At 47.0% G+C, this 144,179-nt stretch overlaps 1 protein-coding gene and 1 pseudogene across 1 annotated transcript; one reads left to right on the top strand and one right to left on the bottom strand.

Annotated features, from left to right (window-relative positions):
* Positions 1-39,634: 39,634 nt before the first annotated feature.
* Positions 39,635-42,235, bottom strand: LOC144097475 (uncharacterized; annotated as a pseudogene).
* A 1,976-nt stretch (positions 42,236-44,211) lies between these two features.
* LOC144098091 (endochitinase-like) lies at positions 44,212-106,784 on the top strand. Its single transcript, XM_077630643.1, has 8 exons — positions 44,212-44,392; positions 59,834-60,010; positions 77,810-78,060; positions 80,391-80,494; positions 83,569-83,686; positions 86,435-86,638; positions 89,561-89,674; positions 106,671-106,784. The coding sequence occupies exons 1-8, from the start codon at positions 44,299-44,301 to the stop codon at positions 106,782-106,784; spliced, it is 1,176 nt and encodes a 391-aa protein (XP_077486769.1). The 5' UTR covers positions 44,212-44,298.
* Positions 106,785-144,179: the final 37,395 nt, after the last annotated feature.

The raw sequence follows: 144,179 nt of genomic DNA, 5'->3' as shown, positions 1-144,179 counted from the left end.
AGAAGAATCCAGTACCTTCTTCTCTACAGCTTCGAATATTGCTTTGTGGTATGAGAAAATTGCTCGGGACGCTCAAAAAGTCGCAGCACTAATGCAAGAAGTTCCTTGAAAGCGCCAGGCAACGCTGTCGTTGCCACGAGTTCCTCTTCGAAGTCAAGAAGTTTCGTCTTTTCATCAAGCTCATCCTAGACGTCAAGCAACCATGCCTCCGTTTCAAGGCCCCCGTTCTTAAAGACGCCCGGAGCAACAACGCATCATAACTCTGTCTACGTGTAGGCGCAACATCTGCAATGTTGCTGCCAGCGTTCCGAATGAATGCAACTTTTCCGATAATGTTCCGTCAATGACAGCGAACAGACGCGCAACGCGCAACATGCCACACTGCTACTGCTACAGATGTGGATCGAATTGTCACATCGCGTCGGCTCCTACATGTCCTGCGCAAAGAAGAACTTGTTTTTATTGTGGACGAGCTGTACATTTTCAGTCAGTCTGCAATCGACGTCGATCTGTGAGTGAAGTGCAAGACTACGCGTCAGAGGAAGATTACATTCCAGCTACGGCACACGCGTGGGAGGAAGAGATCATTCTAACTATTACCGTTCATTACGTAAAAACGACGACATCTGGGCTACCTTCGCAGCCTGTTTCTTTTCCAGAGAAGCCTTGCAAAAGTTGGCAATCGACATAGCGGCCAGTTTTAGCGAGCTCCTCGACATTGTCGCTATGCCATCACTTTAGTTGACTATTTTCCGAAATGACCTGAGGTGAAGATGATAGATCATTAAACAACTACAGATATTACAGATTTCTTACGCGATGTTTTTGCCCAGGAAGACTATCCAGAAGAGATAGTATCCGATCAAGGCCCTCACTTCGTGTCAAAAGAATATGAACAATTCCTGAGCAACAGAGCTATCAAGTTAACTCATTCTTCGATATATCACCCACAGGCTAAAGGACAAATCGAAAGATTTAACAGAACTTTCAAGTCTTTTGTTCAACTGTCATCGTTGGAACGTCGGCCGTTGAAAACCAAAATTGCACAATACTTAGGCATATACAGATCTACACCTCGTGCCACAACAGGGGAGGCACCGGCGGTCTTTCTTCGTGGTAGATTTCATCGTACCAGGCTGATATTGTTGAATTTCCTTCATTTCCCTCAATGTTTGCTGAGTAAACATATTTATTTATTCAAGATTTGTGGAAAGGGGCGGAGAAGAAACAAATGAGAATGAAATAATACACAGATAACAAACGTAGAGCACGACCGCCCAAAATTCAGCCAGGGGACTTTGTTAAAATTCGTAAACCCCTCATTCAGTTCAAAGGAGACAAACGTTTCTCCGCACCACGGGAGGTCATTCGACAACGTAGTCCAGCATCATACCGCCTAGATGATGGCAAGCTATGGAATGCTTCCAAGCTGGCAAAGGTACCGGACAACTGAATCGGGAAGAGGATGAACACTGGGATTTATTTCAGTTACCTTTTTCCTGCGATTTCAGAAGTTATGCACAGGATCAAGGCTCGGCGGGCCCAGTGTTGCCTCGGCAACCTCTTGATGCATCCTCGGTGCCTCAGTCGTCAGAAGCTAGAGCTCGCTTCACCATTTCTTCACGGCCACTAGCTGGAGAATCCATGTCATCCCACCTCCACAGTGACGCGAGTGATTTACCTGAGAACGGGTGTGATGTGCCTTCTGGCACAAGTGCTCAGTGTTCAAGTGATTTATCTGTGGGCAGGAAAGATGTGCCTCCTGCCTTGCGTGCCCAGTGTTCAGTGCTGCCTGATGAAAATGGGCTAGCTCTAGCTGTTCCGCCTTGGAACCGACGCAGACGGCAGCTTTCGGAACCTGGACTGAGGGAGTCTCCTCAAGAATCCAGTTTGGCACCGGAGCGACCAAGAAGGAACACTCGCAAGCCATACTGGTTTAAGAGGTGTGTCCAAATAACTTGTCTTGCATTCTTCTCCCTTGGGTAAGGAGGGGCATTGCATTGAGATTTCAATTCTTGGGTAATATAACTCTAACTCATCATGAAATGCAACCGGGTATTTCACATTCAATTCAATGTAATTTCTGCCGTTCGCAGTTTTTCCTTTCGAGTAGCTATTGTATAGGAAATGAATGTAATATATTTCTGTGCATAATATTATATTGATATTGTGATGTGACATGTTTCCATATCTGCGATATTTCTTTCACTGTATTATCAGGATTATTCAGTAGATTATTATAATGTAGCGTTTTTTTATTCTAATATGATGAAAATAATGCTCAACTGTTCAGAAATAAGTACGATTTGTTCAGGCTACTAGGCATATTTCCTATTCTTCGTGCAGGCAGATGCACCTATAGTACGTTTGATGTCAGACATTATATGTCATTTCAGTTGGAGTCGTGTGACTTCTTTGGAAGGAAACTGGCTGTTCTTTTGTATGTTTATTCCGGTCTAGTAGAATAGGCCGATGTTCATGTGTGTGCATTCCGGTTGAGTAAAGCTCGCCGATATTCTATGGTCATGTGGATCTTTAGTTTTCATTGATGTAGCATGTTCCTTCCGGCGAATTAAAACTAGCCGATGTTCAAGGTAATTTCATAAAAACAGCAAGGACGAGCATTTTCCCTGCAGATTCCCAGGGGACCCTCAAGGAATAGACAATTCATCCAAACCTTAATAATATCGCATGAGCTCCAGAGTCTGACCTTACTAGTAGCCATTGGTGCATTTGTTGAGCCTTTTTCACGATTTCAGTTTGCCATGCATTTAAGACCCCTCATTATTTCTAAAGAAAACTGGAAAGAAGATATATTTCCGATGAGTATATTCGATGTTTTCTGTAAAGTGTGCATTAGTATTTTCATATATTCAGATGTTTCAGATATTCAGTGGTTTGATGAAGTGCATTGTTTTTATAAATTATGAAATAATCGTTTTTGACGAAGTGTGTTCATGCATTGTTCTTTCGGGATGAGGTATGAAATTTTGTTTTTGGATTTAAAGCTTACTAAGGAGTAAGCTAATCTCTGTGTTCAGATATTTGTTGAGGTTATATTTGTATAACTTCGTATTAAAAATTTTCCATTCAGTTTCAATTTTTCACCAATGTTTCCTTTTCCCGAAGGGAGGCAATATGTTGTGTCCTTTGTTTCAGTTTCAGTTTCGTTCTACTTGGATTGGATTTGGCCTTGTCTATGTGCATCTGTACTTTGGATTGTCATGTGATCGTTCCATATAAAAACCTATCCCGACATTAATAAAACATCATTCGTCATGTTTTGTGACACTCGACTAACTTCTTGCGACCGTCCAGGCCGACACCACAAACACCAGTTGCAACGCTGTAGCGTTGCATGAATACGCATAAATAGTAACGAGATTTCACTGCTGATGGAAACGAGCGCGAATGGCGCACGCACACTGCACCACAAGACACGAAACGTGCGCACAATACGCCGACGACCACTCTGTACTGCATGCCGTATTGAACGAATGGTGAACGAACAGCGCGAGTGCTCCTCAGTGAACAGCAGCGGCTCCCGACGGCTCTCAGTTGTGTCGCAGCAGAAAAAATGCTCGTGCTATCGTTGTCAGGAGCGCGTTAAAATCCGGGCACGAAAAAATAGTTCTGCGCTCAATTTCACCTTGAGATATGGGTGAACGCCGTCAACATCATCCTGTGAGCACCACCAAAAACATAAACTCGAGTAGTTAAGGAAAGTACGCCTACCCTACACCTCAAATAGTGCGCCGCGGCCCGCTGCTGACAGTCGGCTTTTAAACAGCAACTACTACGCCGTTGCTAAGCTGCCTGGACAAGGCCTTCTGATTGAGAAAAATCACGTCATAATCCCCACACTCTTTTCCCAGGGTGTTGTATGGAAAGGGCCTCTCCTGTTTTTTCCTTCCTCCTTGGCAAAGCCGCTGGACTGCCCAGCTTCGCGCACAATCGACCCCATGCTTATGCGAGCTGGATAAAAACAGTATGTCATATGAATAAAATACCTTATTATTTGTATTATTATTTCCCTTCTGGTTTAAAAATTTTGTCCGCATACAACCGTCGGAATCGCCTCAACGGTCAAATGCTGCCAACCTGGGTCTTTGTATGCTCTAGAAAAATTGTTTTACTGCGCTTTCGAATGGTAGCAGTAGTGCCAAAATTCAGTTGAAATTTCTTCTGTTCTTTAGGTCGACTTCTGAATTTTTTTCTCGTTCATTTCGAGAAGCTGCCGTTCAAACTGTCGTCTATGTTTCTATTTCTGTGGTTTTTAAGAGTGTTAGCTCTTACTCATCCCGTTTCTCGATTTGTTGGGGTCTGCTACCACCTCCCTTTGGCGTGAAATTTTTCAAGTCCAAGGAATTCAGGATGGCCGCCCCTATAGTAAATGATACAGCGACCCAATTGGTGATTGATTGGTGAAGTGATTATTACATCGAATTGGTGATTGATTGTGACGTCACATATATATCTAGTTGGTGATTGATTGGTGACATCATCCAAGATATCAAAGTCGTATTCCGATTGGTGTACATCACTTTAATCTCATTCATTTCAATTCTAGTAAACCAAACAGCTAGCGCTTGTTACTTCAACGTCTTCCAGACGGTGGCGGAATCTTTTTTTATAGATATGTCATTATAGCTCCCGATCACTATGTGTTGTGATAAATTGGAAAAATCTGTTCAGTAACGCGAGCGATAATCGTGTCGATGCACAGTCATACGCATAATTGCCACGACTTTCACTAAACTTATTTCTGATGAAGGGAGCATAGAAATAAATTTCTTGGCTTTTTTCTCTTTAGTGCATTGCAGGAACCTCGCTTACGCGCAAGGAGGCCTTGAATTGGGCTTTAGCCTTCCCGGTTACTCTGAGTCCAGTAGCTGTGAGGCCGAAAGTACTGACGCTGACTTCGTGCCTGAAATTGCGCTGGCAGAACGCAGCTCAGAGAGTGACGACGTCGATGCAAAGCCAGCTAGCACGCGGAAAATGTTGCGGACAAAAAAAAAAGATCCAAGACACAAGCTGACACCTCGGAGCTGAGGGATGAAGATACCAAAAAGTCCGAAGAGGATAAGATAAACGTAGTCTGTGCAGTGCTTCAGAGCCTTGCAACATTGTTAGAAGCCGCAAGATATTGGATCCGCAATTTTGATCAAAGGCACCAAAAATGAAGCTGAATCATTTGCTCTCCATTTCACTGATGACTTTCTCGAAGTCTTCTTAGAGCTCACAAATCGCGAGAGTGCAAGAAAGTATGGACGGAGGTGGACAGTTCTGAGCATGGTGAGGTGAGGGAGGCCAAGATGTACGGTCTTGGGGGGGGGGGGGGGGGCAGTTGTATCCCGAATTGTACTCCGGGCTAACGTTTTTAACAGCGTTTACTTTTACTCGTCACGTTTCGAGATTTCGTGGGGTCTGCTACTACGCAGATCACAGCGCCATCTGTGCAGCAACTACTCATCACATTTCGAGGCGTTGCTACCATGCTGAGATCACAACGCCATCTGTGGCAGCAACTAGAAAACAGCACATCTTGCATTGAGACTTGTAGCGCCAACTAGAATAGTATTCTAGAAACAACCACCTATTGCTTCCAGTGATGACGTCACGGCCCAATATGGTAGATACAGGCGGAACTATGCTATTATGACGTGAGGGGTCGAAATCGTGGAACAGTTTCGGTTTCGCGAATCCAAGATGGTAGTCGCGAAAATTTGTGCCCTCCCATCTCTTTTCCCTCTCCCCTCCCCGCTCCAACAAACATCCTATAATGGGTAGCAAAACTGCCACCTTACGGGATCGCTATGCATCTATGCATTCGATCGCTATATATACTCCGAAAAAAGGGGCATCCATCCGGGGACATTTCTGTACCGAATTTGGCATGCAAAATAAAACACTATGGTTTGAAAAGCGTGGCTTTTTGCGCTTGTTGCTGCTTGGTGCATGATCAAGCAAGAGACTATAGCGCAGAGTAGACAGGACACCGAAGAAACGAACAGCACGAGGGCTAACTTTCAACAAATTTTATTTTACACATGCAACATATTGCCAGGTGGCGTTCGTGGCGCTCGGAAAGAAGACGACGCTCGTGGTGCTCTCGTTTTTGAAAGACGTTGAAGTTCGCCGTCTCGCCCACTGAAGGACGTGCTGCCGAGCCCTGCCTTCTAACAGGTCCTCTCTTGTCACCAACGCCGTGACAAATCTGGTGGAGGTCGGATCGATCTCATGTCCCGTACCCCAACCGTTAGTCGGAGCTCCAGTCCAATTCCCGTCACGACGCCTGTTCACCGTACTCGCCGCCGGATTCGAGGCTTACCCCCCGAGCCTGTTCCATCCGGTATGTCCACGGAGCAACCTGCCTTGAGCATCCCAATGCCTGGGGCGTCGACACCCTACTTCACGCTCCAGAACCCCCGCATCCCGAAGTCCTTCCACGGCGACATCTTTGAAGACGTGGAAGACTGGTTGCAGCACTACGAGCGCGTTGCCGCATTCAACCAGTGGGATGACGCCGCCCAGCTCCGGAACGTCTACTTTAGCCTGGAGGACGGCGCTCGGATTTGGTTCGAGAACCGCGAAGATCAGCTGGTCTCTTGGAGTGAGTTCCGGCGTCGGCTCCTAGACACATACGGCAGCTCGGATCGTCGCGAACGGGCAGAACGCGCTCTGCAATCTCGCGTTCAGCTGCCCAATGAAAATGTTGCAGCGTATGTCGAGGACATGACGCGCCTTTTCAGACGCGCGGACCCTGCAATGCCCGAGGACAAAAAACTGCGCCATCTCATGCGTGGCGTCAAGGAGCAACTTTTTGCCGGCCTTGTCCGCAGCCCTCCGAAGACTGTCGCCGAGTTCCTCACTGAGTCTTCCACGATCGAGAGGGTTCTTCAGCAAAGAGCATCCGCGTACGATCGACCCGTATCCGCCGCCTCCGTTTCCAACGAGTTACCGTTCCACGGCACCGATGCCTCGCCATTATTTGGGCTGCTGCGAAATTTCGCCCCTATCTTTATGGACGCCCTTTCAAAGTGGTCACTGACCACCACTCCTTGTGTTGGTTGACCAACCTGCGTGACCCGTCTGGACGCCTGGCGCGATGGAGCCTTCGCCTGCAGGAGTTTGACCTCACCATTGTTTATAAGTCCGGACATAAGCATGAAGACGCCGACACCTTCTCTCGTGCGCCTGTCGAACTCCTACACCGGACACGGACGACGACATCAGTTTCCTTGGGGCTATTCATTGTTCTGATTTGTCAACTCAGCAGCGCGCCGATCCAGTGTTACGACCCCTCATCGATTATCGAGAAGGTCAGCCAGCCAGCGTTCCTGAATGTTTTTCTCGACACCTGTCGTCGTTTTCCCTGCAACGAGGCGTGCTCTATAAGAAAAACCCTGGTTCCAGTTCGCGCGCGTATCTCCTCGTCGTGCCGAACACTTCAGGAGGAAATACTTTCTGCGTGCCATGACGAACCAACCTCTGGCCATTTAGGATACTCTCGCACGCTTTCCAGAATCCGCCAGCTGTTCTACTGGCCCAAACTCGCCACTGTTGTCAAACGCTATGTGCAGAGCTGTCGGCAATGTCAGCGCCGTAAGGCCCCGACCGCCAAGCCTCCGGGACTCCTCCAACCTATTGCACCACCACGCGCCCCATTCGATCAGGTCGGCATTGACCTTCTCGGTCCGTTCCCTTTGTCCTCGGGTGGCAACCGGTACATCATCATTGCCACAGACTACCTCACTCGATACGCCGAGGCCAAAGCCTTACCCCGTGGCACAGCGTCCGAGGTTGCGGATTTCTTCGTGCATCAGATCGTACTTCGGCACGGCGCCCCGACCTACGTCATTACCGACCGAGGAACCTCATTTACTTCCCAGATGATGGCCGAAATTTTTCAGCTAAGCGGGACGACCCACCGGAAAACTACTGCTTACCACCCGCAGGCAAATGGGCTGACAGAGCGGCTTAATAAGACTATGGCGGACATGCTGGCGATGTACGTCGATGTACAACACAGGAATTGGGATACGATCATACCGTACGTGACATTCGCCTACAACACAGCAGTTCAAGAGACGACCCGTTTCACACCGTTCCGCCTCCTCTACGGCAGGGAGGTTCAGACGATGCTCGACGCAATGCTCCCTTGCGCAACCGATGACCATCTTTCTGCTGACGCTGAGGAGTTTACCCACGAAGCCGAGCAGGCTCGTCAGCTAGCCCGTATTCACATCACCCAGCAACAAGACAAAGACTCGCGGCGATACAACCTCCGGCACAGACAAGTCTCCTACCATCCCAACGACCAGGTTTGGGTATGGATACCTGTTCGACGACGCGGCTTGTCCGAAAAACTCATTTGCCGCTATTTCGGTCCCTACAAAGTCTTGCGGCGCGTCAGCGACGTTAATTACGAGGTAGAACCGGACGCTGAACTTTCCCAGCAGAGAACCCGTCGAAAGCCCCGTCCAGAGATCGTCCATGTTTTGCGCCTGAAGCCGTATTTGGCACGGGGACCCACCCAGAATCTTCGTGCCTCTCTTGTGTGATTAATTGTGCTTGTGTGTGCTTGTGTGTGTGCTTGTGTTCGCGCGCTCTTCTGCGCGTGTTTTTTTTTTTAAGAGGGGAGGAATGCCAGGTGGCGTTCGTGGCGCTCGGAAAGAAGACGACGCTCGTGGTGCTCTCGTTTTTGAAAGACGTTGAAGTTCGCCGTCTCGCCAACTGAAGGACGTGCTGCCGAGCCCTGCCTTCTAACAGGTCCTCTCTTGTCACCAACGCCGTGACAATATATAGGCATCAAAGACACGTCATCACTTAGGCTAACAGTACCGTTGCCTCAGAAACAAAGAGTTCTTTATCACATACAAATATAGAGGGAGTGCTTACACATGTCTCGACCGAAGCATTTATCCTTTCAGCTTCAATTATTAATCGTGTAGTCATGTCGCTACTTTTTGCTAGCTCAGCAGTTTTGTCAAAAATTGGTTTGCCCGTTTTAAATTCGCATGAACGAATGTGGTCAACAAGTGATTTCTTTCTCCCGGCCAGACGGGGAGGTGACTCAATCAGCGATTGATGGAACACGCACGCGACGTCAAGAACGGGAAAGACGAATCACTTGTTGACCACATTCGTCCATGCGAATCGAAAACGCGCCAACCAATTTGTGAAAAAAAAAACTGCTGGGCCAGCAAAAAGTAGCGACATGACCACACGATTAATATTTGAAGCTGAAAGGATAAATGCTTTGGGCCAGACATGTGTAAGCACTCTATCTTTTTATATGATATAGAACTCTTCTTTCTGAGGCAACGGTACTCTTGCACAAGTGATGACGTGTCTTTGATGTATATATATGTTGCATGTGTGAAATAAAATTTATTGGAAGTTAGCGCTCGTGTTGTTCGTTTCTTCTGTGTCCTGTCTACTATGCGCTATAGTCTCTTGCTTGATCACTATTGGTGGTCGTATACAAATTAAACCCGATTAAATAACAGGTAAATATTATATACATGCATCTACTAATTGAAGCGTTACCATATTGCACAGCAAGCGGATTTATAGACCCAACATGACCCCCCCCCCCCCCCCCACACGAAGCAAATTCGATTTGGGACGTATGTTGAGGTAGTGTAACTCGACAACGGGTAGACGTGCGTCGTAATATCTGTGATAGATGGCGCTAGGCGTTGATCGCTCCGCTAACGCTCGTTACTTCAACGTCTTCCGGACGGTGGCTGCCTTTTTTTCTGTTAAGAATTCCCGTTTTAAAGCGCTAGTTCAGATAATGAAGGTTCCCGGGGAAGACGTACCACCTACCGTCTGGAAGCACACGAGGCGAACACGAAAGGCGGGGATCCACACGCTTTCTCCGTCGCCGCGAGACTTCTAACTAAAGGAGTCTATTTTATAAAAATTTTGTGGAGTCTTGGGTGAAACACCCTCTATAGTGCGCTAACAAGGGAGCACTGACCGAGCCTTGCGGATGGCAGCCGGTCCAACGGGAACCACTGTACCGCAGGCCACTAGTTCTTAACTCGTCTACTATCCAACCGCTGGTCACCAGTTTTTACGACTCGTCTTCTATCCCAACGCTGGCCACCAGTTGATTCTACGCGCTTTCCACCCCTCCGCTGGCAGCCACTCGTTACAACTCGTCTTCTATCCCGCCGGTTGCCACCAGTTGTTAGGACTCGTCTTCCACCCCACCACTGGCCACCAGTTCCAACGACTCGTCTTCCGTCCCACCGCTGGCCACATCTTGTTTCAACTCGTCTTCTGTCCCACCACTGGCCACCAGTTTTACGACTCGTCTTCCATCCCACCGCTGGCCACCAGTTTTTACAACTCGTCTTCAATCCCACTGCTGGCCACCACTTGTTACAACTCGTCTTCCATGCCATGGCTGGCCAACAGTTGATACGACTTGTCTTCTATCCCACCACTGCCCACCAGTTTTTATTACTCTTTTTCTATCCTCCCTCTAGCCACCAGATTTTACGCCTCGTCTCCCAACCCACCGCTGGCCACCAGTTGATATGACTGGCCGAGCTAGTAGCGTGTTTCACCAGGCATCGGGTGCAGAAACACCGCCGCTGCTCCTATAGAGGAAGCATCGTGGGCCGGAGACGGGGAGTAGTAGAAGGAAGAGAAAACTATATTCACATAATTACAACATTGGTTACAAAAATTCAAACTAAAAACTGAGCAGGTTTCTGAGGCAATATATTCTCAATGATCGTTTCGAACGCTTTAAATATCCTCTGTGTCGCCTTCCCGCCTTTTACGTCCAATCACAGGGACTTCGTCTTGGGCGCCGCCTTTCGGTGGAGCCAACGACTCTCAATGGCGGGCTTTTGCAACTTGCCTAAGTCGAGCATTCATTGACAGCGCCCCTCTCTCCATCATCTTCATCGGCCAAATCAGAGGGAGAGATCTCCCGAAAGAATCCTTGACTCCTTTCCGCAAGTCACATCCTCGCAGACAAGTGGGCACCGATATCTAAACGCAGATGTCTTTTAGTTAATCAAGAGCACATGGCTCTAGAGGAAGCCGGCCAGGAGTGTCCCGCGCCTTGATTCAAGGGCCGCCCGAAAGTGAACACCTGGAATGGTGGCACCCGCGCCGTCGACAAAATAGCGAAGCTCGGATAATTGACAGGCTCTCGTCCCCGTGCGTGGCGCCAGGCGGGGAGCGGCGCCTTCCTGTCGGTGTTTCATGGTTGCAGAGTCGTTACTACTGAAAGGAGTCGGCTAGGCTCAGTGTCTACGCTCGTCGTGTCGGGCACCGCTTTTATTTAAAGGTTTTCGCTTGGGAGCGCGTACTCCGAGAAGCACGGCACGACTGTAGCAGGACCCGGCACTGTCTTTGGGACCAGCCTAAGGCTTAATTGAGGCTTCTGTGGCGAGAACTCATGACGGGGGGGGGGGGGGTTAAAGTCACAACATTGCTTTCAGAGGTGGGTCTCTCTGTGCTTTCATGTGTCTTGTCACAGTGAACAAGGCTGAGGCAACGTCTATAAGAAAGTCTAGGATGTCCTTTGTGCTTCCCTTGGCAGGCCTTCGGCTGCAGCGTCTCTGAAATATTTGAGCCACGAGTTTGGAGGTGCGAAGGGAACCATGTGGTATATCATCATTTCAGGCCATTTCTTTCTTTTAGCGCGGATGGGATAAAGCGACAAAACAAAGTCTAATTTATCGAATCCACCCATATACCCGATTATACTCAACAATAGTTCGAGGGCACTTGACCTGAATTCTTTCTTTGCCGCGCTCCACTGCTTGACAGACTTCATATGACACGCAACCGAACTTGTGTGTAAGCGACGGACACAAGGTTATTCTGTTCTTATATGATAGCCTGATAACGCCATCCTCTGTCACTTTCATATCTGTTGCTCCACGTTCACAGTTTTTCATTTCGTTTTCTTCTTTCAGTTGGCATCCCAGAAGTCTGTTGGAACGTATTGTGCCTTCGGCAAGGATTCCCAGCATTCTTAGCTCCCGAAAAAGCAGATCAGACTTGAAATAATGATCAAAAAGTAACTTCAGTTTCAGTTCGTGTGAAAGGGTCTCAACAAGTCTGATTACAACACAACTGCCCACACCGAGATATGAGTACTCACTTTCAATGCCTTCCCCTTGCGTTGAGAAATTTCGAAGCCATATGCCAATTCGCCACTGCTGCACCGCAAGAAAAAAACCTTCACTCCCACAGGTTTTGGTTTGTTTTTGATTGCATGTTTCGCTGGTACCGTCCCAGACAATGACGCCATCTGGTTGTGTGTGCTATTCTGCTCAAGTACCTCAAGTTTAAGGCACCGCTTCCTAATCCTATCAAGCAGTGGCCTAACTTTCCAAAATTTGTTCACGGATGATAGATCTCGGGGTTCGTTCAGGTCAGTTATGTGCAATGCAGCCCTGTTCTTCAAAAATCTGTTCATAGACACCGAGTCTGCAATTACAGGGGACGCGAGTGCAATTGCTCCAGTGCGTCCGAATTCTAGGAAACTTTAGCACTCCAATGTAGGCCACAATTCGATAAAAAGTCTTTACATCTTCAAGAGTGCAAGAATGTTCGACACCAGTCTTTTATAGGTAATAAACATTTGTGTACCGTACTTCGTCAATTCTTCAAAAACAGAGCTGTTAACATTGTGTTTGAAGTACTTGAGTCGATACACACGAGGGGAATCACCCCAGGGCAGGTAGACGCGGTCAATGTTGACTGGCTTGAAAACTTTTCGGCACCGCTTTCCTCAATTTTAGCTTCATCGCCACTGAAACCTCATCATCATCCTTCACCTGAAAAATTGTTTAAAGAAGAGTGCAATACGGAAAGCATCAAGGCAAATTTTCAACTCAGCAGTGCCGTAGGCACTTTATGCCTTTATCGTCAGATATGTCCACATCAGAGACATCTACATTCTGTGTCGGCATCAAAACAACAAAATTTGGAGCCTTGTATCGATTTCTTCTATGGTTGTGGATATCTACTCAGACAAATGTACGCTGCCATATCAAGAAAGATTAAACTGATACTCAGGAAGCGTTGCGGATAATTCTGCGATTTAGTTGAGTTGAAGCACGGCTTGCAGAAATTCACCTTTTTCACAGATACGAGTACACTTTTGCACAAATTTTCAATTTTATAGTTATCGGTGTGTCTCTCTACTGAGTCATATCAAGAATAATTATTCATGAATGCACTGCACTAGGTAATAAAATGAAAACGTGACAGCACTCAACTGGCGCGCCATAGAATGTACCGACGTCCATTTATTTCCTTCTTTGGTCGAACAATTCTCTCTTTGAACAAGAGGTGGCGCTAGCTGTATTTTAGTAAAGAATTTTAAATACCGGTTCCATCAATCCTGTGGAAAAACCGCGAAAGACGCTGCGCTAAAAAACGGGAAAAGTCACGTGCGCAATCGTAGGCGCCATGCCGCAATGGGATGGATATAATAATGCCGGTACTGAAGGTAAAGAGGCATTTATCGCTGAGAAAAAATTAATTCACATAAGTCCTCTCTCTCCTCCACCCCCTTCCTCCCAATTCAGTTTCGTGATGTCTATACGGATGCTAGTGGCGGTGTAGTTTTTCCTTGAGATACGGAGCTAAAAAATACTAAATTGATCCACCGCAGTTTACTTCAAAAATCAGCTGTTGATCACGGTGTCTTTATTAAATTTTTTCTACGCCTTTTGTACCCTGCAAAAGTGACGCTTTGGGCGAGAGTCTGCTTCTTTAGAATGCAGCAATCAACCGATACAGGCAAACGTCATGTTCTCCTCGATGCACGTTGAGGTGCAATAATTGTGTCTGTGTACAGAGTGTATGTATAAACAGGTACACTGTCAGGCAATGCGTACGCTAACAATTAAAACATAGTAAATGCAGACGACGCACATGAGGCTGGAAAGAGCATATCTTCACAGCTGTGCATCTCAAAGGCAAGCAAGTCAAAACCAAAGCAATAACTTTAGCCACGCGTCAAGAGAACAGCTTTATTACTTCCCCTCACTCACATCTAATCCGAAGCATCATGCTGGTCGATTCCCAAGCAGCACAAGTAATTGGCCCAACATTGAAACTGTATTGGCAAAGCTGGCCCTACAAAGGACCAGGATGGGACTATCCTTCTGCAATATTGGGCCGATGACCTGTGCTGCTTGGGTTGCTTTTCCGGGGAAAAAGCAATCTTCAGCACTTTAATCAAGCATGCGTCTTTTTCTTGGGTGGTGCATTCCAGAAATGAAAACAGCGTCAACCGCGTGAAATTACGCTTACTCGCAACAAGACATATACACTGTGGGAGTTGATATTTCAGTCCTCTTCCGTACGTCCGAAACGAATACAGGTGGTTTAACTCGGTTAATCACGGATTATCGTGCAGCAGCAGTACGTTTTTGCATTATTATGCTCGTTGTTTAATAAGTAAACATTATCTGCTAAGTTATTCTGGTGGTTATGCTTAGTTTTTTATGGTTATCCCTGTTGTGTCTCAATGATGCAACATTGTTTTCTCAGTTAATCTGGCGGTTATGCTTCTTGACGCAAATCCAATCATTTTTCCCACATACTTGCGGGTGGGTGTTTTTGGCGCTGCAGCATTGCTACCCAGACCTTGTTCCGATTTTTCCCTTCGGTAAGCCGCAATCGCATCCAATTCCAACTGCCGCTTTTCATCGGTTTCTTTCTGACGTCTTTGCTGACGTCTTCCCTGTGTACTTCCAATTCTTTCTGTCTCTTAGCCACGATATCGGCGTTGATTCGCGCTACCACTGTCGTCTTGCCCATTGCTCCTTCCGTCGTCGTACGCGACGATACTGTTCGCCAGACAAAGAGGACGACCCCGGGTTAACCTCCATGCTAACCCGACAAGCAGAGCCACGGCATAAAGTGGTCAAGCACGCCTAGCTGCGAATGCAAAGCAAAGCGAGATTGCCGTTCGCTTTGCTTTTGAACCCTTTTTGAACATAGAAATCATTCCCCCATCCCCTTTCTCCTCCCAGTTAAGCGGTATTCACACGGGGGGCATCGGAGAGGGGCTGCAGAGAAGAATCCTCGCCAAACCGACTTTAGACATCCAGTTTTCGTGAGAATGCGGGTAGTAGTGCTGCACCACTAAAACATAACTCCGTCTTTAAAGTTCAATACAGTGCCGGTTGGTTTCGTCCATGTTGCACAGACAAAAGGCGGCAGCACAGCCACGTTTTCCTTCCCTTTCCACTGAGATTGTGGGATGCAACGCTTCGGTGTACATTTTAGAGAAAAGCGTTATAGGGGAGAGAAAAAAATTAGCGTCTTGTTTACTGGCGCTAATAACCGTGTCCTGTAAGAATAAAGTAAGAATAGTAGTACTGTGCCTACAAACACAACACGAATATCGTTCTTCCGGTGTTTCGTGCTCGGAACGTAGTATAAGCAGCCTTTACGGAAGCAAACTTTCGAAAACAACGCCAAAATATTAATTTCTTCAATGCTCCTTTAGCCGTCCTGTTAGTGAGTTTCACGCTTTGAGTGGTCAAGCCCCATATATATAACATGTCAGTAAGTTTAAAAATATATTCGCTGTTAGTCCATTCGTGGACGAAAGCGCCATTCTGGTAGTTTCACAATGCGAAGCATTCATTGGTTAATCAGATTGGTACATTGTATGATACATTTACGTAATATGAAAGAAAACGCGATCCTGCATGCCACAACGTAGCGGTTATGCTTGCGCATGGCATACAAATAGAGACAATGAGTACGGGCTGATTTGGCCTCTACAGACGCACCTCCGGATTCGTTCTGAGTGCAAACGCGGCTTTCATAAACTTCGTAAACTACGTACAAGTTGGGACTGTGATCGTGTTGGCTTTCATTATTGCCCGTTACATGTGACGCTGCATGTGATTTTCTGTGTTACATTGTATTTATAGGCATACATTCACTTTTCTTTTGTCGCTACAGCGCGGCCGACTTCTTTTACGACTGTTCACAGGAACTTGCTGGAACCGTAAACCTTTAACCTCCAAATTGATTGCCGAAGAACGTATTAAAATTGCCACTTTTTAAAGTTGTCATAACTTTTTCTGTGTAATTTTGATTATGCAAATAATTTGCCTAATTTGTTTCTGGTTAGAATTAACAGGAATATTTAAGAAGAAGACGCTGCAGTTGAGGGCAGCTTTTCTTCAGTGTATGCCATAGTATTAAGTTAAAATGTAGTGCAATGCGCCGTATTGTTTTATCATTTACGGTGTAACACACATCATTTGTATAGACGTTGTTTTGTCCTGACAAGAACAAGGCTTCATCTTTAGTTATTAACGTGCGCTACGCAGCACGTCACCATCATCGTCATCGGCGTCGCTCTCGGGGCCATCTGAACACTTGTCCTCATAAACGAAGTCAGAAGAATTCGAAAGAAGTCAGAATCGTTGTCGGAAACAAATTCTGGATCCTCCACAACTTTACAATCACAACTGCTCTAAGGAGCAGCTATTTCTGCTAAATCGACACCACCGCCATTCTTCACGTGTGACGCCATTATGAAATGACTGTTGTACGGCTTAAAACAGGCGCCAAAGGCACGAAACACATTTTCCATGAAAAACTACTGTCATCCAGTGTTGAAAATTGCAAGCAGTGCTGTTTCCGTCCCTAAGTAGTCTTTAGCGGCGGGAGCAGCACAAAATCGGGCCGGACTAGTGTCACTCATCATTACCGATATTGGCACAGTCTTTTATGACGAAAATAGCTTGCGGTTTGTGGTTAAAGGTTAATGTTGAATATTATCGTTGGTTTCACTTATCAAAGAAAAAAAATTACGCACATGTAATAGCGGCCAGTGAAGTGTGCAATGAGTGCGGTGTTTAGACCGTAAATTATGCAATGCAGAACCGTGACTTTCCGATTTCATTAAACGCATGCAAGTACGTCGCTCCAGTTGCTAAAATAAACAATTTTTGCGAATTTGATAGTTATTTATCAGACACATTTCGATATCTCTAATCGCTTATTTAAGTTCCAGCTCACTGAAGGACGCTCAAGATGACTACGAGGTTTTTTGACGTCTGATAGCATCACTTCCAGCGCCAGACCAATACCCTGAGTCCGCGTTGCGCAGCCTTGCAGTTCAACAACGTCCGAACGACGCTGTCCATCGTTGCGAATACATTTACGTGTTTTAGTCACGTACAATGTAATATTGGTCACGCATCGACGTTGCAACTCTTGCCTAGCATTGCGCAGCTGAAATATAAACGTTTTGTGCCTTTATGCGAAGAACTTAAGCGGAATCTCCTTGCATACGCATCAAACATCCATTGATTTTGGGCAATGCGACAGAACAACTAAACCACAGTAGCGTGAAGTATCTGTCCGGTACAAGAACCAAAGCGTCACGTTACCGTTGACAGTTGTCAAGGTCAACGGAAAGGAACTTCCAGTGCTCGTGAGACGAAATTGGCTGGAATGCCTGAGGCTTGATTTGCCGGATATTGTTCAATTTACGTAAGAAGATAAGGCGCGAGCACAGAAGTAGAGCTGTCGTTCCGTATTTACATACGCACTAGTCACCGTAGAGAACTATATAGAGCAGGTAGCGTTGAATGCTAGATGTGTCCCAGTTTTCTGCCACGCTAGACTAGTTCCTTTTGCTCTTCAAGATCAGGCTAGCAGGCTAGCTGAACAGCATGATGGAAAGAGAAAATCTTCGCCAAGTCTCTCAAAGTGTCTTCTCAACACCTTTAATTATTTTTCCGCAATAGGACTCCAGGCGCAGATTGTGTGGTGATTACGAACGGCTATAAACCCAGTCATTAGAGCCGATGTTTACGCCTCACCGAAGCCGGAGGATCTGCATTCAAAAAACGCAGGAAGCAAAGTGTTTGTTTCCTTGATCTATACACTGCGTATGAACTGGTGCATCTTACCCCGAATCGCGACCATTTAGGACCATTATTGCCAGCTGGAGTCTTTTTGCGTCTTGGCGCCTTCCGTGTGGCCCCGCCAGTGTATCACCACTTTTTGACTCCGTGAGGGGAGTGCTGTTGTAGGGGATTCGGCCCGTCGGATGCTGTACTGATGACGTAATCAAGGCGGCGTCTCACATGACAGGTTCCAAGACAGTCGAACGCTTCTTGGACAGGTTGCATGAGCACGGTATCAAGCTAAACTCGACTAATTGATTCCTCGTTTCTTTCAGAATACCGTGACATAGTTGGGCCTTGGTATACTGCGTGCTAGTAAAACACTGCAAGCAATGAGACAAAGCAACAGACAAGTAAACGCAGGACGTAAACAATCAACTGTTTAAAAATTGTAAAACTTGCTTTTTATGCATTTCATAGCACATGATGTGTCTGGCTACTGGGCCGTGGGGATGCACGTGTCGCCCCACTTCAATCCGTTTTTTATTATGTCTATTTTTGTGTCTGTACAGGCAATGAAAGGGTCCGTAACACACTTTTCATAATCTGCTTCGCAGACAGCGTATGCCTCTCTAATCTCTCATTCTATTCATTCTGTTCCATTTCTTATTATGCTGGTTTCACCAAACCGATGCCACTTGTGCCGACCACAATACGTGGCCTGGTTTCCTAAGTGTGCACCCTCTTCACAGTTCCTGGAATGTTGGCTTATTCTTTTAATAATGCATCTTCCTGAGTGGACAATGTAATTATTGCCACATGAACTGAAATTTGCTAAGTTACTCGTGTGCCAGTTCTACATGCCTACATGCCTGTTTTCTACTTGCCTGTTTTGTGCGCTATCTGGAAAATGGGCTTTTCTTATTGGTTTTACTTTCTGCTTACCTTAGCACAAATAGAGAACAACTTTGCAGGCACTGTGAAAACAACTCACACATTGTATTCGCCTCCAATATTTCTTAAAGACCGGGAGGTATGCCATGAATGTATAGTAACGAGACAGGGAGCTTCTTATCTTCGTTCTTTTTCGTGGCTTTACCTAGCGTGGTCGATTTTAATAATACTCCGCTACTCTAGCCCGCAGACGTTCTGATAGCCACTTTTCTTCAGTCTACCCACTTGCACGAACAGACTGTCGTTAATCTTGTGCTCTCAGAATTCTTGAACGCTCTGCAACGAATTGTGCTCGGCACAAGTGCCATGCGTTGTTTTGTGCGACCAGCACAATATGACATAGAAATAAAAGGGTAGGGAAAGAGATTAGAGAGGCATACATAATATTCCTAGCAAATCCTCGAAGCAAAACAGGTGCGTCAATGACCCTTCAATAGCATTAACAGGAACCGAGATTGACATAAGAATGGGCAGAGGTGTGACGACATGTGTATCGTCGTGGCCAAATAACCGGACACACTATGCGCTCAAACATGTCTAAAAGCAAGAGCTACACGTGTAATAAACAGTTGTGAGTTAATGCCTCGCATGCACTCTCGCGATCAAAAGTTTACGTGATGCGAGTGAAAGGAAGATTTTTTTTTCGGCTCAGTCACATAGTCCAGTGGCCTTATGTGGTTATATCTATAGAGCAGTGCATTCTGTATCCGCGGATAACAAAAACAGGCGACTGGGTTGCGAAGTTCAGCTGCAATCAACATCTTTCCGAGAATGCACGTCCTATAATATTTTTATCGCGACAGTACTTGCCGCTGTATTGGCTGCTAAGGGAAGGTCAGTAATAGTCACGGACAAATAAATGCCGTCAAGACTACATCACAACACAACCGCTGCTCGCTAGCAGCCAGGTACTGACGTTTCGTGATATGAATAAGCCGATAGTATTGCATTGTGACGCGTAAGCGTATGTCTTGGCCGGCGTTATCTTCCATGAAAGACGATCACATTCGCGTCCACAAAGCTCACAGGAGCTGGAAAGAGGATGCGCAGTATGAACGCGAAGCCTTAGCTTTGATATTTAGGCTTAAAGCTTTAACCGCTACCTGTATGGAAAATTTTACCGTAGTACTAAGTCCATCAGCCGCTGCTAGGCAGGATGATACAACGATTTATGTGTTGCGAGCTGTTTAAAACTTTCTAAATCTCGGCAAAGAACAGACTTTCAACCTGGAAACGTAGTTCATGGGAGGGTGACGCATGCAGAGTAGCTCTCAGCTGCTCTAAACGTGCTGCAAACAACGGCAAAATCGTTAAGTTTAGAACATTTTTTATGTTATGCAGCGTCGCGTACTAGCTGTAAGTTCATATGGGTGGTTTGCTTCTTCTTAAGTGTCATTTGAAGCCGCGTACCACAATTGTGATATGCTTAGAGTGCATTTCTGCCGTCTTGCAAACAGGCTCCTGCATTTACTCTGCTCCGCATTGCAAATAAAAGTCGGAAATTTGCTTTGGCTTAAGGGGACGAACACAATACCCATAGGCATCGACTGTGGGGGGGTGTAGCTAAACGGATCGAGACCCCCTCCCCCCACACTCTCACATTGAGACTGGCTCAGATGAGATGGGGTCAGGGGGCACCCCATTCCGGTCACGTTATGCACATCTGAGACATCGTTTTCAAGCCTCCGTCCCGTCCAAACGTAGCTCAACTCAACAATGGGACAAACTCGATTAAATAACAGAACTTCTCTTCGGGCGCCAAGAGCTCACCCAGAAAATAAATCTCAGGGGCATCGTGTACGACTTTATTCAGAAGTATACTGTGCGAAGAAACACATTCTGGATTGTGCGGTACTCTTTGTATAATGTGAAGGACAGAGAGGTTCACCATAGTAAAATCCGCCAGCCTTCTTCAAGCCTCCACTGTCCATAAGCTCAAATTAGTCCCTCCTATAAAAAAAGCCCTCAATTCACTTTGTTGGTACATCGCCATTACAACTTCTTTTCTTTGACTCCTGTGTGTGTCTTCGTTTATATTTTTGAAAGATGCATGAGGAGTTCATGTCCCTTCATTCAATTTCAAATTGTGAGCTTGTTGTGAGAATGTTTGCATGGACCACTGTTTCTTACACACGAATAGTTTAGAATATGTTTATTTTAAAAATGTTATGTTGTCGCTCAAGGCTGTGTCCTTGCAACGTGCTTTTTGTGCATCCGGAATAAACCGGTGTTTTTAGAAGACTGGATTTGCCACTCGTAGGGCGAGACCATGGCTTGCGGTCCCGTTCTTTAGAGGGCGGAGCCTTTAGTATATATTATCTCCGCCTGTTTACATCTTGTACTAACATCGTCTGAAGATACCATGTGACACGTAATACAAGCGCCCGGCCTGAACGATCAGGGTATCTTGCATTTAACGTCCGATTGATCGCATGCACCATAGTCAAAACGCTCCAACACTATTAGTGTCTAAAGCATTGCTTATTTTGTAGCCCTAAAGAACTGGGCTATTCTTTAGATATGTTATTACTAGGTAAGCTCGAGCACTCTGTAGAAACAAACTGCAGCTTGTACCAAAATAAAGTGTCTTAACTTAATTATCGTTTTATGCCTCTTCAGCGTATGTACTCCAATAGCCATGCTCTATTGTATAATAGATATCTAAAACGATATTCTAACAAAAATAGGGTTTCGGGAACTGCTAAGTATTGATTAAAACCTGTTCATTGGACAACATACAAGACAGCTGCTTCAGCATATTAACAAGCACTGAAGTCTACTAAGTCCACCTTCTTTAAAGTAACCTGCTTGAACATTCTGAAGTCTAATACAAAATTCTTTTGGAGCATAATAAAGCCCAGAAACAGCAATAAAGTGCCGTTATTGCACCCACCGGTGAACCTGCTTCTGACCACCTCTTTGCTACTGTACTAAATGATAGTTTCTTTAAGTCCTTTCCTTCTTGATTCAATGTTATCCAACGTCCCGATCTCCCACTGTGGGATCATATCGCGATGCATGCCATCTTATTCGACTTCAACAATCAATCAATACATAAACCAATTAATCAATATTTAATTATTATTAATCAAATGGTCAATCAATTAATCAACCAATCATTTTATTTCCTTATAAATGGAGGACTACGGGACTAATAGCTCGGGCAGCTTGACGAGGTCCCGACCCCTTACAAGTTGGCATGACAGCAAGATGACGGCCAGTCATACACAAGAAATGAAAATAGCATCACAAAAAAACAGGTTATACAGAGTCAAACAGGATGGCAAGCAATCAGACAAGCAAAAAAGAGGTAATACAAATAATGAATACATATAAGCAACAGCAGTAAACAAAATATAAGAATAAAAAGGCATGGTCTAGTCTTGCAAATAAATAAGTTGACAAAAATGTTTAATGCGAGAGTTTCGGTTTCTGGAGGGATCAAAATTTTGTCGGTCTAATAAGTTTAACAGCGAACGTTATGTATAAGATAAATATTGTTCATTATAGGAGGTTCTCGGGGTGGGTACGAACCACAATTCTTTATGACGGCTCTGGCGAATATTTGTGTTTTCTCAGAGTTTTGCCAGAATAATTGTATCATCAATGCCAAATTTTTCGAAACCTTTGTAGAACAACATCAAATAAAAATTGTAAAAACAAAACGCAGGAAGAGTTTCATATTCAGAAAAGAGTGGTTCTCTAGAGTACGTATAATGGACATAAGCTATGTAACGCACAGATCTGTTTTGTAGCAAATGTAGTTTGTGCAAGTTTGTCACACCAGTTGTGCCCCACACCATGATGCAGTACTCAATGACAGATACCACCAGAGCATTGCATAACGTTATTTTTGACATTGGTCGGGAGAATGTGCCGCAGACGAGCAATGACACCAATGGCAGATGACAATTTTGATACAAGGCGATCAACATGCTAGGGTGCTTTGAAAAACGCACCCAAGGATATTAACGGAATCCACAATCTCTAACTGCTCACTGCCCAGACACAAATTCATATTAGTTGTCAACAACTTACCTCTAGGCGTGTACAAGATTAGTTTTGTGTTGATTTTTAAGTATTTCGTCGCGGACCAGCGTTCTAAGTCAGACAGCGTCTTATTAGCCTTCATTTGTATATCTGTTTCCGCGTTGCCTGTAATAAAAATGGTTGAGTCATCGGCATACGAAATAGAGCGTTATCTGTGCAGCGTACAATGTCATTGATGTAAATCAATCATAAAAGTGGACAAAATACTTCCTTGCGGCACACCAGTGCTAACTGGCTTCCTTGAAGATATTGCGTTACTGGCATCTACTAATTGTGACCTGTGGGACAGATAAGATATCAAAAGCGAGTAGGCGGTTCCACGTACACCATGCATTTCTAATTTGTTAAGAAGGATGAAATAATTAATTAAATCAAAAGCCTTACAGAAATATATGTATATGCCTAGTGTCACATGCTTACGGCTTAATGCGTCTCAAATTAATTCTTTTTGGCTCAGGAGGGCTCTTGCATGGCATCATACCGATTATCGATTTTAAACTAACATCAAGCAGAATTAATGGTATTGTGACATTCCTTGTGTGTGCTACGAGGTTCCGCGTTCGACGGCGCGGCGTAGACGGAGACCCAGATGACAGCGGCATCATCAATTACCCAGCCATGCTCTTTGAGTGACGACCAGAACGAAGGGGTTTAAGCCCAACCGGACCCAACCGGACCCGCCGCCGCCGCCGCGGGGAAACGGGCTTTATCCTCCCCAATTGTCGTGGCGGTTCCAGGGGCGGCCCTCCCGAGCACATTCCAGGACAAGGGAACTGTCAGTGGGCCAGAGCGCGCCTTACCTTGAGGAGCGAGTGTCAGTTGATGGATGGAGAATGGAGGCCGGTGACCCGCGGGAACTGTCAGCGGGCCAGAGCGCGCCTTACCACAGCCGACGCTATGCGCTACCTCGAAGACAACCTTCTTTCCCTCGGACTCAACACGTGAAGGGGGCGATAGCATAAGTGCGGTGGTATGTTTGTGCGCCCAAGTGAAAGCCCTAGCCCCCCCCCCCCCCTCCTTCCCCTCCGGCGTGGGCGTCCTCACCCTAGGGAGTGTGGAGAAGACGATATAAAAATCGACAAGCAGTACGGAAGAAGCACGCTCAGGACGACATCGTTCGCCAAGAGGGCCTTCAGCGCCGAAGCCCGACGGCGTGCAGCTTCTGCCAGCAACCGCTCGAGCCCAACTCCGGAGCCACTCCATCGCCCCCATGAAGTCGTCGGCACGTAAGCTCGGACGCCCCAGCCTCTGATGTATAATCTTAATCATGTGTATATATTGAATATACCTGTTTGTTTAAACTGAGCCATACGGTGTCTCTTTGCCTCTCCGTCCCGTGTGGACCTGCGCATTATGGGGGTCATCACACTGGTGTCAGAAGTGGGGTCTCAAAAGCAAATGTCCTCTGAATGCTGCGACATTCATGACTTCAAAATTGTAATCAAAAGGGAATCACGGGACTGATTGTGGGACTTTTACCCCCATTTGAGAGGCTTGAGGCACCGGAGGGCTTGAAAAAAAAAATGTCTTTATCTGAGGGAGCTCCCACTCCACAGCCGTCGCTCGGAGCAAGCATGCTGGCATTAGGAAGCGTCATTCCGACGTTTACGGGAGATAAGACAGGGGTTCCAATCTGCGATTTCTTTTCCATGCTAGAAGAGATTGGGATAATGGGGGGATGGTCCGATGCTCAAATGCTGGGAATGGCGAGGTGTAAGGTGGCAGGAGCTGCTCATGATTTTGCATGGCGAGACGAAAAAGTAAAATCCACAAAATCATTTGCGGAATTTAAGAAGCTCGCGTTTGAGCATTTCGACACTGAACCACGTCACGTGCGGGTACAGAGGTTCCGTGACGCCGGACAGATGGTAGGGGAGGACGTGCGAACATTTGCGTCGCGGCTTGAGCGCCTAGCGCGCGATACGTTAAGCAGGGAGGAGGAAGGAGACCAGCTTAAGAAGAAATACGCGGAGGATATACTTAAAGAGGAAATGACCGCTTTGTTCGTGGCTGGTCTGCAAGACCCCGTGCGCCGGTTCGTGCTCTCGCGCAAGCCGAGCAATTTCGACCAACCAGTGGAGGCCGCATTGGATGAGGAACAAAATGAGGCGTTAACGACAGCCGCAGCGAGAGTACGCGTCATAGAGAGAGCGGTGCTCAACCCTGAGGTTGCTCTCTTGACAGAGCGGTTAGATCGCTTAGAACAGCTGCTATCTCAGCAGGTAGAACGCCAGGTTGAAGCGCGCGCTCAACAGCGCCCATTCGCTGGAAACCGGAGACCGCCACAAAGCTACAGGCGCGGTATGCGAGATTTTCAACAAATCGTATGCTTCGCTTGCAGGGTCGCGGACACATCGCCAGGTTCTGCCAAAACGTGCGCCGTGGGGAGCCACAAAGAGAAGCAGGCGAGACACGCCCTAAGCAAGCCTACAGCGGGGCTCCAGATACCGAGACAAAAAACTAGATAGTCCTCCCCAGCCTGAGGAGCGTGGGGAGGTAGCAGTGGATGATGAGGTGGTGGTAGTTTGTGTGGCCGACGAGGCATGCCCTGTTGTGCGTTGCAAGTTAAATGGTTGTTGCATGGAATTGTTGATAGATACGGGGTCAAAGGTGACATTGCTTAAGGAGAGCAGTTTTAACACGCTTCGAAGGAAGGGGGACCGCGAGGTGTTGGAAGCGTCTGGTGGTATGGCAACCAAATTTGTAGGCATAACGGGGGATCCTCTTGGCATAAGTGGACTCTACCGGTTACAATTCTCTCTCGGCGGAATTGCAATGGAGCACCCCTGCTACGTATGCCCGGACACGGTGTCTCTGCCAAACGGAGTGTCAGGTATATTAGGGCAGGATTTTTTGAGAAAAGGGAAGGTAGTAGTCTCATTCTCTGAGGAAGAGGTTAATGCGGGCGGATCAAAAGTTCCGTTTTTGAACAGGAGAGGGGCTGAGATTCGCATTACCGATATTGACACCCGTCAAACAGTGGGATCATTGGAGAAGGTATATTCGCGGGTTGCCGTCAGGCTGGTCGATGAGGCGGTCGTCCTTCCTTGGTCGGAGCACATTTTGTACGCGTTTGTGCCTTCAGATGTAGAGAGCGGCGCCGTGGGAGTGCTTGAGCCGGTCGACTCTCTCAGCAATGGCCTGAAGGCAGCCGCGTGCCTCGTGACAGTTAATGACGCCCACAGAGTGCCCCTACGGGTGGATAACTGTAGCCAGCAGCCACTGAGCCTTCCCAAGAACAAAACATTGGCTTTCTTCACCTCTGCGATAGAGAAACGTGAGCCCACCGATACGGTACTCGCAACTGTAGAGCATGCTAGTCCTTCGGCTGCTCCAAAGGTGTCGTTCGATCTTTCTCACGTAAAATCCAGGGAGAGGGAGGCTCTGGCTGGTTTGCTGAACGACTACTCAGAGGTATTCGCCGCGTCCAACCTGGATTTGGGCTGCTGTGGCGTTATAAAGCACAGAATAGAAACCGGCACTTCATCGCCCGTTTACCAGCGTGCGTACAGGATTCCTTACTCCCAACGTGAGGAGATGGAGCGGCAGGTGCAGGACCTGATTGATCGCGGCATTGTCGAACACTCAAAGTCACCCTGGGGAGCACCAGCACTATTGGTGGAAAAGCCAGATGGCTCGTATCGATTGGTAGTGGACTACCGCAAACTAAATGCCGTAACTCGCATCGATCCATACCCCATCCCCAATATACAGGAGACGCTTTCTTAGCTGGGCTCTGCCAGGTACTTCACGGTAGTGGACATGGCGGCGGGATTCTGGCAGATAGCAATGGACCCGGCAGATGCCGAGAAAACGGCATTCAACACGCCCTCAGGGCACTATGAATGGAAAAGAATGCCGATGGGTCTGGCCAACAGCCCTGCTGTCTGGCAGAGAACCGCTGATGTTATCCTGGCAGGTCTTCTGGGGAGGCTGTGCTTCGTGTATATGGATGACATTATCGTATACAGTGACAGTTTTGAGAACCATTTGCGCGATATTGAGCAGGTTTTGGTGCGACTAAGAGGAGCGGGTCTCAAGCTGAAGCCCTCTAAGTGCCAATTCCTCAAAAATGAGGTGAAATACATCGGGCACGTTGTTTCAGCTGACGGCGTGCGACCGGACCCTGAGAAACTAAGGTGTGTCTCGGATTTTCCAACCCCGGCTAGCATCCGCCAGGTCCGGCAGTTTCTCGGCCTGATCGGTTACTACCGAAGGCACATAGAGGAGTTCGCCAAGCTCGCTAAGCCGCTCACCGCCTTAACAGCCAAAAATGTCGCCTTTCGCTGGGACGAAAACGCGGAGAATGCTTTTGGGGCCCTGAAAAGGAAGCTAATGAGTGCACCGCTGTTGCGCCACCCGGATTTTAATTTGCCCTTCGTTATGGCCACAGAGGCGTCAAAGTTCGCAGTTGGTGCCGTGCTATCTCAGGTTATCGAGGGCAAAGAACATCCCGTTGCTTTTGCTAGCCGACAGCTGAGCCCCACAGAGCAAAAGTACGGAGCTACGGAAAGGGAGTGCCTCGCCGTTGTCTGGGCAGTAAAGCACTTCAGATGCTACCTTTACGGCCGCAAATTCAAGCTAGTCACAGACTGTTATCCTCTGAAATGGGTGATGAGTGTCAGGGACCCTAGCTCGCGACTCGCTAGATTGAATCTACACCTGCAGGAATACTGCTTTGAAGTTGAGCACAAGTCAGGAAAGACGCATCTGAATGCTGATGCACTCAGCCGCACAGCTGCCGTGGCAGCTATAGATGAGTTTGTCCCCGTAGTCGACCACGCCGAATTACGCACAGAGCAGTGCAAAGATCCTGACCTGAAGCGAATAATCGAAAGCTTAGAGGGCGCACCGTCTCACCCCGAACAGCTAGGTTATTTCATTGGCAAAGACCGCACCCTGTGTCGGCGCACGAGGCCAACCAGGAAAGGGAGACCAGAGAAAACCGCTTGGGAGAGAGTCGTCATACCTCGGTCGTGGACAGAAAGGGTTCTTCGCGCGTTTCACGATGCGCCATGCGCCGGTCATTTTGGCGTAGCGAAGACACGCAGGTGTGTGGAGCGTTTGTACTTTTGGAGTGGCATGCGACAGGATGTTAGAGACCACTGTGCGAAGTGTCATTCCTGTCTCGAAAGAAAAACACCCAAGGGACGAAGACAGCTCCAATTCAGCCGTTCTCTGAGGTTTCGGCTCCCTTCGAGCGGACAGGTATGGACATAATGGGCCCATTGCCCACGACCACTTCCGGAAACAAGTACATTTTAGTATTTGTCGATCACCTTTCAAAATACGCGGAAGCGGTAGCACTCCCAGATCAGAAGGCAGACACGGTTGCAAGAGCATTTGTCGAACAGATCGTGCTCCGACATGGACCCCAGAGGCAACTCTTGACAGATCGGGGAACGAACTTCGTGTCGACGCTAATGAGGAGAGTTTGCGAGCTGCTTAAGATCGCTAAGAAGCAGACAACACCGTACCATCCGGCTTGCAACGTCGCGGTGGAGCGACTGAACCAAACCGTGGCCGGGTTCCTGTCGCATTTTGTTTCGCGCGACCAGCGGGACTGGGACTTGTGGCTCCCGTATGCAATGTTTGCCTACAATTCCGCAGCACACGAGAGCACGGGCGAATCGCCATTCTTTCTTCTCTACGGCCGAGACCCGGACCAGCCTAGTGAAGTGCCAGAGGGCCCCCGTCGTGTCCCATACGCTTCACTGGACGACTATAAGGTTGAGCTAGAATCGCGCTTGCAAGTGGCGAGGGACATCGCAAAGGAGGCCTTAAAGAAAGCGGCGAAGCGCAGGAAGGAGGTGCACGATCGCAGTGCTAGAGACGCGCCGTTTGATGTGGGGGACAGCGTGTACATTGAAAACTGCCAAAGGCAGATTGGGCTAGCTCGTAAGTTCCAGACGAAGTGGAGAGGACCGTGCGAGGTTGTCGAGAAGCTTTCTCCGGTAAACTTCAGAGTCCGAGACGTGAACCGGCGCTTGATAAGGATACACGCAAATCGCCTCAAGTCGGCACCGGTTCAGTATTCACGAAATGAGGAAAGGGAAAGCGCGGATTTTGATGGGGACAGAAGTGAAGCGGAGCGCGCAGATAGTTCGCAAGAAACGCCCTCTCCTGCATTTGTTCAGCAGGCGCCCGAGGTGACGGCCGGAATGCCACCGGATTTACTTCATGCATTGCTAGAAGAAGAAGCGCGCGAGGTTGCCGCACAGATAACGCCAGGAGAGGCTCCTGCCACGAGCCCTCGCGAGTCCCAAAGCAGACAAAGGGGCACAGACTTACTTAGTATGACTCATGAAGGCCGATATCCGCTGCGAAATCGGAAAGCTAAGTCGGACTAATGGCGTAAACAGAGCGGAGTTGTGAACTGGTTAGAATTGTGTAATGCCGCAGCTCATAACATTGCTATGTGCTTATGTGTTAAGTTATCGGAGTTGGTAGTTAAACCTTTCTGTCATTAAGTAACACCTTCACAGGAGAGCATGCGGAGCGCATGCAGAACCTGCCCTACTTCCTTTAGTTATCTATATTTTTGTCTGTGCCGTGATCGTGCTAGAAGTGGGAGCTCCTTTGTAACTGTGGTAAATTTATTTCGTCCAGTTTGGACTAGAAAGGAGAGCCTTGGGTGCTGAGTTTCATGTTTATCTGTAGAAGAAGATCAGTGCTGCCCCTGGAGACGCCAGTTATGACAGCGGAGGCATATGGTGTTGTGCAGTGGTGTTGAGTGCAGCGAAAAGTGTTTTGTCGGACGCACTGTGCGAGGCGATTCAGAAAGACAAGGGGAGCTGCGTGGACTCAAATGTTCGGAGAACATTCTTCTGGAGGGTGAGCGAGTGTGACATTCCTTGTGTGTGCTACGAGGTTCCGCGTTCGACGGCGCGGCGTAGACGGAGACCCAGATGACAGCGGCATCATCAATTACCCAGCCATGCTCTTTGAGTGACGACCAGAACGAAGGGGTTTAAGCCCAACCGGACCCAACCGGACCCGTCGCCGCCGCCGCGGGGAAACGGGCTTTATCCTCCCCAATTGGCGTGGCGGTTCCAGGGGCGGCCCTCCCGAGCACATTCCAGGACAAGGGAACTGTCAGCGGGCCAGAGCGCGCCTTACCTTGAGGAGCGAGTGTCAGTTGATGGATGGAGAATGGAGGCCGGTGACCCGCGGGAACTGTCAGCGGGCCAGAGCGCGCCTTACCACAGCCGACGCTATGCGCTACCTCGAACACAACCTTCTTTCCCTCGGACTCAACACGTGAAGGGGGCGAGAGCATAAGTGCGGTGGTATGTTTGTGCGCCCAAGTGAAAGCCCTAGCCCCCCCCCCCTCCTTCCCCTCCGGCGTGGGCGTCCTCACCCTAGGGAGTGTGGAGAAGAGGATATAAAAATCGACAAGCAGTACGGAAGAAGCACGCTCAGGACGACATCGTTCGCCAAGAGGGCCTTCAGCGCCGAAGCCCGACGGCGTGCAGCTTCTGCCAGCAACCGCTCGAGCCCAACTCCGGAGCCACTCCATCGCCCCCATGAAGTCGTCGGCACGTAAGCTCGGACGCCCCAGCCTCTGATGTATAATCTTAATCATGTGTAATTATTGAATATACCTGTTTGTTTAAACTGAGCCATACGGTGTCTCTTTGCCTCTCCGTCCCGTGTGGACCTGCGCATTATGGGGGTCATCACAGTATAAATGGCAAATTTATACGGAATGCTGAAAGAGTATAGTTCTATTATTAGCCGCTGCGGTGGCTCAGTGGTTATGGCGCCCGGCTGCTGACCCGAAAGACGCGGGTTCGATCTCGGCCGCAGTGGTCGAATTTTGATGGAGGCGAAATTCTACAGGCTCGTGTGCTGTGCGATGTCAGCGCTCATTCAAGAATCCCAGGTGGTTGAAATTTCCGGAGCCGTTCACTACGACGTCCCTCATAGCCTGAGTCGCTTTGGGACGTTAAACCCTATAAACCAAACCAAACCAGTTCTATTATCATGAAATGCATATTCTCACAACCGTATCATCATGGTGTTCTACTGAAGACTCCAAGACTGATGTGGTCATAACAGTACATAAAGCCCGAGATAAACAGAATTCATCTACCCATTGACCCACATCTGTTGGATGAATAACATACAAATAACTCTGCATGTATTCACACATCTTTTCAATTTTCTGGAGGATAACAATTTCTTCTCTTTAACAGAAAATGGCTTCCGAAACTTTTCCCCTGTGACATTCAACTACTTTCCTCCACTTACGACTTGCACTTCTCTTTGGACTTCGCTTTTTCATCTTACTGCATATTTATTGACTTTGCTAAAACATTCTATAAAGTTAATAACTTACTGCTATTACATAAACTTAACTGGATGCATGAATTTACTTCTCCTCATGTTGAGTTTGCCAGCATTGAGGACGCTGATTCCTCTACTCTACCACTTGGTTCTGGGGTTCCTCAAGGATCAGTACTTGGCCCTCTTACCTTCTTTTATCTTCTATATTGCTGTGAATTGCCGTTCTCCTCTGTCATGTACTCTGTATCCTGAGAGAAAAATAAATATCTCTGGCCAAGCAGCATGCCTGGAGGAGGGGAGAGAGTGAAAAAGAGAGATTGTGCTAACTGGCTCCCAGCCCCTACCCCCCCTCCCTGAAACTCGGCGCCTATGAAAATACCCAAACAAAATGGCACCGATGCCCTAAGCAACTGCTGTGCGTGGTTTATTTTCGGTGTTCAGCTGGCTGCTGCAATTTATGTCGAACGAAACTGCTCCGGACCACATGTATTTTGTTCTTTCTATTTTGCCGAAGACGACTCTACCGTGTATTTTCTAGCGCGGGAGCAGCTCATAATGTTATTATTCATCCACTGCAACGCTTACAGCATCATCTCGAATGATTGTAGCAGCAGTTTGCCGGTATACATGAGTAGCAGCTAGGTGGGAGGCAGAAGTATACGAAACTGTGAACTTTACTTACCGCGTGCATCATAACTGCAATACGCAATCCCCAACGCATATAGTGTATCCCTTCAAGCAGACTGACGTAATAGCCATAGGAAAGCCGAATGCAGTGAAAAAATGAAAGGCAGATAGGTTTATTCGCTTGATGCCATCCGTCCTTATAAATAGTGAAGAGACTAGGAGATTTCTAATCATGCGCCATGGAGTAAAGAGCTCATGTGGCATTCGTTATGGGAGTAAAAGCTGTCATGAAATGAGCAGGTGGGCACGTTTACTCAGAGGCGATGCGACATGCACGGTCCTTTTGGAGCTCTTTCCGAACATACATAGCAAACAGGTGGCATCGCGCTGCTTGAGGGCTCGAGCGACTTTTTTTTTGTCGTATGCGGCTTCTTGATTTAAGTGCCGTAATCCCATAGCTGAATCCCCTTAAGCAATCCGAAACCACGCTCAAAAGCAGAATTTTAGAACCGCAACTCTAAGAGCGTTTACTCGTAAACATTCTTTATAATCCTCCCATGTTAAATAAAGGCCCTCATTGAGTATGCTAAGAATTACGAAATATATTTACATCTTTGCAAACACGTGTAGGACATTCATGTAAATTATTTTCTTTTCGCAGTTTTCCGGATTCAAACTAAAATTTTACCCATCCTTGACTTCGCAAGAAATAATTTTGCTGGCCACAAAGATCTATTGCAAGGCGGCGACCTACTGGGGCGGATTGCTCTGCTGGCTCAGCTTTACCTCCCAGCTCACGGGCTCCGCGGAGTCACGCGTAGCCTTTGAGATGGCGTTGTCGTCGGTGCTTCCGCTTCCCCCGAGAGAAACCTTGCCCCTCGTCCAGCCCGTCCGGAGCTGTTCCCGAAGCAGGGTGGAGATGTTGTTTTGGCCCCGTCTAAAGGGAAGAGGAAACTGGTTCTCCACAGCGCATCTGTTGCGGTTACGACTTTTTCTTCTGTGCCTGTGGACCAGGCACCCTTGTCGGTTCTTTCCTGCCGGCTTTACCTTAACCACCACGTGTCTCTCTAGGCATACCTTCTTCGCCAGCAGACTTCTGGTCATCGTAGTTCGTCAAGTACCGTTTCACTTCATGTTTTTATCATGCGAAGAAGGCTGCAGGTCTCATTCCGTAGTTGCAAGCCAGCGGTCGTTATGCCTGCGTCCGCCGCTCACCCCAGAAGTTTATTACCGCAGAAGCATTTAAAGGATCATGCTCGCGTCCGTCCATCCATCCGTCCGTCCGTTACGCTCTTCAACTCGATAACAAAAAATCGTCGCGTACGTTGGGATTCGAACCACCACCCTTTCCTTCCGCAGCCGAGCGTGCCAACGCATACGTACTTCTCCTTGTCTAGAACGCTGGAGAGTGTTTGTAGAAAGGCGTCGAGTCAGACAGATGCCTCCCAAACACCCTCCAGTGTCTTAAGTATTTAAGACATACAAACAATTGTATACTTAATTAACATCTTACCAACACCCCAGCCACACAAGGAGTGACACCACGCTAAAAGCTTTCGCTTTCCCGCATTTTAGGTCAACAAAGTGCCCCCGGAATTCTTTGGACAGACAGACAGAAAATTTAATTTTTTCCAACTGAGTTTTATACCCCGCTGGGTCCCTGGGCCACTGCGCGGTCCCGCACTGCATGATGTTGGTCATGTCGCGACATGACGTCGGCAACCCGAGTCAGCGATGTCGGGTCTGCAGACGTGAGCAGGACCTCCCAGTCCTCCCAGCTCGAGATGGCGTGCTGTCGCTGCAGGGGAGGACCAGCAGGCCAGCCGTAAAGGATGTGGGAGAGTGTGGGGTGAGGGTGACCGCATAAGGAGAATGCAGGGGACGTGCCACAGTAGTGTCATAACAGCTCAAGGCATGACAGAGAACGGGTGCGGAGGCGACTGAAAAGGACGTGTTGCGAGTGTGTAAGAGAAGGGTGGGGAGTGGGTAAGTCCGACGGTCGAAACGTGCTATTTGCCTGAGCTCTGCCAAGGTGTGGACCCGTCACCTCGAGAATCCCGGATCGAGACATTCCTTAGCCCGGCAAATCAAACTTCGGGACAATTTATCGGCAGCCTCGTTCCCACAGTTCCCACAGTGAGCCGGCACCCAGTGGAGCTCCACCCTGCGTTGTAAATTTTGGGTAGGGGTGTTCAACAAGTGCCACGTGGGGTGACACCCTTTCCCGTGGTGCGCGCTGTACAGTAGTCGCGGTTTCGGCTCTCCACCACTAACCACGGTAAGCGAAAACCGGGGTTACTAACCGCAGTTTAACACGCCGGTAACACAACGGCATTAGATCAGTCCTTGGCGACTGGTCAGCCCAACTGATCTTGTATCTATGTGAATGCTTTCATATTGGACAAACAGAGGCATAACTTACGCAGTTATTATATTAGGACCTGTCAGCTGCTTAAACTAGAAGATAATAATCATCGAACGTTCAATGACTGCGGTCGAAATTAAAAGGAATAACTAGAATTAATGGGCAAGCACCGCTGGCCCCTGCATGCGGCTACCATAATTGGGAATATAAGTAAGAACAACCAGGTAATAATAATCAGCGGTCATTATAGAAATCAGGGAATACTGATAATGTTGTTACTGTGGGCACATTGTCCCGTGTGTGCCTGTGTGTTAGTGCATTCCTCCTCTGTAGGAGTCAGGCAACAAAAGAAATTACGGAACAACTTCGGCACAAAAAGTTGAGCGTTCCGTAATTATCTTATGTAACCATCTTATTTTATTGCTTTTATGGCATTCCTCTCTACTTAATTTTACGTAGCTTGCATTATTCGTACGTCACCTCTCCTTGTTTCTTTCTTTACGGGGACTGAATCATTTTCACGGTGCCTGCGTTCTACAGATTACAGAAAGCCTCCGCCAACCATTTGGCAGCAGCTTTTCTCGAAGATGGGGACAATTTTTTTGCAGTGCTACTTACATCACTGCATCACGGAGGAATAGCGAAATTTTTTGCTTGCTTCGCACTTATTCTTCTGCCGCTGCTGAGAAGGCACCATGGTTGTCATAAAACGTGGGATCTCCTTTTCAACCGCTCACTGGTGCGAAGTTTCGCTGTATATTGCGCGGTACAACCAGGCGGACAATGTAAAAATAGCACTTGCATGCACTGAGACATTTGTTTCCTTACGCGTGCAACGGCAAATTTCCTAGGCGACGGGAAACAACGCATGCTTGGTTGCAGTTGTACCATGAACTAGGTTCTCGCACAGCAGTTGGTATCAATTACCGTTCACGACATGCGCGCACTACAAGCCTTTGGTCCGATTTTAGTTATTATGAGCAGGTTTATGAGTTAATAATTATTAATAAGAACCTAAACACAGCTCTTGCTATTAGGCCTTGCTGGTGATTTTAGTTCTTGTTAGTAACTTTTATGAGCTAGTAACTGATCTTCCTCCTAGCTGTTGCTCTGCCAATTATTGCAGGGGCCAGGGCCTTGTCAAGCTATCTCTCACAGCTTTTAGTCCTGGCCCCTTTCATTTCGACGAAAAGAAAAATAAACTTGACTTGACTGGACTGGCATGGACATCACATCATTTAGGCTAGCTAGCTACGAATACGTGGGACCATCAGTTGCTGAATGCCGTGGACATCACAACATTTATTTGCTGTCTAGCTTCTACTACGTTTGGCATTCAGTTGGTGGCCCATCTTTTTAAATTCAGACTTCCATATGGTTTAAGAAAAGGCTGTCGATAAACTAGAGTGGGTCGTGGAGGCTATTCTCCACAATAACAGGTGTTCCTCGCTTCCAGTCGTTAGTACTACATCCAGCAATCGTCTTTTTCTTATGTCCTGCGTTCCTGACAAAGTCCATACATGGAGGCGAAGATTCACCTCAGCGACTGGCGTGGGACATTTCGGACATGCACATGCCCGGCTCTCCATCTTCTTCAGAGCCCCATCGGCACATCACGGGGACGGGCCCCTGCAGCCCATATTATTCTAAGGAATATGTCCTCCAAGCTCATTGAGCTATGAGGGAGGAGGTAAGTGGACGTAGCAATCAGGCCACAAGAACTTTCTCTTACAGAGGACGGCAAGGTGGGACCAGCGGAGCGGCGATCAACAAGAAGGCTAGTGAGGAAGCCATTGGTATGTGAGGTTTGGTGTGTAAGGACGTATTTTCTCATCTGTCTAAATTCTGGGGAGAGAGAGAGAGAGAAAGTAATTAATTCTTCTTGAGTCCAATGTATCTAGATGCGTTTCATTGTTTTCATAATGAGAGTATCCATCTTTTGAGTGGTTTGTAGTGTATTTGTTACTCTTTTGAGTCGTTCATCAGCCCCTAAGGAGTTCGTGTATATATGGACTTCTCTTATAGGCGGTATGTTTTTATACATTCCATCGCATCACTGACAGCGTAAAGCGGCATCACAAGAGGGTCTGGGTGGTGCGGGACGTATTCCTGATGTTCGATTAACTTACAATGTGTGGGGCTTTTAGTGGTCGTTCTTTCGCCCATTTCTATGATCGATGCGTCCGTATAAGCTGTACATATTTTTCGACTGATATAAACCAACCTTCGATTGATATAAACCACCGCCTTTGCTTTACGATAAAGCTTGGTCATCTTGTTTGTGGATTTTCTCTTTCATGCCCACGGAAGGGGTCTATCATTTCCGCCGTCTTTGCTGTCATCTCACTGTATACGGCTTCAACGGGTGTAAGGTGCTTTATCTAAGGTGCCTCTATAATTTTAAAGGCAGAGACAACTGCGGCGCATGCCACCTAGAAACGTCCTGTGTAGCAGACGACGCCCACGCTAAACCATGGCCCGCGGTATTCATAAGCGGGGAACCTATCTTCACATGCGAGGGATCAAAACGTTCCTGTACCTTAGTTCTTCGAAAAGCGAAAAAAAAGAGACCGAGGTAGAAAGAACATGGTTGTCCTTGAATTTCAAACGCGTGCTAAAAGAAAAACACGAGAGAGGATGAATACTCCGTAGCCTGCATTCCGGATGTTTCGGTCTTGTTTGTTTGCGCTTTTCCAAATAAGTTACACTTTTATGACTAAATAAGGTTCAAAGAATTATAAAAAACGAAGAATATTGATTTCGTAGCATTTTAGGCAAGAGTCGAAGTCTCTGACGGTGGGCAACACAGTCGCCGCCGAAAACGACTCGAGATGAGTTTGTTTTGTGTTTCACGCTATCCGCCGTGGCAGTTCGGTGCGTTTGGTTTCGTTGCTCTGTGGCTTTCTTTTAGCGTATACGTGTGCAGGATACAAATTGCGGTTACTATGGAGGAAACGTTTACGTAAAAAAGAAGGCTGATAGCCACCTGCACTGGAAAACCTGCTACATAAGTTCGCTGATCCTCGCGGAAAGTAAACAACGTCGCCAGTGCGTGTGTGTACAAATGAGTGTCAACAGTGCTTCTTGCCGTTCACTGTGTGGCGTATTGCCGTTGTTACCCGACCACTAGACTGTGTTTCGGACCCTGTGTTCAACTGTGCAATTATCGCGACATTTTACATCAGCCGTATGGACCGTGCCAAGGAGTATTCTTGCTGCTAACGCGATCTAATCGCGCAGCTCAGCAACTCAGTGAAACTTTGTCAGAGTGACCTTTTTATTTGTTTGCTCGTGTGTGTGGGCGCGCCCGTGCCTGCTAGTGACCAGCGGTTTTACAGTTTTCTTTTTATGATTAGTAACTTGGCAGCAACGATTTCAATGCTGTCATTGATTGAAATATTGTGTCACAATTTCATAATTTGTAGCTGTGACTATAGAATAATTGTTTTTAAACAGAGTAATATAGGCACCTTATAATGAGTTTATTGCCATGCGCAGTGCACAAAATACGGTTAGGAGATCCTGCCAAGTGGACAGAAAATTCTGCATACAATAAAAAGTTCTGCTGAAATAAACAAGTTCTTGTAAAGCAAACAGTTCAAAATGTCAAACTCTTACAGTAGTAAAGGAAAGGCCATATTTCTGAAACAGTAGACTTGTCATGAGTAAGTCACAAAAAATGGTAGATGTTTAACATAGGGCAGTGGACATAGTAGGGCATACGAAATCAAGCCTTTCCTTTTCTAAACTTCCTCCTTTTTATTTATTTTATATAATGAACATACAGTGCAATTCACGTGGCCACCTGACAAAGGGGACATAACACCATGACAGAGACGCACGTCTTTCTTTTCTTCGACTTACTCCTTTTGTACCCCTAAAGGACATAGTTGAAGTTGTTGCCAGTGACCACGTGACAGAGATAACACGAGTAGTGCTTTCACATCAAAATTAGCAGTGAGGAATCGCAGTGCCCTATCTAGTCCTATTGGCAGCAACGTGCATTCCAATGGTTCTGCTGCAACATTTCTGGGAGCTTTGAATTTTTTCGAGGAGCATAAGGCTTCTTTTTTTTACGAGGATTGACATTCTGGTTTTCAAAAACGTTGCAAGCAGTGCATCTGATATGCCGGGACAGGTATGGAAACAACTGCCTAGGTGCAGAGCACTTTGAATGCTACGTTAGAGCTTAGATGTAGATAGCCTGTTTGTTATTACGCCATCCTCATTCAAGCGTACATAACTTTCAGCAGTCACTATCAACTACTAAACAGCTGATGAGGGGACTGTTAGTGCCGGCTTCTCTTTTTTGTTGCACTTCAGCATGGTTAGCTTGTTGCCCTCGGCTGAGCTGCTTATTGCTTCCGGACGGGCTTGGCAACTGTTTACTTTTCTGATCTGCGCGACAACATACCCTGCAATGTTCTCGAGAGATTCATGTTCCAAATTTTAAATGTCAAGCAGGTCAGATGGACTGACAACATACATCTTGTTTTTGTCTGGTTTTTCCTCCTCCATGCCAGTTAACAAAAAGCAGTCCTCTTCAGCATAGCTGCCGTCCTTACTTGGCCACAGAAACTGAGACATTGTAGCAGTTCGAAGTGTACACTTGAACTCAAAAACATGGGGCACAAGCTTTTTGCACCGAAGTGTCGAGAAAAGATTCTCAAGGGCGTCTTGTCTAAACCTGCTTATAAGCAGGGACTTAAAGTTTTAATTCTCAAGAAACAGGGCCTGCAGATTTAACACGGATGATGTTGCTAGGATGACACTAATCTGCACTGGCTTTCAACCAAATTTCCTTTCATCATCACTAATATAAATTTTCCCGAAAAGTGCAATTGTTTCCTCGTAAAACTGAAGAGCCTTTCCATGCTCAATATCATTAAAATGGCTCAGTGCCAATTTTGTTGTTCTTGATGTCATCAGACGGAACCATCGAAACACCATCTCAACAAACCGTGCAGTTATTAAGGCGGACTTATCCACTGATCCTTTCTCTACAAGCAAGCGTAACGCAGCAGCGGTGTCACTGTTCATGAATCTGAAAGCTAGTCCCACCTTCATTTAGTCATAATGGCTTGGATCTACTGAAGAAGCCTTAAGGTGAGGCGCTAGCTTTAGCTCTGCATTGGCGTCAATTTCAATCAGTGTCTTGATAGGCACGATTGACACCACGTTTTTTGGCAAATTGTTTTTTTTTCACAAAATCTTCAGGCGCAGATATATTTTCTGGCCTTTTGTTAAGTGGCTCCTCAGGTTCTTAAGGAGATGAGGAACATCAGCCATGAAGAAAAGCAGCCTAGATGCATCACATAGGTGGGGACACGAGGTTTTAGGCTTGCTGTGTTTGGTTACGACTATATCGAATAGTTTCCAAATGGCTTGGTTTCCTCCTCCCATGTCTGTGACTATCACGCCTACTTGTAGAGAAATTGCCTCACATGCTTTTATGATGTCAATGATTATGTCTTTAACTGTTTTGGCATGAAATGAATTCCCAGTAAAGTGGTAAGCAACTGTTTGCTTCCAGTGGGTTGTGATGCCCCCGAACATAAACACCAGCCTATGAGTGGCAAGGCTTCAAGTGGCAGTGCTCCATCTGCAAGCGAGATAGGGGGGCTCCATCCACTCTACCTAAAGATGAGCTGTACACTAAGCCTAGTGTAAGCTGCATTTCGTCCAGCATTAAAGTGGCATGCCGCTCTTCAGGTGACATCAGGCTGACCTGTGAGAAGGAAAGGATTAGTCACTATGAACAGAGTTACTCTGATAGTGACATAGGTGAGTGGTCAAGAGCATGTGCCTATTTACCTTACCTTAAGTGCAAATGACTCTATGATCTCCTGCAGCAAACCTGGTGCAAACTTGTACCCTTCCAGGTGACGATTTAGAGTGCGTTCGGTTGGCAGAGGTTGGCCATACTCTCTGACCGCTTCATAGCCACGCGCTCAACAGGAAAGTCTCACTTTCAGTGCCTTTATAATGGTCTACTTGGTCCGTCGTGTTCCCTTCATTGTTGCCAATTTTAGACATTTAACCTGGCCCTCATCCAAATAATTAGTTAGGCTGGCAACGAGGTGCTTATTTGCTTTTAGTGTGTAAAACCGCTGCTTTTGAGTAAATCGAAGCCTCCGTCGTGTCGCCAGGAGTTAAGCTTCAAGCTGCGCTATTCTCTTTTGCAGGGCTTCTTGTATCAGTTGGGCTGTAAGAGGGAACCAAAATTTGATGCAGAGCAGCTGTAAACAGCGTTCAAAGTAATATGTTGCTGACAGTGAATGAACTTTTATGAAAGAAAAGAGAATGCATACAGAAGCGTACTGAACAAGTTGCAGTATTCATGGATGCTATTTTTGGACTGTGCTCTTCACATAGTTTATTTGCCTTCAGCTTGCACTAATGTCTGACAATCAGGGTTGTTAAAATGTATTGATGATTACATCAGAAAGGAAATGTTCTGACTGTAGAATAATAACTTGGCAGAGAAAAAAAAGCTTATGTCACCTTGCACACTTCAGTATGCAAAAAGCATTGGATGACTGAACACTGCAAAAATCAAAGAACTTTGAACTCACCAGCTTCCGTACTTTGTTGTGGGAAAGCGTCACCCATCTCTGTGGCTGATTGCACGTCAGAAGTACCTGCGAGAACATGGCAATATGACAACCCGCATTGTAGAGGTGCCTTAGTATTTCATATAGAGAAAATACATACAGGATGTCAAATGCTTTGGCCCACACTCAACTGCAGCCTCTGTGCTTTGATGGTCTGTGTATACAGGTACATGAAACATGCGAGAGTTTGCAGTATACACTGGACGAGAAAAAAATTGATAACTACAGAATATATATTTTGCTTATCTCTGTGCTGTCTGTACACATGTTTCATCTGCATGTGAACACGAGAAGAGCATGAAGACAAAAATGCTAACAGGAAAGATTGTGAGAGTACATTGTAAGAGAGCTTAGCAATTTCAGTGTCCACAGGTCGAGATCTGATGTCCACCTGTATGTTTGGCTCGACTATAAGGGCGTCTGCTCAGGATGCATGAAACATGACAACTGACGAATAAGTCCGCATAACGAGTTTGGCTTGAAGCCTATAAGATCTATTCAAAAATTTCACCCAACAAAGACCACGTAATACCATACCAGCACTATCCACTCTTATTCTCCTGGGGGTGGCTTTCCCGGCTTGGCAGCTGGTCGGTGCAAAAAGGTGCTTGGCGTCGCAAATGGCTTTGGCTTTTTTTTGGGCGGTATTCTTTAAAATAATCGGCTCGAACTGATCTTCCGTGAAGTGGTCCTGTAGCAGAAGTGAAAAAGACTTCTGAGTTTGCTAGCAGTTGTATCCCACTCGGATTTTGGCCAGATCTGTATTTAAATACATTCACAGCACACATATGCTAAACTGCAAGCCTCTCGGGCTCTGCTCGAGATATCGTCGCCTTCCTCAACTTTAACGCGCGATCGAATCAGTACACCGACGAGAGCACTCTGTCACGATCTCGTGCGAGGCAAAATTAAAACCCGACCATTCACAATCACAGCCCGTTCAATTCGTATTGGATTACTCATAGCAATAAAGCGTCGATTTTTTTTTTCATTTTTAACGCGCATGTTTAAAAATGCGCTTGGAAACACAGCTGTCGAAATATTCCAAAAGCGGAAATGAATGCTGAAATTTATTAGTTTTATCCCAAGAAACGAATTTCGCATAATTGTTAGCGACTTTTTCGCGCTCCTGTAACGCCTTACTTGCACGCTATATAAGACTGCGTGAGCTACGTTAGAATGCAGTGATAATCACGGTGGACTTTGGTCTTAAACACGTGCGCGCGCGAAATACTGTCAGCTCGGCACGCGCACGTGCAACCTTTCTCTCGAACCTCTGTGTCGCGAACATTGCTTACCTCGCATTGTCGGGCAGTTGTCGAAACTTCGAAGTCTTTTCGGCCAATTCTGTGTAGCCACACTTTTCTTCTAGCCATGTTTTGCTTCCCGCGCGGGACGCGAAATAATTTCTTGCCGTCTTCTGTCCGGACTCGGCACCCAACCGCACAGGAGCCGAGCATTATGGCTTTTCCAGAGCCTAATTAGCCCAGCAATGTGCGTATACTCATATCTCGACTTTTTAGCGCAAAAAAAAAACGAATTTGTTGAAGAGAGAAGACTGTGGGCCGCTGACAGAACAGGCGATGCCGCTGCAGCCCTCAGCTACTGTACGCGAGCTCTCCGCCCGCGCGCGCGGGAACTCTCATGGAGGCGGAGGGGCGGAGCAAGGTCACGTGCTGCAAGTGAGCCTATCACTGAGGTTGGCGGCGGGATCAAAGCCTTTCCTTACTTGTAAATTATTGAGGGACTTTAGCTTTCACCGGAGATGTCTTGTTGCCTGTGGCTGTCAAATACGTTCCTCCAATGTGATTAAATGTACACATTCATGTAGAATCGAAATGGGTGGAAAATTTGGCAAGGCCGTGATCGTGCGCATTGCGTTCCTATTGTTTCTTGCGTCGCCCGCTGTTGTCTTGTCAGCCGATAGAACAGAGCCTGTTATCCTGGGTTGAAGTACCACACATACAAGACGTCTGGCTATATGGGTCCTGCCCACTCCACCCCTAGAGAAGACTCGTTTTATCAGGTGCAAAGCAGTCGCTGCAGCTTTCTTTGTCCTATTGAGCCATTCTATTGTTTTTTCCGACTATGTATGTCTAGCCCAAAGACTTTCAATTCATCCACATCTGGTATTATTTGATTAGCAATCTTGAACATGCATTTTCTGGCGTGCGATTTATTTCTTATATAATTGTTAGCCGTGTTAATGTAGTTAGACTTCTGCGGCCACAGTTCAACGCACGCTTCGCCAACGTACTCGTCCAAAGTGTTCAGTGCCACTTTTAAACGAAGGGTCTGCGTCTCAATGTGTTTATGAGTCGACCATATCGTGACAACATCATCTGCATAAACCATGACCTATCTATGTTAGAAACCTATATTAAATAGTAAATGGACTGCAGCTGAGCCTTGTGATACATCTTTATTTGAAGTGCAATTAATGATTTGTTCTTCATTGAGCCGAACAGAGAACGTCCTGTGCTTGAGATGGTTGTGTACAAATTTCGTAATCTGGAAAAGACTGCCCAAATCTTCCATGTTCTCGAGGATTCTCGCGGGCGACAGGTTATCATGTTTTTCTTAGGTCTGTAGCAATGACCGCGAGTACAAGGTGGCTGTGAGACCACATATGTATGACGTCTTCAGCTATTGTTGGCAATCCTCGGGGATCTTTAAGGTGCACTGGAATCGCACCGCACACGGGCGCCTTCTTGCGTTTTGCCTTCATCAAAACGTGGCCCCCGCGGTTGGATTCGAGCCTGGGTACTCCGGCGCAGTAACCGAGCGCCCTAGCCCCTGAACCACCGCGGCGGGTAAAGATGCAGTGCAAGATTTGCGATAACCTTATCGTGATCTCCAACTTTGGTGGGCTGAGTTATCTGGTCGTTGTGTGAATATGCGCCTTTATGGCTGTGTTGTGCTTAATTTTCATTTTTATTCGATTTATGTGAAAAAAGGCAGTTTCGTGATGTGTGCCACAACTGCACCTGGACGCTTGCTCACCTCTCCCTTTATATACACTAGAAATGACAGCCTGAATAAAGAGTTGGTAGTAGCGATGGTGAATAACTGATGTCTCTTCTGGTTGGTTCATCGTTTATTTGTCGTGCTGACTTCTTTACATCATACAGATCCAATTAGCCCGGTGCATGCTGTCCTCCGATACACCATCTTAATTTTTTTCAAAAAACGGAAGAGCAGCTGATCCATCTAGATACAGCGCGTTTTATGCATAATGTTTTTTACAACCTATTTCGAGCGCTTGTCGTGACTCACCCAAAGCTAGATTTTAAAGAATCGTCGATGATCTACGATCATTATTGCGCAGTGCGCACATACATGGGAGAAATTCGGGTTTTCATAGAAGGCGGAACTCTACGCCAGATGTCATCATCATCGATGTCATCTTCTTCGTATTCGTGGCTGTCAGCGTTTTGTACGCGTGTTCGATTCGCCTGGCTTGGTTTCATGTGTCGTATCTTGACGTATCTCTGCAGTTCCATGGGCAGCGAGTGTTTGTAGCATGGCAGCCGTGACTTCAGCCATTGTGCTGGCTCTAATGCTACCACACATCACCGGATCATCTAAAAGAGGGATGTGGCCTGGCATACTAGAAGGTGAGCAACAGACTTTACACGCTGCTTGCCTTCTCTGACAGAAGCACCGCGTTTTGTGAGTTACGTATCCTTGCACAAGTTTCGCCGTATGGCTTTCGGTGCTCTTAGGTTGGTTTGCGTTAAGCTACTAAATTGTACGTATGGAGAGGTACTATCAAAGGACGTGTCGGGTGCTTAGGCAAAACGCCATAAGTATTTATTCAAAGTCTGCGCACGATTATTCACGAGACAATTTAAGAACTTATTACGTGGCTGTGACAAGAATGACCGGCGCCGTGGAAAAGGAGATGCAAGGCGGCTGGCAGTTCTTTGCAACTGTCTAATGGGTGAAATCAGTCCCATATACAGACTGTTCAGCGACAGCAATAGCAAGAATTTCACTGGGTATTCGTACGGGGCCCAATTTAGGACGTCTTCAGTCGGGCTCGATTTAAAAGTGACTAGAAATTGCAAGGTAAACTTCCTGCACCCTCAGTCGCAAAAGCGGTTGCGAGTAATCGCGAATCTTTGAAGACGAATCGTCGCGTCTAGAGACCAAGCGAAGCATAACCTGTTTCGCGTTGTAAGCAAAGAATGATAAACCGGCGTGCTGAGGTTAGAAAACAACGCATGCGGTTTCAAACGTGATCACAGCCAACTTTGTCATGCTCTGTCATATAAGACAACTATCTGGGCACATGCAGAGACCTTTACGGCGAGGATGACCTTCCACTTGTCACTCTCGCGCTCTTAGAAAGAGGGTTGACTCGGAGTCCTATGAAGTCTCTGCCGTAGCGAAATTTATGTTTTTACCGCTGCTTGGCACAATATTGTCACGTAGTAGGGGTGACGGCAGTCGAAGGAGCAATGAAGGGGGACAAAAGTTCTAAAATAGAACTGTTCATTGAGCTGACTTGCGTCCACAATGTTCTGAATCACTCGGCGGCGGCGTAGGAACAAGAGTGCTCGGCAGTCATCGAACAGAATGCCCACGGCTGTCGGTAGTGCTCAATTTAAAGCTGATAACCAACTTTCGAGATACAGCGTGCAAGGTTACTAGAACATCCCGGAACAACGTAGAATCAGCTCTGCCTGGCTCCAATCAATCGAGATAAATCTAGCCGCGTTTTGCGTCGCTAACAAAGCGATAATGCGGCGTGGCGGCAGATTTGAAGAATGAACAAACACTGCAAATGTTCGTGGCATTACTCCCCTCTCAATGAAGCACCGACCCGATGCATCAAAACAAATCAGGCGACTAGCAACAAATAGAACGGATCGTACGAAAATAAACACAGATTGTGGAAATGCAGCGTGCTTTAGCGCGCATAATAGTGCTTCAGACGGACGGCATGGACAACATCTGGTCGTACGCGGCGTCGCTGGAACGCAGTCATTGCGCCAGGGTTGACATCATAATCCATCATAATTCAGTTCATCTAGCCGGCGAAGAACGCTGTAAATGCCGAAATAGCGGAGCAAAAGCTTTTCACTCAATGCACGGTGGAGAATGGGCGTCCAAACCCAGGCTTGGTCTCCTGGCTTGTATTCCGCGTTGCGTCTTCGTAGGTTGTAGCGTCTGGCATCGGTCCGCTGCTGGTCTTTGATCCTTAACCGGGCAAGCCTTAGAGCTTGTTCTGCGCGTTGAAGGTGTGCGGCGACGTCGACGTTCTGTTCTTCGGTAACGTTGGGCAGCATGGCGTCCAGCGTGGTCATTGCCTCCCTGCCATGGACGAGCCTAAAATGCGTCATCTGCGTGGTCTACTGCACTGCGGTGTTGCAGGCGAAGACGATGTAAGGCAGGATGACTTCAAAGGTCTTCTGTTCGGCATCGACATACATGGCGAGCATATCGACGATGGTTATGATCAGGCGCTCGGTTAGCCCGTCGGTGTTCGGATGGTATACAGTTTTCCTTCGGTGGCTGATTTGGCTGTAACGCAGGATGGCTTGCGTTAGTTCCGCCGTCAATGGTTTTCCTCTGTCCGTGATGAGCACACCGGGGGCGCCGTGTCGCAGAAGAATGCACTCCACGAAAAATTTGGCGACTTCTGCTGCTGTTCCGTTCGGTAGGGTTTTGCCTCGGCGTAGCGGGTCAGGTAGTCGGTCGCTATGACGATCCACTTGTTTCCAGCCGTTGACTTTGGGAAAGGCCAAGCAAGTCCATGCCGATCTGCTGAAAGTACCTTGAGGGGTGTTCAATGGGGTTCAGAGATGCTGATGGTAGAGTGGGAGGGGTGTTTCGTCGGCGCTGACAATCTCGGCAGGTTTTCGCACAATCTGCGACATCGGCAGACAGTCGGGGCCAGTAACACTTGTCTTGAATGCGGCGGAGGGTGCGAGTAAGCCCGAGATGTCCATCTGTCAGCTCGTCGTGTGAAGCCTGGTAGAACTTCTTCGCGGAGACAAGCAGACACAACAAGGAGGTAGGCTGTTTTGTTCACTGCGATGTTCTTCTTCATGAGGACCTCATTTTGTACACAGAAGGAAGACAGTCCTCGCTTGAATGAGGCGGGGGGTGAAGAAACTTTGCCTTCCAAATACTCGAGGAGGCGTTTTAGGCCGGGGTCCAAGCGTTGCTGCTGGGCAAAACAGCTGGAGCTGGGGGGTCCCAGGAAGGCGTCTTCATCGTCGTGCGGCAGCGGCGCATCTACATGGGCTCATGAGAGGCAATCGGCCTCAGAGTGCGTCCGGACTTGTAAACGACAGTGACGTCAAACGCCTGGAGGCGCAGACTCCTTCGAGCGAGGCGGCCAGAGGGGTCTTTCAAATTTGCAAGCCAGTACAGCGCGTGATGATCGCTGACTACCTTGAACTGTCGTCCGTACAGGGAGGGGGGGGGGGGCGGAATTTCGACGTAGCCCAGATGATGGCAAGGCACTCCTTCTCAGTTGTCGAATAGTTAGCCTCGGCCTTGGAAATTGAACGGCTAGCGTATGCGATGACTTTCTCCAGCCCGTCTCTTCTTTGAACGAGGACGGCGTTTAGGCCCACGCTGCTTGCCTTGGTATAAACTTCAGTATCGGCGGTTTCATCAAAATGCGCGAGGATCGTTGGGGACTCTAAACGACGCTGAAGTTCTTTGAAGGCTTCTGCTTTCGGGGCTTCCCATTTAAGTTGCACGTCTGCCTTCGTCAGTTTTGTCAGGGGCTTGGCGATGCGCGAAAAGTTTTTCCACAAATCGTCGGTAATATGCGCACAGTCCGAGGAATCTGCGCACTGGTTTCTTATCGGCCGGAAGTGGAAACTGTTCAACAGCTGCTGTTTCCTGCTGGTCTGGGCGCACTCCTTCCTTGCTAACGATGCGGCCTAGAAGCAGCAGCTCTTCATATGCATAGTGGCACTTCTTTTAAGGTGCTCTTCGAAGTTCGAGGCGAAGACAACGACGTCATCTAAATATACCAGACAAATGTTCCACTTCAGGCCTGCCAGTACTGTATCCATTACTCGCTCAAAACATCCCTGGTGCGGAACAAAGGCCAAATGGAATCACCTTGAATTCGAAGAGCCCATCCGGAGTGATGAATTCTGTCTTCTCGCGATCTCTTTCATCGACCTGAATTAGCCAGTAGCCGCTCTTGAGGTCTATCATGTTGCTATTTACCATTGAATTATTGCATTGTTTTATACTTATTATTGTATTGCTAACAAAAGTGTTTGTAATGACATGCAATTCTCGCAAAGACTAGTCCCTTACAATTGCAACATCGACTGCCTGTCCGAATATTATTATCTTTTTTTGTTCACATTGTGTAAGGGGGCCGAGGCCTTTGTCAGATGCGTGGACGCCTTTAGCCTCGACCCCCTCTTAGACTGTGTCTAAGGAAACAATAAAGAAAGAAAGAAAGAAAGAAAGAAGGAAAGAAAGAAAGAAAGAAAGAAAGAAAGGAAGAAAGAAAGAAAGAAAGAAAGAAAGAAAGAAAGAAAGAAAGAAAGAAAGAAAGAAAGAAAGAAAGAAAGAAAGAAAGAACGAAAGGAATACTTGCCGTTGCAGAGCCGGTCCAGTGTGTTGTCGAAGCGGGGGAGGGGGTAGACGTCCTTCTTTGTTATGGTGTTCAGGCGGCGTTAATCAACGCAGAACCGAAGTGCGCCGTCTTTCTTTCTCACTAGAACAACCGGTGGCGCTCATGGGCTGTTTGGTGGCTGTATGACGTCGTCGCGAAGCATTTCTTCCACTTGATCCCAGATGGCTTGTCGTTCTGGCGGCGACACACGGTAGGAGCTTTGACGGAGAGGTCGGACGTGTTGGTCCGTTATAATGCGATGCTTGGCAATCGGCGTTTGTCTGAATTTCCGCAATGACGAAAAACACTCGCTGTAGCTTCGAAGCAGATTGCCGATCTGGTCTTGTCTGTTCCGGGGCAGGGCTTGGTCGATGTCGAAAGTGGGCGAGTTGTCTTGGTCAGGCGGATCTTCTGCGGATGGGTCGGAGAGGCCGAAGGAGTCTCGTACGTCGGATATTTCGTCGAAGAAAGCAATCGTCGTTCATCTGTTCATGTGTCGGTATTCTTTGCTGAAGTTAGTCAGCAGTACTTCGGCCTGGCCGTTGCGGAAATGTGGGATGCGTCTTGAGATGCTGATTCCTCGGTCTAGAAGCAACCGCATGTGCCCCTCGATGATTGATTCAGCATTAATGGCTGTGGCGCCTACGGTCACGATAAAGCTTGAACGGGGTAGGACCCTCACTTCTTCCTCCAGGGCAGTCAGGACAAAGTGATTTTCCATAATTTTCATCGAAGGCTTGGCAGCAGCTTGGATCGCAGGTCGATGATCGCCTCATGCTCATTAAGGAAATCCATGCCCAGCATCACTTCGCGGGAGCATTGCGGTAGTACAACAAAGGACGCAGGATAGCTATGCCCTTTGACAGTCACTCGCGCTCTGCATCATCTTGATGGCGTAATGAGGTGGCCCCCTGCGGTGCTAATTTGTGGGCCGTCCCAAGCGGCCGTGACTTTCCTCAGCTGCGCAGCGAATGTTCCATTCATCATCGAGTAATCGGCTCCTTTGTCGACAAAAGCGCCAACTTTCCTGCCGTCGTTAATCACTTCTAGGTCGGATGTCCTGGCTCTTGCGTTGCGATTCGGCCTCGGCGTCGGGCCACGGCTTCTACGCGTTCGCGAATCGCGGGTGGGGCTTTCGTCAAACCTTTTCTGCGGGGGGAGGCGGGGGCGTCTTTTGAATGCAGCTCGCGCCGTGGTCGGGGTTGTCATTTTGTGTGGCGTCGGTGCAGCGAGTGTAGCGTCTTCATGCGGCCTAGTGGGTGCAGCGTCTTCATGGGGCGTCGTCGGTGGAGGATCTTCGGCGTTTCCCTAGTGAGCAACCTCACCTCCAGAGATTGCTGTCTTTAGTTTCCCCTACGGGGGCTCGGAGACCTTCCTGGCACCGCAGCTGCGTAGCTGCGGCGTGGCGACGTAAAGCGCGAGGTTGACGGCGATGGTGAGTGCGAAAAGGGGTTCGGCGTGCACTCCTCTAGACGCAGGAACTCGTCGCTTTCCTGCGGACGTTGGCCGAAGCGTGGTCGTGGGGTGTTGACGGCAAATCCTCGAAGACCGATACGTCGGGACGAACATTTACGAAGAATATGGCTGGCCTCACCGCAATGGAAGCACAACGGCCGGTTGTCGGAATTCCTCCATGCGTCGCATTTCCTGCGGTTTGAGCGTCGCTTGTAGGCTGGGCGGGTGAGGGCAGGGAGGCGGCGTTCGGGAACAAGTTGTTCATGTCGGACAGGATGTAGGGGTTGTCGTTGGGGCTGACGAGTGCGTACTTCAGCGGCGTAGGTCATGGCCTGGGGTTCTGTGGCGGCCGGGGGCCAAGTGCCTGTTGCACATCTCCCCTTACCACGTCCATGAGAGTCGCTGCTTGCGGTTGTGGGGCGGATTTCGCGGGTCACTTCCCGCAAGTTGTCGCTGGTGGTGGTTGTCGTGTCCGGACACATTGCGCAGACAGAGGAAGGGCGGTTGTACTGCCGCGAGCGGATGTCGAGGGTCTTTTCGATTGCGCAGGCTTCTTGCATGAATTCGTCGACTGTTTTTGGCGGCTGGTGGACGAGGCTGGCAAAGAGTTGTTCTTTTACGCCGCTCAATAAAAACTGAACTTTATTTTCCTCGGTCATCTGAGGGTCAGCGCGCCTAAAGAGGCGCTTCGATCATCTCTTCTACGTAACCGCGGACGGGCTCGTTCGGAAGCTTGATTCTGGACTCGAGGAGTCGTTCGGCTCTTTCTTTCCTCACGACACTGGTGAATACCTTCATGAGTTCCTTCTTGAATACCTCCCACGTCGTTAGGAGAGACTAGTGGTTTTCATACCAGGTGCTTGCAGAACCCTCTAATGAGAAAAATACGGGTACATTTTTTGCCACATCACCCCACTTGTTGAATGATGCCACGCGCTCAAATGGGTCTAACCATTCTTCGCGGTCTTCGCCTAGGGATCCATTGAAAGTTGGCGACACCTGCGGGTTCTGCAGTGTGATCGGTGTCGACATCTTCGGTTAGGTTGCGGTGCTTGTAGCCGCGTCTTTTCGCTGTCTGGTGCGGTCCGGCAGGTTCCTCTCCCTGGAGACGTCGGCTGGCTCGCTGAGCTGCTGGCTCGTCCTCGGGGCGAAGCGCTGAGGGCTGGCGTCACGACTTGAAGGGGGCGTCCGGAACATGGAAGGGAACCCAGCACCTCCACCAGATGACACGTAGTAGTGGTGACGGCAGTCGAAGGAGCAATGACGACGGACAAAAGTTCTTCTTAAAGAAGACTGATTATTAGGTTGACTTGAGCTTACAATGAACTAAATCACTCGGCGGCGGCGAAGCGATAAGTGTGCTCGGCGGTCGTCGAACAAAATGCCCGCCTCTGTCAGCTGTGCTCAATTTAGAGCTGATAGCAATCTTTCGACATAAAGCGTGCAAAGTTACTAGAACATTCCAGAACAACGTAGAATCAGCTCTGCGTGGGGTCGATCAATCAAGATAAATCTAGCGCGTCTAGCAAACAAGGCGATAAATTGGCGTGGCGGTAGATTTGAAGAAGGAACAAACACTGCAAAGATTCGCGGCAATATCAATTCCTATCAATGAGGCCAACTCATGTCTCTGCGATATGAAGTTATTTCTAAATACACCGAAAGGTAGTAATGAAGAACAGTGACTGCAGGTCCTGACTACTGTGATAACCAGAGAGGTAATTTTAAATAAATATCTAAGCAGCACTTTGTCAAATAACGTTATATAAAAAATAAATACAACGGTCTCCGCAGATTGCCTGAGGAAAACGGTCAAGCTGACGTCGTGCTATATATCGAGACACTATCTTCTTTCTAAGCGTCTTTTCAGTGATGTCCGCAATAAGATTTTGCATCGCATTGCACACACGAGCAATGCACATTTTTTTCTACCGGATTTTCTTGTGGCATGCGAGGAGAGGAAATGCAATGTTACAAGTATACACTATGTTGTCTGTGAACTGTGCCTAGCATACAACGGCTCACGTTGAGTGAGCGGACGTGTCTATATAGGACGTTGAAAGAATTCGTGCATTACACGGGCACGCAGTGAGCTTCTTAAGCACGCACCATCCGAAGCGAGAGAAAACGCGGCAAGCGTTCGTTCACAAGTAGTTTGTAGCATAGCAGGGCATGAGAATTATAAAAGCATTGTACCGCACCTCATATGAGCCCAGACAGTACCGGGCGGCCACGTTTCGAGCCATTCATTTAGCATACCGTCTGCTCCTCGACAAGCAGACTTTAGGCCACTGAACTATTTAGATTAAGACAGGGAAGGAAACCTTGACACAATGCGCTGTCAGAATTCTACCTTCTTTCAAATGATCATTTCCTAGTTGCCAGAGGTAAACCGGGGTCAGTGAGAAATCAATAAGACTCGGGAGCTGAACTTCACAGCAAGATCAATGGGTTAGACAGGCAGATCACAATGGTAGGTCTCAAAATTAACATGCAGAAAATCAAAGTAAATTTCAGCAGTCTCTCAAGGCAGAAGCAGTTTGCCATTCTTAGCGAGGCGCGGAAGTGTTATGGAAATACATCTATTTAGGCAAGGCACTGGCCGCAGATTCGAATCATGAGGGCGAAATAACTACAAGAATAAGAATGGGGCGCAGTGCATATGGCAGCTTATCTGAGATCATGAATGGCAGTTTACCAATATCAATCAAGAGAAAAGTATATAGGAACTGTATCTCACCGGTACTGACTTATGGGGTGAAACCTGGAGGTTAACTCCAAGGATTGAACTTAAGTTCAGGACAACGCAACGATCCATGTAATGGAAAATACTAAGGTAACGATAAGAGACAGGAAGAGAGCACAGTGGGTCAGAGGGCAAGCGTGGTTTAGTGGCATCACGTTCGAAATCAAGATCGAGGAGCGGTGGCTCAGTGGTTATGGCGCTCGGCTACTGATCTGGAGTTCCCGGGTTCGAACCCGACCGCGGCGGCTGCGTATTTATGGAGGCAAAACGCTAAGGCGACCGTGTGCTGTGCGATGTCAGTGCACGTTAAAGATTCACAGGGGTCGAAATTATTCTGGAGCCCTCCACTACGGCACCTCTTTCTTCCTTTCTTCTTTCACTCCCTCCTTTATCCCTTCCCTTACTGCGCGGTTCAGGTCTCCAACAATATATGAGACAGACAATGCGCCATTTCCTTTCCCCAAAAACCAATTATTATTATTATTATTATTATCAATAAATGGGCTAGGGCGCGGCATGTTATGCGGAGGCACAATAACCGATGGTCGTTGCATTTAACGGACTGAATTCTAAGAGAAGGGAAGCGTCGCAGGGCACAGTAGAAATTTAGGTTGGCGGATTAGATTAAGAAGTTGGCGGTGATATGGCGGCCGCAGCTGCCACATCACAGGGCTAATTGATGAGATATTAACGCGACAGCGTTAAGGAGCTCGTGTCGCAGAAAAGCCGGTGTCGTCGGCGTCGGCGTTTTTGGCCATGAGCGAAAAACGGCGTATCTCGGTGGACACCTGAACCACGCCGTAAGGGAAGGAATTTTAACGCGACAGCGTTAAGGATTGATTGATTGATTGGTGGATTGATTGAGTGGTCGATTGATTGATTGCTTGATTGACTGATAGATCGATCGATCGATTGGTCGACTGATTGATTGATTGATTGATTGATTGATTGATTGATTGATTGATTGATCGATCGATCGATTTTTCCTTCCCTTACGGCGCGATCCGGGTGTCCAGCGAGAAATGTGAGACAGGCGTCATTTCCTTTCCTTAATTGTTCATTTTATTTTCCTCCCTTTACCGTCCGGTTCGGGTGTCCGCCGAGGTATGTGAGACAGGCATCCTTTACTTAAATTGTCCAATGGGCCACGCGTCGCGCCGAACTGGCGATGGCGTTCCGTGTACCCATTGGTAACGCTGCAACACGCTGTCGCGTCTCACTCTTTAAGAGGAAGCTTAAGCGTCGTCCAATTTCTTGGAGAGGCATTGGCCCTGCACTGGGCAGAGTCAGGATGACGCGAAAGCTAACTAGTATCAAAACAGCCTAAACTTTCACTTATATATTGGGTTTTCTGGCACTGACCTTCTAAGGCTAGCATGTGCCTGTTCGTGATGGCTGGTTCGTGATTGGCTGTTGATGGTGTAGCTTTAAATTTTCTCTTGATGTGCAGTATTCACTTCTGTATTCTTTCTAAAGTTTATTGTCTTTGTATACCTCGTGTAAGGACAAGCTTGCCGTTTTTTGCGCAGGTAAAACGGTCGCAGGCCTCTGCCTCCCACCCTAGTACGAAAATTGCTAGGCTGCAGAATGTGGAAGTAGATGAGGCGGTACTTAATGCACAGGAGCATATCTGGGCAGCTTCAAGTGGGCGCGCTCTCGTGAGGTTTCGTGAGGACGAAGTGAAGAAATGATGAGGTGAGGGCGAGGCAGGAAAGCCATGTTGAGGTGAGCTCGAGGGTGGGGTCCTGAACAGTAGTACGGGCTAACGTTTCCTGTCTGTGCTGCCCGTTATGAGTTCACGTTAGTTATTAGGGCAAAAGTTCCCGGGCAAGACCTGGTTTCTGCAGTCAGGATGTACTCGATACGAACGCGAAAGACGGGGAGACGAAAGTCTCTTCCGTCACCGCGCCCGCGTTGTAATGAAAAGAAACGATGGATGTGCGCACGAAGAGCCACAGCTAGGCTTCGAAGGGAAAGAAAAAAATGAGCCGACGCTGAGAAAGCCATCAAATATTGAGCATTAACACATCTAAGACAGGTCGCCAGTTAGAATCCCTGCCGCGAGCTAAACTGTAATACTAAGTTTATGCCGCAACGAAACGCGAAATCGTATGCCACCACCCCGAACACTGCGACAAACGGTTGAGCCGCAATGTTCGTATGAAGATTCGTAAAGACGTGGAATAGGAGGTACATAAGTCCCCGGTTCGAATCCCTGCCGCGAGCTAGGCTTTAACTTGACTTGTAAGTGTTGGCGCACAAAACGATGGACCGTATGGCACGTCCGGAACATTCTGCGGCAAAGGGTTGGCTCACAAAATCTTAAACGACTGTGGGGACTAAGTGGCCGGACTTTGGCGCCTGCCAGATAGGAATTTATATACCGGATCAACATATAATTTATTTTCGAGTTGTGGTTCCCGGGCGTCACGCTGCCACCTGTTATTAATTTATTCTTTTATATAAGCACCTCGGTTGCCATGGGAAGCACTGGTTTACGATGTCGTTGCAATGGAGGCCGCCATCTTGGGTTCTCTTCATGGAATCAGCACAACTCGGAGGCTCAAAACGCGACCAATAGAGCTAACGCTCTAAAACGGAAGAAATGACGAAGCGTGAACGAAAGCCATAAAACATTCGGCACACTTGGTCAACGAAGGTTTACGATTGACGACCGTCTTAATGACCACCGACCCAGTAGCGTGCCACGGGGCATTGCCACGTTCTGCTCTTCGAAGCGGCTACCGCCTTGCGACGAGTGGGTATCCATACCTATTACATTACACCGTGTTGAAGTGTAGCGGTGCCGGTGACCAGGTGCCTGTAAAGGGGCTTGAGGACAAGGTGAGAGGGGGGGGGATCGTATTTCACAGCTTCTACCTCTCTGCATCTGCTTTCTTCCGCCTCTCACCCTAGATTTCGCGGATTTCCATGTGTGGACGTGAAACTTTTGACCGGAACAGCATGCCTGAGTGGCGTCGGGGATCAATAATGGAACTAAGAGGTTCTATTATTCATCCACACCGTTCTCCTTACCATGAGTTTTAGAAAAATGCGTCTTCGTCGAGCGGCTCTTAGTCGCGTGCTCTTAAGTCATGTCTTCCCCCTCTCGTCGCCTTTTTGCCCTCCTGTGCGATTGTTTGTATGTGTCTTTTCTAGAGGGAGCGGAACTGTCCGCAGGAGACTTTCCGCTCTGCGCGCTGGTGCTAACCATAGATTGAGCTTCCTCGGCGGCGCCATTGGATCAAGTTTGGTAGAGAAAAGGTCTAGTCCGCGAGAACCGGTAGGGCCTCTTCCGCACGTCCAGGCAGCAAAGAAGACAGCCAAGTAGAGCAAAGAAGAATCCTTGGATTGTGCAATGTCTAATGCCTCTGTGCGTATCTGTAGCCTCGAGAGTTTATTAGCTTCCCTTGGTTACTTGTAAAAGAACGAGTCTTCTTGTGCTCAATGTAGCTACAGTGTTCATGTCCTCACATCATTCCAATCATCAGTTCTACTAGACAGCCAAAGCTATACAGGGCCCATACACGTCGTCTTCGCTCCGTACTTACGGAATATAGGCCGTGGTTGAAGTTTTCGCTTGAAACTAATTATACCCGTAACATTCACTGCTTAGGGCATATTGCTAACTTAACTCCGAAGCTACAACGTTCCAGCGTCAGTGGAAAAATATTCTTTGGTGATTTTGAATTTACTATGTTTACATCCATCGCAAATATACGGAACACCCTGGCTCGGCTGATGGAGTCTAGTCTCCACAGCGTGTGCACGGGGTCTTAAGAATTTTTTTTTCATGAAAGGAAACAATTGTGAGGCGAGTAAGGCGAGATCGATGTGCTTTGTCACTAAGTCGCACGTAGGGATTATGAGTAATATGCGTCCGACAAGATGGAGTGATGCGATAGTAGGATGTTCTTGCGATCATTCTGGCTATGTGTAAGCAAGCGTTCTGTAATTGTGTTCCGTTCGTTTGTTTTGGGGCTTCTCTTATTTGGACTGAATGCTTTATGAGTGAAGAGAGTGTTTAGTTTTAAAAGCGAAGAAGCACTCATCTCTGCAGGCTATCTTTTGAGTACTGCGGTGTCAAGTTGCGATGAAACTCCGTGAGCGAGCCAGCTGAGTTTCAGACGTTCAAGCAAAACAGAGCGTGCAGGTGCATGTGCTTTTTTTTAGTGCGCTTTTTGACGAAAAAGACTCGGCAATAACCCAGCGAGCGGACTGCGTGACATGAGTGCAACAGTGCTCATTGGTAACGAAATCTGTGGCAACGCGCGGCAATCATTCCAACAGTGTGATAATAAATTTCACAATGTCTACTCGAACCCACGGGGTTAAGGTGGAAGTTGATGGTCGGATGGCTGACTGTCTGAAGTTCGGCCCTTCGCTGCGTGCATGGAACATCTTGCGTTGCTGTTGTGTATGCGCCACGGCGCCGCCGCCGCTTGTTATGGAATACTTCTCGTCATTCGGTCTCTTGAGTGGTAGCTTGTGTGCTGCGACTACGAATATCGTATAGGTGTTATTTGCAGCAGCTCTTCTTCGCAGAAATTCGCCGTAACAAGTAGTGAGTTGATATGATACAACGATGCTTCTGGTCTTCATTGATTATGTCCCCGCTTATTTCCTGGCCCTGAGGCACGTTGCGACGGGCGGAGAGGACAACACTTTCTCACACTGTACCCGTTTATTTAGAGTAATATCACAAAGTGGCTAGCAGGTACTTACAGTAAAAGCTAGAAACCCTCAAGCAGCTCGGAGGCAACGCCAAGCGGGATACCCGTCAGCCTTCGACTATTAAAAAGTGTAACACACCAACTACAAGTTAAAAACTGCGGGATCAGGGCCGAACCCGCCACCAAGCAAGATATCTGCCTTCCCTCTCAAAGAGGCCAGAGTCTGCACCAAGCCGGATCTTCGTCAGCCGGATCTACGGCAGGATTAGATCGTCTCATTTGGTTTGAAGTCGGTTGGCTCACAGGCCTCCCTCGGTTGAACAATTTTTTTGGTATAATCCTGCCTGTTGGAACTGCCAGACTCTCGAGCTATGCTTGCAATGTCGTCGCCTTCGTCACCTATCCGCATTCACGCGTATTAAACTGTCAGTCGTTATTGTCTTGGTTTTCCTCATACCATGGAACTGCCAGTCTCTCGCGCTCTAGTTTGAAAGTGGGGTCTTCATCATCTTCCAACCGTACGCGTGGTAGCGCCATCAGAAGAGCACGCAGCAAGCCGCACGAAATGACGGGAGATTACAAGCAGTGAAAACCAGAAGACCTAGCGCTATCGCAACGTGATCGGGGAATGGTAATTAAGTGACCTACAAACTTCCCTTGCTATGGGTCTATTCTGTGCTGAACAATTACTGTGATTGTTGCGGTAAATGCTATGGTGCATTGTTTTATCAATACCTTGGCGGATATTAATTTTTGTACACAGACACAACAATGCGCTGACTTATTTAAGCGGTGCATATAGATAACAGCGAAATGTTATAAGTGCAGTGCCTATGTATCCTGCAGTGCGTGCCAGAAGTAAAGAAAGAATGCTAATTTAGGGCTCGATTCGAAAGTTTCGCGGTTTTGGTTCACGTATTAGCTCATACGACACACACTGGTATAAGCATAGAGCCTCTCATCCAATAGTGCCTTGAGGGCTTGGCTTATATGTTTATTACTTAGTAATATCGTGAAAATTGGTCGAATAGAAGACAACGACTTAAAATAACTATTAGTGAAGGTTAGAGGGATTGACAATGTGAGGGCGAGGGAGGGCCAGAACGTTTCCCGAAGTGAGGGTAATGGTGAGGGAGGGCCGAATCATTTTTGAAAATAAGGGCGAGGGTGAAAGAGGGCCAAGGATTCAAAAGTGAGGTTGAGGGAGGAAAAGTAAAAATGGGAGCATTTTCTACCTCTGCACAGGAGTGGTTTTAATAACCTCATGGGCAGTCAGTCATAAAAAAATGCCTCGTATTGCATTCAAGATTTCTGAATGTCTTAATCGTAAAAAATGAGTAGGTTGCGATCTTGTCCCAGCATACTAAGCCCTAAAATCTGAGCCACGAATTTTTGGAGCAAGAATTCTCAGCAAAATCACAATTTTTAAAGCGTCGAAAACTCTGGATTTGTTTTTATTTAAACAGTTTAGCTTTTGTGTCCGTTCAAATATAGTGTCATTAATGGCGGCCAAAAATGAATTTTTCGAAAGCATGTTATTTCCATGTAGATGCATAGCCCATGGGATGTGTATTTCGCATAGGCAGTCGGACGATACCCATACGCGTGTACTAACACAGTAAAATTTGTAGTAAGGGGCAGTTTGCCCTGTTGGGATGTGCTTGTTATGTCGCGTCCTAGCGCCTTTTATTAAAATGACTTCACAGCAACCAACTCGACAGCAACTCCTCTTATTCCTGTAGCCGCCACAGAGCTAATTGCGCACAGATGCTAGTCGCACAAAAAGAGTAGTGTTCTGAAGGCGTGTAAACCAGTAGGAGGCCGAGCCCTTCGAAGCATGTCACGTCGGCCTCTGACTAGCGTAAGCTTGGCAATCGTGTTGTCTGTTGCCACTGTAAGCCAGCTCATAGATGCTGGAAAGTCAGGCTCGTTTTTTTGAGCAACAACCTTGCTACTTTAGACCCTCAATAGCGGACGCAGCCTTTGCCTTCAAAAGGCTGTAGGAACACACACACACACACACACACACGCACACGCACGCACGCGCGCGCGCGCACGCACACACACACACACACACACACGCACGCGCACACACACACACACACACACACACACACACACACACACACGCACACGCACACGCACACGCACACACGCACTCGCACACACACACGCACGCACACACACACACACACACACACACACACACACACACACACACACACACACACACACACACACACACACACACACACACACACACACACACACACACACACACACACACACACACACACACACACACACACACGGACGCAATAATATAACAATGCAATTACATCTTTCTCTTCCAATAGCCATCTCTGGGCTTGATTCAGTGGCGGAAATGGTGGCTTTGTCAGTTTGCTTGAGTCAATCACATAGAGAGAAAAGGGGAGAAAAGCATGTAATCAACAATTGAATCATTTTGTTATGTTATGCGTGCCCAGTATGCAGTGCCACTGTCAAAAATATTTCCTGAAACGTAACACAGCAGCCGTTACCTGCTTCAAGTTACACATTTCTCGTCATCACGCCTGCGCAGAACGGATTAAGCCACTGTGGTGTGTGTACGACAATCGCGTGGACGAGCGACCCTGGCGCTACTTGCCCCGCGACATTCCCGTGGAACAGTGCACGGCTGTGGTGTACGCGTACCTCGGACTCACCCTCGACGGCCGGAACATGACGAGCTATAAACCGGACTTTGATTTCGGACCTGGTGAGGGCACGTTTTTTCTCTTTCTCATGCTTCATACACTGGCTGAAGAAAATATTTTGATTCTTTGTTTTCCTCGTATCTCGTTTCTTGCTCATATCATGTAGGGGTACTGCCTCTATCTATGTCGGGGACTTTTCTGTGTTTATTTTTGACAATATTCGGCGGGTAATTTTCGGCATTTGTACCTTTTTGCGAAATCGATGTTCTTTGGCTAGTTATACCGTGCAAACTTTAAAAGCACTGATTACCGACGAAAAAAAACTCTTAGTTTACAAAAGGGCCAGAAGATGGAAAGATTTTTTTTACATTATTCATACACACTGTGCATAGTTGCTCAAAACAGGAGGCTTGCTGACCGTATTTGCTTGGTTATGTTAGCATGGTTTTGTTGTCAGCACCCAACTTCGAAAATACTCGTTCAACATTAGTGCTGAAGATGTTAAAAGTCACTCAGGAGAAAACGGAGCAGTCGCACGCATAACGTTTCCAAAACAACGCTGCAACGACCACAGCGCTGTCCGTATAAGGTGTCAAGTTTCGACCTCCTACTGAATCTTCTTCACGCTGTAGTCATCAAGCAGTACGGCTCTGAATGTCTCTTCGTAGTGCGCAAATCCTCTGGCAGCTCAGTTTCCTTAATTCTCAACAATTTTGAGTTCTAAATAGAGTTCACTTTCAATTGTAAAGTCATTGGGGTTGTTCACTGGATGCTCTTAACTTGTAAGAACGCCTTGAGAAATGGCGTACAAAAGCTGCGAGCTACAATCCTACGTGCTCATCTGCAATATTAAGTTTGGCTGTCCACGCTTCAGTGATCTTCAGTAGGTGCCCAGGGCCACCTCTTTAGCAGGGCGACAATCGTCACACCAACGAGAGGACACATCTCGTACAGGGGGTTCTTTCTCCGACTGAAGCGTCCCTATAACATCGAGTAAAAATGCAGATATCTCGCATAGAAAGCCTATTCTCGAAAGTTTTTGCGAATATCGTTATTCAGAACAGCGCATTGGACATTCGCCTCCCCTCTCTCATGGCGTCGGTGCTGTTGAGGAAAGGCAACATTTGGCCCTAATGCTTCACAATATTGGTGAGAGGTTGATGGAAGATCATCATGAGGAGCTCAATATGCGGAAGCCTTTTTGTTTTCCAGGAGGTAATGAATGACATACAGAGTTTGATTTAACGCCACAGTTTCTAGAAGTTTTTTGTGAGAGCCGAGATGCAATAAACACTGCCGAGATGGCTACTAGTTTTGCCAAAGAGTTCGGCCAAATTTGAGGTTTCTTCGCCGTAGATTAAAAAAAAAATGACAGAATTTGATTTGCACTAAAGCAAAACTTTTTCTTGCAACCAGTGTACTGCTTGCTCTTGGGTGCTCGGTTTCGACCACTGTGCTCTTCAAAACAGGAAACGAAGCATTGGGGCAGTTTTCTAGCCGAAGGGGGTTTAAAATATTTGTGGTGCTGTTCCGTAACCTCAACGTTTCTGCTCATTGAAAGTCAAAGGCTAATTGTTTCTCGTTGAAAAATGCTGGTCGACCAGCCTCAACAATACCAGAAACCGGTGCTGCTCGGTTTTAACCGACTCTATAATCTTTTTTCACAGTGAATGTTTATCGGTACTTTTTGCTCAAAACCGCATACTACTCGGCCTACTTGTAGTCAAAGTTACTATCGCCGTCCCAAAGATTTCTGCGTCGCGCATTAGCTTATGCATAGGTTTAAGAGCAGAGTGCTTACATCTGGAGCCAATGGGCACAGCCTACTTGACATCGCAGCCGACGCCAACAAAGCAATCACATGCTGCTAAAGAAATTGTTCCGCATGTTAAATCTATGTTTTCGTAAGGAAACCCGTTGTTATATCTGTTCTGTATTTAGCGTAAATCAGTTTTCAGAAAGCACAGCACGCTTTCATAAAATATGGAAGATTATGTGTTATGAAAGAGTTGTGTTATGTCTTGTGAAGAAGTGTTGTGAAATTTTGTACGACTGCTGGTCAGTGAATTTTTATTGCGTATGTCGGGTGACGTTGGAACAGAATCCCGGGCCAAAAGTATCTGAGAAGTTGGAAGAAATTGTTGAGAACCAAGCGGAGTTCGCGCGTAAGATGGATGACATCAAAGGTGAAATTGTTGCAGTGAGCTCAAAAACCGACAACTTACAGGCCTTCTTGGTGCATTTGATGCGATGAATAACAGCATTTGTAAGGATTTATGGAGGTTTAACGTGCCACAGCGACTCAGGCTATGAAGGACGCCGTAGTGAAAGTCTCCGGAAATTTCGACCACCTGGGGTTCTTTAACGTGCACTGACATCGCACAGTACACGGGCCTCTAGAATTTCGTCTCCATCGAAATTCGATCACCGCGGCCGGGATCGAACCCGCGTCTTTCGGGCCAGCAGCCGAGCGCCGTAACCACTCAGCCACCGCGGCGGCTTTGTGTTTGTAAGTTAGAAGAAATAGTCCAACAGCAGGCTGCAAAGCTTATCGATTATGAGAACCGAAGCTGACGTTACAATTTACTAGTATTTGGCGTCACTGAAACTGAGACAGACACTGAAACGGAAACAGAATCAAAGCTGAAGAAACTTGTTGTAGAGAATATATTTCGGAAGACTATGGGCGTGCAGGTTGACACAGTGGAGCGAATTTATCTCTTTGGTAAAGCCCAACCACAAAAATGTATACCACTTATTCTTAAATTTTACAATTCCAGAGAAAAGGAGAGTATCCTAAAAAAGCGCAAAGCTGAAAGGAACTTCTTGGCGTATAAGCCCTGACTATGCCAAATAAACTGGTTAAGTGCGCCGAAAACTATGGGACAGTGTGGCCGCAGACAGGGCTAGGCAAAAGTCTTCCTTGTCCATGATAAACTTAGCGTAAACAACGAAACTTATATCTGGGATCACAGGCGAAACGAACGCTGTCTGCTGTGTACAGGCCGCGGAGATAAGGCTGATAAATCTAGACAGCACCAGTCAGATGATCCAGGCAGCAAGCTGATCGTGATTCCTCAATCAAGAGTGCTACGTTGGACGCGTCATCGCAGATATTGCTACGCCATTTAAGTGTGAATGCGCGAAGCATTGTAAATAAGACTACAGTATTAGAATACTTGCGCCTTTCACAAAGTCCGCATGTTGTAACAATAATAGAAACCTGGGCCCAGATTACGGAACTCGCTCCGACCGCTCTAGAATTGAGAGCGCTCTAAAATGGCCGCTCCTATTGGTCGCCGGCGCCATTTTGAAAAGTCGCGTGACGGGAAGCTGCAATAGCGTGACGGACAAGCAAAAACGCATGACGTTGTACACCTAATTATGGCCGCGGTTTAAAACTGTTTATTGCGAGGGCGAAGAGTCGGTCTAAAGAGTTTTAGAGGGAAAATGGCGGCGGCGGCATCTGCTATTTATTGGTGGCGGAAGCGGCAACGTCGGCGCCAGCAACGACGCAGGACGGTGTACGAGGACGCGTATGACTTGCCGGACGAGCTGTTCCGTCGGTTATTTCGACTTGATAAGGAGAAAGTGGAGTGGTTGTGCGGCGAACTTGCCGACGATCTGCGAGGCGTACGGACGAGCGCTTTGTCGGTGCGGCGGTAGGTGCTGTGTGCTCTCCGTTTTTTTGCCTCCGGGCGCTTTCAAGTGTGTGTCCGCAACAAGCAGACTATTGGCCTCGCACAACCGACGGTGAGCAAGTGCGTGCGGCGTGTGGCTGAGGCAATCTGCAAAGTCGGCGCCCAGAAGGGATAGGTGCGTTTCCCGGCGCACCGCGAGGAAAAAGCGGCAGCGATGGCGACTTTCCTTCCCCGCGGCACCATCCCCGGCGTCGTCAGCTGCGTCGATGGCACGCTGATTGCCATAAAAGCGCCGCGGGGAGACCCAGCAAACCAGGCAGCATTCTGGAGCCGCAAAGGATACTACGCGATAAACACCATGATCGTGAGTAGACTGGTTTTCTGACCGCATGGGTTCGAAAGCCGCGACCTCGACAATGGAAGTTTACGTCCAAGATTGTGTGCCTGTGTTTCTCGCAGATCTGCGACGTGAACATGAAGATCCTTGCGGTCGACCCTCGCTGCCTGGGGTCTTGTCACGATGCCTATTCTTGGCGCTACTCACGGCTGCGTCGGAAGGTGGAGCACGGGCTGCTGGAGGATGGAGAGTTTCTTCTGGGTAAGCAGCCTATTGATCATCGGGCCACTTCGACAGCACGTATTTAGCTACAGCCGTGGCTCATACCTAAATGAGACGGGTTATAACATGGATTACATGCAACAGTATGATGTATCGTATTTATTTTTGTGTATTTACTGTTACTGCTGGTGCAGAGGCACAAGTAATATTGTTATGAAGTGAATAGTATTTCAAACTTAAAACACCAAGGCAAAAGAGGTGTGCGCATCGTTATTGTTGTGTAGGATATCACAGCACATCATTAACCTAGAAGGCTGTGCTTACAGAGGTACCCCTTAGTCATGAATCTTCTACATGCCTATGAATTCTGGTTCAGCATACTGGTATTGAGCCGCTTGGTATGAACCTTGGTATTTATTACATAGGCAACAACACACTTCACTGCAAATTTTGGTCTTGCAGGAGAGAGCGGATATCCACTGGAGCTGTGGCTGCTCACACCAGTGTCAGGGCATCCTGGTGCAAACACTGCAAAACGGCAGTACAACGCAGCACATGCCTCAATGCGATGTGTTGTGAAACGCTGCATTGGTGTTCTGAAAAGCCGCTTCCGGTGCCTTCAAAGGTACCGGACACTACACTACGCGCCGGAGCGGGCGGTGGTCATCATTGCAGCGTGTTCTGCGTTGCACATCTGTCTAGAGGAAGCCCTGGCAGCAGACGAAGACGACACTACTGATGACCCCGGCAACAATGGTCCACCTCTGCTTGTCGGGTACTTGGCGGGGAATGGATCCCGCATGACCTACCTGCGTGGTAGAGCAATGCGAGACCGTATCATTGGCCTCTTTGGCACAACCCGTCCGCAGAGGCAAGCACACCTGCAGATGGTGCGTCGACAGCAGCAGCGGTAGCGGCAGCAGCAGCGGCAACAGCAGCACCACCGGCAGTAAGCCCTACTTCATCTGGCAGCTGTAGCTGCAATGACTCACTGTGCTGGCGTGGCGAGTTGTCGCAACCACTCTTGCTACGGGCACTGCCATTGTCCTGTGTTAGTGCGTGAGACCCTGTGTGATATGATGCCCTTGGCCACTGGTAGCCACATTCCAGCATTTGTAACTTACTTTTTCTTACGTGTGCTTGAAAGCCTCCAGTGGCAAGATATGAAGTGCGCACACCAACTGCTGCTCCACCGGCAGTGGTCACCAGTATGCCTTTCAGTGCATCAGCAAGCTTTCCGCACAGCTACTGCCCTTCCTCCTTCTCAAGTCGAAATACACGCCGAAACAGCTCGTCCAACAAGTGAAATGCATCCTTGTACACCGTCTTTCGCCGTTGCTTACGTCGACCTGCCCATTTAGGCAAACAGTTGCTTGCGGCCACTATGTGTTTGATGAATGTGCACGACGAAAAAATGTGGTATGGAGACTGCTAGGCACCAGTAAAGCGTTGGTTTTTGCACCCCGTTTGTTCATTGGCCGCAATTATTTTTTTCGCCACAGCTGTTCATACGTTTCCCAACTGTAACACACAGCAGGGAAACAAAAGCATACAGCATCAACAGTGGTTTGCATATGCCTTGTCGAGTGCTGCGCAGAGATTGCACAACAACAGTTGTATCTTACACAGTGGCCAAACGGGCGAGTTGGCTGTACATTTTTAAGACGAAGAGTGCAAAAGACATAGCCGGAAAGCAGAGGAAACACGGGATGAGTGCTCGTCCTATGTTTTCTTTGCTTTCCGTCTAAGTCTTGCGCGCTGTTTGCCCTTAAAAAAAAGCTTCATCTTGACTGCCAGCTTGAATGCTAATAATCACAGGTTTGGCATGTTGTGCATACTTGTAGGCACGATGTAGCCCTGGTTTGCACTTTGCTGAAATACATAACTGGTGGAATGCACAACAATTGCTACACAAGACATTGCTCTTCGTAGATTTTACTGGACTAAAACACCATGTTACGTGTACAAGACACACGAGTATCAAAGACGATGATGACAACATGGCTGCGTGTGAAGTTTTAACGGGACCCACAAACGAGAGCCATTAACATTGTTGCATCATACCTTTAAAAGCGGAGCTCAAGCGTCCCACAATTATTTTTTCGCCTGCATTCAACACTAGTTAAGAAGTGACTTTAGACGAATGCTGGCAAGCCTCATTTTTCCTCGGGTCTAGTGAGGATAGAACATGTTACAATGCACACAATGGACACTGTACGGAAAAGCAGGAAAAGTAATGCGAGAAAAAACAACTCAGGAACACGCGAACAAACTTAACAGGCACAAAATCGAAGTGTTCAAAATTTATCCAGAATCCCCATATTATGATGCCCTTCATAACTACACTCACTTCCGAACATCTTATCCCCACATATTGCACTTGCCCACATATTGCAATCAAAGAAAACAAGCACTAGAAATTGCACCTTGTGCACCTGTCACAGCTGCAGGTAAACGTTTGAAAGGAATGGAAAATAAAAGAGTATAGGAGGCTTCCACACCTGGCAGAGCTTAAATTACACCACTGGAAGAAAATAAACAGTGTGAAGCATCCGGGCTTGCAGAGTTTACAGAAATAAAAAATGATGCTATGGCACATGGCCGAGATGATCTTGAATAAATACAAAAACAGAAACCTGACAGAGTAGCAAACAATGTAAATAAAAACAAGTATAAACCAGCACTTAAAAAACACAAACAAAAAATGGAACGTCTCTGCAACTGGCCGAGAAGCAAACAATGTAAGTAAAAATAACCACACAAAACGTAAATTTTGAAATGCAAACTAAAAATACTTCAATGAGTCTGCACCTGACAGAGAACTAAAAAATGTTTTTGAATAAATATAAACATATGAAGTACTTCTTTCATAAATATAGAAACACGAAAATAATGCAAATAAAAATGAACAATTCAATGCGGTGCACGTGGGTCAAGCTGCTTTTGCAGGATCAGCGTCAGTTTGTTGACGTTCTGAATCAGCAGCTCTTGCTGCCCATTTGAAGCCCGCACAGCAGCTGCCACATCCCATATGGCCTGCATGTAAAACAGCCCCAATTACAAATTATTACTGCCAATCAATATTCAGGTCTCGCTTAAGTTTTGTGTAAAAGGTCAGCTGCTGAGATATTCTGGACAAAGTATGGTTGTAGAAGACTCGTGTCACTTTCATAAACTCAGGTATCCCAACCACGGCCAACAAGAGGCGTCAAAACAGAAGTAGAGGTGTTCAAAAGAGAGCACTGATATTTATGCTTAAGGTGACAGTTTCTACTGTGAAAAGTGCAGTGTGCGCAGTGAATACACACCTCCAGCATGCTCTACTGAAACACAGCGTCCTGGCGGTTCCGGGCCTCAGTAAGGTCCGCCAAACGCGTGACACGTATAGCGGCTGGCGCAGCACCTCATCGGCCTCATCGTCTCACCGTCGCTTGCCAAGAAGGCTAGGCGTGGCACGCGATGAGGGCTGCAGTCGGGGCGCTGGTGTGGGCTTCAGTGGGGGCTGAGGTGAGGGCTGCGGCGAGGGCACCGGTGTAGCCGTCAAGAAAGACAATGTGCTCATCACGCAGTGTTTCATAGGGTGGAATAAGCAAAGCATTTAGTACAATGTATTAGAGGACTTGACATAAATATACAGGACAGCAATATCGGGCAGCATTGTTGTAGCATATTTCATGTGCACATTTGCTAGACTACTAGGAGATATCGCAGCCTCACTGCAAGAGAAATAAACATTGTGCACACTGTGGCAAAGCCAAAGAGAGAGTTTTGTGGATAGTGCAGATTGACTGCAGTTATTTGGCTACTGCTGCAAATGCTGTCAGAACGGATAATGCTACTAATTTCAAGCAGCTGCCAGATAGGGTAGTATGGAGCTTGAATAATGGCAAGCCAACTCACCGACTGTGGGGCTCAGTGTGTCTTGTTGATAACTTTCTGAGATGGCCCGTTCATCTCTGCTGTAACAGGGTAAAAGGTGCGGCTGGTTGGTACTGGCAAACCATGAAACGAAAAGAGCACTAGCAAAAGAGAAGCAATCAATAATGCGCATCCTCTAGGTTATGCATTCCTGCACCTCCTCCGAGACTGAACTAAATCACAGATGAAGTAAACAGTGCTTGTAAGGCGCAAGTCATAGACATCATGTTTTTAAAGGGTTCACCTACATGGGGTTACGCACGTAGCCGCTCGTCCCTGCTGTACTTCCAACTGACACTCTGTGGGGCAGACTGGTGACGTGCTGATGGGGGGCGACTGGCGGCGTGCTCACGGGGGCACTGCGTGGCGGCGTGGTGCTGGGGACCGTTGGCGACGTGTTGCTGGGGACCGTTGGTGACGGGCTGCTGGTTCTCCTGTTGCAAGAAGCGATAGAGCCGTAAATTCGTACACGAGTGCCTTAACATTATCCCCAGCAGAAAACGATTGAATTGCCCATAACGTCATTATGGTTTACAAACTGGACGCCCCACTCCAGTTGTAGTCAACGTATTACTGTGTGCGTGTTTTTATTGCCTCATCATGAACTAATCCCACATGCAACCTGTACACATTTCTTATTGTGTAAATAGTTTGTGTATATTACCTCTCTCCCTATCCTCTCTTCCTGTTCCCACACCTCTTTCATTTCATTTCTTCATTCTGCCTGCTATTCTTTATTTCCGCTTCCCCAGCTCAGGTGCTTCAGTACCGATGGCAGATGCCGGGGCTAGCAAAAATCTTACCCTTCCTTTTTATTATTTTTGCAATAAGCCACAACCACAACTACTACCACTACTACTGCTACTACTACAGTGCACACCCACCTCAGTTGCCTCACCATCGAAGAACGACGGCCCGACGCCCGTGGCACTGGCCGTGCCTACAAGGGTCATAATACGGCCTTCTGGGCTACCAAGCAGGCCTCCTCCGGGGTGCTTGCGGTGGGATGCGGCAAGGCGTGTTCAAGTGGCATTTCATAGATTGACGTTGAAGGACTCACCGGCCCTCTTGGTTTGGGCGCGCCAATTCTGCCCTTTTTCTGCAGCAAAGCACATGCCAAAGGTGCTGCCAACCGTCGGTGGTCTTGACGGCCGGCCTTTCGGTGTTGAGAATCGACGCGAGCCGGTTCCACAGCTCGCGCTTTCCAACAGCTGTGTATGAATTTGAGAGGTCGGCAGAAGCCCGAGCCAAGAGCGGATGGCTCTCCATAAACTCTATTAAGATAAGCTCTTGCTCGCTCGACATTCTTCGAGTTGACGCCATTGCGAGACTAGTATTCCCGCGCAGCAGAGCAATGCAGCAGCGAACACAGCGGGGAAAACAGGCAATAGTTTCTGTTTCGTTTTTCGAAAGCAGGGAACAACCGGGAGAAACAGTTGCTCTGGGTTTGGGCTAATATGTTTTTACAGGAACATATGCGCGTGCTTCGCTGCAGCAACGTGTAGCACAGCCAAGAACGAACTAAGACAAGCAAGGTTGTTAATGTGCGCCCAACCGCCTTGCTTTGTTCTTGCTCCTTCCCAACTGAATCATTTGTGTGTCAGAGGTTCATGAGGCCAAAAAAGTTTATTTTACCCAACAAACCGTGGTTCGCGGTCGTCTTGTGTTTCCTAAAGCAAAAGGAACAGAACCCCAATCACATACTTGGTATATGGCATCTTTAAAACAACAACACAGGCTTACCTCAAGTCGTCTTCGTCGATTTTCGGTACCGACGTTTCTTGCAGGTTCCTTTCGGAGACCCGTGGCCTTCACTGGCTTCGATAAATGTTTTCCGTGCATTTAAGACAACCAAATAGAACCGTGATTTCAGACGACGCGTAAGAAAGCAGGAAGAATTTCCCAAAGGAGAACGTGAAAGTGCTCTGCGATAAATTTAGCGATGTATTTATAAACACAACAAAAAAAGTTGAGGAATATAGCCGTCAGTAGGCCTGTAACACATCGACCGAAACGGGCATGTGTGCATACCACATATCTGCCACTGATAACAGTTGACGAGCTATGGAGCATTTTATGCACAATGAAGCAGTTCAAGCCACCGAGATATGATGGCATTCGTCTAAGAGATCTTTACAGAAATTTTGACGTTTTGAAAGAAGTGCTTATGAACATACTGAATGGTGTATTCGAAACTGGTGTTATACCTCAAGAACATAAAATAACTCTTGTCAGGCCGATCTACAAACACGGGCAGAAAGGTGATGTACAAATTATAGGCCAATCACAATACTTTCATCAATAGCACATATTATGGAAAAGCATGTTGCATATGTTATAGAATCTTTCTGTGAAAAATACTGTTTGAACAATGCTGCGCAATTTGTCTTCACAAGGAATAGAAGTACGACTACACTTCTTGAAGAATTTTCTATGTTTACAATGCATTAGAAAATAATCGCATCGTGTTATCCTTATTTCTGGACTTAACTAAGGCATTTGACACGATAGACCATGCGCTATTACTCGAAAAATTAAGCTCACTTGGTTTTCGCGTTCATTTTAACAAGTTTTTTGTCAATTATTTTACAGATAAGTTGGAGTGTGTGATGCCTGATAACACGCGCGGAGATTTAAAAAATGTTAAATTCGGTGTACCTCCAGGAAGTACACTTGGCCTACTGCTTTTTAACGTATATGTATCTGATTTGGGTTTATTACAGCTTAAGTCAAACATTTTTCAATACGCTGACGATATGGCGCTAGCACTTGAAGGTACTGATTATCGTACCGGCGTGGAATCATTTCAAACAGATAAAAGTGGAGTGTTTGACTGGTTCTCGCAAAATTTAATTTTTTTAAACGTTAAAAAAACAAAACTGATATGCTTTAAAAACCCCCATAAAATTATTTTAAACCAACCACTGTATCTTCACGCATTCAATTGTTACCAGTGTAATTGTAAAGCTATGCAAATGGAGAGAACAGTTCTCTATCTGGGCATCCACTGTGACAAACACCTCACATGGAACGACCACATCGTCTACTTCTCTAGAAAGATAAGGGCCATTGCGGCTACGATGTATCACCTTCGTAGCAAATCTCCGCTTCATCTTAGACGATTGATCTATACAGCATTAGTAGAACCTGTTTTAAAATACGGCATTACTCTATATGGTAACTGCTCCGAATACAAGAAAGAAGCATTAAATGTTATTCTAAAAAGAATAGTGAACACTATATCTTACGCCACCAGACTACACTCGGTTGACATGAAAGGGAAATACGATGAGTTAGGCATCCTTCAGATTCGTGAACTCTTCCACTTTGTTGTGTTAACGCGGTATTATTATTCAAATGAATATAAGACTTCCGTAAAAAAAGATGTCACTTTGAAAAAAACGGAACGTTTTGTTAAGCCACGTGTTTAGACAAACTATGATAAAAATACGCGCAATCATTATGTACCAGCTGTATTTAACAGAATTCCCGATTATCTGTGTATTGCTAATAACAAGCGTAGGATGATGAAGGGCATAAGAAATTGGTGTGCAAATGTATTGCCTTGTGTATAGCTTGAGTAGTTTCATATGTGCTATTTTGTGTTCAGACTTCTTTCTCTGTGTTAGCATGACTGTTTAAAAAAGAAAGGTATTCATACAGAGTTACTTCTCCACCTGCTGCCTGATCAGCCAACAAGCAAAATGTGTTTAGGCAGATCAGAATGTATGAATATGTACGCATACAGGCGAATAAATTTTGATTTGATTTGATTTGAACTAGCCGTGGGATCGGCTGTTTTCTTGAAGGCCGCCATGTTCACTGTTTAGATCTGTCAACGCGCCCTCATGGCAACAAAAGTTACCCACGAAAGCAGTTATTTGCAAAAGTGAATGTTCATCTTGTTTTGCTTCATGTCAGTGAGAGTGAAATACGTTTGTTTGAAAGAATAAAATAATATTGATTTTATTCGCAGCGTGTTATAAAAAAGTTAGCATACGGCCCCTTGCCATGCAAATAGGCTTCTTGTCGTGCAAATAAACGCTTCCGGGGCGGCAGCCTACTAGCCATTGGTTGATTCCGCGTTTCGTCACGCGTTAACGTCTCGCCTTGTTGTCATGTTGTCGTCATTTTGATGTCACGTTCTATAACTTTAGAGCGAGTTCCATAATCCGGGCCCAAGTGAATAACGATATATCTGCTGACTGCATTGTTCCTCCGGACTATATAATGTTTAGAAAAGACAGAGACACACGTGGTGGCGGCGTTTGTATCATAGTAAAAAACTCCTTATCTGCTGTAATGATGGATTACAATGTTGCTGAAACAGTTTGGTGCAAGATAAAGGTTTATGACGTTACTTACATTATCGGAGCTGCGTAAAGCGCACCCTCTGCTTCACCTGAGTTCCTTGATGAACTTAGCACTTTTTACGTGCGCATGTCAAAATGAACACGAGACTGATAATGACTGGCGATTTTAACCTACCACACATAAATTGGCAACGCCTATGTTCTGTTCGTCCTGATTCCTGATTGACGGAGAGAAACGGTTAGAAATCATGTTCGCGTATAACCTAAAGCAAATTGTGCAAGAAGATACAAGAATAACGCCCAAATCGCGGTCATTGTTGGGCTTGGTGTTCCTGTCAAATAATATAGAAGAACACACTGTTAACGTTGAAGATGGTGTCTTTCACCAGAAGATGATTGTTGCTGCCATACCACTTAGAATCAGTGAGTGTTCATAACCTTATATCCCTGTGCGCATTGAAGAACACACTGTTAACGTTGAAGATGGTGTCTTTGAACAGAAGTTGATTGTTGCTGCCATACCACTTAGAATCAGTGAGTGTTCATAACCTTATATCCCTGTGCGCATTAAGGATTATGAGCGTGCGGACGACGCCTCCATTCTTGACTACCTGGAATCTGCCTTTGAAGATTTTGAAATTGACTGTGATTCCTAAACAGTAGAAGAGTTGTGGCAGCAATTTAAGAAAATTATACAACACTGTGTTAACAGGTATATTCCAATTCGTGTTAAAAAGACGAAGCACCGAAGCCCTTGGATCACCAGGGACATCATTCACATGGAATGTAAAATAAAAAGGCTACGTAAAAATAAAAAGAAACGTATTCAAGTTTTGCGACTTCTTGCTGAGCTGAAGCAAGTGCTCAAAGAAGCTAAAAAAGTTCTTCGCTGAAACATTTTGCCGCTTCCACAAAACGTCACCGCAAAAGTTCTGGCGATACTTTAGTAATAGGAAAAGAGAATACACGAGATTAAGCACGAAAATTAAGTACTGATAAGAAAGGAGCATATAGTAGATCACTTTAATCACTTTTTCCAGTCCGTATTCACCTCAACCAAAGATTACATAGACCTTAGTTCAGAACGCTTGTTGCCTTGTCAAATGAATGACGTCATAAATTCACAGGAGGGCTATTCAGCAGCTCCTCAATTTGGATGCTAAAAATGCTAATGGACCAGACAATATACCAAATCAGATTATCCGAAGATACGCTGAGTGGGCGTCGCGATACCTTAAACTTAATTTTCAAAACTCCTTGCACACCCATTCTGTACCACAAGATTGGCGTAATGCACTAGTAATTCCGGTGTTTAAAGGAGGCAACCAAACACTTGTAAACAACTACCGCCCGATATACCTTACATCGATTTCTTGTACACATATGGAACATATTATAGCGAAGCACATCATTCATCACCTAGAAACAAGCTGTATACTTTACCCTCACCAACAAGAATTCAGAGCAGGCCTTTCCATCACTTCACAACTCGTAGAGACAATTCATGATTTGGCAATGACAATTGAAGCGAAGCAGCAGATTGACATAATCGCTGTAGATTTTGCCAAAGCGTTTGATAAAGTGCCGCACAATAAATTAGTTTTTAAACTGGAAAGAGCTGAAATTAGTATGAATATTGTAAAATGAATTAAAGCGTACTTAACTGATTGTAACCAGGTGATCAAAATGGATGGTCATGTGTCCAGCTCACTAGCAGTGCTTTCGGGAGTCCCGCAAGGTTCTGTTCTGGGATCGCTGTTATTTTTGGTGTATATTAATGATATCTCTGCTGCCATGGGACCAAATGTACGACTAAAGCTATTCGCAGATGACTGTTTAATTTCTTTTACAGTCAGAAACACGCACGACCAGCTTAGAATTAGCAATTATTTACAAGTGTTAAGCAATTAGGCGAATGGTGCAAAAAATGAAACATGGAAAAAAATTATACGAAATCAACATACACGCACATTACAACGAAGACGTCTATTCTTTCGTTTCTATATTTTATTGGTGACAAGTGTTTGGTAAACGTAGCTCAGTTTAAGTATCTAGAAATGACAATAACACAAAATTTAAATATGGGCAGACATATAGAAGAGGTATGTTCTAAAGCATACCAGAGGTTATGTTTTTTGAGCAAAAAGTTGCAGCATGCTACACGGGATGTAAGACTAATTGCATATAAAGCTTTTGTGAGGCCAATCCTTGAGTATGCGTCAGTAGTATGGAGCCCTAATCAGAATTATTTAAATAAACAGTTAGAAAGAGCTGAGAGGTACGCACTACGCTTTATTTGCTGTCGATATCGAAGGACAGACTCAGTTGCAGATATGCTCTCTTCCTGTAACCTGGATTTGTCAGAAACACGTAGACAAAAAAATCGGCTGAAGTTATTATTCCAGATCCTCTAAGGACAGATAAATATTAAGATGGAAACATACATACAAGCACCAGGCAAACGGAGCTCTAGAACAAATCATAGTCGGATAATTCAGCCGTACGACGCCCGTAGTGGAAATTTCAGACATTCCTTCTTCCCCCATGTAATTTAAATGTGGAATGACTTGCCAATGAGTGTTGTGGAACAGAGTGATCTGCAAATTCAAACAATCTCTGGATAACCATTTGCTTGAAAGTGCCATTTGTTGCTTGACTGAATGTACCGCTTCATGCTGATGTATTCAGTGCTTGTGAATAATGCTGTTTTTTTATGAAGTTTTCATACCTTCTCTATGAGGACCCTCGCACGAGGGTTGGTAGTATTGTAAAATAAATAAATAAATAATCATATACAATCGCAGAATACTAACGAAACAGCGCCTACGCGCGGTGCTGTCCGAATTTATTTTCATCGCGCTTTTACATGGGTGGTAGCAAAGCTACATTATAATTTTGCTATAATTTATCATGGATGACTCTAGGGTCTTTTTGCCACCACCGAAGTAAAAGAGTGATCAAAATAATTACGAACCGCGGAGCCTGTATGCTCCACTTTGATCGCGTTTCTTTTCATCGGCCCTGTACGGTGCGTGAAGATGGTAATTTTAGACGCTAAGGCATACAAAGGTCGAACAGTAGCTGAAATTGACGAAGGAATGCATCTCTCTCTTTCGAACCGGCCACGAAATGAACGCTTTCTTACGGAGTGTACATGGACTTTCAGCAAGCACGATTTCGTAAAGTGTTCTTTACGTGAGAGTGTACTCCAAATAAATAAGTCGAAATGGCAGAACTGAAAGAGAAGGAGGGTATTTTTCAACGCATGGACGGCACACACTTGAGATAAACAGTTGTCTGTCCTCTGAAATCAAGAATCTCGGTGCTTTCATGAATCCAGGAACAAAAGCGTTCAGGGAGAGGCGTTACAGTGTTTTAAGCCGCCGTGCAGAGTATAGTATGACAGAATTCTTGCTTAATGTTGAAATACCGTATCACTCAGGCAATAGCGCTTTACAGTGACTTCTGACGCTCATGAGAAGTAATTCTAAGCCGGCCATTCCGGCAGTAGCTTGCCATCAGCACATCATTTTCTTTTTTAGCTCTGCTGGAGCACCCACAAGCTTATACCCCAGAAACGTGGGGTATGATCTCACGGCTTTAGATGCTAATAGCAACATGAAGCACTTAGCAATGAATGCCTCTAGGAGTTCCTGGTGATGTGATAGCATAATTTAAATTACCGTTAAACCTTAAGCTACGCCACGCCTACGTGTCATCACGCCAGCGGGCGCTGCGTAGCCCGCAGACTGCATTCCTTTCTCGGTTACAATATCTTTGCCAAATTGTTGTCTCCTAAATATGAAACCTTTCTAGAAGCTTGGGTTTTAGAGCCGAAAACGCTTGACTCATAGTTGAGAATACCCAGCTTGTGTGTGCTTCAAGAGAAAGGCTAGCACTTGTGGTTTAGTCCATAGTGCATCTCGCCTGCACGAGCATAGAGGGCCTGCAGTTGGCCATCTCACATTCGGAACAGGCTCGTGCAATGTTTCTGCCATCTACTATCAGACGCCGTAACTTTTTATTGGAGGAAAGTATGAAGTTAGTGATCGACGTCCCAGAATTCAACGAAAGACTCTCGTCTGTTCTGAAAACGGGAACTCCAGCACAACTGAAACAGTGGGGCTTGCCGGCCTGGCCAGAGTTTCGCAAAAATCTTTTTTTTTAATTGGATTTTGGGGGGAAAGGAAATACGCGCAGTATCTGTCTCATATATCGTTGGACACCTGAACCGCGCCGTAAGGAAAGGGTAAAGGAGGGAGTGACAGAAGAAAGGAAGAGAGAGGTGCCGTAGCGGAGGGCTCCGGAATAATTTCGACCAACTGGGGATCTTTAACGTGGCCTGACATCGAACAGCACACGGGTGCCTTGCCGTTTTTTCTCCATAAAAACGCAGCCGCCGCGGTCGGGTTCGAACCCGGGAACTCCGGATCAGTAGTCGAGCGCCCTAACCACTGAGCAACCGCGGCTGGTTCATTTAGGAGGCACAAATTTCAGTAATGCATACCGTAATAAATTCTCTAGCCACGATTGCATGCAATAAGAGTTTGCTTGTCTCCTAGCGACGTCGCAAATCTGTAACTTAAACCACGCTTATGGCGCTACGTGTTTTCGTTTGGAGTCGGCGAACATTCTATACCCTCGAGTTAATTGAGTGATAATAATAATAATAATAATAATAATAATAATAATAATAATAATAATAATAATAATAATAATAATAATAATAATAATAATTGGTTTTGGGGGAAAGGAAATGGCGCAGTATCCGTCTCATATATCGTTGGACACCTGAACCGCGCCGTAAGGGAAGGGATAAAGGAGGGAGTGAAAGAAGATATGAAGAAAGAGGTGCCGTAGTGGAGGGCTCCGGAATAATTTCGACCACCTGGGGATCTTTAATGTGTACTGAAATCGCACAGCACATAGGCGCCTTAGCGTTTTGTCTCCATAAAAAAGCAGCCGCCGCGGTCCGGTTCAAACCCGGGAACTCCGGATCAGTAGCCGAGCGCGCTAACCACTGAGCCACCGTGGTGGGTAATTGAGTGATAATAATAATAATAATAATAATAATAATAATAATAATAATAATAATAATTGGTTTTCGGGGAAAGGCAATGGCGCAGTATCTGTCTCTTATATCTTCGCGGACACCTGAACCGCGCCGTAAGGGAAGGGATAAAGGAGGGAGTGAAAGAAGGAAGGAAGAAGAGGTGCCATAGTGGAGGGCTCCGGAATAATTTCGACCACCTGGGGATCTTTAACGTGCACTGACATCGCACAGCACACGGGCGCCTTAGCGTTTTTCCTCCATAAAAACGCAGCCGCCGCGGTCGGGTTCGAACCAGGGAGCTCCGGATCAGTAGCCGAGCGCCCTAACCACTGAGCCACCGCGGCGGGTCAACGATCGCACTTTTGTGGCATCCGCAGTGGGCCTCCGCGCTGTCTCGGCGCTCAAAGGCAGCCGCCAGGGGATGCGTGCGCTACTTGCCGTGGGCGGTCCGGACACCGATAGCCGGCGGTTCGCACGGGCCGTCAAAGGCAGTGAGGGTGCCCGGACAGCACTCATCGCCAACGCCGTGCATTGGCTGCGCGCACTCGACTACGACGGACTGCTGTTGCACATAGCGCGGCCGGAGACGTTCACGACGTCGGACTATGAAGTGAACGAGTTTGTGCTGGTGAGTGGATCGCCAGGGTGCTACCACGCGGATTCCTGGAGAGCACTTGGTGGTCATCGCCAAACTTGCGAGCCTTGATGGCCGGCCTCGGCAGAAACATGTGCGAATTGACGACGAAACTTGCGGCGCAAACACGCAGTGACCGATTGATGAAAGTTTACGAAGGCCGTGCTGAGTACAGATATGTATTTTTACAGCATATGAAATATACATCGCCGCAGTTTTTTCTCCTGACATACTGAGGCGCTTTCGTTTTCCGAGAACATTGTTAAGTGGAAGCCGAGATTTCTAGATCGGCAGGCAACAGAACTGTATGCGATACTTACCAATCTGTCAAGGCACAGAGCTGGGCTAGTTGGCGGTTCATGATTGTTTAAAAAGATTAGCGCGTTGCGCTAGGACATCCTGTCTATTTCTATTCTTTTATCCCAGTCTAATGCTCTTGTCCTTTTTAATCAATCAATACCAATTTCACGTCTTTTTTCACTTGATCCGAGATTGCCATGATTACTTTCTATTCACCCAATGTGCCACAGGTTTCATGCTGGGACCTTGTTAATCTCTCGATCGCGTGGGATACCCGTTCTTATAGTGCCATACTATCAGCGTGTGGGGCCCCCGAAGGTGTCCGTGAGAGTTCGTTCTTGTGGGAGCCGCGTTGTTCTTTGTAGTTTTCTTAAGTAACTTGGCTGTGCACGTTCAGGATAAAAATTTAAGCCGCTGCCTTTCGTACCAGTAGATAATCTCCGTGCTGCAATAAAATTACTGCCGGTGTCTTAGCAACGCCTGCATGTCAACTAACAAGGGTTATTGCAGAAGCGTTTTACATAAGAGTGAACGGTGCACTATGCATAAATAGTCTTTAGCTTTTTCACACGCACAACGCGATGCAAATGCACGTTGAATTTGTTAGGTTAGCTCTTTCTATGTAGCGCTACGACTGATTAAGGGCTATCATGAATAATAAAACTAAAACACAACCAAATAGAACAGCAGTTGTAATCAACAATAGTCCAAGTTGCAGCAAGTGTATTTAGCCTCACATATATTAGTAGCTTTGATCAACACAAGAGATCAAACCACTTTTCAAACTTTCATTGTTTACAGTAACTTTCATATGTGGCGGCCGGACTTCGCCTGCCCAAATTACTGGGCCACTCGATCGCAAACGCCGCACAAAAAATATCAAGTTTTTTTTCTGTCCATGCTTTTGACAGGTAGTTAAAAAAGGCACCTGTATGCATTGTGCGCAATTAAAGTGAAATCACTGTCAGCTGCGAGCAAAGTTTACAGAGAGGTGAGCTGAGCAGCCGATCGTGAGTCTGCACCAGTAACCAGACCACGAACCAAGACAAAGCTCGGATCGATGAATGCGCCTGTATCGTTGTTCTTTTGAATGCTCTGTGGAATTTGTGCGGTCTATTTAGTGAAAAAGGCGGTGAGCGGTGACTCTTCCTTGTGACCATCATTTCAAGGAGCAGAATTAGGAGCATTTTACTAAAAAAACCGCGCAAATCACCCATCACCATCGGCAAAATTTTTGCCGCAAGTTAGCGCAGCCTGTTTGATATGCTACTTGGATTGCCTTTTTAAATGCTTTACTCGCAGATAACATCAGTTTCGTATTGATTACGGGAAAGGTGACAAGTTGCAATATGGGATTACTTTTCTTGCAACGTATGCCTTAATGTGCAGCATTATGCGCTATGTTGAGGCTCGAATGGCGGGTAATTTTTGCATGATTTTTTAAAGGCCCCTTCACTACATATTCAAGTCGGTGTTCCTATTCTTTTGTTTGACAGAGCGCTCGCTCTCACTTCTGTGCATCATCATCATTGTCGGCCTTACAATGCCCACTGCAGGACAAACGCCTTTCTCATATCTCTCCAGTTAACCCTGTTCTGTGCCACAAGGCCAGCCTATCCCAGCAAAATTCTTAATATCATCCGCACACGTAACTTTATTCCGCCCTCTGCTACGCTTGCCTTTTCTTGGATTCCACACCGTTACCCTTAAGATCTTGCCTTCGTATAACATGTCCCGCATAAGGCCATTTACTTCTTGATTTCACCTAGGAAGCCATTAACCTGCGTGTACAATTAGCGATTACCTTAAGTAATACCTTGTAGCAAACGGAGTGTAAGCTGATCGGTCTCTTATTTTTCATGTTCTTGACATCCTATTTCTTATAATAAGTTGATGCTGTGATTATCTCCTTGTCACGTTGCTGCAAAAGCTGACGGCGGGACTCGCGATCTCTGAAACAGAGCAATATTTAGGTCTGTGTTGTTTAACAAGCAATGATTCTGGCGAGCTCTTTTTTGCTGCAGGCTATGCACGACTTCCTGGAGAAAAGGGGCAAGGTGGTCTCGGTTGTGCTACCGACGGAACCAGAGCGCCGAAGCACCTACTTCTCACCTTACGCCTACGCTCAGTACGTGTTTTTCTATCAGGCTGTGCCCACCTGCCTAATCACATTGGCCCAATGCATGAAAGTGGAGTTCAGGCTTCTGTTACTCAGGTATTGGTGTGTTGCCGGTTAATTTAACAGCCAGCGGACAAGGCTGGTAAGTTGCAAGAAAAAAAAGTAGGGGAAGGCATAAGCTCCGCCTTAAGAGAATTACGCGATGACGGCCTATGGTCCTCTCTAAATACAGACATACTCATTAGCATAAATGTGTAAGGTAAATCTTTTCGCGAAAAGCGACACCACGTAGATACAAACTCCTGTTTGTTCCCTAGCCAAGCATACGGGCCTTGTGTGTCCTCCAATAAACAAAAGAAGCCTAGCGTGGCCTTATCGGTAATGTGTTTGGCTCGCTACTCAAATGTCATGCTTTCGAATCCATGCGTTCAAATTTTTTTTCTGTTTTTAAAAATAAATTCAAATAGTTATATAAGTTACAAAGCGAAATCAATTACCTTTTAAAGTTAAAAAGGTAAATCATTTCAGAGATGTGGCGTCCTTTGATTCCCATTACATGCGAACGTTTAATCACTTCGATTCCACAAGTGATGTCGCGTTTCAAGAGAGCTTTGTGAGATGTTTGAAATAGCTGCGCGAGGTCATGTAACTGTGAAGTCACGACCGAATTAAGGAATCAAAAGATTTTGGCTTAAGGCCAACAACGCCGAAGCCAGCTTTTCTACGACATGGGACCTTAAACGCTATTGCTTTTAACTCATCACAAGAAGCTGACTGAATGTGTATTTTATTTCGATATGCAAAAAAGAAATCGCAAGAGATAGGATGTAGAGGCGTAACTATTGCGTTCCTTTTTTGCCGTTTTTAGGCAAGGTTTTCACATATTTCTTAAATTTCAACTTTTTAAACGCCAATATTTATTACAGCGTTTAGAACAGTACTACATGTGGCTTTTCTTGTTTGCTTTAGCTCCTTTTAACCTTTTTCTCCTGGCATGAATACACCTAATATGCGGCAACTGTGCAATAGCTTCTTCCTTTTCACCTCCTCGAATCCCCTTTCCGTCTAGATACTTTCTTTTCTGCCGACATAATAATGTAAGCATTGTAAGTGCAATTTGACGTCTAATGTGCATGCCCACCAGGCTGTTCTTGAAATAAAGACGCTCGTCATTGCAGCGGCTCGCAATATTTACTCATAATCTCTTTCATATTTATACCTCCTTTTCCCGCATTAGGGGAAAAATTCTCTAATATCATTATTCCATTATCTGCTGTCTAGGTTTCTCCCAATGAAGAAGAAATTTTTTCATTTCACTTTTAGAGCATGCGGGAGTAGATCCCATTCCAGTGAAAAACGAGATGATGAGGTACACTCTGTGGTGACATGCAGAGCCCAGAAGACACATTGAGCGGTTGCCTCACTCCAAGCTGATTAAATTTATTTAATTATCTTAAGCATTCTGGAAAATTCTCTGATTTCGTGGGAGCCTGTAGCTGGGGCTGGCTCCACATGGGGAAGTTCTAAATCACTAGAAATTTATTCATGTGGAGCCAGCCCCTGCTACAGGCTCCCACGAAATTTAAGGATTTTCCAGAATGCTTAATATTTGGGCAAGTTCTAAATCACTAGAAATTTCACCTCCCTCCGCGGTGGCTCAGTGGTTAGGGCGCTCGTCTACTGATCTGGAGCTCCCGGGTTCGAACCCGACCGCGGCGGCTGCGTTTTTATGGAGGAAAAACGCTAAGGCGCCCGTGCGCTGTGCGATGTCAGTGCACGTTAAAGATCCCAAGGTGGTCGAAATTATTCAGGAGACCTCCACTATGGCACCTCTTTCCTTTCTTCTTTCACCCCCTACTTTATCCCTTCCCTCACGGCGCGGTTCAGGTGTCCTCCGACATATGAGACAAATACTGCGCCATTTCTTTTCCCCCAAAACCAAAAAAAGTTCTCCAGCCAGGCAACCTCAGATGCGGACTATAATAAACACTGTTCTGAAGCCAACGCGACTTTTGAGCGCGCCGGGAGCGCTTCCGAAGCGAAAGAATAATTTATCGGAGCGCCCAATCCCAAGAGAAGTGTTTGCAGAGCTGCAGCCTTCTACTTAAAGTAGCATGAACTGCTTCGAAGAGAAATTCAGTTAGATGCGTGTTACTGTAGTGTACATTCCTGAGACATTTTACATCAATTTCTAAGCAGTTTGTGGTTCATTGTTATGCGTTTGGTTCATTATTATAACTGTTGTTCATCGGAATTGCTTGGTTTGCGGTATCAAGGACACTACTTATTAACTAGTAAGGCACACTCAAAGACTGTTCAATGTAGCTTGCAAAAAAAAAGAACTCTCAGACGCTTCCATATTCAAGGACTTGCTTTGTGTTCGTATGCATTGTTCTTTTTCTCCATTATTTTTATAGTCCCCTAGCCGCCACACTGAAATGAAACCACCTCTTGTAGATAAAGCATTTTATTAGTCACTTCGCCTCCCCGAAGCTATTCGAAGAATTTTGATTTTTGCTAGGCAGCACTCAAGGCAACCGTGTCTCAATCTTTGGCAGTTCGTGTGAATGTTTGGAGATCATTATTACAGATGAAAACCTTGGAGCACTTCAAAGGGAAGATTCCTTGTAGTCGAGCTTTTCTAAACGTAAATTAAATAGAACGTTGCACACCGCTGTGCTGGATCGCCCTCTTTGCATACTTGCTAGAGTTCACGCAGAGAACAAAAAGAGAATTTAGGTAAAATATCTTGGCAGTTTTTCCCACACTCTTTTGTTCAAATTAGACGGATGACTGTAGCACTTTGGGCCAAGTCTTTATGGAAACCAAGAGACCATGTTACAGTTGCAATTGCAACGTGGGTTATTGCGGTACAATGGTAATTACTCTTCGTAAATTCTTTCTTTTTCTCGACGTTCCCCATATTCTTCATACTCGCTCCCCAGGGGAAAATTAGTTAACAGAAGGGAATTATTCCCAACATAGGTTTTCCTCTCAACCAACATTATCACGGGCGTAAGAAAACTACAGCCGCTATGAAAAGGTGGATAACAGCACAAGCTTTATCGTGCACGCAAGCGTAGGAAATTGGAAGTCATGGTGCTGTGGAGCCACGACCTCATCGAGCGTCCTCGCAAGGCGACTTGCCCCTCGCCGATACGCTACGGGCGCGGAGTACACGGATCGAGGCCGCATTCGCTGGTGAGCACTGACTTTCGGCACGCTCCTGCAGAGGTGGAGTCGAACATTTAGAGGGCCTTCAGAGCCTAAATAAAGTTTCCACAACGATCCTACAAATTTTGTCATGAGGTCCAGTTTCACAAAACTGAAGGACACAGATATTGCCGTGAATCTATGTAATGTCTGTTTTTTCATGCTTCGAGACCCAGGACAAAGAGAGGCCCAGAGTACTCACTTAGCGGTGCTATGCAAAAAACACAAGTAAAGCGTCCATGTGCGGCCAATTTTAATGATGTGGAAGCAGTGCAAAAGAACGGTGACAGCCTATCAGGGGAGATATTAGAAAGATGGACCATCCGTGCGTATATCCAAGAGTGTCCCAGCGCAGCATCTATGGCCTTACCGATTAAAGAAAATCTTTCTGTGTGAGTTACGTCAGGCAGACAAAACGGGCCTGCATATCACATTCAGTTGCTTTTCTAAAACCGTGGGAGATAAAATACGAAAACTCTGAGCGCAGTATCGACTCTACATGTTGGTTCCCTCTTTGTCGTTTTTTCATTCACTGCTGCAGTGTTTTCAAGCATGCACTGTCTAGCTAATCTATCCTTCCTTTTGACTTTAGCTTCCAAGATAAGATGTGCACAAGGGAAACGTTCAGTTCATAGCTCTACCACATTTTTTTTAACCAAGAAGCTATAACTTGAACGTGAATGTTGGCATTTCGGCTAAGTTTTGATTTTGACTGGAATATGCTGTCTTTCGTTGGACAGTATTTGCATCAAATATGTACTTGCCGCTGTACAGCGTAGTGATGCCGGCGTCGCCACGTTTTGCCCCTTCTGATCGCTATTTTAGATTCAAGTTCGCTGTACTTCAAGGGTGAACATCATGTGACCCTAAAGTTATTTCAAAATCATGAATGTAGACGGGATGCACGAAAAAGTTGCGTAATGTAAAAGTTCATTACATTTCAGCTTCATTTTATTTCCTTAAGGACCCCCTTCTGTGGGTAATACATAAGGGGTGAGGTTAACATAAATGCATATAACATATTTTCGTGATGAGAAGCGCGTTGTGGCTTTTTTAGGAAGGAGGATGGGCATATGATGGCTGCAATTTAGTGGGGAAGATCGTGCCGGTGACTTGCTGTTTGAAAGAAAAATGACTTCGAAGAAGTCGTCGCACGAGCACGTTGGCTTGAAACTTGAAACAGATGACCGATGCGGTGAGACATGTGTGACGGAGGTACGCAGATAGACGGTTCCTTATCGAAACTGGAATAATAAAACTTCTGGAATAATATTAAAAGATGATAAAAGATAAGATCAGATAAGATAAGATGAAAGATAACAATAATAATAAAAGACTGAAATAATAAACAGGCACAGGCTAGAAATGTGGCGACGGACGGAAAGGCTTGGTAATTGGGATTGCTGTTTCAGAGATGAGACGCTGAAATCGTATGAGTATGAGCGATGAATGAAACGGACAGCTCTGTTTTGTACGGCTTCTAAAGATTCATTTTCGCTCTCAGCGCAACACGAACGGGACACAAGACGAAGGACTAGCACAAACACCTCCTTCGTCTTGTGTCCCGTTCGTGTTGCGCTGAGAGCGAAAATGAACACTTACCAACTCGCCCAAATTTCCGCCTTTCTAAAGATTCAATGCGGTATGTGTGCTCTGGGTTTGGAATGGCGGATTCGTGCTGAAGTTTCGACGAGATTCATTATTTGTAAGTAAATAACTTTACATCTTGAGGAGCGTGGTGAAGACGACGTTTAAGGATCGAAGTCTTGATTATTATTCGCAGATGACATTAGATTTGTTATACGCTCGCGCCATGAAAGATCACTGCTGATAGTAACGCCTAGATATGTCTATCATGGAACAAGTTGGACAGGAAGATCTGAAATTACATGCGTTGATATATTCGGGTTGCGACGGCGATGAAAAGACATGAGCTTGCACTTAGTGGAATTGAGGGTCATCAACCAGAGATTACAACATGCTTGAATGCTGTTAAGGTTCTGAAGGCATCCTTGATCGTTTGTATTTGTAACTGCGGTATAAATAACGCAATCGTAGGCGAAAAGGCGCACTCGACATGATAGGTTTTGTGGTAAATCATTCATATAAATTAGGAATAAGAGGGGGCCGAGGACAGTTCCTTGTGAAACTGGTATACGGTTAGAGTAAAAAGGAAGTAAACTTTGCGGCGTGGTCCTTAATTCTGTAGCCTGCGGTGGTACGATATTCAGCTGAGATGACCAGTAGAACGCGGACTGACGACTGGGAGAGTTTATTACAATTTTAAGAAATAAAACTGACGCCAGGTTCAACGATGCATTAACGCGAATTTCAGCGGCACTTGGCGGGGAGCGAAATTTATGATGTTTGTGACCCTGGGTGCAGGTTTAAAGAAATCTTTGACGTTCATTCTGGCCAGTCAGGCTAGCTCTTTGTCATGACGCTACTACATTCTACACAATAACCGCGACACATTGCATCTGGTGTGTTAGGCGCACACCATCCCCACATGAACGGGAAACAAGGCGATGACCGCTATCAGTGCAAAACTGCTCGATGACTTTCTTATTTTGTCTTTCCGTACATCTGCCAAGAACTTTCCTTTGAATGTCGAGAGATAAATGGTACAGCCTTCACTTTATCCCGTCCAAGGAAGTTGTCTTTAGCGCAACTGGCTGCCGCTGTGTTTTCGAAGTATCTTGAGCTAAGCCCATGGAGGGACCTCTGCTCGCGCAGGCCAGCGTCTTGGAGTCAGTGGGCTCGTCGTACGGCGCCGAGGAGCAGACGCGGCTGGTGATGTCGCGCATGCTGCTCACTTTCTCCCTTGCGGGCTTCTACTTCGACCTGGAGCAGCCGAACCCCATGCACCGGGGACACCCGCACCCGCCGCTGCCCCGCGAAGTGATCGTGGACAGCGCCAGCTACATCGCCTACCATCAGGTGCGCGGCTGGCCGTGTGTCCCGTGCAGAAGTCCGAGCGCTAGGCAGACAGGGCTGATGGGGCCTCCTGTATTTTATTACGTTAGGGTTAATAGCCCCATTATAAGCACCTGCTGGTGGAAACAATAGAGAGAAGAAGTTTTTCTCTTCACTAGTAGGGAAGAGAAAGCACAAGCCGGAAGGTCCCTTCCATGGAAACAGCTACAGTCTGAAGTGAGTCTTCTCCCTGCTTCATGGTATTTCTCTAAAATGTTCACAATAAGCGCAGCATCTGACCAGGCAGCTATATGGCCGAAAACCGGCGGTAGTATACAGGAACATAGACTAAATCATTCCAGAAACTTCGCAGGCACACAAATCGCTACATATAATACAAAAGCTACAAATTCTAATGCATTCTATACGCGCTGCGCAATTAGACGTACTTTAAATGCTATCTTTCTAAAAATCTTGTACGCTTTGCAGCGCGGGCCTTCTCTGAGCACTCCTTGCTCGTTGTTATGCATTTTTCAGATTATGTGATGTGGTCTAATAAGCACACGAAATTTTTTCAGCTGAAGAAAAAATTAGAAGAAAGAAATGCACGCGGACGGCGCAGGCACAATCCTCTTCCACAATGCGTGAATAGCGCATGCAAAGTGGCTGGTGTGTGTTTGCAGGTGTCACCTTCTATGGGTTGCGCCTGCCGTCAAAACGAGTTGTGCATGCCCACCGTCAGCTGGTGGTTTGTTTTCAACCAGTGTAGCCAGGTGGATGCCAGAGGGAAAGACGAGTGCACACGGAGAGTAGGCGTGTGCAAAAGAAAACTGCAGCTGCAAACATGTTCATAAAAATATTTTTTTTTCAGTCGGAGCCACGGCCAGACCGCTTGCATTCATGAGTAATTTTGCTTAAGGGTTGTTGTAATATATGACGACTTTTAATTACGGTTTTCTTTATGACCGTCATCCTTTCCATACAATTAGCAGGCCTCTACACAGATGTATACGAGAGTACGGCCGATGTCATGGCGACAGCGTAGCGGTATCAACCGCCGACGCAATGAACCCTGTTCATTTTCGATTGCTTTGAAATAGTCTCGTAAAATTCCAGTACATTTGATAATGGTTTTTGCTCGACGCCTTTTTTAACACAAGCACTCAAAATAGATTTGTAAGAACAAATGATTGCAATTATGTTTAGTTTATGCCTTTATGAGGCTGAAACGTGCCGTTATTTCACAAGCCCCTCTTAAAAAGCAGCTGACAATTATTCGCAAGTTTTCCGCAGCCCAGATAATGTTCTACGAAAATGTGGTTATATAGCTTTACGAGCAGTTAATATAGCGCAGCTGAAATAAGTGCAAAGTAGCACTGCTATATAATTCGCTCAGAAGGGGGCGGATCACATAAATTCAGCATGACAAAGAATCTGACGAGAAGTTCTATTCGTAAAAGGAATCACACTGCTTCATGCCGCTTGTTAACGGACAGCGTTAAGGAGCTCGTGTCGCAGAAAAGCTGGTGTCGTCGGCGTCAGCCGTGAGCGAAAAATTCCTCCTCCTCCTCCTCGCAATGTACGCCACTGCCCTAACAGATAGCGCGCGACGACAGCGCGAGGAAAAGAAGGGACGCTTGTCACATATCTCGGTGTACAACCCGGACCGCGCCGCAAGGGAAGGAAAATGAAATGAAAATTGGTTTTAAGGAAAGGAAATGCCGGCACGCAGGAATCACGCGGTGAGCGGCGAACAACGCCGCGCACATCCAAAGCGCGTTCACCACGAAGCTTGCGGCTTGCTGCCCGTGCGTTGGAGCGGAAGCTATTCTGGCGTTCATGGCATCGAGTTTGTCGAGAATGATGTGCCGATGAACTCCGACTGCAACTTGTTTCCCGCGCGTTTCGGCAAGGCATCTGGCAACGCTTCTACGTGGTTTGCCGCTCCGCGCGTCTGCTTTCCCGTATGTAGAAGAGCGATTTGTCTAACAATCAAGGCGTCGCGCCGAACGGGCGATGGCGTTCCGTGGACTCCCTGGCAGTGCTGTAACACGATGTCACGTTCCGCTCTTAAACGCGAAGCTTGAGCGTCCTCCAATTTTTTTTAGTCTTCACTTTTCGACTTTTGCTTGCTCACCGAGAATCATTCGATAACCTCGTGTTGCCTGGACCAATCATTAAGAAGGAATGGACGTTGCATCATACGCCCTACGCGAATATTGAAGTAAAATATGGAGTAAGGAGTCCTCTAGTGCACTCCATTTAATAATAAGGAGTGAGGGACTGCAGGAGAGGACATCTTATTCTCTTTTTACTCCTTTATGTTTGTAGTGTACACGCGCTACCAAAATTCTGCAAGCACGGTATATCTGTGGCAGTGCTGTAATGAGAGAATTATGACAGTTCTTTATGTGGCGTATTTTCTTTTGTAAGATCGAATTGTCTTTTTGGTGACGTTAAATTGGATTTAAATAGTGAAAAACGCGATCTCTGTTACACATTGGAAGGCAAGCGGTCTACTGTTTGCTTCTCCTCCCTAGACTCATTAATGACAATACTGCGTGCTGCAAGGCCAGCTGTCAAAAATGACAAATATTTTAAATTTATTTTAATGTTCGGACTACCAATGAAAAATCATTTTTGACAATAATGAAGTGTTGCTGATACTTGGTGTCCTTGGCGAGGAGGGAATTTTTATTTGAATGAATGGCGAATAATTGATTCAGTTACTAGCTCCTTTACTGGTATTGAGAAGAAGCTTTTCAAAGGTGACCAAATCGCGGCGAAAGCTAAAGATAAATTTTTCAGCAGTTCTAGAACGACACCTAGCAGCTATTGAACAGTGTATGCTTCGGCTTAGCGTTCGCGACTGAAGGCTTTAAATACTATATGAAGAATGTCTGGTAAACGGCTGTAGTATCCTCGCTTCCGGACGTATATTTCCAGATATGTGGAGACAAGCGTTGGAACACAACCTACAACGCAGTTACAGGGTGTGTAGAAATGGTCGGTGAGCACGGATGGATCTCTTATCCTGGAAGACCACGCAGGGAAATACTGGTAAGCATACCCCTTCTCAGTTTTTTGTGTTTAGCTTTCTGTGAGCCACTTTGTTCAGTAGCGCATACATACACGTTTTTGTCTCCCCGATTACATTATCACAGGGTTTCAATGTGATGGCCTTTTAAAGGCGCTTCTGCTGGAGCTGGAGAGCAGTCTTTGAGCTTTAAAGCGTCTATGGAAACAAAGATCTCGTTGCCTCCAAGAAAGTTCTGTTTTTAGAACTTCTGCGAACTGGCGACGCTTCTACAGCCATCGGGGTCCTTTCTGTAACAGATGACTGTAACGTGGAAGCAGTTGCTATGCTTATGCAGCATTTCGGGGAAAAAAGTCTTGCTTGGAGGAAGTGTATTTGTCTAAACTCTGCGTTTTGAAGCCTATTCGTACGCCGACCAACGCCACCACGTTACTCAAGCTCCAAGATCAAGTCCTTATTAGTATGAGAGTGCTGGAGTTTTAGGGCGTGAGTGAGACATCATGTTCTGCAGTGCTCTGTGACATCTTCCTCCGAATGCTATAACGTGCCATGGTGATCCAATACCTGTCGGTCATGCGCAACTGAAACAACAACTGATGGACGACACATTGCTTCGACTACGTCGTAGGTGAATCGCTTGCTGAGGTTGCTAATAATTGAAGTCAAGTACGTCAAGAAGCGCAATTTAAGGACTCAAAGGACCGGGAAACCCAACCCGAGTGTAAACCAGGCCAGTGCTAGAGAGCTCAGGAGGCACATTCTAGATCCTATGCACTCATAGCCAGTAGTATAAGATGTGCTGATAGCTATGTCTTCCGCAGATCGAGCCAGCGCAGTGCACGCCTACAGAAATGTATGTACTACCTACTTCGGATCGTCGTCGTGCATCTTAGTGCAGAATATTCGTACATGGCTACTGACCGCAAACACGTGCCGTTTTGTCCGAGGACTTTCGATGGAAGCAGGCAGCGCATGTTGAGCACGGAAGCGCTGAGAAGCCATCTGCTGTTAAAATTCACCGGACTTTATCACTTATGATTTGAATGCATTCTCCAGAGTATCTTAGCAGGAGGCATACCAACGACGAATCGCAGAACTGCGCTTAAAAAGCCAGTTTTCTTGCAGTGAATTCATCGCACGCACTGGTGAGAATCCTCATATTCGTCAGAATAATAAATGGACGCCGGTGTATTCGTCCTTTGTTGAATCGTTTAAGCAGCTGCCAAGCACACCGCGGGCGAGCTGCTATATGCCGCGTTGTCACGCGAAGCTCAGACCAAATGTGGACTGTTTTGACGGGCAAAGTATCCAGGTACATCATGAACAAAAGAGTTAGAGCCATTGATTTCAAGCTTGGATGAACATTTCCAGGCGCGATTACATCTTTGGCAAATGTAAGAGCCACTTAGCAAATTACGGTTTTTGCGTTGAATACAGATGCAGCAGAAAGCGGCATTTCACTCCTCTTTTCGTCAAAATCAGAGCTCTTCGAAATATTAGTTCTTGCTGAAAATGATCATTCGATGAGCGTCAACACGACTGACTTCCAGAAAAGTAAGATTTTCAGACAGAAGTTGTGGAGCGGCACTCCTACGTACAATAAAACTGCGAGGTAAAACCGACCATTCGAAGCACAGGTATTCTTCGGGGCATGGAAATCCTGCGGAAATCGTCACACGTGGCGCGTTGCTTTTAAATATGTGCCGCCCCACATGGTGGCATGGAACAGAGTGGATTCAAGCCGGCATACCAATGGGTATTGTAACTGATGAATTCTCTCGACAACGAAAACTGTATGAGAAGTGAAAGGTTTGGATTTCATGCTCCATCTTTCACTCTGGTTTTCAGCCCGCTCATTGGTTTAGAACGCTGCAGCCAGACAGACCGGCTCCTTAGAGTCACGTCATAGCCTCTACAATTTCCTGAACTTTTGCTGGCGCAGAAATATTGCATAATGTTCGTTGACCACTCAAGTGATTTTACATGCCGAGCAGCAGTAGATAAAATGGGCTCAAAAGGGAATGTTTCATGTGTAGATAAAATTTATGTCAGTGGGCAGTCCCACAGACAAGAAGTGTGACCACAGTGACTGCTAAGACGAATAGGGCATTCTCCCAGTTAGGAAACATATGTCAGGCCTGAGCTCTTCAACGTAGCTCAAGCACCCTGATATCCGTCGTGCATAACTTGACTTTTCTGCTTTCCTGATTGTTTTACCGCACTGCGAATTGCTGCAGAGCGCTATTAGTGACACCTTATGGCAACTGTGCGAGGACTACTGGATTTACCGAGCGCGTACTTTGGTGAAGCGAGTGATTCGTGACTGCTTCTTACGCCAACGATACTGCAGCAGCCCAGCAAGCGTTCCAACCGCTCCAATTGCGGGTATCGCCGTGCTTGAACAATAACTTTGAAGTCATAGGCAACTGTTTCGCAGGATTGCTCTTCCTGAGCTCACTTAACGAAGTATGTAAGTTTGGCTTATGGTTTGGTTTATAGGGTTTAACCTCCCGAAGCAACTCAGGCTATGAGAGACGCCGTAGTGAAGAGCTCCGGAAATTTCGACCACCTGGGGTTCTTTAACGTGCACTGACATCGCACAGCAGAAGTGCCTCTAGAATTTCGCCTCGATCGAAATTCGACCACCGCCGCCGGGATCGAACCCGCGTTTTTCGGGCCAGCAGCCGAGCGTCATAGCCACTCAGCCACCGCGGCAGCGAAGAAAGTGTTTCGCACTGAACTGTTCACATGTACTCTCTCGCGAGCAGTTCACTTGGAGCTGACCTCTGACACGTTAACCAAGACAATGCTGATATGCTTACGCCATTTTGTCACCAGAAGTATTCACCCCAATATGTTTTATTCCGACAACACCAAGGCTTTCAAAAGGGATTTCGCGATATCGTCCGTCCAGCATCCGCGCTACGTTCTGAGGTGGCGAAGCTGGTGGGAGCGGCTAGAGAGAGCCATAACATCCGACCGAACTGCTCCTTGGATTCATCAGCACGGTGCGACTCAGAACACTGTTTCCTTGCAGATAAACGCACGTTCAACGTCATTCAGCAGCTATGAGTTGGTTGATTTTTTCGCGCTATCTATATTACCACACCAGTGAAAAAGAATAAGACCTCTGGCAATGAAACGCCTGGGCACGCGCTTTTGCACGCTATGGAAACCATCTCTGGCTAGGGTGCGCGCATTAAAGCTAATTTCTTCCTACCCGTCAGAAATCCAGTCTTCGGATGCCTTCTCTTGGCACGTCGGAACAAAAATTATAATTTTGCGAGAAGGACGTTGAGGAGGTACCTTCCGGAGGATGAGTAGGAGTTAATTATACCTTCGGGTAGCTCGCAGTAAAGCCGGTTCAGTGACGATGGCCGGACCCTTGGTGCGCTGGCTTGTCTTGTACGAAGATGAGGTCGGATACTCTTTACAAAGGAGACCAATAAACACTTTTATACAGCTTATGATGAGGAAAAAAATACAAGGACACAAAGACGAAAGCCGCGGTGTGTACGAGGCAAGCAAGTCCTCATCATGAGCTACCAATGAGACCCAATTACGACTATTCTGGAGTGCACAACTGTTTACAAAGCGGATATACAGCTGTCGAATAGATGCCACACACCACGGCTGCCCTTGCTTACCCCCAGAAGCTGAAGCGAGGGACGCCGCGTCCCAACTACGAAGGCTGGCGCACTTCGCGCCCACTCTCAAAAGAGAAAAAATCCCCGCGCCCTGCTTCCCCTAGCACCCGAGAGTCAAAAAAGAGGAGCGAGTGATAGAGCGGCCCCTCGAATTTGCGCGGCACTTACAAAGACGCGACATCCTTTCAGAAAAACAGGAAACAAAACCAGCAAGCATTTTGCTTTTCTGATAACAGCTTTTAGGGCAAAAGCGTGAAAAAGAAGGGGCGGGTGTCGCGAATCGGTAACGCGTCCCCGACTTTCCGAATGGTAACGCTTACGCGTGCAGGTTCGAACAAGAGAACAATGAAATCAAAGCAAAACAAAACGAAACCCTATTTATAACCTAAAGAAAAAGAGCCGATACGAAACGAAAACAAGAAAAACACACACTGAACACGCGTACAACACTACAGAAATAATAGAGAGTTCACCAGGTAGTGAGCGTCCCAGGTGAAGCGAGGATGCCTTGCAGCCAGGACGGACACGAGTGGATGTTGTGCGCCGCGTCGCTGGCGTTGCGTCGAGGGGAGCGGCTAAAGAGAGCCAGGTGGTATTAGGAGCGGTCATAACTGCAGGAAGGCGCCGGTGGACTCCAGTCAATCGCCCGAAGAACTTGGCAGCAGCAGGAGAAACGTAGCCAGGTCTCGTCGACGGCGTCACAAAACGCCGGAGACTTAAAACAGGCTATTGAACAGTGCCTTTCGGCAGCACGGACCCTCAGTCCATCGGCTTCCACCTCCACGCTTGCAAGAAACGCAGGAGGCATGCGTCGGTGATCCAAGGCAGATCCAAGGCCGCACGGCGCTAACGTCCGACGGCTGCCACCTCCACGCTTGAATGACCCGATCTTCGTTGCGCTGTCTTCATTTACACCTCGGTTTTCTGACACGTCAGCTCTCCGCTCCTCGTGCTCGCCCCGCTCTTCGTCGCCCTCGCCTCGCACACACCCTTCGCACGCGCACACGCGTAACGCTGGGCTGGCACGCGCAGCGCTCTGCTGTTCAACGCACCACTGCCGACTCACCGCGTTCACAAATTATCCGAGGATCTTTCTTGCACCTTACAGTGGTAAAGCATGCGAGAGATACTTATCCTCTCGTGATCGATTTTCAGTGACTCATCACTCGCGTATGTGCATGAGCACCCAGACGAGCCGCTTGTAGAACGGCAGAACAGCACATGTTTGGCGATGTCCCGGGCTGGTCACACACTTGCCATCCTTAAAAGATTCTCATCTCTGTCTTATGACACTAATTCGAATAAACTCAAAATAAACGGTCTTAAAAATAAATGAAGCGAACTGTACAGTGAAGTAGAACGCTAACGCTAGCGCCTTAACAAAAACAAAGGCGTGAAAAATTTACAACATAGAAACAAGATAGCAGAAATCCACACAAACAAAGAAAAATACTGATGTCCAACATGCACGAAGAAAAAATAAGTATGCTAAAACACATTTTCTTACCCGCGCAAAGATTCACAGTCGCGTGTGAAACTATCGATCAAAATCGATGCCGTCACAGAAAACGTGGACTCAGACAACGACAGTCGGTACGTTTCGTCCGTACGTTCTTTCCACGCCTGCAGCCTATTCAACGCTAGAGTGTTCCCTCTCGCTCTCACGCATTACCCACACGCATGCTCAAGTGAGAAAACAATGCCGCGCTTTTTACTAAAAGGCAAGGGCAGACGCGAAATAGTTGGAGTCACTGCCAGCTCCCGGGTCAAACATTTTCACTTTCCAATGAAGACTGCACCGTGCCGTCTACACTTCGAAATCGTTCCCTGATCCCTCCAGTGTAGAGCTTGCATTAGCCTCAACACGTTTAGTGACTGCTCCTATTCGTGCGCAATATTAATGCTCACGATATGCTCCTGAATCTGGCACGATCGACCTGATGCTCGAGACTAGGAGCACCCACTGGCCTCCCTACCGACTCGCAACGTATCTGCGCTGCTCTGTAGTAGCCCCAGACGTCAGCTTTTCTTCCGCGGCAGTGGCTCAGCGGCGCTCGCTGGACGCCGCACATAGACGCACGCAAAGGGAGCCTCGGTTCGCAAAGAATTCGACCAGGCACTACCCGCGTCTACGTAAGCTACCTGCGAACTCCTTAAGTTTCCAGGCGTTGACAGGGGCTCCTGGAAATTTCCTTTCTTTGACGTCGCACCACTTGCAGTCAAAATTTAGCTCCTTCTGCCTTCACTTTCGTCACTTACGCTCCGAATGCTCTCAGGGCTTTCTCCTAGGACCAAACGCTCCGATAACTCGGCGTCCGGCAGGCACACTTTCTTTGGTGCGACTTCCTGGCAACCATGGAGCGCTTTTCTCGCATCCTCCGCCTGCCCTGCGGCGGGTGGTTACCAGAGCTGCATGCTTGCGACATCGACAGCACCTCTCTCTGTGAAATCTACCTATAACTGAGCAATGTTTCCTTTAGTTGATAACAGCACTTCGAGCATTTCATTCGCTGCCGCTTAGCTTCCGCTCCCGACAGTGTTGGTTTCATATCCAGCATAATCTTCGGTCAGATTCTCAGAACCATACCGGGGTAAGCAAGCCCAGCTTCCTCCTCCTTCGTGCACGGATACTTTGTGTCCGGTAAACGTTAAAAGAATTCTTCCGTGATCTCTCCTCTCTCAAGTGGCATTGCAATGGCTTGCGATGCGATATGCATACCGCCGGCGTCACAAGATATGCGGTCAGTTTCCGCGGGCTTCAGTGATAATTTGTCTAGAGGTTACTTCGATAGTACCCGAGGCGCCATCGTCCCATGCTGCTGGAGGAGGCCCAACTGCCCCCTTACGCGCACTCTTCTCATTCTCATAGTCTTCTTTGAGATGCACGAGGGTTCTGCGTTCGGCTCCAGCTCTAGCCATGGCACACGCATATCACCTAGCTCGTTCGCTTCCTTCTCCCTCTTACTTTGCCAAACCTCTGGGCCGCGGTCATCACCCAGCCACCACAGTCACCTGTCCGACTCCATCATACCTCCGCACCTTCTGGCTCGAGGCAAGCAAGGATGGGTTAATTCACCTGGTGGTGACGGCAGAGACCTCGTTGGTAGGTTGCAACGGCACCGCCCTCGGAGCTGCGACCTCCATTGTGGTTAACCCACATACACGTGATGCCTGCCCTTTTGCCCTTTTTTCGTCCTCTTATAAAATATAAAAAACAACACAAAAAAGATGGCACCCGGACCAGCAACGCTTTGCCAGGCTTAACGCTAATTCCGGATAAACGAAAAGAAGCTAAATGCTCGAAACAACGAAATGTGAGAAAACAGAGCAGTAAAAAACAACAGCTAACTAAAAACAAGAGGAAACCAAAGGCATAGCTTAGTCAAAGTCACAGCCACACGCAGAAAGCCGAAGCACAGAGTGCAGGCAACGACGAAAAAAAACACGAGAAAACCAATGTCACAGTACATTAAAGGTCCCAGTAACCATCACAGACAGTCAAAGCGCACAGTGCAGGCCGAGACGTAAATCATGGAAGTAAAAGAAAATCAGAACAAAGCAAGAGAAAAACGAAAGCCACAATACAGTCAAGGTCACAGTCACACATTGTAAGCACTGTATGCAGGCCCTGACGAGAGGCGCTCATGCCCAACAAAAAAGCACGGGGCCCGCCTCTGTGCAGAGCTTAATTGTGCAAGAAAAATGAGAGAAAGGAAAGTAATAAGCGTGGATAATTAGGAATTGTGTTGCTTATGAGGTGAACCATTTGAAGTTTAACAGCACAGGCAGCAGGTTCTCTTAGGAGGGAGCGGTAAGTAGATGGTGTAATGTCTGATGAGCAAAGAAATATTGAACGGGGAACAGTCTCGGAAGTAATGACGGATGCCATGGCATAACATTGTACAGGAACACATTGAAGATGGAGAAAGGCCAAATTTTCTAAAATAGAAATGAAATCTACCAAGCACAGCAAGAAAAGTAATAAAGAATTCCTGGGTAGACAAATGCGGGAATAATGAGTGTATCAGGGATCCAATTGAATAATTATATGCGGCCATTATTCTCGCACCAAGAAGTGGACTTAAAAGAAGCGAAGAATGAAGAAAAATGGAACGCACGAACGGCGATAAAGGGCAGAAGTGTACAAACTGCCCTAATGCCTGGCACTACTAGCAGCTTCATCGGCTAACTCTTTAACGCAATTTCCGGAGTGACCCTGGTTACGAAATAAAACAAATGGGGCAGGAGAAAACAAACGATAGCGATCCTTCTTAATAGAAATAATTGTTGGGCTAAACTACGTAACTGAAGACAGCAGAAAGCAGAGGTAGAGAATCTGTGCAAAAATAAGCGGGCATTGATGGAGGATTATTAATACCACAAGCAACAGCAGAATGGAAGGATACAAGCTAAGCGGCATAGACACTAGAAGGCGGTTCTAAAGGGAGGCTATGAACGTATACAGTATTTCGTGATGAGGTAAGAACAACAAAAGCAGCACCAGCTGAGTAACGAGTGAAAAACCCATCAGTTAAAATATGCCGTGCACGTTGACAAGAAAAGGACAATGCTTCCCGTGAACTAATTTCAACGAAGGAAATTTTGATTTTTAATGAGGGATGGTCGGACCAGCGATTAAATGAAGGTTGAATTTCATATGGGTTCGAAAATGTTTTACCTTATACTACGGATTGCCGTAATGCGAAAACCATGAACTCTGCACATAACTGGTCTAGATAAATAGGCAATGGGAGAACGTTTGCAAGAACATATAGAGCAGCGGTTCGCGTTGTATTCCAGGCAACTAGGGGAGCAAGAAGTGGACTTCATTAAACCGACAAGATGTGTATTCGTAGCACGGAAAGGGAAACCAACAAGCTGAGGCGGCATAGGTAATTGTGGGAAGAATAGCCTGATGTCAAGTTCGGCGCATATGAAAAGGAGGAACGCGAAAATAGGAATGGAACAAATTAATCAGCTTGGTGGCAGTTGCAAGAATTTGCTTTTGCGAGCTATTAACATGGGAAATAAAGCATAGGCGACACTCAAAAACAACTCTTAATAATTTCTCACTCGGTTCACACTTGGGACTGTAAATGTATAGTCGAATAGTCGGCTTACGTTTATGTAACGCTGGGACTCAATAAAATATATAATAGAAGAACATTTTTTTTATGTTTAACTGAATGCGATACATGTCACACCAGATTTGGTTTAAAGTTAGAACATCTTAGCCCAGTGTTGACAAGTCGGGGCTAGTCTTACCAGTGACAAGTATAATAGGTTAATCTGCATATGCCTGATAGTGGATAAGTTAGGGGACAGGAATATTTAAGAGATCATGAAGTAAAATGTTCCAAACTAGCGGTGATAGTGGCGAAACTTGCGGACTGCCGAAAGAAGAAGGCACAGAACGAGATTGATAGGTTAAATGGCGGTTGTGCAGGAAATAAGCCAAAACGGAATATAGATTTTGTGGACAACGATGTTTTCTTTATTAAATGTAAACCCAAAGTGTGCCAAACACTACCAAAAGCACCCCTAAGTCCAGGGAAATTATAAGCACAGGAATATTTTTTTGCTCATAATTATGTACCAACTCCCGCAGATGATAGAGAGCCTGAACAGAACTTCCGTTGTGCGTGAAACCATACTGATTGCTGTGAAGCAGGTTAATTTGGCACAGGAAGTAATGCAGGCTAACATGCAGTAAACTGTTGAGCACTTTACTGAAAGACGAATTAACGCAGATCGGCCGGTGAGAATTCGGAAGGTACCCTGGTCTATTTGGTTTGGCAGCAAAAATAATCCTGCCAATTCTCTATATCAGAGGAAAGTAACCCAAACTTAAAGCAAAATTGAAGATAGATACAAAAAAGAATGAGCAGGAATGAGCATTACACAAGCTGACAATAAAGTTAAAATAAGATCACGGCCAGGGGAAGACCTCAAAGTTATAGAATCAATTACAATGTCGATCTCCGCAGCCGCGACCAGTAAATCTTGAACTGAGTTATTCTAAGGTTGCGCAGTTATGTCTCGAACGTGAGTATAAATAGGGAGATTGTGAGAAGAATCATATGTAACGAAGTGAGTACGTAGTACCAGTTTTATAGTGTCAGGAAGCGTTTCAGTATTGTGTCATCGGAATACTGTAGAGCAAGGATGATAGAAGTGCACCTCAGCTTGCCAAGAACATGTTTATATGACTTACCAAAGATCAAGTTGTGCGTAGCTACGGAGCACATCTTTTTTAAGTGACTGTCATACGCGTTTCCAATTTATCGATTGAAAGTTCTCCGCTGAAGGTCTGAAATGTGTTGGAAACGGCGACAAAGAGCTCGCACATGGGACTGCAGCATGCTCAAATCAGCCGTCCAAAAAATGGAACACTAGGCAAACTTTGATTTTACCAAACGCGTTTTTCTTGCATAGTTTCATGAAGGTTTCGTTAAATTTAGCTAGGACACGATCAAGGGCAGGCGCTGAATGAAACTGGTGATTAAAAAAGATTGGCACAAAGATAGATAATTTAACTGGGAAATTAAACGATCAAAGCTGGCTCTGGTAAGCCGCTTCAACGGCGACGACGGTTTAGAAAGAAGGGAGTATATAATAAAGCTTTGCTCGGAAAGTGATCAATCAGTAATGACTTGCCAAGAGTAGCCCTTTGTAAGTCAATTAGTAGAAGCCAAGCTGGGGCCAATCAGCTTGAAGCGTAGGGAATTTCATAGCTTGGTAAAGAGTCAGGATTATTAAAAACAACCAGGGTATTAGTGGCTTTAAAAGCTTCGGCATGAGTTCCTCTAGGCTCAGTGATATTTCTGCCCCATAAAATATTTATTGCATTAAAATCGCTGCAAATCAGAATTTTATCAGTGGGTGATGTCTGTATGCAAGTGGTAAGCAAAGCCATAGATATTTAGATATCAGCACGAGGCGGTATATATGCTGCCATAAAAAAGAATTGATCAGTCAATCAGAACATAAGATAAAAACACCTTCCTGAGAAATAAAAGTACGAAAGATATACGATCAAAAATAGGAGTATGGAGCAGAATGACATAAGGAGGATATTTAGGAGAACAGATTTTGTAAAAAGTGGAGGGAATTCGTCTAAATTCATTATTGTTAGCAATATATGTCACCTAAATGTGGTTACTGTGATGTTGTCCTGAATATATTTAACCATCGGGGAAGTTGCAGAAGCGGTGTGATACAAATTGTCGTGGAGAAAATTAGTGTGTTCAGGGAGAGGATGCAGGGTTACCTAAGCGCTAAGACCAATAATGATCCTGTCCTCGCGTTCACGCTAAAGTGAACAAGATGCATGCCCCGCAAGAGGACCGGATGGGCGACCGGCTGCAGCGCAAGGGGGGCACTTCTTTTTGGCGCATTTGATGGGTACCGGGCAAGCCGTCAAGGCGTGTTACCTAACGCAAGGGATGCAACGAGCCTTCGAAGGGTGGTTCTGCAGCTTACACGCCTTCGAAAGCGTGACCTTAGTGCGCGCAGTAGGTGCAGAGCGGCACATGCTGGTCTTCGCGGACATCAAACGAAATCCACCCGAGGGTCATGCGACTTGCCATGCAATGACAAGAGGCTCGAACTGTCTGGATCACTGGAGAAAAAAGAGCCTCATCTTGATGGCCTGATGGGTCCAGATCGAGATTGGGATTCCGAAGTGTAAGTGCCATGATGAGGTCCTGCAGCCGCACGGTGGGGCCGACCCCAGCCCGGCGATTGTTAGGATTGCTCTGCCGGAGGACACGGACACTGATCGAGGTTATAGGGGCCTCGACCTAGGTAATGGCGGTCTTCAGGCAGTCCAGGGCCGCAGTGTCCCTGGAGGCAACCGTGAGGGCGCACATGGACCTCAAGGTCGATTGCACCTAGAGAAATGCTGCCACTTCGCGGCCGATGTCCGCCGAGGCCGCGAAGGAAGTTAATAACAGCTGATGCGGCAGTTCCCGGCTGCAGGAGGATCTGGTGGGCCAGGGCTCTGCCTCAGTCGTCGTTCGCGGACCTTGCCTTAGACCCGCCGGGCATGTTTGTTCCCTTGAGTGTCTCCGCACTCGATGCTTCACGCGCCCCGCGGAGTTTTCCACTGCTTTCGCTCACAGGTACTTCACCTTCATCAGATGCGTTGGCTACCCTCCCAGCGTTCCACTACACCTCGCCGCCGCTACATTGCAACAGTCTTGTCTGCTAAGCCAGTAAACTCGATCCGCTGGTGGGGGCCGAAGCATTGGAGCGCTGGCTTGGATGAAGAGGAGGCCGTATGCATTTTACGATGCACACCAAAGACTTTTATACTACTTCAGCACAACCGAGAACTCTGTGAGTTGGTGTGGGCTTATCATTACTGAACATCGCGAAAGGACAAAAATGATCACCAGAAAGAGATTAAACATTACTGGGGTGTTCGAACGCGGACTCTCTTCTGGAATAGGCAGGATACTGTCGCTTGGTGGCCTTGACATCTTGAATCTGGGCGACCTGCTGCGCTCAGTCTGAGAGTATCTATTCATGCCACTGGTCCAAGTTGCGTAGCGCGGTCGCCAGCTGCTCCTCTGTGCTGATTTGGCATAAAGGGTTCTTACCGCAGGCCCATATGGCGTTCCTCCGCTGCTTTTGCAGTCTTCATAGAATATCTTTGGGTGAGCAAGAACAAAAAATTGGCAGTGGCTTAGCTCGGCTATGCTAGGATACACGTAGCGAGATCGAAGTACGTTGCCCTGGCTGAGCTTGTTAAGGTCGCTGTATATTTAGCAATGAGAGACATTGTGTATACACATCTTTTATTCATTTTGCTTGACAGAGACGACGACTGCTCGATGATCTGTGAAGTAGCATGCAGTGGTCTCAATTTTGTCGATGGAGTACTTCGATTTGGTAGAGCCTCTTTAGTATAAAATCTCTATAGTAGTTCCCCATTGTGTAGTCAGGACGTGAGTGTCCGAAGCTAAATTAGTCAAACTTTTCTTTCATACACTGACTATGAGAGCCCTGATTCCTGTTGAAATCACCCAGTCACACACCACTGAGAAACCGTGCCGTAGGCTGGTATACACTTGGCAACCACATCAATCGTCAGCTTGACAGATGTTCCCGGTGCCACATAGACTCCTTGGATGATAATGCCGCTTTCTAGAAGCCGAACACAGCAGGCTTCACCATTATTCACAGCGATCGAAGGGAGATGTCTGACAGCGGTGATACCTTGTTTCACGTGCACACAGACTCCAGCGTTCTTATTTGGTTCAAGGCAACTGCCAGGCGACAGCATCAGGATCGGAAGAGTTTCTCTTCTCTTGTCTATACCGCTGTTTAGAAGTGGCTGGACTCACGTTCTCTTCATGCATGTCAAATGTGGTCATACAGACGCCCACTACATCTCCGCCTTTTATACGCAATGCTCGCATGCAAAGCGTGGTTCGGGTGATAGAGCTGCATGCGGCGAGGCGGCGACGAAGAACGCGGCGCAGCTGTGGGGTCTCTCTTGTTACCATGGTATTGGCGCATGCGCACAACTGCTCATCCGCGTAAATTTACGCTCGGCTTTGACGGTGGAGCGGCCGCGCGGCCGCGGCGACGGTGAACCGCACACCGCACTTTATTCCTCTTTTGTTACGATGGTAACAGCGCATGCGCACAACTTTCCTCTCCCATGTACCGCGAAATGCTGGACTGGTAGCCTAGTGTACCTCTCATTACAAAATTCAGTATAGACACTTAATACTGCTTACGTGTGAGCAGACGAAAGCCTGCCCGTCCCCTTTATGAACGCAATCACCGCGCTCTGCGGCTGCCAAGCACCGGATGCCATGCTGCTGACAGTCTTAGCTCTGCGTGGCTCCACACCGACACAGAGACGAATTCTCGCTCAATGGGGCAAGTAAGGGTTACACCTTAAATCAAGCATAGCGCTGACTATCAAGAGAATTGCACGCTTATAAAAGCCCGCAAGTTAGCGTAAAATGAAACGAAATACTTCAAAAGATCAGACAAAACCTACGCGGTACCCTCATGTGATTAAAAGCTCTATTAACGTAGTTCTGTTCGGTCGACTTTAACGCTACCGAAGGCTTTGGTGCGCAATCTAGGGATGAGATACACTTCCGTTATTTCAGGAAAGAGGTGATTTTTAAGTTTTTTGGGTGAAGTCTGCGTGCCCCACCTGCGAAGAGCACTCGATTCGCCTACCTTTGCTGCAGTCGCAGCAATGGCTGTCAAAATCGCGAGAGGCGACCGTGGCCCCCCGCGACCTCTGGTGTTCACATAAAACAACGTTCAGGCACCTTCCCGTCTGCCCCATAAAAGCTTTTGCATAGGAGAGTGGTACTTTGTACTCAGCCCTATGCTTTTTCCGTGACGCATCTATAGGCGTCTTCCACAGAGCCTAGCTAGACTCATCTAACGTTCCTTGACAGCGACACAAATTCCATCGACCTTGGGTTCAGCATTAAGAACTACCTGTATGCCCGATCTGGCTGCAACTTTCTCGAGACGATTGAAAACATTGTTTAGATACCGGATGGCTGCAATTTTGTTTCTTCGTGTTCCCGAAATTTTCTGTGTTCAATGATGGTATGCAAGCGTTTTGGTTTGGCATTGTGTTTTGTCATACGCTGGTGTAAAGTCAGAAAAACTTGGCCGAAGAATAAGTTCAAGTTTCATTTCACTGAGCCGGCTGCGACCGACGCCGGTTACCTAAAGAGATTTAGGATGGTATCCCATCTGAATGAATCGGAATAAACCATTTCTTGGTATACGCGCCTAACCCGAACAAATTCTGGTGATCGCATTGAGTAGAAAACAAAAGCGCCAGCTTGTCTTTCAGGGGCATCAGACCGTAGAAGAACCGCGAGGCTCATGCGGGAAATACTAGGAGCCGTTCCTTGCTGCACATGCCTTTACAATCCTAAACTGCCGCCCCCCTACATTCATTCACAAGAGTGGAGAGACCACGCCAACGTAACGAGGACCTAATGCCAGCGTTATCTAATGGCGTGCGTCTCTTCCTACTGTGGTGCGCGCCGTGCCCAATGTGCTGGTCTTCGCGGCCTTGCAGTTCAGAAACACGCTTTTTGGATACAGAAACCGCAACGTAACGCTCTTATTTTCAGCAGTGGCAGTGTTTTTTTTTTCAGGAAGCTAGCACGCTCGAAAAGTTGCATCCAGACGACGGACCGCGGACCTGTTTTGGCCCGCGGACTAGTGGTCACGTGGGGTTTCGCTTCCGGTCTGCGAGGTCCACTCATGGTCCGCGGGCCGGATCGCGCGAGAAATGCGAGAGCATTTTTTTCTGGCGGCGGACCACGGACTTTTTAGCCTACTCGCACACATCGAGTCTGTCACCTGCACCACACTGGTCTTTCCCGGCTCGGTGCTCCCGGCAGCTGAGGCGACACCAGCGAAAGTAGTTTTGTTTCCACTGTTAACATGTCAACGTGCTCGGACGACGCTACGTTTTACTTTCTAGCCTTAGTACAGCTTAATGTCTCGTTCATAATTGGGCATTCGGCGGCGAGAGCGAGCGAAATTAGTAGCAACGTCGGCGCTCGCGACGTACACAGATATGGTTAGAAAAGAACAATTGACGCTGTCTACGAGCCATAAGCGTATACACTATCATGTAGGCTAAACGCAGGTATTTTTCGGGACGTTACAGCACCTCTCACATTCCCACCTTTAGTTCCGCGTACCCAAACACAGACGGAAGATACGCTCAGCCTTGTGGCGCCATCTAGTTGTTAGGCCAGGTAACTATTTCTGTCAACAAATGTACGCTCCACTTAAGCCTAGAAGGGGCACAATCGTCACTCTAAATAAAAAATAAGGCAAATATTTCACTCATACGTCTTCTTATAGGCAAGGTGAAACCAAGCGAGAAATGGGTGCGCCTTTGATTGCCAGTGAACGCAACAAAAAAGGCAGTAACAACGATGAATCCAGTCCGAAGCGAGCGGTCCTGCCTGGAAGCGCGCCGCCATGTTTGCCGCCGTGGGAATGCAACTTTACCTCACCGCAGCAGAAATCTGTCCCGTACCCATCGAGCTTTCCGCTGGGTATTTAGGTGGATCTCTACCGTGGATTCCGCTTGTTCTCGCCGCCGAATCTCGAAGCGCGAGACGAGCGTTGCTGCAGGCTGATCGCAGAGGCTTGGCTCGCCTTGTCGTCTGTTCTTTTGGTCCGTCGTGTGGACGCTGTCGCTGGCCAGACCCGGCCGGGCCACGCGCGGTCGACCTCACGTGACCGGTCCGTGGCCCGCCGTCTGGATACACCTAAATCTTTTGCACATCAAACACTTGCGCACTTAGCTAAACGCCGAATTAGGTAAAGGACAGAGGAGGTTTTAGACAAAGCATCAGTAGATTTCAGCCTAATGCGTGTGCTGATGTTTCCAGCAACTGTCTTTTGTTGAGACTTGTGGCTTTCGAGCTCTGTCTTGTTTTAAAAGCATTAGCTCTTACTCATCACGTTTCGAGATTTCGCGGGGTCTCCTAACACTCTGAGATTAACGCGCCATCTGTGGCTGCCGCAAGAAAACGGCGCATCTCGCATTGAGACTTGTAGCGCCATCTACAATAGCATTGCAGAAACAACCACGTGCTGCATGCGAATTATGATGTCACGTTCCAATATGGTGAGTAGAGGTGGAACTATGCGAGTATGACGTCAGCGGACAAAATGGCGGCATAGCTTCGGTTTCTCGAATCCAAGATAGCGGCCATTAAAATTGGTTGTGCCCTCTCATCCGTTTCCCACCCTTCTCACCAAAAATATCCTAAAATGGGTACGAAAACAGTCCCGTTACGGGACTGCTATACATGCATATATTCGTTCCGCTATATATACTCCAACAAAAACCGGCACCCATCAGAGGACAGCTGTATACGGAATTCGGTAGGCAAATAAAACCCTAAGGGTTGTGGTATACAAATAACACCACAATTAAATAATAGGTAAACATTGAATACATACAAATACTAACTGAAGCGTTACCATATCGCACGGCCAGCGGAATTCTAGGCCAAACTTTACCCCCAAAACGAAGTAAATTCCGTTTGGGACGTACCTTGAGTAGACAATGGGTAGACGTGGATCGCAATTTCTCTGATAGATGTCGCTTGGCGGCGATCGTTCCGGTAGGCAGCGTGCGTGCACGCCTAGCCGAGCATCGTGGCAATCCACCCCGTTTCAAAGGGTATTAAATTCCGTTTGTCTAGACGAGCGACTCGTTCTTCTTCACTTTATTCATCTAGTAAACCAAACAGCTAACGCTCGTTTCTTCAACGTCTTCCAGACGGTGGCGGCCTTTTTTGTGTTCTGATATTCCAAGTAAACGATTGTTTTCTTCTCCCAACAGACTAACGTGGCTGGTGCCGTGCTATTCGACTTGGATATGGACGACTACGAAGGAATATGCGGCAAGAAGCACGCCCTCACAAGAACTTTCTCGAATCTCCTTAATATGTCTTAGCACACGTTTCTCTTCTTTCTTCATTCCGTTTGCTGAATATACGTACTACGTAATAATATGGGTTTCTGTGAGACTGCTTTTCGCCACATTTTAGCTTCTACGAAGCTCACACTGCTCCACCCGCGCTGGACATATAATGTATCCGATTGCGAATATCAAAATAGAACCGCGCAATCATAAACATCTCGACGTATCTTCTTGCCTGCCAATAATTGTTCACAATTTTCTGTCGAAAGTTCTCATATCGCTTTCATTGTCAAAAAAGCTGCCATGTCGCCTTCATGGCAGTCTACGTGCCCTTTATACAGAAGTGCAGTGACGTTGCCGATGAAGTGAAAATTCCTTTCATTGCTGTTATTCATTTAAGTTTCGGCCTCTGATTAAATGACATAAGCCACGAAGTTTTCTGTACCTTCTCTGACAGTTTTATTTTGCTTAGGGTAATTGTAGTCTTCTTTCAGGCAGGCAGCAACGAAGCAGTTGCAGGGAAAGTACGCAGAAGGAATTTCTTTATTCCATGGACAAGGTAACTGGCGAGCGCTAGCACGGCAGGGCCGCCGTCTGTGATAAGCTGGGAAGAATTGCGCCCGCTGCGCTCGGCGCCGCGGTATATAAGCCCTTATCAAAGGGGCGTGTCGCAGTAGCGCACGTATCGGTTATCTGTAGGCGCGCAGCCACTACAATAATAAGAATGATTGGGTTTTATCATCCAGAAGGTTTTTAATTGTGGTTGTAATGAAACTGTGAAGAACAAGAGGATTAGCCTAGCCGCAATGTCATCGCTTAGAGCGACAGCCTGCTGACCTGGACAGACCAGAGATTCTCTCGCTGCCGTGGTTGCGCCGCCACCTCAGCGCTGACCTAAGCCATTGTTACATTTGGTGGAGGTTCGGTTTGCCATCCTTGTACCGCCCTGGACCTCCGCAGCCGCACGCTACCGACCTCCGCTATACCCGCTATGCCCGAAGACGCCAACCACCGACCCGAGAAAGTGGGCTCCCCAAACATCCCAGTCCCAATCCCAGTCCTCTGTTCCGGCTCCCTCCGGCAGCGGGACCCCACCCTCCTCAACGGAACTGATGGTCATGATGCTGAAGACTGACTCACAACATACGAGTGGGTGAGCACATGTAACAAGTGGGGCGATACCACCAGGTTGAACAACGCCATCTTTTATTTGACCGGCGTTGTCAACCTGCGGTTTCGAAACCACGATGGAGACTTTTCCACGTGGAGGCGAACCCCACCAAAGTGTTCGGACGTCCTGCTGTGCGCAAGCTACGTGCCGAACACAGCTCGCCTAGCGCTCTCAGCAGTCGGGTGAGACGTTCAGAAGCTACACTGAAGATGCGGTAAACTTGCGCACGCGCGCAAAAGCCCAGATTTCCGAGACTGACAAGATCAAGCATATTATGAAAGACTTCGAGGGTGACGCCTTTTAGATGCTGCAGTCGCAAGATCTTCTCACCGTTGCTGAAGTCGTCCGTCTCTGCCAGAGCTACGACAAGCTGCGCAAGCAGAGGCTACTCCCTCGCCAGCACGCAGCACCTGATGAGTCGCTTGCCGGCCTGTCGGCTGCACCCGACCACTTATAACTTTTGGCTCACATTAAATATTTCGTGCGCGACGAAGGTGCACGTCAACTCTCGCTTCTCCCATCTTACTCCCTGCAATCTCCACACGCGGCGATCGACCTTCGCACTGTCATCAGCGAACAAGTTGCTGAGGCCATTCCACCGGTCCCTCTGCACGCACCAGCACAGCCGCCCGCACCTGTCGCTCACCTTTTACCGCCGTTGCCGCCGTCGAACAGCCGTTGCCACCTAACTACCGCCCAACCTACTCTCCACCTCAAGCGCCTGTGCCTCCAGTCCCTCAGGCTCCCACGTCGTTTTTTCCGACCGCTTCACAAATTCAGCCATCCCTGGCGTACTGGTGACAATCGGCCTATTTGTTATTTCTGCGGATTGCCTCGTCAAGAGGCCTGGCTTGGACATCGTGCGCCAATATCCTAAGTTGCCGGTTACTGGCCTCCTCCAAGTGATTACTCTCCACCAGTCGAGGAGCCACAGTGTCGCCCTCTTTCACCTGATAACACTACCTTCTCCAGCCGGCGCTCACCTTCTCCTCGTTGCCGCTCCCTTTCTCCCACGCGTCGGCGCCCGGATCTCTTGCAAGAGGAAAACTAGATGCCGTGGCTACCGAGGCAAGAACTGTGCCACCAGCAAAATTTCGAAGCCCTCAGTTAGCTCCCGGAAATCTTATCGTCGTTTCTGTAGAGGGTGTAGATGTTGTGGCGCTTGTCGCCACCGGTGATGCTGTTTCTGCCATGACCACCGCCTTTTGGCGCTCCTTGCGATAAGTGGCGACCTCACTTTCTCGATTCTTGCTGCGCACCGCAAGCGCGCAGGCTATTGCGCAGTTAGCGACGTGCACGGCTTGCGTCTTTATTCAGGGAATATTCTACGTATTTCAATTAAACATTTTGCCAACCAACCTGTTCTCAGGAAATCATCTTGACTTGGGACTTCCTGTCACGCCATAACGCAGTCATCGATTCCGTTCATGCTGAACTCGAGCTCTTTGCGCTCAGCGGTACCTCGTCTCCCAATGCCCCTTCTGCTGTTTCTGCCAAAGCCGGCGTTGCCGAAGACACTGACCTGCCTACATGCTCTTCTGTTCTCGTACCCATCACTTCTGACCTTGTTTGCTATGGCAACGCACTTTTTATCATCATCGTCATTTATGATCCCTTAAGGACCGCTGCCGGGGTATTACATAAGGGGGAGCAAATAGCGAAAAGATACTGAAAAAAAGGCAAATATAAAAACAAGGTAACACAAAACAGAAATTCTGAGCAAAGAACGCTGAGTCATGAAACAGGGCTTATCACCACTGCCCTCATACGAAGAGCATCACACTATTAGACGTATGGTTAGGGCAGCATGCAGGGAGAGTAAACAAAGGTTAAAAAAAAAATCTAACACATCGAAAAAGCGAAAAAATTGAACATAAATAGCAAAAAACATGTCAGCCGAGAACGTAACTTAACAACGTCGCCTTGAACCTAGTCGCTTCAGGCTCATTAGCAAGATGTTCGAGTAGCAAGTTCCACTCTTCAAATCCGGTGGGGAAGAAGGACTTATTAAAAGTGTTAGTTGAACCATGATATTATTGAACGCAATTAGAATTAAACGGGAGACACGATGTACGAATAGGAGGAGTTATAGTGCAGCCACGGAGATAGGGGAAATTGAAATATAACTTATGGAATAAACACAGGTGCGCAACTGTCTGTCTCAGAGCTGAAGAAGTGAGGCCAAGTGATGATTTAATGGAGCTTACGCTGGAATGAAAGTGGTATGTTGACGATATGAAGCGTGCTGCACGGTTCAAACGGGTTCAAGCATATTGATTAGGAAGTACTCATGAGGACTCCAAATAGCGGACGCATATTCAAGTTTACCGCGAACAAATGTTTCATATGCCAATTTTCATGTTTGGAGAAGTGGAAAGTGATCTCCTAATAAACCCAACTGTACAGGCGCGGCCAGGATAATACGGAACTCAGGAACGGTCGCCGAACTGCGGAGAACTGCTTATGCGCGCTACATAGCATGAACGTCGGGAACTATATGTGTGTCGGCACGCACAGAGAGGCGCGGTGCACGGACCCACTTTTTTGGCGACGCCGATCGGCGTCACTGCTTAACGTATAGTCTGCAGGCCTGCGGCAAAGAAAGGCTGCGTGCTTCGTAGCGCAGCACAGCTTGTCGATCGGCGTGCGACATCGACGATAAACTCAGCCGGCTTGGAGGAAGGCATCACCTGGCGGAATTGCTCGGAACAGCTCAGCATCTTTCGAGCAAAGGTAACGCCAGGGTTGAAGCAAAGAGTAGGGCTCGGTGGCGGGTACTCTCGCTGCGCGCGGAGAGCCAAGTGTTTCTTTCTGTCGTTCATAGGTGGCGCTTAGATGCACTTTCTCTAAGTAGATTTTAAGCGTAGATTTTAAGTAGTAGATTTTAAGCGGGTATAGAAGTAACCAAGCGGAGGTTATCTGATTGGCGGCTAAAATCAAGATAAGAGTAAAATTTAATAAGTCATGGCTACGTGGCTTCAGCCACTGCCCGATTAAAAGGGTTCAGCCTTATGCATCCATCCATCCTTGATGCGTCGCCTGTGGCGTGCTCCGTATTATTCTGGCCGAGCCTGTACGTGAACCGTAGGCAGTGATTTTTGTGATATGATCTGCCCAAGTTAACTTCGTATTGATAGTGACTCCAAGGTAACGATGAGATTCTACCTGCGATCGATCATCAGAAAATAAAGAGTAAAAGTAAGTCTAGTTAGAGCGCTTCCGCGAAATTTGCATAGAATTGTACTTCCTAGTATTAAGTTGCATCCACAAGTTTATCCACAGTGCGCACCAGTTTTCAATGACCTACACATCGGTCTGGAGGGCAGCTTGATCGTCTTGAGTATTTATACGGCGGTAAATAATGCAGTCATCATCGAAGAGGCGGATTGTGTATGAGCCGACGGAGGGGAGGTCGTTAATAAACATTAAGAAGAGAAGTAATCCCAACACGGACCCCTGTGATACACCGGAACTTACGCAAGTAGCATTTGAAGGAAGACTGCCTATTACGGTGTACTGAGAGCGAGCTGTAAGGAAGTTGTGAATCCAGTCTAAACAGGTGGGTGAAGGTGAAGACCTGAAACTTTGGACATAACACGTTGATGAGAGACACGGTCGAATGCTTTAGAAAGATTGAAATAGATAACATCGGTTTGGAACGAAGAATGAAGGTTTAAGTGAAGTTTCATGGTAAACTCAAATAATTGTGATTCACATGAATAACCACGACAAAAGCATGCTGATTTTTGAAGAGGAGTTGGAATTCAGGTGGGCTGCTATATACGAGTAAATAATATGCTCAAGGAATTTACCTGGGATGCAGGTGAATGAATTAGGACGATAATTCTACGGGCGCTCCGGTTGCCGGCCTTGAACACAGGAACGACTTTGTTCATTTTGCAGTCACTAGGTATTGAGCCTTTGGCAAGAGATTGGTGAAATATAATTTTTAGAAAATGACAAGATAAATTTTTGTAGCTTTTAATATCTTCGCTATGATTTTATCTTGCTCCGCGGCAATGGATAAGTATAGTTTCTCAGTCGGAGCACAGACGCCTGTAGTGGTGATGTTGATAGGGGCCTTCTCCTGGAAGTTGACACTTTGTTGGTTTCGTGTACTCAAGGCAGGCTCATGTGTGAAGACCGATGTAAAATAAGAGTCCATGACTCCGGATCGACAGGCGTACCAACAAACACGCACATTTAATACGCCCTACGTGACACAGACACTAGCACAGAAGACTAACCAAAAAACCTAACACAAAAAGCAAAGACTACCAATACACACTACGCGGGCTGATGAGCTTTGCATTGGTCAAGTCAGTGGCATCCAGGTAGCCGGCGTCGAAGTGGAGTTCGAAGTGTTCAGGCTGGCGTTGCTGGGGGCGTCGTTGGCGGTGTTTTACGAGCTCCTGGTCCAAGTGTCCGTGGAGGTGATGCCGGTGATGCTGGCGTTGTGGGCACAACCTGGATGGGTGGCAACAGCTCTCGAGGCACTCCTGGCCGTACCAGCTGGTTGCGTGAGCCGTTGACTCCCCAGAACGAGCTGAGGATCGGGAGGAAGTCCACGGTGCGACGCCGTAGAACTCAAGATCAGCGGAGCAGTAGCCGGCGCTGCTCTCTTCCATCCGATGTGTTCCTGACCCGCCGGAACCTCCGCTTCTCTTTTCGCGGTTTTTCACGCTTCAGAAGTATGTGCGGTGTGGTCCTGCCAGTAGAGGCTCAGGTTGTTAGCCAGTCGGCCCTCCGGCCCTCGGCGCCCTGACCTAACACCTACGGGGGGACCACCTGTGCTTCCAACCAACAACCATGCACCTATCTTCTCCCCTAGCTTGCTCCACGCCTACTGAGGAGGGAGTGTTCAAGACCGGGTTGACCGGGCCACAAACAAAGAACGTGGCTTAGGGTGAGATAACCCGTGCCTACTCCGCCGGTGCTCTACAACTTAGATGGTTTTTTGCATTGTGGTACAACGCTCCCCTGCTTCGGAGTCCCACAATGGCCACTACAGCCCCGCGGTCAGCCGTGAGGCCGCTTCCCTGAAGCGTCGATTCCGAGGGGCCTGGCTGCTGTAAATCCCCGCGCGGACCTGGCTTCTCCGTAGCGAGAAACCAGCGCGTCGGTCGCCAGGCACTCACTCCCCCACGTGCGGAGGCGAGATGCATGTATTTGAAAACCTTTTGCTCTTTTGACATGCCTTTTAGGCCGCATTCGTGGATCCAGCCTGGTGTGGCTCCAGGCCTGCCTCCGCTCAGACATCGGACCACGCGAACGCGACTGGCCCTCACAGTCGCGTGGGAGTCGCTGCCACTCCCATGGGGTTTTTCATCCCCACAGGTTGGGCCCCCGCCAACCCATCCCCACCGCTGGCGTTGCACCGGAACAAACCCTAGCAGCCGAAACCATGCCAGGCCGTATGCGATGGCGGGGGGGAGGGGGGGACGAGTAAGCCGCACAGTCGGATTTTCCCGCCAATAAGTCTAGTACATAAAATAGGTGAGTCGGAAAGAAGAAAGGACTCCCCGCTCCACTAAAGTACCGCGGGTACGTCTAGTCCAGTAGAAAATGCACAAAATTTGAAACAAATAGATAAATGCATTACCTGTGTAGTGCAATTAGTGAGGAACATGTTCCTAAACGTGGCCGAAAAAGCATGAGAAGTATTGGGCCTGCCGTGGGACCTTAAATGCGTCAAATTAATTTGGAACATTTCTTTAGCAATTTTATAGCCTTTTCTTTCCTTCGTCGTTTTTCTGCTTTTCAGTAATACTTCTAAAAGTCTTATTGTTTCCTGCTTTTTTCTTTCTCACCGCCGGCATGTTCGTTTTTCGAGACACGACTAGCGTGGCCTGGAACCGATACAAGCACGCGCTGCAGTTTGATGTTCGAGGTGGTTTCCGATGTTCCTGCTGCCTTTTCTCCAAAGTTTGCGACTGTCAATGTATTGGGCGCGGCCGAGACCAGCCTGCATTCTTGGGCCTTATTCTGTTACCATCTCTTTCCTTTCCACTCCTTCGGGCTCTCTAACTGGTCGCTGCTCCCTTCGCGGTATATAACGTTACAGCAGACGTCAGGCTGGTCGTGAAAAAAACATGCCCATGACACCATCTGTGTTTATAAACGCGTATAGAGCCATTTTGCACCTGCTGACCGGTACCGACGCCGACGCTGGAATGTGTCAGAACCTTACGACACGCTTGACGCACCTGATAATCTTTATCCCCACTTTTAAAGTCTCGGAAAAGAAAATGGGTGCCTTAGGTGCGAAGAATTGGTGGATTGCGATCCGTGTGACTCAGCCCGAAAGGAAGCGGCGGCGCGAGGCTGCCTAGCATCTCTTCCGCGGCGAGACCGGATCCGCCTGTTTTCTTAGCCGTTTGCTTTCCTACATGCTGTTGCTTTCGTCACATTAACGTCACGGCCGAATGAAACCAAAAATAGAATGAATAGTCCAGAATATGGCCTCTGGGCCACGTTGTTAAATAACTGTCGGAGTAAGATGGAGAAAAAGAGCCAGAATTATCGCTAGCATGGTGAGAATTTACTCTAGCGGTGCCCAGCGAACCCCTTTCGCGACGTTAATTATGGCGGTGCTCACGAAGCGACAGCCACCTGGCGCACGGCATACACGCATTCTAGCACTCGCTGCAGGCTGCGCTAAAAAAGAACGAGTGCGGTGTAAGGCTTTCTTTGCATGTCGCTTCGTTCGCACAAATAGGCTTCCGTGACGAAATGACCTGGCTTTTGAAAATTGCGTCCGAATTTATCCTCGATACTCAAACTAACTGGACGCTAAGTACAGTAATGCCGGCTAGAGGGAAGGTGCGCCGTGCGGGATGGCGTCCCACGTTTTCATGACGACGGTGGGGGCTGCGAGCGCCTGCAGTTAGACTTTCAAAAGCTTTGGATTTATAATATTTTATTATATTGATTTATAAATGCAAAGGATATAGCATGCACATAAAATCCTTCCGACCGATTACGATTACATCTGTTATATTCAGGCTGGCAATGCAGGCGATGAAATTAAAAATGCAGTCATGGGTTGAACGTAATAGAATACTTGGAGAACTTCAGGACGGGTTCAGAAGGGGTAGGCTCTATAATGTTAGCCTTTTCGTGCTTACCAAATGCATACAAATAGCTAAGGCGGAAGACACACCTCAGCATTTAGCCTTCCTGGACATTAGCGGTGCATACGACAACGTGAGCAGGGAACTCCTAACGAATAAAAGATGAAGTTATGATTTCATGATGTCATGAGGTAAATGATTTTGTACATATAATATACCGAGATAGTAAAGTTGAAACAACTTGCGAAGGAATAAAATTATGACAACAGTGCAGTTTCCTAAAGGATTAAGACAAGCGTGTCCTCTACTACCGCTACCGTTTATGCTTTATATGATAAATGCGGAAAGAAGGCAACACGAAAGTAATCTAGGTAATAATCGGTCGCACAGATTAGGCAAAAAGGCGGTTGAGGAACGGCTTCAGTGTTTAAAATATGCGGACTATATTCTACTGTTAGGAGATAGCCAGGAAGATTTTCAAACTCTGGTTAATTGTTGTGGAGACGAAGGACACGCTCTCGGTTTCATTTTTAGCGCAACTAATTCATGGGTATAGATTTTCAACGATAGAACTGATCAGGAGCTTACAATAAAAGCCCATGAGATACTCCGAGTGGCTGAATGCAAATATCTCAAGGTATGGGTAAACGTTTGAAGGGAAGATGTACACGGAAAAGCATGAACAGTCTCACATAGCAAAAGCGAGAAGAGATGTCGTGATGATTAAACATCGTGCATTGCGTGGGGGGGCGTACAACAGATATAAAGTACTGAGAGGTATGTTGAAAGGAATAATGGTGCCGCGGCTTACTTTCTGTAATGCGGTTCTGTGCTTATGGGCAGAAGTTCAGTCGAGATTAGAAGTAAATCAGAGAGCTGTTGGAAGGCTAGCACTAGGTGCCCACCGCGAAAGCACAAACGAGGCAGTACAGAACGATATGCGCTGGGCATCGTTCGAAGCACGGGAAGCTCAGTGTAAAATATTTTATGAAGATCGCCTGAGGGAATTTGACGATAACAGTTTGGCAGCTAAAGTATTCAAATAATTACACAGAAACAGCGTTGACTCAAAATGGCGGAAAAGAACCAGAAAAGTAACCAATGATTAAGTATACACGACATAAGGACAGAGAAAGAAATAGCATTAAACAACAGGTAAAAAACACCGAAGGTTAAATCTGGATTAATTCAATGAAAAACAAGCACAATGCAGCTTTATAGCATTACTGGAAAACGCAAGTCAGGGAGGAATCATTCATATAACTCAAGAGGCAGTGTCCCATTCTTTGAAGCTAGATCAGTGCATCTTGCAACGCGTTGCTACGAAGAGAAATTTAACGAAGTAGACACATTTGCAATGTGTGGGAGATCTGCAGAAAGAATTGAACACCTCAAACTGAGATGTGATTGTATCCATCCGTATGTCGATACAGGCGTAGTCACTTTGCCTGAAGCCCTAAGGTTTTGAGATAACAATCGTCATGTAAATAATTCAGCGGTGGAAGTTAGCAGGAAGCGATTGAAAGATTGGTGGCTGATAAGCAGAGAGGTGACTTAAGGCTAGGAGTGCAGCACTGAAAACGTATTTGAAAAAAATGGTGAATTTTAGTATCAATTTACCACAGAAATAAACAAAAATAAAGAAAATAGCCCAGCATGGTGGAAACTGCCACTAACCTGTTTCAAAGGGAACGCTCCCGTGCGTCCGTCTGTCTTCCGTCCGTCCATCCGTCATCCATCCATCCATCGATCCATCCATCCGTCGATCCAACCATCATCCATCTATCCATTCATCAATCCATCCATCTATCCATTCATTCACCCGTCCATCCATCCACCCGACCGGCCGTCCATCCGTCCGTCTGTCCGCCGTCCATCCATACATCCGTCCGTCCGTCCGTCCGTCCGTCCGTCAGTCCATCCATCCATCCATCCATCCATCCATCCATCCATCCATCCATCCATCCATCCATCCATCCATCCATCCATCCATCCATCCATCCGTCCGTCCGTCCGTCCGTCCGTCCGTCCGTACCCCTGTAGCCGACCCCTGACCGTGCCCGTAAGATTCAAACACCCGTTCTTTCGCCGTCCTTTAACCTGATTAGCTGCGTCCGCCTCCACCGCTTGGCAGCGTTTTTCTTTTCTGCATCCCAGAGTGTGACGGATTGTCATCGCAAAAGAAGAATACGACGAAGATGATGTTACGGCGCTCCAAAGGAGAGCAGTAGGCTCGTGCACTGTCAGGTAGGAACGAAAGACGCGAACTGCGCCTACAAGCGATGCACCGTATTTGCTCTTTAGAATCGCAGGTTCAGTATACAGCCAGTGCGATTTTTGTGTGTGCATAATGGAACCAGCAAAGTGCATATGTGTAAGTTTGATCCGATTAATGCTACATATTGCTGCGTAGCGTAAAAATCCGATGTGTGTGCGTGTTGGCGTTTCATTTAGGTCCGGTTATTACATGCAGGCAGAGGATTTGGTAGTAATTTAAGCCAGAAAACATGAAGCATGTATTGACGCTATGTGATATACATAAAGGACTTCTGTATTTTCCTCAATTCCGGGGTCAAAAATAGTGCGAAAGTAAGAAGGGTCAGTGCAGTATTTTTTCTTTGTAGAAATTACAACTTCTCTCCCCCCACCTCAAATACACCCTGCTTTCATCACATCGTTTGCGAAAGTTTACAGAATGCGGGTGTACGGATAAATATTTAAATTGAACCAGTCAGCCAATAGTCTAAAATGCCTAAAGGTAACACGCAATTAGCAGTCAAGGAAGGGAACTGATGGAGGCTTCATTCACTATACACTAATATATGAAGCGAGGCGCTCGGATGCAGTGCTTCATTAATTTTGCTGCCGATAGTGTGCAATATATACGGGCTTCCGAGCTACTGCCCTCGCCGCACCACTGTTACGATACACCCGCCCTCGCATGTACTCAAATCCATGGGGGATGCGCAACTCATTCATTATGAAATCTAGCCTGCCCTCGTCTTGCCCCTGCCTTCCTGCATTGAAGAGAACTGCATTATTAACCGGTTTATTGATTAAATTTAGAATTCATTGCACGCGCAGTATTGTTTCTTTTGGCACCGTTAAAAGTTGCCAAATGATAGGGCAGATGCGATTAATGTGCAAAATTTAGGACATTAATTTGCCCACAAAATAAAGTTTTTTCGCCTTATTCAAAGCTAAAATCGTGGTTGCCAGCTTCAAACTCTCTGCCGATATTTTTTGCTGAGAAATACACCGCCCTTTGTATTGTTTCTTAGTGTACGGTTGGAGTTTCGTTTATGGGACTGGACTGTCGTTAAATGCTTTAATGCGTTGAAATGAGCAGTGCTCGAAGAAGATCTTTTCCTTTCTCGTTTGATCGCTGAGGGTCGGCTTCAAAAATCAGTGCTGCAGTTCTTTGACAGCCCGTTAGACCAGTCGCGCAAATGGCATTCTAGAAAGGGCACGAATAGATAAAACAAGGATTACATAAAGAGCTGCCTACACTTGAATGTTTTAAATGACATAACTACTAATGAACTAACCACCCAGCGCGCGCCAGCTCAGTACGTTCATGATGGTGTGTTGTTTCGAGCGTGCTGACCTGCGCGTTAGGCTACATTAAGAAAACTAACCATTATGGCAGATTTGCCATTCCGGCTTAGTTTTAATTCAAAAGTTTTAGTTGCTGATGCATAAGAGTTTATTATGAGGCTGCGGTGAAATATGCAGTAAGCGGCGATATTCGCAGGATAAGTACTTTACGTATACTAGATGCATTGTGACCTCGGAAGGCCTTTAGGACACACATAATAGGCGCCGCAAGATTTGTGAAGCAAGGAAGCACTGCTTAAAAGAGCGAAATCGCCGAAGCGCCGAGGGGAACCGGCGCCCGGCGGCATCTCTCTGTACACGGAAGCACCGCCCCATCGTGCTCAATCGGTGCTATCTCTCCGGCGCTCCTATGCTCACACGTCCCTTCCCCCCCCCCCCCCCCCCTAGCTTCCACAGTACTGTCATCATGAAAACACCACAGGAGAAGAAGCGGCACATATAAGTCGATTCTACACATGGAGGTTGGAAAATTTAGAGGAGAAGCCATAATGTGATATTTTTTGGTGCCGAAAACGAGGCCGGCGCCATGTTGTCCGGGCGCGCTCTTTCGTTTCACCGCGCGCACGTTTCAAACCACGCGAAAGAGCTGGCCTAAAAAGACTCCAGTGCGAGTGGCGCTTGGATTCTGGCCGCTGTTCATGTACGGGAGACCTCGGAAGTATTGGCGCCAGACATTCTGCTGATTCCAGTTATTGCTCTTTGCCACGTCATCTCCGCGCCGTCCCCGCTCTCTCGTTCGAACGAAACAGTACTGCCTTGCATGGTCATAATAAAATAGCATTCGGCGAAAATACTTATCACAACTGGGGTAAGCGCGAGAAGGAGCCTTCACTTATTGCGGTGGCCCACCATGGTACGCAGTGTCTATCACCGCTTTTTGCCTGCCTAGTTCTGCAACAGTTGAGGTCTGTATACCTGGGTTCCTAGCAGGCTGAACATGGCGAAATATACTGGTATACTTACATTCGACTCATTATAGTCTCATGTTAATCGCAGGGGTAAAGGTTAATTTCACCAGATGAGGTAAAGGGCACAAATTTTAGATCGTTGAAATTGTGTATAAATACACAGCTGCTCCCAAAATATAGAGGAATAAAAGAAAACCATACATAGCATACACTTTAAGAGCATGCGTTTTTGTGTTCTCACTTTTTTTCTAATATAAACTGTTTCACATGGTGCCACTGAAACAGAAATTGTTACTATGTTCCGTGTGTTATGTTTCATTCCTTTTTTATGCAGTGTGTCTTGGATCGCGCTGTGTATTTCATGATGCTTCCGTACCAACTATCCCTCCTTATTATAGTGTAAACTACAGCCTTTATACTTAAGCTTCCTGAGAAGTGTTAGTACATGGCTACCCTGGAAGCTTTCTGTGTCCAGCTTGCTGGCATGAGGCTTATATTTAAATGGCCCTCTGCAACACTTTGAGAACATAATGATTTTTGAGTGAACAGCTGTCAAATGTGCCCATGAGGTTGTAAAAAAGTCTTTTTTTTTTTTGCTAGAAAGAATTTAGAGCTTCATGCATGACGTCCCTGAGCAATGTTTTATTAATGTCAGGTTGTTTGCATGCTATGCTCGCATAAATGTGGCCCACATGCTGGCCACACTTTAATCACACTCTATCGTGGATAGCAAAACCCTCCCTGTTTTATGCTGAATGAGTGTGCCCATGCCTGCTCTTGGCTGAGTCATGGACAGTGCTGCCATGTATGCTCAAACCACACTTTAGTGTTCAAGCTGCTTTTTGATGCTGCTGTTGATGTTGACTGTAGCAATCTGCCTGCATTGCGTATGTTTGGAGAGCTGGCTGTGTAAACGTGGCGTTCTGCTCCAGCAGTGAGGACAAGAAAAGTAATGCAGTATTTATTTTTGATCTTGAATACTGTATATAATCTTCATAGCATTGCATTCGTGCGGCTGCCCATGCCAAGAATGCTTTCTCATAAAGCAGTGAGGAAGGGCAAATATACTAAAAATTTGAGTTCTGGACCCTGAATGCAAAATGTAATATCAAAACATGTTCATAAAGGTGGCCGCGCCAACCATGACTTTTGATTCACAACTCCAAGAGTCACTCACAGAGGTGATAGAAACAGAGAGGGCCGAAGTGCCTATGGTAGCACGGCAGGGGAGCATCTATGGCGATGGGGGTGACGTCCCCCTCCCAAAGCCAGAAATTTTACTTACAAAAACCATGATAAACCCCTCCTTCTCGACGCAAACCGTCCAAGAAGTAATCATCATCATTAGACTGATTCCACCCACTGCAGGACAAAGGCCTCTCCCATGTCTCTCCAGTTAACCGTAGCATACATGTTTCAAATAGGACTGGCCCTCTTTAAGAATGATCCATAAATCCACCCTTTGTAGCACTGCATAATGGCATGTTTCATATTCACAGATCTAGTTTGGCGCATAATAAATAAGACCGTAGCTTTTGAGACTGCTTCTAGCAGTTAGATGTACCCAGTGGGTGCAGTATAGGCTTCACAGTGCTGTGCATTATTTCAGTGCTGCGTTTTCTTCTTTAACGTGCAGAGCTGCAATTATACGCACCAATTTTCTCTAATGAAATATTAGCTTGTAATGTGACTGCATAGCACTGTTATCATGTGATCGACAATTCAGGAAATGGAAGTGAATTTATTGTACGTATTGAACTCAAGAAATAATTTTTCTTCAGCATAACCACAGGCACCATTGAAATTCAATGCACATGTGGATCCTCATTTGACTAAGCGCTTTTTAATACAAATAACACTATCACAGAACATGGACACAATGAACACTTGTGAGAAAAGGCCTCCAAATTCAGTTAGAGCTTCGCCGTTTTCGCACTTCTTGACCTCGACCTCAGCCATAAATCCAGTTGCAATACCTTCTACATGAGACTGGTCTAAATATAGCACGCGGCCAAAAATACAGACTTGACCTCGATATGAACGAATACCCTTGAGCCCGGCAGGACCCAGAGGCAAATAGCTGGCTAGACGCTTCAGAGGTTGTTTGCTTCAAACGAGAATGCAACCAAGTTTCTGTACACTATAAGAACAAAGCGAGCGCAGCTGTTTCCTTTACAATATCACTCTCCACTCATGTCATGGCCCCCCCCGCTCAGACAAGTTCAATTTCCGGAAAACAAAAATGGCAGTTATATTATAATCAACACCAGTTGCAATCTCTGGAGCGTTGCAAGAACATGTATAAGTAGCAACGAGGTTTCACAGCCGATGGAAACGGTAACGCGAATGGCACACGCACACTGCACGCACAAGACACGAAACGTTTGCACTACACCCAACGAACACTCTGCAGCGCATGCCGTATTGAACCAATGGTAAACGAAAAGCGCGAATGCTCCTCGGTGAACAGCAGCGGTCTCCCGACGGATCCGAGCAGTGTCGCAATAGACGAAATGCTCGTGCTATGGTTGTCGCCGAGCGTGTTAAAATCGGGCGCGGAAAAAGAGATTTGCGCTGAATTCCACCTTGAGATATGTGCGAACACCGTTAACGTCAGCCTGTGAGCACCACCAAAAGCAGAAACTCGAGCAGTTAAGAAAAGTACGCCTACACCACACCTCAAATGGTACGCCGCGGCCCGCTGCTGTCGGCTTTGTAAACAGCAACTAAAACGCTGTTGCTAAGCTGCCCGGATGAGATGGCCGCCCGATCGCGAAAAATCACGTGATTTTCTTCATACTTTTCTCTCAGGGTTTTGTATGGGAAGGGCCTCTCCTGAGTTTTCCTTCATTCATGATTCTTCATGAGCAGCAACTAGAAGATAACCACTGGCTCCATTATTCTGACGCGAAGTTTCAGTTAAGAAATCAAGCCTTTATAAGCGCTGTTTCTTACCAGATGTTCTTGTAGACATACAATTCTGAAAACATAATCAATATGTGTTTTGTGTGCATCGTTCTTCACTGAAAAGCCTTACGACGTGGCGCATTAGATGCGTATCATGCGTATGGTGCGTCAGGCTTAATAGGGACATTTAGTAAGCCGTCACTGCGCTTGCGCAAGTCGCCATGAGAGCCCTAGGTGGCGCTAGCTGCAGGTCTTCTGTAAGCACGTGAGCACTGGACACGCACAACCCGTTAAGAAAATACGGTGGCAGAACGCGCTAGGCCTACGTTCTTAATATTCGGAGCCTGGTCCCGAACGTACTCTATCAGAGGCGGCATCGGGATTTATATTTACTCTTCCAGTTTCCAAATGGTTTAAACTGGCTTCGTTTATAGTACATAGTTTTTTTGCTTTGTTATTAATTGTCCTTAAGCGACAGATGAATCACAAAATTATTCTCCCTTTGAGCAGTACCACAAATTAAAAAAAATAGAAACACTCCCATATGCACCTTCGTTACGGTGGCTGTGGGCTTCCTTCATATTGTTACGGGTATGTCAAATGAGCTCTCATTATACCTTCTGTTGTCTGCTAAATAGCATAACGAGGGTCTCGGTTCTGGCAGTCTTGATGCCATAGGTAGCATTAGAATGTTCTAGCAGAGATTGCGCCCTCAACTTTCGATGACGTTTCATGTCGCACTCGCGCTAATACAAGACGTTCTCCGTCCACCGCTATTGACGAGGGTGGCGCTGATGAACATTCTCAAATTTAGTCGGACGTAAAACTTAAACGCCCCAGAAAGCAGAACATTGGACACCCACCGCAGTAGATCAGTTGGTAGAGCACCGGTCGCGCAATTCCGAGGTCGTGGGATCGGGTCCCACCGGTGGGATGGTTGTTTTTCTTCTGATTTATTATTGCCTTTGAGCGACAGATTAATCACAGCCTTATTGTCTCATATATCAACCCCAAAAATAATTAAAATTGAAACATTCCTCTATGCACCGTGGTTTGGTAGCTCTTGGCTTCCTTAATATATACAGGGATTAGGATATTTCACCTGCACAGAAGTGGAGTGCCGCAGGGTGAATCATCACCGCAATAAAACTGCTGGGAAAATCGCGGCGGTCACATTTTTCTTCTTGCCGTTATTGCAATAGCATTCTGTTCCTCAAAAACCACAGCATTTTAGGAGATCGCACAAACAGAATGATTTTTGGATTGGAAAACGTTTATTATCGGCTTAAGTTATAAGTGGGTTTTTTGATCTCGTTAGGTGGCCGTCAGTGGAGACTGGCGGCGACCTCTTCGGCTCTCGTCACCACCTGTACTTGGGTTTCCAGGTCGGAGCTGAACAACAAGGTCTCCCACTGGCCCGGGAGCGCGAGCGTCTTGAGCGATGTTGGTGTGGGATTTCTCGGACAGTCCCAGAAGATGTGGTCTACGGTGGCTTTGCCGCCGCATTTGCTGCACTCCGGCTTAAATCTATCCGGGTACACATGGCTTAGGACAGCTGGATTAGGGAGAGTTTTTGTTTGAAGTTGTCTGCACAGTACCTCCTGTTCATTATTTAGGCTTTTATGCGGATCAGGGAAGGTTAGCCTTTCTAGCCTATAACGCTGAGTAATCTCATGGTAGGTATTAAGGCCATCTCTCGTCATTTCGACGTCCCAGTTAGCGTCCACAGCTCGGCCGATAGATCTTCGAGCTTTATCGTGGGCTGCTTCGTTCCCCGGGTTTGACGAATGAGCCGGTACCCAAACCAATTCCACGTCGGTCCTGTCTTTCAGGTAATTCCTGAGAATTCCCAAGGATATGGGAGATATTCTGTCCTTGGCGAAATTTCCTATGGCTGCTTTTGAATCGCTGACAATCACTTCTGCTCGCGGGTTTGTCAACGCCAAGGCAATTGCCGCTTCTTCGGCTGTTTCTGAACAGTTGGTGCGTAGTGTCGCGTTCGCTATGAGTTGGCCTTCCTCGGTCACCGCGGCTATCGTGACTATTTTCTCGGGTGTTGGGTAAGCAGCCGCGTCTACGTAGACTACTTCCTGTCAGCCCTCAAGTTTCTTAGCTAGGGCTTTTGCTCTGGCCTTGCGTCTTCCTTCGTGATGGACGGGGTGCATATTTTTTGGTAATGGTTTTACGTGATTGCCCTTCGGAGGTTGGACGGGATTTTTTGAGTATCCGCGTTGAGCGGTTCCGCGTTTATTCCGAGCCTTTCTAGGATTGCTCTACCCGCATTGGTTCTAGTAAGCCTGAGCTCTTGCATTCTACGATGAGCCTCAGTCATTTCGTCAAGCGTGTTGTGTAGGCCGAGTTGCAGTAACGTCTCAGTGGAGGTGTTGACTGGTAGACCTAGGGCAGGCTTGTTGGCCTGCCTGATGACTCATTCAAATTTGAGTTTCTCAGCGTTGTATAACTGTAGATAGGGGAGGGCGTAATTCATCCTGCTGATGACAAAGGCTTGCACCAACCGACATAAATCTTTTTCCTTAACTCCTATTCTTCTGTTCGCTATGCGTCGGATCAGTCTAATGGTTTAGCGAACTGAGGCGTTTAATTTTTCGATTATTTCGGTATTTTGGCGGTTCTCTTGGATTATCATTCCAAGGATTCGGATGGAACTCACTTCTCTAATTACTTTTCTTTGCACTTTTATGCTTATATTGGCTGGCGGGAGGCTGGATTTCTGTCGTCTCGGAATGCCTCTTTTAAATATGAGCTCCGATTTGGGATGAGAACATTCTAGTCGTACCGTTTTAACGTAGGCTCCTATGGTATCGACGGCCCTTTGTATGATCTCTTCTATCTCCCCATCACATCCTTTCGTAATCCAGAGGGTACTATCGTCGGCATAGAAAGTGTGTCTGTGATTATGGATGGCCTCGAAGTGGTTCGGTAGTTTTACGAGGGCCAGGTTAAATAAGAACGGCGATAGTACCGAGCCCTGCGGTGTCCCCCGACAGCCCATGCGTATAGGATCCGAGATCACCCCACTGAGCGATATCTCTGCTGTCCTTTGGTCCAGAAACGATCTTATGTAATTGAAGGTTCTGAATCCTGGATTTAGCCTCGATAGGTTAGTGAGGATGGCCTCGTGTGACACGTTGTCAAAGGCCTTGTTTAAGTATTATCCGAGGATAGCTTTCGTGTTCTTGCTTTTGGGGATTACATCTTCGCTAAGTTGAATCATGACGTCCTGCGTGGACAGTTGGGCTCTAAAGCCTAGCATGGAGGGGGGTAGGAAGTCGTTATCCTCACCGTATCCCTGGAGTCTGTTCAGAACCACGTGTTCCATTAGTTTCCCTAAACAAGATGTAAGGGAGATGGGTCTTAGATTTTCGGCTGTTAGATTCTTGCCTGGTTTAGGTATAAAGATGATTCTGGCGTGTTTCCATTCTTGAGGGATTTCACCCTCCTGCCAGAGTTTGTTGATTAGGTCAGTTAGGGCAGTCACTGACGTAAAGTGTAGGTTTCTCAACATTTTGTTCGTGACGTATTCGGGTACTGCGGCTGATGTCGTTTTTAGTTGACTCAGGACTTGCCATACTTCCGCCGTGCTGAATTCCTGGTCTAGTTCTGGGCTCGGCTCGCCATTATACCAAGGAAGGGGGTTGGTGGATTGCGTGGTGTTTAGGTATCTATCCTTGAGTTCTTTGGTCAATTATTCTGTGTTACCTCCATATTTGTGTGCTACTTGAGCAAGTCTATTGCGTTGAGCCGATTTGGTCTGTGTGGGGTCGAGTAAGCGTCGCAGCAGAAGCCACGTGTTTTTCTTACCCAGGTTCGCGTTCATGCTGTCGCATGCCTGTCCCCACTGCTGTCTTTTCAGCTCGAACGCGTACTCTTCTATATTTCTCTGCTGCTGTGTTATCCTCTTTCTGAGGGCGCGATTGTGTTTTTGTTTTTTCCACATCAACTGTAAGCTCAGGTGGGCTTCCCACATGTGTTTCAATTTGGGGTCAGTCGTGTGTTGCGAGGTTATCGCGTCTGTGTCCTCTGTGGTGGCTTTTACATCTTCTTTCAAGGCGCGGGTCCACTCGTTCAGGTTGCCGATTTCTTTTGGAGCGGTTTTGTCCCTAATTTTGCTGAAGCGGTCCCAATCTGGGAGTCTCGTTTTTAACGGGGGAGTTTTGTATGGGGCCGTCTCGAAGGTTGTTTCCACTATGTAGTTGTCGCTTCCTAACGTGAGGCTTCTATTTGTCCATATGGCTGAGTTAATGCTTTTACTAAGGGCAAGATCGGGGGTTGTGTCCATGCTGACGCTGTTGCCTATCCGAGTAGGCGCTTTGACGTCGTTAAGGATCGTCATACCCTCGTCTTGTATGGACTGCCATAGCGCCATTCCTTTTACGTGCGCTGTCCGGCATCCCCAGGCCGGATGTTGTGCGTTGAAATCGCCTACCACTGCAAGTTGGGACTTCCCTGCTAGTTTTACGGCCTTACGGATAATGTCGGAGGTTGCTTTAGTTCTGTCCTTGGATGAACTATAGATGTTAAGAATGTAGACGTTTCCATCCTCTTTTCTGCGCGGCGGGAGTTCCACTAGTATGTGCTGGACCTTTGTGTCTTCGATTTCGTGTTGTATGGCTGCGATGTTGAGTTGAACGAAAGTCGCGGGGACCGAGATATGTTTTTTCGGATCCGTGTTTGGGGGATTGTAAGACGCGTAACCCGTTAATTTGATCGGGTAACTGGATTCTTAAAGCGCTATGACATCCGGTTTTTAGAATAGCTGCTGAATATGGAGCTGCAGGTTGCCGCGTTTGTTTTTGTAGCCCCTGAAGTTCCACTGCCAGATCTTAATTTTCTTAGGTCGAGAGACCATAATGAGTTGTTTGAGGGGGGCCTCGTGGCAGTTGCTGCACGAGCATTTGCACAGTAGCTTCTAGAGCCTCGAGGCGGTCTAGTGCTGTTAGTCGTTGTAGGATTTGTTGGAGGGTCTGTCCGACTAGTGAGAGATTGTCTTTGGTTTCCTGGTTGTCTTTTTCAAATTTGTCTAACCTCTAGTTTATGCGCGCAGTGCCTTTAGAGGTGACGGTGGCTTTTGGTTTGGGCTGCGGCTCACCCTCTGGAGATGCTTCAGCTACTCTCTTCGCGTTAGCATCTATGTCTGACGACGCCTGTCTGTTTAGCGATCCGCGGTTAGCGTCCGTATCCATCGCATCCTCGGTTACGATTTCGGTCGGAGTAGGTTGAGCCGGTCGCGCGGCTACCGGTTTGTTGAGGGTGATATATTTGGGACCTGTTTTGACGAGTTTTTCAAGCTCATCTAGACGCCTACGAAGTGCAGCATTCTCTTCTTTTAGCTTTCTATTTTGCTACAGAGACGCGCGCGCCCTAGTGTCCGCTTGGGAGACGATGCCCGCCCAGCTCACCTGTTTGTCAGCGTTCTGGGTGGTGCTGCTGCTTCCTGAGAGGGGAGGTTTCTTGCGCTCGTTGCTTGATCCGAGGTCGTCCAGGGGCGGGCAGGAGGTAGACCTGTCCCTCGACTGACTTTCACTGCGGCGTCGGCTCGACGACCGTTGTCGGGATCTCGAGCGTCGTCCGGGGTTGTCGTCGTCTTCCGACGAGAGCAGGAGGTACCGATTTTCGGTCAGTGGCTTCTTGGCCTGGAGTTTCTTCGGCTTCTCGACGAAACGGTGCTTGCAGTTGCGGCTCCCCGTAGCTTGTGCACCCTCGTAAATGATGCATTTGGCCTCGCAGCTGGGGGAATCGCCTTCCTCCGGTGGCGGGTTCTCCTCCCCATAGCGACGGCAACGTTGGCTTTACGGTCTGTAGCACACATCGGCTCAGTGCCCGACCCTGCGACAGTTGAGACATGTTTCTACCCGTTCTTTATACGGATACCAGGGGAAAATGCCTGCTTGGAAAATCATTTCTTTCGGTGGTTTGGTGCCCTCGAAGGTGATGACGGCCGCTCTGGAGCGTCCCATGCGGCGTGCGTTGACGATGGGGAGTTGTGGGTTTTCATTGATGCAGTAATGAATTTCATCCGGCGTCTCGTTGCCGAAGGCTCCGTAAATCACTGCTCTTACGGATCGCAATGGCGTGGTGAAGTACGCCATTACTGGGTAGTCTTCGTTGTTCATTGTGAATCCTGGCATGCTCCGGTAGGCGTCTGCTCGTTCTTTCACGGGGGCGCTGATCGTGAAGGTGTTGTTTTATGGGTTGATCCGCAACCTGTCGCTCTTGAAGATTTCTTGAGGCGGAAGGTTGAGCTGCTGGCAGATCGCTTTGAGCAATTGCCCCGGGGTAGTTGTGCGAAGGTTTAAGTTCCTCGGCCTGACTACGACCTTGCGGTCATATTCCAGTAGGCTTGGGAGTGGTGGCCTCCTACGTCTCGTTGACGACATTTTATGATCGGTCACTACTGAGGACTTGCCTGTATTTCGGGCGCGTCCGGTGTTGGTCGATCCGGCGTGCTGCTGCGTTAGGCCAAGCTGCTCCGCTCTTTCCCGGATCCTGGTTTGGCGTGCTCCTTCATATTTTCGGCTGATGGTACTCCATCCTTCCTCGGAGAGGGCTGCGGGGGTGATCGTCTCGCCTTCAACGGCGTATACCTCCATGGCAGCAGTTGTGGGGGCCCACGATAACGACGGCGGGCCTCCGGCGTCCGATGTCAGTCTTACGCCTAACCCTTTCTCGCACGCGTTGAAGTCAGAACTGCCCGAAATTCGGCCGGATGGTGGCCCACCCGGGCAAATTTCGCGTCGGTCGATGCGGCTCACCTTGTCGAATCTGGCGATGTATCACAGGAGTCAATCGCGATGGCGCGTAGCGCCTAAAACGGCTGCAAAGCCGGAGCGTTCGTGGACACGTCCGCACCGCTCAGTGGCTTGGAAAGAACCCAAACAAATAGATAAAAAAATTACAGGATTGCACTAGACAGGATAAGAGCGGAAATGCAAGAGCCTTTCCCTTTCCTCTTTTTCTACCTGCATTTTTCATTTCTCACATCTTTTCAGGACGCAAACCCACGGCCTTTGTGAGACATGAACCTGTGAACTTCACCGGACCCGAACCCACGACTTTTTTCCGCTATCGCTGTCATCAGGAGAACTGTAATCCCCACTATCACCATCATCGATATCACAGACTATCATTAACGCTATCATTATCATTCTCATCATAAATACAACATTATCGCTATCGCCATCAATATCAATATTATCACTATCATCATCTTCACTATGCCAACTATCACTATCGCTATCGCTGTCATCATCACTATCAATATATCTAGCACTATCACTATTAGCACTATTATAAGCTATCACTATCATCACTGTTTATCACTATCAGTAGTAATCATTACCACTATCCCTACTTTCACTGTCCATCTACTAATTATGCCTACTTTCTTTAGATTTATGTTGCTTGTCAGCAGTTGCTTAATAAACATTTACATTTTATTCTAATTACCATACAACTTTTGCTTGACAGCTCGGACGGACACTTGGCGGACAACTTCTGTCTACAACTTCCGCCCACGCCCCTTATCAGCCAAGAAAGGCTTACGCTTCATTACAAGGGTATATTTATCAGACGCAGAGCCAGTAATGAACAATCGTCCCATTAATATTGCTGCATGATAATGAAGCGTTATTTAAGCTGCGGCACTGTGTGCACGTTGCAGGTTTGCTTTCTTTCAGCAGCTTGGTCAGCGTCGATTAAAACTAGCGCGCCATGGTGTGCTTTCGTTTTTATTTTTCTGTCGTCTCACTGCAGTACAACCCCATTTAATCCAGTGAGGAATGTTAACCCTTGCGCGTTCAAGGCCCCGTTCGGCGGAAAACAAAACATTTCTCGGCGCTGTAATGGGAAACTCCTGAAGCCTATCCGAGACGTTAGAGCCAAGGAATTTCGATTAAAAGAAAATTGGTCAAGCTCTGGAATCGAAACCTATGTGTGTGAGTCGCGAAGGAGAGCTGACGCGCTTTTAAAGTAAAATTTTAGTGATCCCCAAAAGTTTAAAGGTTGCGTTTTGATATATTTATGCAGTTTACTGTCTCGCATGTATGTACACCATGTGCTATTTCTTTCTTCCTAGTCTGTCCAGCGCAGAAAAATAAATTCTCTTCATTTAACACCATTCAGTTTGATTGGGGTTGCAGAGGCCGCTCCCTGTGATGCTTTCAAACCTTCTCCATGCCATGAATACAGCGCAGCGAACCGGACATGGAAGAAGGACACAGGCAGGGGCACCACACAGCGATGACTCACAACTAAAATCTTTATTAGCTGCCAGCCTGAATAAGTACCAACTGGCGGCCACAAATGGAAAGTAATGCGCGCAATTCATGCAGCGGAAACAAAAGGTATCAAGAACTTGAATTTAAACACATGCGTGTCAACATTCGCAGTCGAGGTAGCGTTTTTCTTTTTCTGACAGCGATACAGAGGGTGCGCTTATAGATTCTTCCGGGAGCATTGCTATCATGGTGCGTAGATAATTTCTCTTAACAGCGAGTCGAAGTTCCTACCTATCATAACGCATTCATTGTACAATGGCTCGCAGGCATCGATGTCATCTTCGTCATCATCAATTTTGCAGTAACTGCAGTGCTTCGATAGGTGGCCTATGATGGGGGTACAGGCGTCATTATAATCAAGCTTTTTTAATCTTTCATTGATACATCGGCGAGTTCATTGCTTCCCACATGATAGCGGCAAAGGGTAGATGACTCTCTCCTCGCAGGGGAAAGGTTGTTCTGCATGCCTTTTCGAGCAGCCACGTGTTTGACTGTTGACCGACTTAACTTTTCTTCATCAGGCTGGACAAACGGATAGGTGCCGGAAACACGTCAACCCTCACATGCCATCCAATCCTCTTCAGGTTCGGCAAGACCTGATGCAGATATGGCGCAACGGAACTTTTTTCTTTTTGTCGTTTTTAATTTCGTTGTTCACATCAGACCTCACCTTTTTCTGCAGTTTTTCTGCGATGGAAACCAAAACTTATGAAGGGTAACCGTCCTGTTTCAAACAGTCTGCTTGGTTGTGGTAGCTTTGCTCCAACCTGTGCTCACATGTTTTATTTACGACATTGTCATAAACTAAATGCACAATTGCTCTTTCCACGAGGTTGTAATGAGCTGATGAATATGGCCGGATGGCTTTTTGACCGCGGGGCTCAAAACCCAACATACATGGGATGAACTGAATTGAAGTGAGAGATCTAAAAACCTGATAAAATCGTTAGGTTGTACTTCGTGTGTTAAAATATTCGGTTTCATGCACTCAGTGAACACTCAAAAACCACGAAGGAACTGCTGCACGAATTCTAGGTTGTCACACTCTACTAAACACGAAGTAGTCGTTCACAAACCCAAAAATGCCACAAATGCGGAACGCTTCGATGTTCTCATTCAATATTTGGTCACTCAAAGCCAGGAACATGTCACTAATGATGGCTGCAAGGCATGAACCAATACAGATTAGATCTTTTTGAATGTATATATCACCAATCCATTCAGCAAAAGTAGACTCGATCACAAAATAGCAATACAGGAAAACTGCCTGTGGAAATCCCGCACTCGTTCTGGCATGCAACGGCTCTATACCGAACAGTGAGGTGGCTAACAGAAGACATAATTTTAGCCTGAGTACCAGGACGGTAGCTTTTTCGATATTCTAGAATTTGATATCGCTCTTACCGACGGCCGGCATATAATTGGAACAGGCAGCCCATACTGTTACAAAGTTAACTCGTAAAACTATTTACCAACTTACCAATTAGCACGATATTTTTCTTTTCACCGATTTCTCAGCTTTAGTATTCGTAGAAATATTGTGACGAAAAGACAACATTATTGGTGATATCTCATTTATGCACGTGAACCCAATAAAAATTCAGGCCTCCCAAAGCCAGACAAGGCTTCGGATGTAGTGGCTGGCAGAAGGAGACATGAGCCCAAAAGCGTAGGAATCTATAACATAAAACATTACTGAAATGCAAGAACAAACAACCATTTACAACAAACAGCTAATTATCACCTTCAAACATTGCTAAAAAGTTGAGCACTGCAGTTCAAGAATAGCTTGTTTCACGCCTGTTAAGAGGTACCTAATAACGCAAATTGATTTTATCAAAGGTACATAGGAGGGCAATACTCGTTTCCGGTTACTTATTCCGGGAACGAGCCATAATAAAGCGTTCTCGCCTTCAAAGTTCCATCAATGGGTATAGATAATAAAAATATATAGTCATAAATTTCAGTACAAGTGTTAATTTTAACAGGTGAAAATAGGCATTTCCGCGTGTAAAATACGTACCTGTTGAACGCCTAAAATCCTCCCATAGCAAACATATTTGGTTAGTTGTCTCATGTCACAAAGTGGAGTACGCATAAAAGAGAGAGAGAGAGAGGGTTTATTGATAAGAAAGGCAGAGAGGTTGGCCTGAAAAATAAATATCTGGCCTGCTACTCTGATCTGGGGGACGGGAAGAGGAGATAAAAGAAGGTCACGATGGGGGACGATGATGATGGGAGGAGGCAGATGAAAAACTACTTAAAAAAAAACAAGGCACACTTTCTGACATCACAAACGCGAGACAAGGTCCGTGTCGCTCACAAAGCGTGAGAGCGCTCGCGTTGCCTTTACAGTTCTAAAACTATCTGGCCAAGCGCCGAGGATCAAATCCTCAGAGAGGAGCGATGTGTCAATAGGCTTCAGAGCAGATGCGAGTATTAGTCTTTCACGTGCATACGCTGGACACGCCACTAAAACATGTTCTATAGTTTCTAGCACGCCACATGTGGTACATTCCGGGGAGTCCGCTTGTCCTATTAAGTGCAAGTATTTGCGCGTGAATGCCACATTTAAACGTAGTCTACGGATAACGCATGCAATAGGGCGAGGTATTCCGCGAGGAACTGAAAAGGTCATCGTCGGATCTAGCCGTTTAAGGCGGATGTGGCGGGTGTCTGGCAGGGCCCAGTACCTAGCAGTCGCCCTCCTCATCAATTCCGAAAGGAGACAAGTTGTGTCCACTATAGAGAACGGTACAGCTGTACGCAGGCCACTGCTGAAGGCGCTCCATGCTTCAGCGTCGGCGGTCTCATTTCCATCGAGTCCGCACTGTCCGGAGATCCACTGAAACACTATACGGTGGCCGTTTCCCTGAGCAAATGATACGAGACTAATGATTTTAAGAGCCAGAGCTTGGTAGGCTGTGTGGCGTAGGAAGCATCCTAAAATTTGTAGCGCAGGTTTACAGTCCGTGAAAATGCACCACTCCTGTGGCGGTTCTCCGCAGATGCGGCGAATCGATTCCCGAAGGCCCACAAGCTCTGCAGCGGTTGAAGTCGACTTGTGTCCCAAAATGAATCTGCGGGTCGTCTGTTCTGCAGGGATTGCGAAAGCTGCTGTTGATGCATTTGGAGACGCAGATCCATCCGTGTAGACGTGCACACATTTGTGGTATTCTGACCAGATGTAGGCAAGTGCGAGTTGCTTCAGTCTGCTAACCGGCATCGCAGACTTCTTGATTATGCCAGGGACATGCAGGCAGACTGAAGGCTGTGCCATTACCCATGGGGGCGGCAAGGAATGATGCGGCAGGGCATAGTCTGATGGCAATTCGGAGCGATGGAAGCGCAGTGCGCGTGCAAAACTGCTGTCCGGTCGCTCATCAAAAATCTTCGTCAGCGAGTGACAGCGGTGCCGTGTAAGCGCACGTAAATATACACGAAGTGGTTCGTGTGACAGGTAGACCGATATTGGGCACGCACGAGATTCCTCAATCGTGCCTTTGTTCGAGGCACAACGTGGTAATCCGAGGCATATCTTGAGCGCCTGTGCTTGGACAGTCTCTAACGTCCGCAAGCAGGAAATACTCATGTTAGATTACAGGAAGGGTGTAACGAATGTAGCCAATAAAGAGGGTAAAGTCGAAGCAAGGAGCGCTCCGTTGGGCCCCATTTAATGCCTGCCACAAAGCGCAGCACATGGCAAAAAAGAGTGAGTCTTTTCTTCAGCATGTTTATATCTCTCGACCATGACAGATCGCGGTCAATGATAATGCCCAAAAATCTGTGGTCGGAGACGTATGGTATTGCAACCCCTTGAAGAGTTACCGGGTAGTGGCAGACAGACTTGCGCGTGAATGCGACCACAGCACATTTTTCAGCTGCCAAGTGCAAACCCTGACGCCGTAGGTACCTTGAAGTACTATGACACGGCACGTTGTAATCTCGCACGCATTTGCGGACGTGTCGAACCCGACGCCCAGATGCAGATATCATCAGCATAGGCACTGATGTGAATGTTAGTGGGAAGTTCATTCACCAGTCCAATCAATGCCACGTTAAATACAGTTGGGCTAAGAACTCCTCCCTGAGGAACTCCACGGCAAACCTGATGACGGGTAGCCTCCCCATCAGGCGTACTAAACAGACCGGCCGTTGAGGTAGCTCCCAATCCACGAATACATCCGGCCGCCAACGCCAATGTCGTCAAGGGCATCAAGGATGGCGTCATGAAGTACATTATCGTAGGCCCCTTTGATGTTCAAGAAATCAGCAGCGGCGAGTCGGCGACTACGTTTTTCATGTTCCACTGTCGATATGAGATCGATTACGCTGTCAATCGAAGAACGTCCCCTCCGGAACCCGGTCATCATATCCGGATAGAGAGCATTCTGCTCTTAAAACCATTCAAGCCGCGCCAGCACCATTCGCTCCATAACTTTGCCGACGCAGCTTGCTAGTGCAACTGGCCGGTATGAGGTAAGCTCATAAAGAGGTTTGCCAGGCTTCAAAAGTGCTACCAGGCGGCTGATCTTCCAGTGTTCTGGAACGATTCCGGAAGCCCATGTATCATTGTAGTAACTGAGCAGCACAGTTCGGCCTTCCATGCCAAGGTGAGAGAGGGACGCGTACGAAATCCCGTCAGGACCAGGTGCAGATGGACGTCTACACGAGGAAAGAGCAGCTTCTAGTTCAGGCATCGTGAATAGCATGTCGTAGTGGTCATCTGGTGAAGGTGGTAAAAAAGCATCCAAACTGGTTGATGGTACCATAGTTGTGCCCACAACCATTTTGCAGAATTCTTCTGCTACCTCTACATTATTACGGCGTTGGTAAATAGACAGGGCATGGAAAGGATAGCGTTCCTGCGGGGGTGAACGCAAGCTCCTGGCTACATGCCAAATACGCGACAGTGGTTTGCGAGGGTCCAGCGATGAACAGAACTGCCTCCAACATTGTCTCCCTAGTCTCGCTAGGTGGCACTTTATTTGTCGTTGAGCTCGGCGACAAAGAGCAAGATCAAACGTGGATTTGGTTCTTCTGTATTTCCTTACGGCGCGCCGACGGACTGCGCGTAGTCTTTCGAATTCCACGTCAATAGTAGACCCTGGCGTAGGCGCATATTTACACCGCGTGGTCTCACTGAGAGAGGACGTAATCAGGCCTTCTATTTTAGATGGTGTTGAGAGGTCCACACAGGAAATCTCCACGGATGACCTAAAGGCAGGCCAGTCTGTATATCGCACGCGAGATGGAGTAGTAGGTGCGTACCACTTGACGCAAACATACGTTGGAATGTGGTCACTCCCATGTGTTTCCACGTCACTGCACCAGCTGACGTAAAACTGGAGACTTGCTGAAACAAACGCCAGATCCAAGCAGCTGCTGTACGACGTGCCACGCAGAAACGTAGGTGAACCATCGTTGATATTGATGAAGTTCTGGGAGTGCATAAAGTCAAACAGGTTCCTGCCTCGGTTATTCATAACAGCACTGCCCCACTGAGGGTGATGAGCATTAAAATCGCCCATTATGATATGAGGAGCTGGACAACTCTGGATGGCTGAATATAGGTACGAAGTATCAATGGCATCTCTAGGTGGAATGTAGGCACCGATTATCGAAAAGACCCGTCCTTTTAGCGTGACTGCCAAACAGATGTAATGGTTTGTGTTGTGTGGCTGTAGAACTTGGCGGACGTGCGCAATGCATTGGCGTATGCAAACTAACACTTTGCTAGTTTCGTCTTCTGTGCGAGACCACAGCAGCACGTATCCAGAAAGGCGGAAAGGAGACGGCATGTTGGGCTCACATATAACCAGCACAGGGAAGCGGTACTTGTGGACGCGTTGCCGGAAGTCACTCAGACGACCTCGTAGGCCTCGGGCATTCCATTGCACCACTACACTACAGCGCACGTGCATTGGCACAGATGAGGTGGGTTTTGGTTGTGCCATAATGAATTACTGCAACGCCGTCAAGAGCGGCTCAAGTGCATCCAAAAACTGCACAATAATCTTTGCTGTTGGCGTGTTAATGCCTGAAAGCAGCACGCGCATATAACACACAAGCTTTTTTAACATTATGCTCACATCCTGACCTTCGGGCTTGCCAACAGGGTCAGCTGGAGTGGTAACCGGTCTTTGTCTTGCCATGGCGATCTCCTTGGATGGCATAGCAGGCCATTCAGCATCAGAGGAAGAAAGTAACACAAACGCATCAGACTGAGCTACTGCGGTAACATGGGACACGGCCGCAGACGTCTTGTTATCGTTGTTAGGCTCATGCTGCTGTGCCGGCTGAGCTGATACTTCCTCCGACTGTGGTGCAGGTAGACTAGAATTGTGTGGAACAGGACGACGCCGCCGGGAACGATGTTCGCGGCGACGAATACACGCCGCCGCTTCTTGGTGGGTCGAATTGTCCTTCACCATCTTTTTCAGGATGAGTCTTTCGTTTTGCAGCTTAGGGCAGTCCTTAGCTGTGGCTTCATGGGCACCCGAGCAGTTGGAGCACTTTATAGTCTCCGTCGTGCAGGTGTCATGCTGGTGCATCCCGCCGCATCGACGGCAGGATACCTCATTCTTGCAAACAGCACTCACATGGCCTATTTTGTTGCACTTGTGGCACTGAACAGGTTTGGGAACATACAGGCGGACAGGATGCCTCACATAGTTCACCTTGACGTGGGATGGCAGAGCGTCAGTTTCAAAAACTAATTTGAGACACTTGGAGCGCCCGAAACGATGAATGTCAACAATCCAGGCCGTAGATTTAATCAGCGACCGTAAGTAACGTAGGAGCGGACCGCTATGCCACCGAGGACGCTAGTTTCTTTCAGCGTGTCTACTGATGCCTGAGATGTAACATCTACTGTCAGGTGTCAGGACATTCTTCCATGCATTATTTCTGACTTCACAGCCTTGTCCCGAAACAACCCGGTCAAAAAACTAGGTTAGCCACTGTCTGTTAATGGTGTTCAGATTGTAGGAACGAAGGCCACTGAGAAGACACTTGGCTGGTCAACATTCCTCGCAGGCAACTCACCCGCTGTCGATGTCCGGCGCAACTTCCTTTTCAGGCGGCGCGACTCAACAAGCGTGAAGCTGCTGCTGTCAGAATCCATCGCTCTCACCGAGGATTCATCAGACGAATCTGGAAGCTCCACATCAGCACTAGAGTTGCCACCTGGTAGAGCCGCAGTCTTGTCAACGGCGACCACGGTAGGACGCAGTGGTTGTACTCCCGCCATCCCGAAGGATGACGAGGACACAGTTCACGCACAAAAGCAAAAAACTGCAGAAAAGTGGAAGAGCTCAAACAAAGGACGTTCGGCACCACCACTTCTTCTTCCAGTTGAAAGGTTACGCATAAAAGAAGCTATGCCGTGACCAACGACAGTAAAATGCACTGACAGTGTGGTGTGCTTGCGAATTGCTAAGAGATACCAGAAATTGTTGTTGTGTTCAATCCGTGTTCCAAAATACGACAGCACCAGGAAAAACTCCCGGGTATTTCTCGGACGACACACAATCGATAGAAGAACAGATCGAATTATTAAACTTTAACAGGCGCAAAAATTAGCGTAACAGGTATTTTCGTCACCCTTTGCGGCTCGTGCCTACGACTGGAACCGCAACTTTTTATATTGTTTCCAAGAACCTAGAATTTTATTCACAAAGTCAGTGATCCAAGCCACATTTAAAATTTCTTCTAAACAGGTTGAAGGCAAGATTTTTTCCCTACCAGAAAGGATCGCGTTTCGAAATAAATATATGAAAATGGTCGTGGGGAAGTATTTTCGGTGCGTCTGGAAAGTGCTGCCTGGTGCTGTAACATTATTTCTTTTCGCGCGCAGTTGAATATTTTACTAACGAGTACTGTAGCTGAGGCTTCGCTAGAAGCAGCTTCAGATGGTAAGAAGTGTAAACTATTGAGCATATGTGTGTTTGATATAAAGGCAAGGCTGAATATCTTTGAGCATGGAAGTGTGCGGCTTTCGTGAATTTCCAGTGTTTTTGAATCATTCATGCTATTTTTCTACAATGAGGGGCTCTCTCTATGTACATACGAATTTTCCGTCTTTTCTCGACAGTTGAATATTAAACGTGGCTCAAAAGGTTAAAAGGGCTATGTAAACAAGCAAGCTCAAATTTCGGACCATTTACGCTGATGAAATAACTATCGATCCAACTTATTACTTCTTGTAAGTCGTGTTAGTGATCATATACTCCTATGACATAGTGAACCTAGTGAGTAATTAGAGGCATTTAATCTGCCCATTTTAACCGCCCCATGTATTATCTATGTAGCCGCTGCGGTGGCTGAATGGTTACGGCGCTCGGCTGCTGACCCAAAAGGCGCCGGTTGGATCCCGGCTGTGGCGGTTAAATTTCGATGGAGGCGAAATTCCAGTGGCCCGTGCACTGTGCGATGTCAGTGCACGGTAATTAACCCCGCGTGGTCGAAATTTCCAGAGCCCTTCACTATGGCGTCCCTCATAGCCTGAGTCGCTTTGGAACCTTAAGGGGGCCCCGAAACACATAATCAGTGCATTGTTTTGCCTATTGGTTGCATAGAATGTATTATAGTGATGCTATCTTCATCGGCCGTACCGCGTATACTCCGGTTTTTAATATTATAATTAGCTCGCAAACACAAATTCACGGCGCTGATGGTGTCACCATACAGTGGGGGTTTTTAGCAGTGGATATGACAACACTTAGTGGGAGCTTTATGATTGGGAAAACAGTAGATATACTTAAAATTTGGTTAATAACTAGAGATACGTTTTGCGAAGTTTTTCTGTTTTATATTACATCAACAAAACCAACTGGTTTGCCTTAGATAAAAGCGCTGTAAAACAAATGAAACAAAAATACACTACAAGAGGCTTTGGCTACTTTTTTGCATCGAAGGACGTCGCGCTTTTCTGTAAACATCCTACGACCTAGCACACAACACTTATGGCTACTGTCTATGTGTCTGAGAACGGCTTTCCGGAACCGATCTGATCGAGCCATTGCACGACGTTCGTTTCGGTCCCAGGGAAGGATGCAAAAAAATAAAGCCGTTCGTTTCACATTTAGCAGATCGCATCGTCAGCTTCTGGAGGATCACCGGGCGGCGGCGCCAGATGGCGCCACGTTCCCGTCAACAGCGCGCGCTCCTTGCTCGCCGTGACCAACCAGCGCGCTAGGAGCGACGGGCAGTGGTAGGCGGTAAGCAGTAGTGGTACGCGCTATGCTAAATGTGCCTGATATCATGCGCAGGTCGTCACACCGTTGCAGTATCTCGCGCTCGAGTTCGGATGCAGTTCGGATCGCGTTCGGATTCATAGGTCAGGGAACGTCACATACCAGTGTTCCCTTCTGCGCCATCGGTCGGCATGACGGTGAAGCATCGCTGGGCCAGCTGGGCCTTCACTTGGTTGTCGTAACCGTGCAAACAGCGCTGCCAGCCTTGGCAAGAACGGGTTACAGAGAACAGGCAACTATGGAGTGCAAACTTCCGCCACGGCTCAGATAGGCTATTTTGATTTTTCGCACTAAGTGTCGTCATTGGGAGAGTGAAATCTGAATGGGAAGCTGCGCGAAAATCGATTTGAGGGCAGCATTTTGTTTGCTTGTATTTCGAACTTTCTTCATTGAATATCTCCGGTTCCTATGCATTGGTTCTTGTAATTGTTTTTTGAGTCAGCATCCGTGTGACATACAGAATCCATCTGAAGTGTAGCCGGCATCCGTTCAAGCAGTGTTTCGCAGCCCCTTTAAACGTCCGTAAACCATAGAACGATGTAGTATGTGGCATGATCCCGAGCAGCTGTCACTACCTGCCCTAAGTAGAAGGAATTCGTCTACTTAGGGCCGGAAGTGACAGCCGATCCGGATCATGAGAGGGAAATAACTAGAATGATAAGAATGGGGTGGAGCGCATACGGCAGGTTCTCTCAGATCATTAACAGCAGGTCACCAATATCCCTCAAGAAAAAAGTGTACAACAGCTGTACCTTACCAATACTCACCTACGGGCAGAAACGTGGAGGCCAACTAAAAGGGTTCAGCTTAAGTTAAGAACGACACGGTGAGGTATGGAAAGAAAAATGATAGGTGTAACGTTAAGAGACCGGAAGTGGGCACAGCGGGTGAGGGAACAAACGCGTTTTAGTGACATCCTAGTCGAAATCAAGAGGAAGAAATGGGCTTGGGCAGGGCCAGATAACCACTGGTCCTTAAGGGTAATGAAGTGGATTCTAAGAGAAGGCAAGCGTAGTAGGGGCCGGCAGAAGGTTAGGTAGGCGGGTGAGATTAGGAAATTTGCAGGCAAAGGGTGGATGAAGCTGCCAAAGGACAGGGTTAATTGGATTGCAGGCAAAGGGTGGATGCAGCTGCCAAAGGACAGGGTTAATTGGAGAGACATGGGAGAGGCCTTCGCACTGCAGTGGGTGTAGTGAAGCTGATGATGGTGACGATGATGATGATGTGGCAGTACTGAAATCGTTTCCAGATGGTATAAATGATAATAGAGCTAAGATATAACTCTGAGCTGCACCCTTTCTGATTACAATCGAGCCTATTGGAATGTATTCTAGTAATACAATCGAAATGAAACTGATAAGAAAGTTTTGCGAGAACAAAGAAGGGTGGCCTCGAAGGTCGTAATAGTGCAGTTTCTGACGCAGTGTATCACGATTAGCATTATCATAAACTTCGAAGACATCTACAAAGTGAGGGCATTCAAATTCACTGTTTTCAGGAGAATTTAAGGAATCAAAAACTTTATATCAAGAGTAATGAGTACCTCGCTCTGGAATGGAGCCGAATTTGTTGCCAGAAAGCTCCATTGCCTTCAAGGAAGCTGAACGTCAAATAGTGTATTTGCTTCTCTAAGATTAAAGCAATGGTTGGAGGAATTAGGAGTCCAAAATAATTTTAGGGTTTATTTGTAGCCCCATTTTTGAATGTGAAACGACCAACGCTTCTTTCTGTTTGTCAGGGACGTCCTGGGAAACTATTATTTTAATTATATTACATGACACAACACCTTTTTAAGAATCAACGCTTCTACAGACCATTTATAGATAGACCTCACAAATCAAGCCTGTCGAAGCTAAATACGATGCATGGAAGATCGTTATCGGTACATTCATGCTTAGCTGGACGGCTGAGGAACGAGGGATTTGATGAAAACGCATGCGGAAAAGGAAGGGTTGTAGGTTTCAAACCAAAGAACGCATTAAAGTGAATGTCTAAGGTGATCGACCAGGCAGAGTACATTTACAGACAAAGCCTGTTGGCATCTTAGACGTACAACTTTTTAACCTTTCGAACCTTGTTTTTGGTGCATGTTATGTTGCACCAAATACTAGTCACGCACCATAAAATCTAGCCAATAAACCAGCCAAGGATCAAACCAGTTGTTATAGCATTCTGACACAGTGTGACAGAATTGATGTGATCCTAAACCTCGTATTTGCAAGTAATCAATTATTAACCGTTTAGAAATTACAGTTAGCCGGCATGTGTAGATGTAGACTTGTCTCTCCTTGAGCATAGAAGAGAACAGAAGGGGCCGCACCTGTTCTATGACGTAATGAAGGGCTTGGTATATGTCGACAAACAGCCTTATATGCAGGATTATTCATCGCGAATAACCAGTCATAAGCATGCCGTTGTGTGACAGACGTGAAATTTTTGAAGGACTGCCTCAGACACTCATTTTTTTCCAATCTAGAGCACAACACGATTACACTTCAAGAAAATGGCGAACAATTTCGTTTCCCTCTAGGAGACGCGCGCGCGCGCGCGTGCGTGTGCGTGTGCGTGTGCGTGTGCGTGTGCGTGTGTGTGTGTGTGTGTGTGTGTGTGTGTGTGTGTGTGTGTGTGTGTGTGTGTGTGTGTGTGTGCGTGCGTGTGTGTGTGCGTGCGTGCGTGCGTGCGTGTGTGTGTGTGTGTGTGTGTGTGTGTGTGTGTGTGTGTGTGTGTGTGTGTGTGTGTGTGTGTGTGTGTGTGTGTGTGTGTGTGTGTGTGTGTGTGTGTGTGTGTGTGTGTGTGTGTGTGTGTGTGTGTGTGTGTGTGTGTGTGTGTGTGTGTGTGTGTGTGTGTGTGTGTGTGTGTGTGTGTGTGTGTGTGTGTGTGTGTGTGTGTGTGTGTGTGTGTGTGTGTGTGTGTGTGTGTGTGTGTGTGTGTGTGTGTGTGTGTGTGTGTGTGTGTGTGTGTGTGTGTGTGTGTGTGTGTGTGTGTGTGTGTGTGTGTGTGTGTGTGTGTGTGTGTGTGTGTGTGTGTGTGTGTGTGTGTGTGTGTGTGTGTGTGTGTGTGTGTGTGTGTGTGTGTGTGTGTGTGTGTGTGTGTGTGTGTGTGTGTGTGTGTGTTGTGGAAGCCCACCGAAAGTCCGATATACGGGTTTATGTCTATCATGGCATGTTTGTTGCTATGCCCGCCCTATCTGGGTCCGAGATAGGATCGATAGTACGAGTAAACAAATAAACAACTGGTTGCATTCCTGGAAAAATTCATTCGAGCAAGTTTAACTCGCGCGTGTCCGCCTTGTCGCATCTCATGCCGACGAAAACAACTTTCGTGTATTCTTCATCGTCCATCGTCTCCAACTAATGTGCCCACAGGCGCATAGTGCCACGGCCATTCTTGAACCTTGTTCCAGTTGTGATAAACAGTTGCTTTCCTTCATCTACACATCTCAATGGGGTACAACCGCGTTTTGTCATTCATTTGTGTTTTTTCTCCTCAAGCATGGAAATCTGTTTGTCGTACTTATGGATTGCAACTTTCTCAGAGCAGTTGACCACCTGCTTGATTATCAGTTTGCGACTCACATAGTCATACCGATGTCGCCGTTACTTTATGCGATTTATCCCCAGCCGCTTTTTTTAGCATTCAAGCATGCGAGTAACATCCGTAATATATCTTAAATAGGCCAAAAGATCGAGATGTTTGAGATTAACGACCTTGCTTTTCTCAGCATCGACGAGCCCAGCACTAGAAAAACTGGGTCGATGACAGACTATATTAGTTTGGACTCTGGCGCGCAGATAAATGCTCAGAAAGGCGTGTTATTTAGTTTAGCTCAAAAGCCCCAGCGCCACCTCATTACCCCGTAACAGGACGCTATTAAGCAGCGCCTAAATGTCTGGGCGTTCGTCATGGCCTTCAGTGGGCTAGGCAGCACGGGCGCGATGACATCGCCTCACTGCACACCGCTCTTCTTTGCGCAGGCCAATAACTGTTGTTCTTTATTAACTAAGCGCACGCGCTACCACGGCCTTTTAGTGCTGCCAAGCCCACACGCAGTTTCGTCATTCATAGTGACTGTGCACGTGTCACACAGACGCTTCTGCAACTTTCCGGTGATGTCGAACAAAACCCGGGTCCCATTACTCGTGCCTCTGCTGGCGACGAACTTTCTGCTTTGTTGGGAGCTATGAACGAACTAAAGAA

Source organism: Amblyomma americanum, chromosome 7 (assembly GCF_052857255.1).
Source record: "Amblyomma americanum isolate KBUSLIRL-KWMA chromosome 7, ASM5285725v1, whole genome shotgun sequence".
Lineage (NCBI taxonomy): Eukaryota > Metazoa > Arthropoda > Arachnida > Ixodida > Ixodidae > Amblyomma > Amblyomma americanum.
This window is presented reverse-complemented; position numbering and strand designations above follow the sequence as displayed.

Coding starts and splice junctions, on each gene's coding strand:
- LOC144098091 (XM_077630643.1), top strand. CDS start 44,299: ATGGCAGCCGTGACTTCAGCCATTGTGCTGGCTCTAATGCTACCACAC. Junction 78,061..80,390: donor AAGTGAACGAGTTTGTGCTG/GTGAGTGGATCG, acceptor TTTTTGCTGCAG/GCTATGCACGACTTCCTGGA. Junction 86,639..89,560: donor GCTACATCGCCTACCATCAG/GTGCGCGGCTGG, acceptor GTATATTTCCAG/ATATGTGGAGACAAGCGTTG.